This window comes from Kogia breviceps, chromosome 1 (genome assembly GCF_026419965.1).
Source record: "Kogia breviceps isolate mKogBre1 chromosome 1, mKogBre1 haplotype 1, whole genome shotgun sequence".
In the NCBI taxonomy this organism is placed as follows: Eukaryota; Metazoa; Chordata; class Mammalia; order Artiodactyla; family Physeteridae; genus Kogia; species Kogia breviceps.
Genome location: NC_081310.1, coordinates 183,172,153 through 183,316,331, shown reverse-complemented (window position 1 = coordinate 183,316,331; position 144,179 = coordinate 183,172,153). Strand labels below are relative to the sequence as shown.

Here is a 144,179-nt window from a genome sequence, read left to right as displayed (position 1 = left end):
TCTTCTCTCCGAATGAAATAATGGTGGAATCTACTTCAGAGTTGTTTTTGAAGAGTTAAGTGTGTTAGTTAATACATATAAAGCAATGATAGTACAAAGAGGTTCCCATTTTCTTAGCTAACGTAATATGTGGTCTTTCTAGTAACTATGGTGAATTTTAGTTTGGATGTCTAAAAAGGATTTTAATTAATCCTAGCCCTATTTAATGTAACTTTTTCTTTTTAATAAAATTCACCATTTTAAAGTGTGCAGTGGTATTTAGTATATTCACGAGGTTATGCAACCATCACGACTACCTATTCCAGAAAATTTTGATCACCCTAAAAAGAAACTTCCCATTAGCAGTCACTTTCCATTCTACTGACAGTCCCATCAGCCCCAGCTCCTGGCAACTACTTTCTGTTTATAGATTTGTCTATTCTGGACATTAAACTGGAATCATATAGTATGTGGCCTTTTGTGTCTGGCTTCTATCATTTAATATCATGTGTTTTAAGTTTCATCCATGGTACTTCATTTTTTTAAAATTGCTGAATGGTGTTCCCTTATATGGATATGCCATATTTTGTTTATCCATTCATCAGTTGCACATTTGAGCTGTTTCCACTTTCCAGCTCTTATGAATAAAGTTGCTACGAACATTTGGCATACAAGTTTTTATGTGGACATATGTTCTCTTGGGTGTATATACCTAGGACTGGGATTGCTGGGTCGGTCATACTTAACTTTTTAAGAAACTGCTAGACTATTTTCCAAAGCAGCTACACTATCCGAACATTTTTTTTTTTTTTTTTGCGCAGTACGCGGGCCTCTCACTGCTGTGGCCCCTCCCACCACAGAGCACAGGCTCTGGACGCGCAGGCCCAGCGGCCATGGCTCGGGCCCAGCCGCTCCGCGGCATGTGGGATCTTCCTGGACCAGGGCACGAACCCGCGTCCCCTGCATCGGCAGGTAGACTCTCAACCACTGCGCCACCAGGGAAGCCCTATCCGAACATTCTTACTAGTAATGTATGAGGGTTATTATTTCTCCACATCCTTTGCAACACACGTTATCTGTCATTTTGATAATAACTATCCTAGGGGGTATGAACTAGTATCTCATTGTGGTTTGATTTGCATTTCCCTGATGGCTAATGACGTTGAGCATCTTTTCATGTGCTGACAGATTTCAATGCCATTTTTTTAAATTGGGTATAATTGATTTACAATGTTGTGTTGGTTCCAGGTGCACAGCAAAGCGAATCTGCCACACAAATACATATCTATGCTCTTTCCCAGATTCCTCCCATATAGGCCACCATGGAGCACTGAGTAGAGTTCCCTGCACTACACAATAGGTCCCCATCAGTTATCTATTTTATATATAGTATTCAGTGCCATATTAAACAGATTTGTATCTGTATGAGAATATTTCTGAAATTGTGGCTGTAGGACTCTCAGAGTTTCTGCGGAGTAGAGCTGATAATGCATTTGTAAAGTGCTCTGTAGAACTTTCATACCTGTTTTGGAGGTTGGGGCTGGGGGACTATGGCCAAGCAAAAATTTGTTCCCACTTTGTAAAGAGGGTCAGGAGACTAAGGGAGAGTGTGACTTACTTAAGTTACATGCAGGTCTAGTTGACATTGTCCCTCCCACCATCTGATAAAGAACGCTGTTTTTCTCAATATACCTGTCTGGTATTGTAACAGAATGACAATAGACGAATGTAGAAAATCTGCCCAAATATGTGTGGTTCTTCAAAAGGCATTGATGGCTTCCCTGGTGGTGCAGTGGTTGAGATTCTGCCCGCCGATGCAGGGGACATGGGTTCGTGCCCCGGTCCGGGAAGATCCCACATGCCGCGGAGCGGCTGGGCCTGTGAGCCATGGCCGCTGAGCCTGTGCATCCAGAGGCGCAACGGGAGAGGCCACAACAGTGAGAGGCCCGCGTACCCCCCCCACACACACACACACCAAAAAAAAAAAAAAAAAAGGCATTGAAATTAAGGATGGAGCTTATTACTCTGAAAAATTACTCTGAAAAAGTTTGGAAGTTGAAATTAGAAAGGCATTAATATCCTGAGGACCCAACTCTGCTCCTTCCTTTGAAAGACCAGCTCCAAAAGTCTGTAAGACTTTTTTGCCTTTTGAAAGCTTATTTGCTCTAGTTTTCATTTGAAAGATCCATCTTAGCTCATACCAAACATTGTCTTTTGGCTCTTAGGAACTCAGTTATTGCTGTACTCCTAAGCGGTCTTGCGTGCAAATCCGTTTTCAAAGGAAAGATGATAGGATCTGAAATACAGGTTTTTCCAAAGCTCTTTGCAAAAATCTTCCACATTTGTCAATATATAGTTAAGTTGGCAGGCTTTCACATCGTAAGAGGTTTTTGCCAAGATGGCCTTTTATTTCAAGTGTATCATGGGAGGAGAAGCTGATGTGCTGATTCTTAAGAGTGGTGCCATGTGTGCAGAGGGCTATATGGATACCTCTCACCAGATAGGCCAGTCATAAACTCTTCATCTGAAACTTCATTAAGGAAGCGTTTTGCAGACTGCAGGTTGAGACTGGGCAGTGAATTGTAAAGTTGAATGAGTCGCAACCAGCATTAAAATAAAAAAATGAAATAGTAAATTTAAGTGTGAATCACATATAGTAGGTTAAGTATTATTTCATGAAGTGTGTGTGTGCCTGTGTGCTTGTGTGCATATGTATGCTTGTGAACTGGGTTACCATGTAAAATGTATTCTAATGTGATTGATACAGTCAACAAAATGGAGAGCCACTACCTTACAGATCACCTAATCCACCAGTTTGTAAACTGTCCTGCAGAGTCCTAAGTAGGGAGAATTATGATTCAGATTTTCTCTGTAGGATGGGGCCACTAGTAGTACTGATCTTTGTTGAGGAATTTAGAGATGATACAGGTAAGCTCTGCTTTTTTTTTTTTTTTTTTTTTTTCAAACTTTGAGCTTCCCTGTTGGATTCTTTTTGATAAAAGGTTCTGCAACCAAAAACCATGCGAAAACCACCCATCTAGCCTAGGCCTTGTCATGGGAACCGACTGCCCCAAGGTAAAGCCATGGCTCCCCCAGGTGCCTTGCCACCCCCTCAAATTGCCTCAGCCAAGGGGCTATTGAGGGCACCCAGCTTTAATTCTATTGTAGTGAAAGGAAACAGACTGAGAGTAAGCAGGTGCCTCTGAAGCAGAGGTAGAAGTAGCTCTCAGGGAATATTGGAGATGTGGAAGGAAAAAACCCCAAATAGGAAACAATGTGCAGAAGTGGCCTTTGTGAACCCCAAAGTTCCACATCTGTTCTTTCCCTGGTGCATAACCGGGTAGGGACCCTTTAGCAAGTTAAGCAGGGAGGCTTTGGCTTACATAGGCAACGTGAGCAGAGGAGAGAGGTAAGCCTGACTGGTCTGGGCCCTGCCTGGATGAAGACGCTCATGCCACCGACCATCGGGACCCATCCAGACAGCCAAGATGTGCTGAGCAGCCGCCAGTTACCCTATGATTTCGCACATTTGTTCCTTTGCTTTTCTCTTGCTGTTCTCTGCCTGGGATATCCTTTCTGGTCTCCTAATGTCCTAATGCTGTTTGGACTTAGAGATGTATTTAAGATGATGGTTTTTAACTCTAAAAAAAAAAAAAAATTCACTTTTAGAGAATTTGGAAAACAAAAAGAGAAACAAATTGGGAATTCCCTGGCGGTCCAGTGGTTAGAACTCGGCGCTTTCACTGCGGGGGCCTGGGTTCAATCCCTGGTCTGGGAACTAACATACTGAAAGCCATGTGGCATGGCCAAAAAAAAAAAAAAGAGAAAAAAGTTGTTGGCAATCCCATCATCCAAATATAACCAATGGGCTTCCCTGGTGGCGCAGTGGTTGAGAATCTGCCTGCCGATGCAGGGGACACGGGTTCGTGCCCCGGTCCGGGAAGATCCCACATGCCGCAGAGCAGCTGGGCCCGTGAGCCATGGCTGCTGAGCCTGCACGTCCGGAGCCTGTGCTCTGCAATGGGAGAGGCCACAACAGTGAGAGGCCCACGTACCACAAAAAACAAAACAAAACAAATATAACCAAGGACACCTACCTCAGGTCAAGTACTCTACCTGACTACACTCAACCTTCCCTGAGCTCCCCTCCTCTAATATATGGAACAAACTGGGTTTTTTCCCCCTATATATTTAGAAGTACTGATGTAGCTACAAACATCAGGATCAAACCATGTATACATAATGTTTAATATTCTTTTTTCCATTGGGCAGATCGTGAACTACAATTGCAGAATACATTTTAAATGTTGTTGTACAACCAGGAAATTTGGAAAATAGATAAAAGAAAGTGAATTACCCCATGCCAACATCAAAACACAGCTACAGTTCTCCCTTTTGTATATTTCTTACTTAGTCATTTTTTTTTTTTTAATGTTAGGGCTTCCCCTGTCGTGCAGTGGATAAGAATCTGCCTGCCAAAGCAGGGGACACGGGTTCAAGCCCTGGTCTGGGAAGATCCCACATGCCGCGGAGCAACTAAGCCCGTGCGGCACAACTACTGAGCCCACATGCCACAACTACTGAAGCCCGTGTGCTTAGAGCCCATGCTCTGCAACAAGAGAAGCCACCGCAAGGAGAAGCCCGTGCACCACAACGAGGAGTAGCCCCTGTTTGCTGCAACTAGAGAAAGCCCGCACGCAGCAACCAAGACCCAACTCAGCCAAAAATAAATAAATAATAATTTAAAAAATGTTAGATGCTTCTATTTATTTAAACTCTTACCTCTACAGATAAAATGGTAATAATGGCCCCCACCTCACAGGGTTCTGAGGAGAATTAAACTGAGATGAATAGAATGCAGACCCTGATCCAATGGCATTCATGGCACATGGCCGGGAATGGGGGGATAGGAGCAGAGGGGCAATCAAATAGTGATAAAACCATATGCTCAGGGACATAAAAGAGGGGAGCAGTGCAGCGTCGCAATGGTCAGGAACAATGTTCTGCGGCAGCATCTCAGCCACAGACACACTGTGAGGCTAAGCAAGTGACTTCGCCTCCCTCAGCCTGTTTCCAGTTGGTTTTCTGTGAGAATTGTTCCACAGGCACAGTATGTTTGCTGCGGTTGTGTGGGGAGGTGAGCTTCACGTCCTCTGACTCTACCATCTCTTGATTCACCTCCAGCCTCAGTTTCCTCTCGTGTAAAATGGGCATAGATTCAATAAGATAATGCATGTCAAGGGCTTAGCTCATGCCTGGAGCATCATGAAGGCTTCATCAGTGAGAGTTACGGCCAGGTTTTATCAAAGCTTGGATGCTGGCAATTGGAGGATGCACCACCATCTATTCAATATCACGCCGTTCATTGTAAAGACGCATGGTGATTCCAGAGAGGTCAAAATGTGGAGAAAAGTCTTACATTATATTTTATAATGTACATATATCTTACATTATATACAATGTTATGCACAGAAGGGTCTGGAACGCTGAAGCAGGAACACACTCATCTGTCACACTTTCAATTTCTCTGCCCACGTCCCTACCGCCAGCTCCTTCATTTTGTCTCTCTCTCCTGCTCCAGCAGCTTCTCACATTCTTCCACTAGGTGGCGCCCGGGCCCTGGGTGCCCGCAGCGCGTGCTCACGCCCTAGTAGTTAGTCCGCCCCTCCCGCTTCCCGTTTTTCTTCCTCTTTCCTTTTCCCTCCATCCCTATCTTTCTTCCCGTCAGCGAGAGGCCCGATTCAGTGCTCAGAGGCTCTCTGGACGGCTCCAGACCTTGAAGAACAGCCACGGGGCCCTTGCAGCTCACCCAGTCCATCCCAAGTTGAAATTCCTTACAGCCGGCCCCTAGCTGTCTCCAGTTCGCACTTGCACACCTTCAGTGACAGGAAACTCACTACTTTATGAGGCTCCTGTTCTGGAAGGAATCCAAGTAATAGTCGTGAAACTCGAGCTCTGAAGACAAACCCAGCTGGGTTCTAATGTCTCAGCTTTGCTCTTTGCTCAGCGGGTGATTTAAACACTTGTCTGCTTTGTTGCTGGGTGAATCCCCAGGGCCTGACACAGGAAAGGCACTCATTTAGTAAATGAGTGAGTAAATGAACAAACTCAATCATCTTCTGCATCGGTTTCTTCACCTGTGAAATGGGTTAATGATAGTTTTTACCTCATAGACTTGTGAGGATTAAACACAACAGGACCTGAAACAGGTTTAGGCTCATTTCTGGCACATAGTAAGTCTTCCACAAATATTCCTTTCATTTTCTTTTATAACTATGGATATCTCTATTCCTTTTATCTGAAAGTTCTCCTTTAGAGCAAATTGAATCCTGATCCCTAGGATTTCCACACACAGGCCTTGGTCTTAGCCCTGTCCCTTGGAGCCAAAAAGAATATTTACTCCCTTTTCCAAATGATTCAGGTCTGCAGGTGTGTGTGCCTACTGTGTGCCAAGCACCGGGGTTACCAAGACAAAGACATGACCACGGTCTCTTCCTTTGGGTGCCTCTTTGTCTAGCCAGGGAAAGAGACAGTCAAGCAACAGTGGGTGCTCAGTGAAGAATTTGAATGAACAGTAGGACTTATTTATTGAGACTTTACTGCACCTCATTTCATTCTTCCACCTGCATTCCTGGGCATTCTAACCCCATTTTATAGATGAAGGAACCAAGGCCCAGATAGGTCACATAAGCTGGTGAGTATAGCTCCAGGATTTGGATGCTGCCTGATTGCAGAGGCCTCATCTTAACCTCTAAGCCCCGTTATCACTTCACTCTGGAGGATGCTCAGACCCATGGGAAATTTCCTCTTCCTGAGTATTCCACCACCACTACCATGACGTCACGGCTATTATGTGGCTTCCCAGCATCTGTTCCCCATCTCTCCCACCATCAGAGCCCTATTTGGCTCTATTGGAATCCCATGTGATTGGCTGGGGGTTGGGGTGGCACCTCCAGCTCCAGGGTGGGCTCTGATGGCTTAGACCAAGCAATGCATCATTCCCATATCCTTGGCCACAAAGACGGACACTACCTCAGCCAGAGCCAGTGATTTGTCAGAAGTCGGCATGACTTTTAGAGGGAAGGAGCTGCTTTTTGCTTCTGCAGAACTACTGGGAGGGATACTGTTCCCTGGAGAGTCTGTTGAGGGAATGTGAGAGCTGGAGGTGCAGCAGCTCTTCTGCCAAAAGAGGATCCCTTTTGAGGATGAAGCCAATATATGGAGGAAGGCAGAAGGCAGGGCCAAGAGACTTGATGGAGAAATAGAACCTGGTCCGTGTTTTTATGTTACTGCTGTTGTGTACAAAGCACCCTAAACTTAAGAGCTTAAAACAGCAAACATGAGACTTCCCCGGTGGCACAGTGGTTTAGAATCCGCCTGCCAATGCAGGGGACACGGGTTCAATCCCTGGTCTGGGAAGATCCCACATGCCGTGGAGCAACTAAGCCTGTGTGCCACAACTACTGAGCCTGTGCTCTAGAGCCCTCAAGACACAACTACTGAGCCCACGTGCTGCAACTACTGAAGCCCACACCCCTAGAGCCCGTGCTCCACAACAAAAAGAAACCACCACAATGAGAAGGCCATGCACTGCAATGAAGAGTAGCCCCTGCTCGCAACAACTAGAGAAAGCCCGTGAGCAGCAACAAAGACCCAATGCAGCCTATATATATATATATATATATATATATATATATATATATATCTTTAAAAAACAAAGAAAATAGCAAACATTTATTCCACACGGTTTGTGGTTGGTAATCCAGAGAGCCTAGATGGGTGGTTCTGGCTCAGGGTCTCATGAGTTTATAGGAAGATGTTGGCTGGGGCTGCATTAATCTGAAGGCTTGACTGGGGCTGGAAGACCCACTTCCAAGATGACTCATGTACATAATTGTTGGGAGGAGGCCTCGGTTCCTCACCAAGTGGGGCTCTCCATGGCAGATGGCTTCCCCAGGAGAGTTGGGGGCGGGAAAAACAGTGCCTTCTAGAACCTAGTCTCTGAAGTTGCATGCTCTCATTTCCACTTTTTTCTATCCTCCAGAAGCAAGTCACTGAGTCCAGCCCACACTCAAAGGGAGAATAATTAGGCTTCCTTTGAAGGGAGTGTTGAAGTATTTGTGGATTGGTGTTTTTTTTTTAATGGATACTTATTTAAAAAATTGAAGTATAGTTGACTTACAATGCTGTATTTGTTTCTGGTATACAGTAAAGTGACTCAGTTATACTTATATATACATATTCTTTTCCATTATGGTTTATTACAGGACATTGAATCTAGTTTTCTGTGCTATACAGTAGGACCTTGTTTACCTATTTTATATACAGTAGTTTGTATCTGCTAATCCCAAACTCCTACTTTATCCCTCTTTCACCCCCTTTCCCCTTTGGTAACCCTAAGTTTGTTTTCTATGTCTGTGAGTCTGTTTCTGTTTCATAAATAAGTTCATATATTCCATATTTTAGATTCCACATATAAGTGATATCACATGGTATTTGTCTTTGTCTGACTTACTTCACTTAGTATGATCATCTCTAGGTCCATCCATGTTGCTGCAAATGGTTTTATTTCATTCTTTTTTATGGCTGAGTAGTATTCCATTGTATATATGTACCACATCTTCTTTATCCATTCCTCTGTTGATGGACATTTAAGTTTCTTCCATGTCTTGGCTATTGTAAATAGGGCTGCTATGAACATTGGGGTGCATGTATCTGTTCAAATTAGAGTTTTCTCTGGATATATGCCCAGGAGTGGGATTGCTGGATCATATGGCAACTCCATTTTTAGTTTTGTAAGGAAACTTAATACTGTTTTCCCTAGTGACTGCACCAATTTACATTCCACCAACAGTGTAGGAAGGTTCCCTATTGTTATGGACTGGTTTTAACCCACCACTATAGTGATATCACTTGAGCTGCTGGACCAAGCTCACACCTGAGGATCCACCTCTGAAAGTTTAGATGCATGAGTTAGTTCATTCCCCTTATTGGTATTTTTTATTATTGTTAATTAATTAATTTATTTTTGGCTGCATTGGGTCCTCGTTGCTGCGTGCGGGCTTTCTCCAGTTGCGGCGAGTGGGGGGCTACTCTTCGTTGCAGTGCGCGGCCTTCTCACTGTGGTGGTTTCTCTTGTTGCAGGGTACGTGCTCTGGGTGCGTGGGCTTCAGTAGTTGTGGCTCGCGGGCTCTAGAGTGCAGGCTCAGTAGTTGTGGTGCACGGGCTTAGCTGCTCTGCAGCATGTGGGATCTTCCCGGCCCAGGGCTTGAACCCGTGTCCCCTGCATTGGCAGGCAGATTCTTAACCATTGCGCCACCAGGGAAGTCCTATTCTCCTTATTGTTGAAGCCAGTTTGAGCTGGGTTTTCTGGTTCATGCAAATCAAAGAGCCCGGGTTAGTACCTCCAGTGCCTCATGGGAAGTGCCTTCATCTGCCTCATCTCATTCTCCAGACCTGCCTTGTGTGACGGTGACCCTCTTAAGTACAGTGGTGAGAGCTGAGCCCAGGCTTCAGGAGAAATCCTTTTCCTAAAACAAGGTACATGCCAGGGTTCCATGACTACCAGTGAAGATAGATGTGGGAAAACCTCACTGCTCTGTTGATTCATGACCCATCATATTCATTTTTCCACTGGTGGCTCCTGCTAAGACATGACTTTTCCATCCTGGACCTGCCCTTAAACATTGGGCAACAATCTCCAAGTCTCTCCGATTGGGCCCCTTTGGGAGGAGCAGGACAGAGGAATCAATCCCATGGTCAAGTGGGAAGGGTTGTAGGTCCACCTCCACCCTGCCTTGCTGTGTGGCTGTGAGCAGGTCCCTGCTCCTCTCGGGGCCTCAGTGCCCTCCTTTATGAAAGAAGTTTACACTAACTTGCCTGAACATGTTTTAGGATTTTCTTAGTTCCCTTCTGTCCAGAGGAGACATGGAATTTGAGAAGTAGCCTCTTTCAGACAATCTGTGTCTTTTGTGGTCATTCGTATCTTAGCAGAGATAAAGGCATACACTTTATGCCCTTTGCCATCTGCCATCTCATTTGATCCTCCCAGAAGCCAGCGAGGGGACAGGGCCAGGTAGACCTTCAGGACAGACATGGTCTCGCCTCCAGGGCCTGGGTGAAAATAGCCGCTGTCATTTATTCAGTACTTTGTGCTCACCGTGTGCCAAGTACTTCACGTGTGAGCATTTCGTTTCATTCGCACGTCAACCCTGCCGGGTGGTTACTATTATTACCCCCTTTTACAGATAAAGGACCATGAAAACCAGAGGGGTGAAGTAACTGAACAAGGAAAAGCAAGCAAAAGGAAGCAGTGGAGCTGGGATTCAAACTTGAACGTCTCAGGGGCTGCCTGTGTTTTCCATCACACAACACTCTCTCTTGGTATTAACAGGAGCACAAGGGTGGGAGTAGGGTGGGGCAAAACTAGGAATCCAGAGACTTGGGATCTCGAATAAACTCTGAACACTTACTAGTTCTGTGGCCAGGGCAAATCTCCCAACGCTCTGAGCTTCAGTTTCCTTACCCTTAAAACGGGGATAATGATACTCACCTGAATTATAAGAACTCGGGAGGGGCGGAAAAACATTTGTAGTGAAGACATGTATGAGAGCATGCCTTTTGTACTGCAGAGCTGTCTAAATGTTACAGATCGTTGTTTTTCTTAATCCTGGATGACGAGCTGGGGAAGGAAGTAGGCAGGCTGACGAGGGTGGGCCAAGTGTCCCGGAGTGGCTGTTTCCATGCTTGGTGTACACAAAGTCCCCTGGAAAGGAAGAGAGAGGCAGGGCAGCAGGAAAGGCCAAAGCTCTGGGTTCTTATATAGAACTTCCCTCCAGTTCAGGGCCCTCCAGGGCCAGAGAAACTCTGGAGCGTCACCACTGAGTTCCAAGCATTCCAGAGGGCTCAGTGGGGAGGAAGGCTGTCATCGCCTGACCCAGCAGCAGCCAGGGATAGGCTGTGATGGGCTGGCTGTCATCCTCTCCTCACCCTGCCCTGGTCTCGCTGTCCTACCCAAGGCCCAGCCCCCAGTGCCCACCCTACCAGGAGGAACAGCAGACTCCAGACCCCAGCAGCAACGGCCAACCGCCTAACCCTATGGAGGGGCAGCTTTGGAACGAGACTGGGCTTTGGAGTCGGGACGCCCAGGCTCTGGTTCTGGTTCAGTTCTAGCCCCTCTCTGGGCCTCAGGGTCTCCCCTGTGAAACAGGAACATCAGCGAAGGGCACCCGGCATACTGCAGTCTCACCCTGGGGTGAAGCAAGAGCCACGTGCTCTCCCTGTCACTAAGTGCTGCTCACCCTTGCCCGGGCAGCCAGAGGGACACGCACGTGCTGCCCTCTTGGTTGGTGGTCACCGTCCTCCAGCCCAGGGATTCCACACTCAAGCCATCTTTATAATTTTGTGTCTCTGATTCTCCCTGAGTTCTAGGTCTCTCTTGCTCCCAATTAGGCTGAGAGGTCCTTAAAGGATGAGAAACTGGGGTCTGCTTACTTCTGTGCTCCCCTCGGAGCCTAGTATACTGCTGAACACAGGGTGAATCTCGAACCCGTTTACTGACTGTGCTGCTGGGCCATCCTGGGGTCCATGGATGGATGCTCAGTGCCCGCTGGAAAGAGTTCGGCCGCCCAGGGGGGATGCAACCTTCTGCCTCTGGTTCTACTCCATTCAGGCTTTGTGACTTTACACAGGGCGCTTCCCCTCTCCCAGATGTGTCCGTGTTTCTTTCAAATGTGCTTAGTGGAGACCCAGTGGACCCTGCAGCTCCAGGTGGAGCGAGCCGAAGGTGTTCCTGGGTGGTGGGCAGAGGCCAAGGGCATGAGCTGGTACTCCAGCCTTCACCCCACCCCCAGAGCTGCTCTGTCCTTCACTTAAAAAAAAATTATTTATTTATTTGATGGCATCGGGTCTTAGTTGCGGCAGGCGGGCTCCTTTAGTTGTGCCTCGTGGGATCCTTAGTTGCAGCTCACTGGCTCCTTAGTTGCAGCAGGTGGGCTCCGTAGATGTGACATGTATGAACTCTTAGTTGCGGCGTGCATGTGGGATCTAGTTCCCTGGCCGGGGATTGAACCCAGGCCCCTTGCTTTGGGAGCACTTAACCACTGTGCCACCAGGGAAGTCCCTGTCCTTCACTTTCAACTTTTATGCATTGGGCTTTCACGTGAGACTTTTGTTTTGTTTTTAAGGCTTTACTGAGGCAAAGCTGATGCACAATAAACTGGCGCACTTAAAGTGCACACTTTGATAAGTTTTCACATATATGAACACTCGGGAAACCATCTACAATCAAGAGAGGGAACTTATCCACCACCCTCAAAAGTTTCCTTGTGGGCTTCCCTGGTGGGGCAGTGGTTGGGAGTCCGCCTGCCGATGCAGGGGACACAGGTTCGTGCCACGGTCCGGGAAGATCCCACGTGCCGCGGAGCAGCTAGGCCCGTGAGCCATGGCCGCTGAGCCTGCACGTCCGGAGCCTGTGCTCCGCAAAGGGAGAGGCCACAACAGTGAGAGGCCCGCATACCGCAAAAAAAAAAAAAAAAAAAAAAAGTTTCCTCATGCCCCTTTTCAGTTCCCCCATTACCCAGGAACCACCGATCTGCTTTCTGTCACCACACGCCATTTGGCATTTTCTAGATTTTTTTATGTAAATGGACTCATACAGTATGTACTCTTTTTTGTCTGGCTTCTTTCACTCAGCATAATTACTTTGAGATTCATCTATGTTGGTACATGTATCAGTACTCCATCCCTTTTTAATGCTGCCTGGTGTTCTGTTGTATGGATGGATATGCACCAGCATTGTTTACCCAGGGACCTGTCGAGGGGCATTCGGCTTGTTTTTAGTTTTTAGCTATCGCAAATGAACGTTCACGCTATGAGTGTTCCTGTGCACAAGATTTTATCTGAAGAAGTTGCACTATTTTAAAAAATGCTGGCCCGTGCTGCACAACAAGAGAAGCCACCGCAATGAGAAGCCCGCGCGCAGCAACGAAGACCCAGGGCAGCCAAAACTAAATAAAAAAAGAAAGAAAGAAAGAAATGCTGGATAACATGATGCCCAGAGTCGCAGGCTTTTTTTTTTTGCGGTGCGCGGGCCTCTCACTGCTGTGGCCTCTCCCGTTGCGGAGCACAGGCTCCGGACGCGCAGGCTCAGCGGCCACGGCTCACGGGCGCAGCCGCTCCGCGGCACGTGGGATCCTCCCGGACCCGAGCACGAACCCGTGTCCCCTGCATCGGCAGGCGGACTCTCAACCACCGCGCCACCAGGGAAGCCCGAGTCGCAGGCTTTTAAGGACCAGAAAGCTGTCACGGGGAGCCAAGGACTAAGGGAGCTGCCACCCTCGAGCTCCTGCGGCCGCCAAGCACCTGACCACACCTGTTCAATTCATCAGAGCACGTCTGGGAAGCAGGCGCCATTGCTATTCCCAGTTTACGGATAAAATAGCTGAGGCGTAGAGGCACGGCTGTGGCGGACTGGTGACACACGCCGAGGCTGTGTCAGAGCCTGACTCAGCCCCAAGGTCTAGCTGCCTCTCCCAGCTGCCCCTCGCCTGGGAAGAGAACCAGCCCTGGTTCCCTCTTTCGTTGACTCACCGCGGGGCTGGGGTTGACGCTGGTTGCCATTGTGCTGGGCCCGCAGGGGACACGCTGTCAAGCCTGGGAGGCACGTCGTCGGGGACCTGCGGCCAGAGCAGCGGCAGGAAGTGGGGCAGCCGCGTTTGTGAGGGGCACCGGGTCCTGGGCCGGGCAGGGGAAGACAGGAGGGAGCCCCTTGTTCTGTCGAGGCCGCTGGACTTCCCGCACACGTTCTCTCCTATAATGTTCACAGTTCTGTGAGGTAGGAATGATCATCTCCATCTTACAGATGAGAAAACTGAGGCTCAGGAGAGTCTATCAGTCAGCTTCAAGTAACAGAAAAGCCAACTGAAAGTGGCTGAAACCATAAATACATTTAATTGACAACCCCCGCAAAGTTCGAAGTCCGGCAAGTGCCAGCTTTTTATTCAGGGCCCCCACAGGCCCTCAGGACCGGGCTCTTCCCCTCAACGGGGCTTCCTCCTCCACATCTTGGCTCCTGCCTCCCTCACAGTCCCCAGGAAGGCTGCAACAGTTTCAGGGGCCCCAAGCCAGCAAAGGCATCTGGAGGCAAACAGGGAACTCTCTCCTCGCTCCTCACCCCTTTTAAGAGGGGGGAAACCCTCCTTGGAGCTCCCAGCAGACTTCCCCTTACTTGTCATGGGCCAGAATTGCCTTAACCAATCACTGGGTTAGGGAACACTGGGTCTGTTCCCTAACCCGGGGGGGGGGCCCTCCCTGGAGGCTGGAGGCTGGATGCTGAGAGGGCGGTTTCCTTTCTGAAGAAGGAGTCTGCCTCAGAGGAGAAGAGACTTGCTCAAGGTGGCCCAGCTGGGTCAGAGGAGAAAACTGAGGCTCCGGCTGTAACAACCAGGAGCTTCCTTAGGCCCCACTGCTCCGTCAATTCGTTATGTGCCAGCTGTATATTATCCCACCACCTATGAGGTAAGATGCTATTATTATACCCACTTTACAGAGGGAGACATGGAGGCACAGAGAATAAGAAGCTTGCCTGAGGTCACATAGCCAGAAAGTGGTGGTCCTGGTATTTGAACCCTGCCTGGTATTCCAGGATCCCACCACACACAAAGGTCAAAGGAGGGGCTTGGGGAAGGCCCAGGGGGTGAGTCAGAGGGCGGGTGGGGCAGCCCCCAGGCCAAATAGGGATTGCTAAGCGGTGACAGGTGAAGGCCAGCTGCTTGGGGAGCCCAGTGGCCAGGAATGGGGCGGGGGCCAGGCCCGCTGGCGGGGCCCAGCTCAGCCCAGCCTGCAACACTGAGCCCAGGAGGTGTCACCACCCACCCACCTCCCCTGCCTCTTGGGTTCCAGGTCTCTTGCCCGGGGCCCCTGCTTCACTTTCCAGATGGAAAAACTGAGGTCAATCTTTCATGAAAGTTTAGTTTGTTTGTTTTTATCTGTTTTATTCACTGCCTCATCCATTTGCCTAGAACAGTGCTTGGCACATAGTAGGCATTCAATAAACATTTGTAGAATGAATGATTGACTTGTTGAATGAATGTGGTTTTTCTGAGGCACTTAGCATTGCAACAGAAAGCTGGCTTTCAGAACAGAGCCTCTTCTTCAACCCCTGACATCACACATGGGAAGACCACCTGAGGTCAGAGAAAAGGATATACCCTCACAAGGCACACAGGCTCTCACAGACACAACATTGAATACATTTCCCCCAGCACCCAAACACACACACACACACACACACACACACACACACACACGCGCGCGCGCCTCACTTTATTTACAAGGACAGAACCCCCTCATCCTACTTAAGCATAAATGGGGGGGCGGTAGGTGGAGAGGGTTACTGGCAGGATCCTTGTGTAAGGGCAAGGGCTGGAAAAGCATCCCCAGCTCCAAGGGGCCAGAAACAAAACCAGAAAAAAAATGACATCACCTGCAACCACCGCTGCCCATCTGGGCTGCACACCTACTTTTATCTCGCCTTCTCTGATCACTAGCTTTCTCAGGACTCCTGGCTGCCTCAGCCCCAGCTCTGCAAGTCCTCTCAGTTCAAACACCCGGCAGAGGCCGGTGTTTATGTTTCAATTTCAAATTCTAGGAGGGTGAACCTGATTGGCCAGCTGAGGGGCCACAGCCCATGACCCAGTGTTGTGGGAGCAGACCCTGAGAATGGGGGTATGGTTGCCTTCTCTAAAAGACAAGTGGAGGGTGGAGGAAGTGATGCCTTCCCAGCATCCAAACCCTTCCCAGCCCCCATTCTGCAGACAAGAAGTCTTGAATATCTCCTGTGATGGTGCTCTAACTACCCATACAGCACAATGCCATCCATTGTCCCTTATTATTCATTATTGGTTGAGGGCTCTTAAGTCATCCCTTCTTCTGAACTAGCCATTGCTCATTTGCTTACGTCTGTGGCTGCAGCATTTACACAATTTTAAGTCAAGGCAACCACCTGTTCCCTCATTCTGCTTCTTTGGCTGTTACAAACCATGTTTACACCTTCTAAAGCCAAACCTCATATAAGACAGGATCTGATTGGTTCTCTCACTCGCCAGCTTGTCATGGCTTCCCCTGTTGGCCAGAGCATTCACACCAACTCCCCCATTGGTTGCCATCCAACCTATAGAATGGCTGTCCGAGGACCAGAGGCCCATTCATCCCTGGACACTGACGTTTGGGGTCATTTTTTAGCTTTGTCTTTTTCAAGTGTTTTCTCCTCTTATCCTGATTTTCCTGTGGGCCTGGGCCAGTTTCCTGTGCTCCTACCCCCACCCCAGTTCTTTGTTCATTGGTTACAGAGGCTTATTCTTCTCCTTCCTGGTGTTTCCCCACCTTTTCCCTGCCGATTGCGCATTTTGGACACAGCTCTGATCATTTCAAGCAATGGCCACATGTATCGCTTTGGGCAAGTCTCTTCCCCTCTTTGAGCCTCAGTTTTCCTATGTATATATTGGGGCTACTAATTCCCAACTCACAGGGTTATTGAGAGGATGAAAGGAGTCCATGTGTGGGCGAGCTCCTGCCACAGAACTGGACCCTAAACAAACTCAGTGTCGGTCCTTCCTTTTGGTGTCAACCCTTAGTTAAAGCAGTCAGAAGACATGAGAAGTAGAGCTGGACCAGGAGAGAGAAGAGGTTTGCATTCAAGCCTCAGCTGGGCATCTAACTTGCTGTGTGACCTTGGGAAAGTCCCTTCCCCTCTCTGGGATCAGTTTCCCATCTGTCAAATGAGGATTGGACCAGAGAAGGATTTCCCAAACTACAAAACAGGGGTTAATAGCACACCATACACAAAAAGAGAAAGAGATGGAATCTTTGATCAAACATGTTGAGAAAAGCCATTTAACACCTATTAGAATATAAAAGGCTCTGGGGCTGTGTTCTCCAATATGGTGCCCACTAGCCAAATGTGATTATTTAAATTAAATTAATTTAAATGAACTAGAATTTTTTTTTTTTTTTTTTTTTTTTTTTGGCTGTGTTGGGTCTTCGTTGCTGCGCGTGGGCTTTTCTCTAGTTGTGGCGAGCAGGGGCTACTCTTTGTTGTAGTGCGCGGGCTTCTCACTGCGGTGGCTTCTCTTGTTGCGGAGCACAGGCTCTAGGCATGCGGGCTTCAGTAGTTGTGGCTCGTGGGCTCTAGAGCGCAGACTCAGTAGTTGTGGCGCACGGGCTTAGTTGCTCCGCGGCATGTGGGATCTTCCCGGACCAGGGCTCGAACCCGTGTCCCCTGCATTGGCAGGTGGATTCTTAACCACTGCGCCGCCAGGGAAGCCCTAAGTGAACTAGAATTTAAAATCAGTTCCTCACCAGCCACATTTCCAGCGCTCAATAGACACATGTGGCCAGTGGCACCGTATTGCACAGAAGTGATCAGAGGTTTCCCTTGATAGCAGGATGGTGTCTGATGGTACTGAAAGCAGAGGAGGCCTGCTTCACGTTAACCCAGCATTTCCCACACACATTTGATCACACTACCTCTACAGAACATCTACAGCGTAAGAAATAAAACTGCTCCCAGGAACACGGTCTGGAAGATGTTGAGCTAGAGGATGTCTCAGGGCCCCTCCAACTCCAAGAGTGGAGAAGGGGAAATGTTCTGGCCACTGATTTCCCCTTAGGGGAGGGAACTGCCTGTTTCCAGCAGTTCTCTTGGCTAAGAAGACATTGTAATTGTGGGAAGAGAGCCCCCTGTATGCAGCTGGGATGCCCTGGGAAGGAGAGGGGGCAGAGAACCTAATTGTTCAGGGAAATAATAATAATCTGTACACGGCTGCGTTGCCAGGCAACTCCCCTCACCCACCAGCCATGAATCAGTGAAAGTCTACCACATCTTGACACATGAACTTGGGGAAAGTTTTTACAAAGGGAAGGCTATGTTCAACCTTTGGGCTGCCAGTGGTGTGGAAGGGACCTTCAAGGGAGTTGAGAACTAAAGGAGATAAAGAATTCAGCAGAAGCAGGTTACATGGAAGGAGGAAGTGAAGAGGTTGACTAAGAGAAATGGACCCCTTCCTAAGAGTCCTCAGAGAGATTAGGAGGTGTGATGGTTCTAAAATGTGGTCCCCAAATGCTTTATACTCCTTCCATCAAAATGTGGGGTTGTGTATGTCCTCCCCTTGAATATGGATTTTGTGACTGCTTGACCAGTAGAATACGGGAAGTGACCCAAATCTTAAGAGACTGGAAGGTTTACTTCCTATTTCTAGGAACACTTATTCTTGGAATCCAGCTGTCATGCTGTGCCCAGGGCACATTAAGAGGCCACGTGTTAAGTGTTCTGGCTGACAGCCCCAGTTGACATCCCAGCTGACAACCAGGGTCAACGGCCAGACGTGTGAGTGGAGGAAGCCTCTACATCACTCGAACCCCATCCACCATCTGATCACAGCCACAGGAAGAACCCTGAAAAAGAACCCAGCCTAGCTGAGTGCAGTCAACCCATAGATCCGTGAGACATAGTAACAAAATGATATTGCTTTAAGCCACTAAGTTTTTTGGTTCATTCGTTTTCCAGCAATAGTTTAACTGGAACAGGAGACCAGCCATGAGTCCCATCACAGTGAGATAAGATACGAAAGCCCATTGTTCATGAAATCCTAAAACACAGGGGGCCCCTAGCAAGCTGTTATACTTGGAGGACGAGAGGGGTGATATCTGGAGGAACTTGCTGTGAGATAAAGTTTCTGCTGTGACCTTGAGGAGTTGGCCAGAGACTCGCCAGGTGAGAGAGAGAAAAGTGTCAACAATGATTTGGAAGTTTCTATCTTGAGCAACTGTCCTCAGTGGTAGCAGGAGTTGAGATTGGGAAAGAGGAGAGGAAGAGGACGAGCAGGTTTGGGGGAAGATGATGAGACCTGTTTTGAGCACAATCGTGCATTTGCAAAGTGTCTTCTACAAACACCAGAACTTGCTGATAGACTGAGAAAAAAGAGGAATTCTTGCTGGAAGCTTCAGCTCATGTTCTCAAAGCAAAGATTTGCAAACCCTGAACCCCAAACCTCATTCATAAATGCCCATGCTAATTCATTCATTCATTCACTCATTCATTCAGTCACTCATTTAGTAACTCAGTCAGACAGGCATGCTTAAGAGCCCAGTCCCTAGAGCCAGACTGCCTGGGTTCAAAGCCCAGCTCTACATCTTACTACCTGCATGGCCTTGGGCAGGTGACATAATCTCTCTGTACCTTAGCTTCCTTATCTCTAAATGGGAATGATAATAACAGTGCTTGTATTATTATAAAGGTTAAAAGAGCACATACTTGGAAAACTTTAGAACTGTGCTTGGAACATAAGTACATGTTACATGTTAGCTATTAATATTTAACAAGTAATTTAAAAAATTTTTATTTATTTTTATTTTTTTGGCTACGTTGGGTCTTTTGTTGCTGCACATGGGCTTTTCTGTAGTTGCAGCGAGCGGGGGCTACTCTTCATTGCCGTGCGTGGACTTCTCATTGGGGGCTTTTCTTGTTGCAGAGCACGGGCTCTAGGCACGGGGGCTTCAGTAGTTGTGGCACTCAGACTCAGTAGTTGTGGAGCACAGGCTTAGTTGCTCTGTGGCATGTGGGATCTTCCAGGAGCAGGGCTCGAACCTGTGTCCCCTGCAATGGCAGGCGGATTCTTAACCACTGTGCCACCAGGGAAGCCCCAACAAGTAATTTTTGTGCTGGACCCCAGCAGTGAACAGGCACTGCCCCTTGAGGTTTACCTTTTCGTCCTTATGCAACACCTGGGCCCCATACTTCCTCAGGTTTTCTTTCATGTGTACTGTACCATTTGATCCTCAGAAAGGCCCCCTGAAGTTGGCATGACAGTGACCTTCTCCCCATATGACAGAGGTAGAAACTGTGGCCCAGAGAGGAGCATTGATGTCCTCTTTGCACGGTGCCTGTCTGCTGGCACAAATCGATGTGTCCCTTTAACAAAGGCACTCTGACTTGAGCAGCCCCCTGTCTCCTGTCACCTAGCTCTGCGTCCTCTGCCCAGCAGCCCTCCAGCAAACGAAATCTCAACCATGGCTAACCTCTTGCCCCCAAGCAGGGATCTCTGCAGCCCTCTTGAGGCAGAGGTTCTGGAGGCATGAGGTACAGGGCTCTGTGCTCACGTTGACCCTCTCCTTGCTTGGTCTCCTAGGCAAACTGGGTGTTTTTCCACCTGGTGGGACCACGATAAACCCCACCCAATATCATCTTCATGGATGCCTGAAATTCTACCTTTCATGATTCATTCTTTCAAGTTGAGCAATGGCTCCCAGGAACATCTTGTAATAACAAAAGCCCCTCTGGAATGGGTTACTAACACCTTAGTGATCTAAAAGCTGGCCTTGAAGATGATCACCTTCCTCCTACAGTTGAAGAAACTCTGGTCCAGAAGGAAAAGTGAGCCGCCCAAGGGCGCATAACCAGTCAGCGGCCAAGCCAGGGCCAGAAGCCGACACTGCTTCCTCGGCCCATAGGCGGGTCACGTGATGCTCCTGGGTGTCTCCTGCTCATTTACAGCCTGCAAAGAGCTTCCCCACCAGAGCTCGCCTGATTCAGGCCATCCCTACGGGCAGGCCATCCTCCTCCCAGATGTGCACACGAGTTGCTTTGGGCTGCCACAACCATGCCCTCTTCTTCCGATAACAGGGCCTGGTTTATTATTTAGGGAACTAGCCTAAAGGTGCTGTTCATTGGTCCCTGCTGCTGGATGCCAGTGGCCCTAGTTCAGCTCCTCCTCCCATTCTCTGGGCAGCCCCAGAGCCTTCCAAGGCATTCCTTTTGTTTGTTGTCATTTAAGTAAAAGCCAAAGCTGCTTTCTGTTGCTGGCTTCTCAAGAACTCTAACTGACATACCCACATTACAGATGAGAAGAATGAGGTGTGGAGAGGAAATGTGAATAATAAGCGGGAGGGCGGAGACTGTAGCCCGGGTGAGTTTTCCTGCCTCCCTGCACAGGCTTTTCCTCCCCACCACAATGCCGGCTCTGCGCAGCCGGGGCCAGAGGAAAGAAGATGGTAGAGAGGAGTGCAAGGGAACAGGCCTGAACACAGCACCGTGGTTACTAGAGAGGTTTAGGAGTCAGAGAGTTCTTTTTTTTTTTTTTGTGGTACGCGGGCCTCTCACTGCTGTGGCCTCTCCCGTTGCGGAGCACAGGCTCGGGACGCACAGGCTCAGCAGCCATGGCTCATGGGCCCAGCCGCTCCGCGGCATGTGGGATCATACCGGACCGGGGCACGAACCCGTGTCCCCTGCATCGGCAGGCGGATTCTCAACCACTGCGCCACCAGGGAAGCCCCCTTTTTTTTTTTTGATATTTACTTATTTAGGCTACAAAGGGTCTTAGTTGTGGCCTGCGGGATCTAGTTCCCCGACCAGGGATAGAACCTCGGCCCCCTGCATTGGGAATGCAGTCTTACCCACTGGACCACCAGGGAAGACCCGGGAGTTAGGCGGTTCTGAGTTCAAATCCCAGATCTGTCCTTACTAGTTAAGAAGGCTTGGGCTTCCCTGGTGGCACAGTGGTTGAGAATCTGCCTGCCAGTGCAGGGGACACGGGTTTGAGCCCTGGTCTGGGAAGATCCCACATGCCGCGGAGCGGCTGGGCCCGTGAGCCACAACTACTGAGCCTGCGCGTCTGGAGCCTGTGCTCCACAACAAGAGAGGCCGCGACAGTGAGAGGCCCGCACACCACGATGAAGAGTGGTCCCCACTTGCTGCAACTAGAGAAAGCCCACGCACAGAAATGAAGACCCGACACAGCCAAAAAAAAATTAAAAAAAAAAAAGAAGCCTTGAACAAGTCATTTAATTTCCTCAGAACCTACCTTCCCTCAGCTGTAACGTAAAGACAAAAGAACATTTTAAAGACACAAACCTCTGGGAATACCACTGGTGATTAGAGCACTGGGTGGATTGGGGTCTTCGCACACCTGCCTTGGCTGGGTCCCCCTGTGCAGTGAACAAACTGCACAACTGTACACAACAGCGTTACAGATAGATAACGCCTGCCTTATATGGTTGTTCTAAGGACTAAATGAGATAAAGTCTTTGGCACCGTGCCCAACACTTAGTAAGTGCTCAATAAATAGTAGCTAAATATTATGACATCATCATCACAGGCTCTGTCTGGAAGGTCTCTGGCAGTCTGTGGTGATACTGCAAGTCCTAGGTTCTTCCCTTCCACACCGTCCACCCCCAAACCTCATAACCTTTCCTAGATGGCCTCGCTGCCCTGCCTCTCCCTCCAGGGCTCTGCAGGCTTGGCTGGGCTTGCTGGGGAACAAGGTTCTGGCCTTGTCTAGCACACCATGGCTTTCAGTTTGGTGAAGGCCCCAACTATGCCAGGGCCAGATGGCAAGTGCTTCCTGCTCCAAGGCTCTAAAGGTTCCAGCAGAGTGCTCTGCCCTCCAGCCTCCTCCTTCAACCCTGAGGCAGGTGGAAATCAGAACGCAGCATATCTTCGGGGGGCCCCCCCTGCAGGAGGCCCAGTAGCTTCTACAGCAGCCCAAGCCTCCTCACGCCTCCTCCCTCCCATCCGGGCAGGCCCAAGCAGCCAGAGGCAGGAACGGCTGGACCCAGGGCCTCTGGGAGAGCCACGTGTGCCAGGCCAGCCCCTGCCAGCTCCCAAGCTGATCTCACAATGGCTCCTTTCACCAGGGGGAGGAGATGGCCCCTCTGGAGCCTGAGGGGTGATGTCCCAGGCCCCAGGGGTATGGAGGAGGAGGTCAGAAACTCAGGAAGGGGTGGCTAAGGCTGGAGAAGGGAAGGTGCTCAGCCCCTGCCACCACTACCGCCTGATGCTAAGGTGATCGCCCCACAACCAGGCCCCCAGAGATCGGATTCCCTGGGGCCTGGGGGTGGGGGGACGAGTAAGTGTGGGAGAAGATGGAGGGAAAGAGTTAGTCATGGGGCTCTGGGGGGGGAAGGGAGGCTGGGCCCTCATCCCACGCTCTCGCTGGCATCTGCAGGCCCATAGCAAAAGGGTGACGTGGTCTTGGTCCTTGAAACAGCCCTTCCAGTAACAGCTGGGGCATCCCAGCCAGGCATCTTTTGCATCTCCCCCTGGTCTCCATGCCTTCTGCCCCGGCCTGGCACATAGCAGGGGCTCAGGAAATACTTGTGAAATGATCTGAATTGCCATCAGACTGGGCAGGCCCTGGCTGGGTGTTGGTATGGTGGGGGTGGGGCCCTGACTCTGGCATTACTACCAGGCAGCACTATGGCCCATTTCCACCTCTGTGCGAATGCTCTTTCCTCAACTTTCAATGTCTGTCTCCCTTCAATCTAAAATCCTGCTCATCCATCAACGAGCTCGATGCCCTTAATGTGTGATGTGAGGGCTGCTTTGAAGTTGAACAGACCTGAGTCCAAGTCCTGGCTCTTCTACGTGGCACTCGTGTAATATGGGGCAAGTCATAGAACTTCTTTGAGCCTCAGTTTCCTTAAAATGGCAAACGCACAGTGCTTATTACGTGCTGGGCATTGTTCTAAGTGCTTCACATGTCCTGGCACCTCTAATATTTTGTCCACCCTCTGAGCGTAGGCACTAGTATTATCCTCATAATAGATGAGGCGACTGAGGCACAGAGAGGTTAAGTGTTGCCTGAGGCCGTGACTAGGAGACGGCAGGGCTGAAGTTGGAACTCTCTCACAGCCTGTCTCCAGAACTGTCCTGCCCCTTGCAAAATGGGGACAAAACTAGAACCTTCTTCATAAGGTTGTGAAGTTCAACCTTCATATAATGTGTGTGGAGGATCCCGCAGAGCTGAGCACTGCTGTTCCCACTAGTGTGTTCTGAGCCTTGAGAGAGTCCAGTCTTCCCAGAGAAAGCTGGACCTCAGGGTCAGGCTGGAGGGAGTGGGGCTGTGGCTGGTCCAGGACATCATCCACTTGGCTCTGGCTACATTTTAGGGCTTTCTGTGCTTGGCAGAAGGACTCGACTCATAATGCTCATTTGTCCAGATTGTGGTTCAACGGCTTCTGTATTCTCTGCACGTGCTCCCTTGGGCCCAGAAAGGATGGAGGGGGACAACAGGGGCTCCAGCCAGGCTAGGAAAAGCTGCTGGGAATTAATAGTTCTGGGGTGGCCAGATGGTCTAGTTTCTAGAAACCCCAGCTCTGCCACTGCCTGGATGTGAGAACTTGGTCACATAATAACCTTGGGCCTCAGTTTCTTCATCTGTGAAATGGGGACGGTAGTGGTACCTACTTGATCTGGTGGTGTGAGAGTAAAAGAAGATGATGTGTTTTGCAGTATGTGTTGTGGGTACTCAGTGAAAGACAGTTTATTATTAGTCTCATTTTGCTGTTTACTCAGCCAGGCTGTCTGGGGCTCAGTCCTGGCTCTACCATTTCCTAGCAGTGTGACCTTGAGCAAGTGACTCAACCTCTCTGTGCTCAGTTCCTCTCTTGTGAATCGGGGACAATGACAAGACAATAATAAAAAAAACTATATGTCTGGCACAATAAGGATGCGCTGTTTTTTGTTGGTTTTTTCTTGCGTTACGCGGGCCTCTCACTGTTGTGGCCTCACCCGTTGCGGAGCGCAGGCTCCGGACGCGCAGGCTCAGCGGCCGTGGCCCACGGGCCCAGCCGCTCCGTGGCATGTGGGATCTTCCCGGGCCGCGGCACGAACCCGTGTCCCCTGCCTCGGCAGGCGGACTCTCAACCACTGCGCCACCAGGGAAGCCCCGCTTGTTTTTATTATTCTCCAGCTATAAGACTTTGGGCAACAGCCTGCCCCTCCCCAAGCCTTATACTTGGCTATCAGGGCCATTTTCTAAGAGATTACGGGTTCCAGCCTACCCTACTAAATCAATCACTCGGGGAAGAGAGGCCAGATGTCCGTTCTTCAAGGGAGCTGCTGTGTCCTCCTTCCTTTGCTCACTGCTGTGTCCCCAGAGCCTGGCCTGGACCTGGCACATGGTGGACCCTCACTAAATGTTTACTGAATTTATGTTTTTCTATGAAACAAACACTGACTTAGTGCTTTTTATGTTCCAGGCACTCTTCTGAGGACTTTACAGATATAAATGCATTCACTCTTTGCAGTCTTGGAGGGAAGGACTCTTATTATCCCATTTTTTTCTGAGTCAGGTAGTTAGTGTACTTGGGATTCACATCCTCTGGCTCCAGATTCAGTTTCCGACCTTCTCTGATCCTGTCCCCTCTGTTCAGGAGCTGAAGTGCACAGATTCTCCCATCCTTGGGGTGAGAGGCGGGGATTGGCCGTGAGATGTGGAGAACTGAGCAATGGGTCCAGCCTCTGGGGGACAGCCTGCCAACACCTGCCATTCTGTCAAGTTAAAAAGCAGCCTGGGAGTAGCTCATATCCTGCTGTTCTTCCGGAGCCCAAGGAGAGAACAGGAAAGGCTGAGAGGCCTGGCTTCGGTGCTGACTCACCAGGAGGTGGGGCAAGCAGCCAGTAGGAAAGGGCGATGAATGCATTAAATTCATCCTTCCTTTCTCGGACACTCACTGGAATAAGGCTGTTCCCTGGAGCCAGAGGCCCGAATCTGCAAGATGCTCCCAGACCACGGGGGGAGGAAACACGTGTTCGATTAAAACCTGGGCATGGCACCCCTCCAGGAAGATGAGGGTCTCTGCATGGCCAAATACAGTAATGGCCATCTTGGGCACTGCCCTCTCATTGACCACAGCCTGGAGGCCTGGAGGGTGGAGGGAGGCCTTGGGCAAGAGAATAAGGGGAGACTTGAGGCCTGAAAGCAGGAGGAGGGGATGAGAGCAGAGAAATGTGTCTGGAAGAAAGAAGCAACCTGTCTAGAGTCTGAAAGTTCCTAGGATGGAAATGTTTGCTGGACTTTTAAGAAGAAGGATATTTAATATTCAAATTTTATCTTTTAGTGGTGGCTCTCCCCACGGTCACCACCAACCTTCCAGACCATCTGCCATACCCCAGCCTCGCGGGGTAAATTGTGAGGGTGGGAAGGATGGAGCCGTGTTCCAGGAGTGGGACTGGGGGTGTGCACAGCACACACAGGACACTAGAGTCATTTGGAGACTGAGAACTCAGTAAATGCAGCCCTGGGAGGCTGGTGAGACGGGCTGCCTATAACCTGCACATCTCCTGGGCTTCTTACCAGGCGGGCCCTGGGGGTTTGAGCCAGGGCCTGCCTGGCTAAGTTATGCACGTTTGATACACTTACTACATGTGTAAACTTAGGTCCTGTCGTACACTCCCTGAGCCTTGGTTTCATCTGTAAAATGGGAATAATAACACAAAGACTGATATTTTTCAGCACCTACTATGTGCTAGGCACTGATATTGGTATACCTTATGTGGATTACCCTATTTCAATTCTTACTGCAACCCTATGAAGTAGGTTCTATTTTCGGATGAGGAAAGTGAGGCATAGGAAGGTTAGGTTTATATAATAAGTAGCAGAGATGTGAAAACCCAGGCGGTCTCACGCCAGAAAATGTACTATTAACTATGACATAAATCACATCTACCTATTAAGGTAGCTGTGTTAATGGATTTATGCATGTAAATCTCTCGGAACAGTGCCTGGCACATAGTAAGTGCTCAATAAATTAGATGTGAGATCTTGCGCTGGGATCAGTGAAGATGTAAACACCTGACTCAGTTGGCGTAAACATTAAGGGAATTTGTTATTTCACCAACAGGAAGTCCCTGGGCATTCCTGGCCTCAGGAGTTGAACCTCAGTGGTTCAATGATGGCATAAGGACCTAGAAGCTTTCTGTCTCCTGCTCTGCACATTGGCTTCAATCCAAGGGTAGCTAACCTCTTGGTGGCAAGGTGGCTGCCAGCAACACCTGGAGCATCCTGCATCCTCACTCTTCCTGAGCAAGAGAAAGAGGCTGTGTCCCTAAACCAGACAGTTAAGGCCTTCCCTTCAGTCTGATTGGGCAAGCTGTGTCATGTGGTCATCCCTGGACCAATAACAGCACCAAGACAATGCCAGGAGTTGATTGGATTAGCCTCCTCTGGCTCCATCCCTGGAGCTGAAACTGGGGCAAGCTTTCCCAGAATAGGGGGGCTGGCAGGAAGAGGACTCTGTTGGGAAGGTATAAGGGGGATGTGGATGCAACTTTAAAGAACTAGTGACCCTACTCAGCTGAGGACCTGGGGGACCCCTGGGTTACACAAATAATTTCAATACAGTGTGCTCATCCAGTGTCCGGTGGTGCCGGATCCAGAGGAGGAAGAGGTTTATTTGGACTGAGGGTGGAGGTGTGTTTCTGGGAGGATCCCTGGAGGCTTCGCCTCTGAATCCTGAAATATGAGAAAGACTTCCTCAGCCTGGAAAGCCTGGGAAGAGGGTCAGAGGGTACAGCACGAGCAAAGATCTACGGGCTTGGGGAAGCTGGGGCTTGTAGGCGGAGTAGCCTGGGGCAGGGAGGTGGAATGTGAGACAGGGCCCTCAGGGCACAGATCTCACTCTTCCCCGCCTCACCTATAGGCTGAGAGGACCAGAATAACAGCTAACATTACTGAGCACTTGCTGTGTGTGTGTACTTTCTGGGCATTGAATTCTCATGACAGCTCTAGGAGGAAGTACCATTACTATCCCATTTTACAGATGGGGAAAATGAGACACAGAGAGATAAGTAATTTGCCTAAGATCACACAGCTGGCCACGGCAGACCTGGGCTTCAAATCCAAGCAGTCTGACCCCAAACCCTATGCTTTCAACATGCCCTGTGCCTTCCTCGCTGGTCACCATCCCAGCAGGAGGAGAGCAGCAGTGGAGAGAGAGAAGTTCCAACGGGCCAATGCATCATTCTGTGAGTCACTGCAGCTGGTGGTGGCTGCAGCAGGGGGACATGCATCTGGCAGACAAAGGTTCAAGAAGGTTTTATCTCCAGTGGGCAGGGAGCTGGCCCCCCTCCTGAGGCCTGGGAGACAGGGAGACGGTGGGGGAACTGATGTGAAAGAGGCTCTAGAGCCAGGAGACCTTCTTTCCTAGGACTTGAGTTCTCCAGGTCTCCGTTCTCTCTTTTGAAATAATAATTCCCATTATTTCAAATATCATGCCATTAGGAGGAGGCAGGTGGAACTTGGTAAAGAATACAAAGCTGCTTTTTACCATGCCATTCAAAGGTTATTTGTTTTTCTTATTAAAGCAGAGATCCTGGGTTGGCAATTTTAGCAGTGACTGCCTTTGCAGCTTAGTTCTTTGTTCTGCTTTTCTTTTCTTTTAGTTTAGCTTTGTTTTTTTCCAACCTTCTCTACAATGAATATATTTTACTTTTTCATGGATTCCCCCCCAACAAAGAAGAACATTAAAATTCATTAAAAAGATTCCTCTATTGGCTGTATTGGCATAAACCTATGCACATGTGCATAGAATATCTTTGGAAATAAACCCAGGAAAATGATTGTGTGCAGCCTGAGGAAGGGGAAATGAGAGACTGGGGGGGAGGGGCTGCCCTTGGGCTGTAGGCTCCCTGGGCTGCTTGAATTATTATTTATTTATCTTACCATATGCTTACATAACCTCTCAAAAAAGTTTTGTGATTTTTTTTTTTTTTTTCAGTCAAGAAGAATAACCAGACCCAGGCCCCAAATTCCCACTGGGTCCCATGGTTGCCATACTTGGGATCCATGTCTGGGGTCCCCCCTCCACTTCTCTGTTCTGGTTCTTTAAGAGACATCCCTTTGGGAGAGACCCTGGGTCAGACTGGAAAGCTGACTTGCCTTGTCTCCCAGCCAAGTGGCTGATTCCTCTGAAGTGGGTGCCAGACAGCTCGGGGAGCAGAACTGCAAAGTTGTCCCACCCCGCTGCCTGCCCCACTTTGCACTCCTTCCCCCTCAAAGTGTTTGAATTCATGAGGTTTCTTCCCCCTCTCGAACCTGGAGCTCCTCACTGAAACCTCCACACCATGGAGAAAGGGCACATTCCTTAGGGCAGTACAAGGCCCTCCCTGACTGACCCTACCCTCTGTCCAGCTTCATCCTCTCCACTCCCTGATCTCAGACTGATGGCTGGTGCCAAAGGGCACCTTCTCTCACTTCAGGCCCATGCACAGGCTGTTCCCTTCACCTGAACAGTCCTTCTCCTCCATCTGCACAGCTAACAGCTACCGACCTTGCAAACCTCATCTTAGATGGGACCTCCTCCAGGAAGCCCTCCTTGATCCATCCTGCCAGGGGCGGGCCCTCTTCCACACTGGGATTCCCTACTGCAGAATTCTAGCTGTGCCACTTTTACACTGACTGTGTAACTCAGGGCTAATGACCTAACCTCTCTGGGCCTCAGTTTCTTCATTTGTAAAATAGCACTTAGCTCAGAGTTGTTGTAAAGATTATATGACTTAATACAGATAAAATGTTCAAAACAGTGCCTGGTACATAGTAAACTCTGAATAACTCTTAGTTCTTCTCACACGATATTTGGAATGGCTTGTTTATCTGTCACCCCCACTAGGCTATTATGAGCTTCACGACTGTGGCTGGGTCATGTTCTAGTGTTCACTCAGGGTCTGGTACATATTAAAACATTCTTGAAAAATTCTTGTTAAATAAATGAAATAATCCATTCAGATTAATAGACATTTCTTGAGCAATTGCAAATCATGTACTGATTGTTGATTCGTTTGTTTCCCATATAAAACAGCTGCTAATCTCTTCAAATAGTGGGCTACTAAGTACCGTCTATGCAATATTTCATTTGATCATTGTCACAGGGGTTTAAGTTAGGTACTTTGTAGTATTCCCATTTCATAGATGGGTAAACATTCTGTCCCCTTAACCTGTTTCATTTTTTTTTCATAGCACATCACCTCCTGACATATTATGTGTTTATTCATCTGTTTGTGAGGAGCCTGCCTTCCCCCTAGAATGACAGTTCTGTGAGATCAGAGACTCTATTTTGTGTTCTATTTTGCGGTGTTCACAGGGCCTAGCACAGTGTCTGGCGCAAAGCAGATGCTCAGTTTATGTCTGTGTTAAACACTATTCCCTCTTGAAAAAACTTTGACTGTCTTCCACCCCAAACTAAGATAGATGCCCCCACTCTGTGCTTTCATAGCACCTGGAAATTACATGTACTTCCCCTAACCCAGCAGTTATCAGGCTTTGCTGATATTTCTTCTTAAATTTGTGGTTTTCTTGGCCAGCTGCAAACTCTGGGAGGGCAGGACCTGTGGTTAATAATAACAATAACAACGAACATTTGTTGAATATTTAGCATGGGCCAGCTCTTTCCATGAGGTATCTATCCCATTCAGTAGTTTCAAGGAGCCTATGAGGTAGCATGTTGTCCCCATTTTACAGAGGAGGAAAACTGAGGCTCCCGGAGGTGAACAGGCTTGCTGTAGGTGAAGTGACCAGTGAGTCACGTGCTAGCAGTGCCTGGCTCAGGCAGTCCGAATTTAGCACTGGGATCCTTAACCACTATGCACATTGCCTCTTCAGAAAAGACAACAGTCATTTATGCCACAAACTGAGTGGGGTGCACTTGACAAATGTCTTTTGAATGTCTGACAAGCAGGAAACAAAAAGGTGGTTCCCAGTTCCGATTCTGCTGATTCCTGGCCCACTCAAGACAATAGGGGGTGGGGTGCTGGACCAGTCTCTGTGGAGAGAGGAGTCATGAGGGGCTTTTTGGAAAGGGCATAACGGTATTTCTTCCCCCTCACTCTACAGCTCGGGTCCCAGAGGCTCCAAATTCCTGGAAAGGCCAGTGGGTGAGCCAACCGCCCAGCCCCTACAGCCAGAGTCAGGGTGGCCCCAGTGGTGATGATCTAAGAGGCTGGAGTGTCTTCCTGGCTATTTACAAAAGGGAAACCAACCAACCCACAAAAAAAGTCTTTTGAAAGAGAGAAGTCATAGAATGAGTTCTCCCAGTTCAGTCACTCCAAGATGAGGGGAAAAAAATTCCCTGGATTTCAGTTAGGGATTCAGCTTTTCCTCCCTCTGGACTACTATGATGTTTATTTTAATTTAAAATAATTTCAAACTAACAGAAAAGTTGCAAGAATAATACAAAAGCTATTAAATATCTTTCACCTGGAATCATAAATTTTTTGCATTTTCCATGTTTATTTTCTCTCTCTATAGATAGATAGGTAGAGATAGATAGATAGATGATAGATATTAGATATAGGTAGGTAGATAGATAGATAGACACATATAATTCTAGGATACATACTATGGTTTCTGAACCATTTGAGAGTAGATTGCAGACATCACATCCCCGTACCCATTAACACTTCAGTACGTATTTCCAAAAAACAAGGATATTCTCTGACATAGCCACAGTACGACAATGAAATTCAGGAAATTTAACATTGATATAATACTTTTGGGCCTCTGTTGTGGCCTGTCCCGTTGCAGAGCACAGGTTCCAGACGCGCAGGCTCAGCGGCCATGGCCCACGGGCCCAGCCGCTCCACGGCATGTGAGATCTTCCCGGACCGGGGCACGAACCCGTGTCTCCTTCATTGGCAGGCGGATTCTCAACCACTGCACCACCAGGGAAGCCCTGATATAATACTTTAATTACTATCCATGTTGCAATCCTGTCAATTGATGCAGTAATGCTCTTTATGGTATTCTTTTTTGGGCCTCTCACTGTTGTGGCCTCTCCCGTTGCGGAGCACAGGCTCCGGATGCACAGGCTCAGTGGCCATGGCTCACGGGCCCAGCCGCTCCGCGGCATGTGGGAGCCTCCCAGACCGGGGCACGAAGCAGCGTCCCCTGCATCGGCAGGCAGGCTCTCAACCACTGCGCCACCAGGGAAGCCCCTCTTTATGGTATTCTTTTCACTCTAGTAGGAGCTCCAGGCCAGGTTGTGTGCTGCATTTGGCTGTCACATCTTTTTACTCTCCTCTAATCTGGAACAGCACCCTGCCTTTGTTTGCCTTCGTGGCATTGAAATCTTAAAGAATACAGAGCAGTTATTTTATAGACTGTTGCTCGATTTGGGTGTATCTGATGTCTCCTCACGATTAGATTCGGGTTATGCATTCTCAGCTGATATATTATCAAAGTGATACTGTGTGTTTGTCAGGGTATCACTTCCAGAAACCCCCAATGTCTGTCTGCCTGGAGAGGGTACTCATTTTGATCACCCCATTAAGAGGTGGTCTGGTTTCTCCACCTTATAAATTACGATTTCCCCCCTTGCCAGGAAAAAGCAAGGGGATACTTTAAGGTCATGTAAATATCCTGTTCCTGCTGTTTCTTGTAGTGTTTATTTCTGCTCAGCAGGAAGAGGTGCCTAGTCCCCTTTCACCTTCTTGTCCCAGTCCTCCTGCTCACTGTGGAACTGGGATGTGGCCTCTCCTAGCATACTCTATCAGCATTATGTGGGGCTTGGACATGTTCACCCCACTTGGGAGCCCTGCTGGTTGAATCCAGGGACTCTGGTCTCTGCCTTGACAGGGTAGATCCAGCAGCTGAAGGGTATGGGCATGTTCCCGGGGAAGAAAGGACTCCTTTTAGAGCCTCACTTGAAAACGAAGAGGCGAACCTGATGGGAAAGAAAATAAGTGTTGGGCTCAACCTTCAGGACCCTGGCCATGTCTGTGATCGGCTCAGGAAAGGCTGTTGTCCTTCTGTTAGGGACTGTCCCCTGTGTGTATACTAACACTGGTGGTCCTGGTCCAAATACGGACATTGCGATAGGAAGCGCAGCACTATTTGAAGAGATTAGCAGCTGTTTTATATGGGAAACAAACAAATCAACCAACCAAGCCTGCACCTCCAAGTACCACCAAGCCACCAACAAGTGAGGGAACTGGACCACGGGGCATGGGATGCAGCTGGGAAAACACAGACCGGCTGCATTTCCCGTTCCCGTGCTTGTGGGTCTCCTCTGGCTGCTGAGATTCAGCACAGCTCAGAGCTGGGGATGTGTTTATTCTTTTGAAGGTTGAAGGACACTTCTCAGCTTTGAAAAAATACACTTGCCTGCTTGAATTTCAAATAGTTTAACGCCCCCCTCTGCTACCTAGCTGTGATCTGAAGAACTGACTGTTCAGGCCTCAAAGTACCAAAGTACCACTCTAATAAATGAACTGTGGCTACCCAAGGATGGAGAAGAAATGTCCTTATTCAAATCAAACTTTATGGCTGGAAAGGATTGTCAATTTTTGGTCTGATGTTGCAGGGAAGCAGCTGGGTGGTGGAGACCCACCCCTGACATTCTCCTGGGGCGACAGCTGGCTGTCCCTGCACCTTTAGGCAGTAGGAAATGGGTACCTCATCTGAGTCAAAGCCACCAGATCTAGCGGTGAGAGCTATTTCTCTATGTTGAAGGTCGTGTCCATGGTCTTAGGTCAAGGGGCAAAGGGCAGAGCAGGCACCTGGAAGAAGACTGCTGAACGCAGGGCACTGCCCACAGGGTGTCTGTGGGCGATGGGAGGCGACAGTGTAATAAAGTGCACTGCCTGGAGTCAGAATAGACTTGGATTCAAATCCCAGCTCTGTCTCTTACTTACCAGCTATTTTGACTTGGGCGAATGATTGAATTTCTCTAAGCATCAGTTTCCTCCTCTGGAAAATGGGGTTCAATAATAATACTGGACTTGGGTTGTAGGTATTAAATGAGATTGTATATGCAGGCACCTATTAAGTGCTCAACGCATCTCTAATAATAGTGTAAACTCTAATAATAATAATAATAGTGATGATGATGGTGGTCATTATTCTTATTTCTGAGCCTCCAGGCTATGTTCGGCTTGGCTAGGAGGTTGGAGCTGGGGTGGAGGTAGGAGTGGGGATGTAGGCTGAGGGAGCAGTGAGTGGCCCTGAACTGAGGCCACCAGGCACAGAATGCCATCATCCTGGCGGCCAGCTCCACTAGTTCCTATCCCCATCAGCAGCTCCATTCTCAGCAACCTTAAACATCATTGTAAGTGACTGTTATTCCATTATATAGATGAACTATAGTTTTTTTTAAACTATGTTTTATTTGAGTAATTTTTAACAGTTGCCGAATATTCCAATGATTTGTTGGATCGTATTTTGACAGGGAAGCAAAGTGGCGTATTAGAATCTAAACAGGCTTTGAAGATAGAGATCTTCAACTGTTTAGTCAACATTTTTTGAGCATCAGCTTTGGGCCAGGCCCTGTGTATGTGCCGGTCATACAAGGGTAAAGCAGATAGACATGGATCTGTCCTCACGAGCTTAGGGTCTAGAGGGGGTGACAAGCATACAAGTGGACCTGAATTTAACCCCCGGCTGTGTGATCTTAAACAAGTCTCGTGTCTTCCCTGAGCCATAGCTTCCTCCTATACAGAGGCTCAATGTAGAGTGTTATAAGCACAGTGTCCTGCCTACAAACATTAGTTCTCTCTTTAAATAATTAGTGGTTATATATATAGCTAGAGATATGCATACATACAAATATTTATATATGCATATCTATATATGTATGTATATAACATCTATATTATAATATATACATATCTATATATAATATATATCTGTTATAAATTATATTATATATAACATAATAGAAACATAATTATTAATATATAAATTTTTTTTTGCCTTTATGGGTAATATAGCCATGGATAGCCGCCAAAAATATCAACTTTTTCTTTTGGGAATGGGTTATTTATCATCATGGAATAATTTTTGTTATCCAGCTAAAGAAGTTTTTCTTTTTTTTTGGCTGTGCCCTGTGGCTTATGAGATCTTACTTCCCCGACCAGGGATTGAACCCAGGCCCCGGCAGTGAAAGCACAGAGTCCTAACCACTGGACTGCCAGGGAATTCCCTAAAGAAGTTATTCTAAACCCTCTGTTACTTTCAGTGTTCACTAGGCAAAGAAATGGACGAGAGCCACTGAATTGGTAGGATGTCTCAGCAAACAAGTCAGACCTTTTATTTCTCATCTGCCTATTTAGTGTTCCTCCAACACACCAAGGAAATTCTTGCCACAGTGCCTTTGCACTTGCTGTTCTCTCTGCCTAAAGCACTGTTTGCCTAGATATTGCCTTCCCTTCCTTCAGCTCTTTACTTAAATGTCATCTTATCAGAGAAGCTGTTCCTACCCCTGAGGCACAGCACCTCTCTCCATCCTCTTCCTCTGATTTATTCTTCTTCATAACTCTTATTACCTCCTGACATAGGCATATTGGCCTGGGTATTGGTTTGTTATCTGTCTTCCTAAATAGAATGTAATGTTTGTGAAAGCCAAGATGTTGTCTGTCCTGGGCCTGGAACAATGCCTGGCATATAGGAGGCCCTCAATGAAAATTTGTGCCATGAGTAAATAGAGATCAAAGGTGACTACTCACAATACTTACAGTATATGCTAGTGTCTGGAAACAATAAAGAGCTGTTCAAATGGAAGGGAGAATAAAAATAATTGGAAACTTAATACAGTACCTTATTTGGGTGGTAGGCCATTGAAGATCTTGGCTGTGGTGTATGTGAGTGGGGACTGGGGTCGGGGAGGCAGTATTTCCTCCCTGCCAAGCTGGAGTGAGAGGCTAATGGCCTCCAAGGGGATCCAATCCAATTAAGGCCCTGGCTCCAAGTCAACTCGGGTTCCCTTCCTGGCTGCAGCAGCTTCCAAGTGACAAAATGAAACCTGTAACTTTCCCAAGACGAGACAGTCTCCAGGCGAGCAGGGCAGAAAGGGGCTCAGGTAGGGTTTCTGCTCCCAGGGGAATAGATCTGCATTGCACCCACATGGTTCTAATATTGTGTGTGTGTGTGTGTGTGTGTGTGTGTGTGTGTGTGTGTGTGCTAGGCACAAAAGCTGGTCACCATCCTCAAAACCAGTGCTCACAGAAAAACAGCTGGATGCAGTGGAAAGGCATCAGATGCAAAGCAAGGGGACGTGGGTTCTCAGCTCTGCTCCCACCCAGCTGTGTGACAGGGCAGGAAACCAAGAAGGTAGGGAGGGTGGGCCCTGTCCCGAGTCACATAGCTGGAAAGGTGACTGTCTACAAGTTTAGGCTTAATTGCACTCACTCAGAATGGTCTTTCAACTGTTTTGGTTTTTTTTTCCTTTTATAAGCCAATTTTTGGGAGAGGTAATACATACCCAAAGGACAAAATTTTAAATTTATGTAAAAAACAGTATATACTAAACAAATCTACCCCTCTGTCCTCACTGACCTAGTTCTGCTTTCTGGGGATAAACACTTGTGCCCAATTCCTTGTGTATCCTTCCAGAGAGAAATGCACATGTGATATATAGTTATGAAAAGATGAGTATGGTATGAGAATGTGATATACAGGCATGCAAAGATGATATATGAGTATCACATTAAATTTTTGACTAATATATCGATAGAAAGACCTACTGTCACAATGATTTTGAGTCTTCCTATCCAAGAACAGATTATGCTTCTCCATTTATCCAAGCATTTTCAAAGTTTTTTTGGTGAATATATATATATTGTCTCACATATATATGTTTCTCAAAAGCATTAACATTTTTTTCGAATAGAACTTCACATATTATTGAGATGATTTCCTACTTCCCAGATAGTTTTATGTTTTAGGTTGTTTTAATAATTGAGACATTTTCTTCCAAATTTCTAACTAGTGGGGCTTTGAATATAGGAAGGCACTGCTTTCTAAAAAAATATTAACTTGATATCTTATCACATTCATGAGGTTGTGGTAATAGATTTCCAGTTGTTTTTCTTTGGAACTAATGTTGAAGACAGTCAGCCCAGTAGATCCTGCACCCATGGATGCTTTGTTAATAAACTCGTTTTGATGTGAATGGTGACCTCTCACATCTGTGTAAACTTCCCCTTCTCTCCCTAACTCAACATAAGCCTCTGTTATAGACATTATTCCCACACTTGACAGAAGAAACTGAGGTTTGGCAAGGTGAAATGGTTTGCCTTAGCTGGTGAGTCGCAGGGCTGGAATTTGAACTGAGGCCTGTTATGTAAAATTTTTGATCTTAGGGACGACGAAACGAAAGAGAGAAGGGGTTAGAGAGGGGTTTGTGCAGAAGCAGCAGAGAGTGACATATCTTGAATGCCTACCCTGTGCCAAAAGCTTTATGTGCCATCTTTCTGAATGCTCCTAAGAACTCTTGGAAGCCGGTATTATGAGCAGATGGCTGGCCAGGGCCTGGGCACAAGGACAAAGAGATCTGGGTTTGATTATTGGCTCTGCTGCTTTTCCAGCTGTGTGACCCTAGGTACACTGCTTGAGTCTCTGAGCCTCAGCCTCGCTGCTGTATCCTTGTTACAAATGGTACCTGAATGGTCCTCCTCTCAATAAAGGTCTGTGTAGTGGAGCCTGTGGCCGGGAAGAACACCGCGGTCCTTGGACCCACACACTGGAACTCCACTTCTAGAACCTAGAAAAGCTGAACTGAAATGTGTCTCCAGCTCCTATGTTTGTTGAATGACTTTGCTTCCTCCAGGGGAGCCCATACGACAGGGAGGCTGGAAAGTTGGTGCTTCTGTGGACACAGCATTCAGGTTAAACTTTAGCCGAAATGATGGCTAAGTCACAATTAGCAGGATTTTATAGGACCTAATTCATATCATTGGGACACATTTGAAGTTCAAAGCTGCATTGGAATTTTCCATAGCTGGGTTGACTGACATCACTAGAGATTAATTAAGCACCTATTATAGGCACAGTGAGAGAAACAATGATGTGAAACTTAGGACATGGGAAGTTAAAAGGCAATGTTTAAATTTTATTTATTCTTTCACTCAATCTTGTCAAGATTATTATTATTTTATTATGCCCCAGGCACTGAGTTAGGCATAGGAGAGCATAAATAATGACTATAGGCATACATGATCTTATCATACTTTATTGTGCTTTGCAGATATTGCATTTGTTGCAAACTGAAGGGTTTTGGCAACCCTGCATAGAGCAAGTCTATTGGCACCATTTCCCAACACCATTATTTTAATGTATTTAATTTATGTATTTTTAAAATGTATCTCACATCTATAATGTGCCAAGTAGTCTGCTAAATCCTTTACATGTATTATCTCACTTAATCTTTACAATTACCCTGTGAAATTAGTATTATTATCATCCCTATCTCATAAATAAAGAAACTGAGGCTTAGAGACTAATTTGCTACTTTTCCCATTGTCACTAAGCTAGCAAAGAAAAAGTATTTGAGACCCAGGTCTAGTGTACCATTATTTTTATTTTTAAGTAATTAATTTTTAATTTATTTTAAAAATTAAAAAATTTTAAAATTTAATTTTTAATTAAAAATTTTGTTTTAACTTTTAATTTTATATTGGAGTATAGGCGATTAACAATGTTGTGATAGTTTCAGGTGCACAGCAAAGTGCACTCAGCCATACATATACATGTATCCATTTTCCCCCAAACTCCCCTCCCACCCGACTGCCAGATAATATTGAGCAGAGTTCCCTGTGTTATACAGTAGGTCCTTGTTGGTTATCCATTTTAAATATAGCAGTGTGTACATCCCAAACTCCCTAACTATCCCTTTCCCCCACCCTTTCCCCTTATCCCCTTAACCATAACCATAAGTTTCTTCTCTAAGTCTGTGACTCTGTTTCTGTTTTGTAAATAAGTTCGTTTGTATCATTTCCTTTTTGATTCCACATATAAGGTGTATCATACAATATTTCTCTTTCTCTGTCTGTCTTACTTCACTCAGTATGACAATCTCTAGGTCCATCCATGTTGCTGCAAATGGCATTATTTCATTCTTTTTAATGGCTGAGTAATGTTCCATTGTATATATGTACCGCATCTTCTTTATCCACTTCTCTGTTGATGGACATTTAGGTTGCTTTCATGTCTTGGCTATTGTAAACAGTGCTGCTTTGAACACTGGGGTGCATGTATCCTTTTGGACCATGCTTTTCTCTGGATATACGCCCAGGAGTGGGATTGTAGGGTCATATGGTAGCTCTATTTTTAGTTTTTTTAAGGAACTCATACTGTTCTCCATAGTGGCTGCACCAATTTACATTCCCACCAACAGTGCAGGAGGGTTCCCTTCTCTCCACACCCTCTCCCGCATTTATTGTTTGTGGATTTTTTTTTTTTTTTTTCGGTAAGCGGGTCTCTCACTGTTGTGGCCTCTCCCGTTGCGGAGCACAGGCTCTGGACGCGCAGGCCCAGCGGCCATGGCTCACGGGCCCAGCCGCTCCACGGCACGTGGGATCCTCCCGGACCGGGGCACGAACCCGCGTCCCCTGCATCCGCAGACGGACTCTCAACCACTGCGCCACCAGGGAAGCACTGTTTGTGGATTTTTTGATGATAGCCATTTTGACTGGTGTGAGGTGATATCTCATTGTAGTCTTGATTTGCATTTCTCTAATAATTAGCGATGTTGGACATCTTTTCATGTGCCTCTTGGCCATCTGTATGTCTTCTTTGGAGAAATGTCTGTTTAGGTCTTCTGCCCATTTTTTGATTGGGTTGTTTGTTTTGATGATATTAAGCCTCATGAGCTGTTTGTAAATTTTGGAGACTAATCCCTTGTTTGTTGTGTCTTTTGCAAATATTTAAACTTTTTTTGGCTGTGCCGCGCAGCTTGCAGGATCTTAGTTCCCCAACCAGGGATCAAACCTGCACCCTCGGCAGTGAAAGCACAAAGTCCTAACCACTGGACCGCCGGGAATTCCTTAACCGCATTATTTATTTATTTAAAGAGCTTAAAAAAATAAATTTATTTATTTTATTTATTTTGGGTTGCGTTGGGTCTTCATTGCTGCGTGCGGGCTTTCTCTAGTTGAGGCGAGCGGGGGCTATTCTTTGTTGCGGTGCGTGGGTTTTTCATTGCGGTGGCTTTTCTTGTCGCAGAGCACGGGCTCTAGGCGTGCGGGCTTTGGTAGTTGTGGCACGCGGGCTCAGTAGTTGTGACTCGTGGGCTCTAGAGCACAGGCTCAGTAGTTGTGGCACATGGATTCAGTTGCTCTGTGGCATGTGGGTGTGTCCCCTGAATTGGCAGGCAGATTCTTAACCACTGTGCCACCAGGGAAGCCCCGGGAAGCCCCTAAAAGCATTATTTTAAAAGTGAGGTATGTACATTATTTTTTCAGGCATAATGCTATTGCACACTTAATACACTACAGTACAGAGCAAACATAACTTTTATATGCACAGGGAAACCAAAAAATTTGTGTGACTTGCTTTACTAAGGTATTCACTTCAGGGCTTCCCTGGTGGTGCAGTGGTTAAGAATCCGCCTGCCAGTGCAGTGCACACGGGTTCGAGCCTTGGTCTGGGAAGATCCCACATGCTACGGAGCAGCTAAGCCTGTGTGCCACAACTACTGAGCCTGCACTCTAGAGACCGTTGAGCCACAACTACTGAGCCTGCGTGCCACAACTAATGAAGCCCACATGTCTAGAGTCCGTGCTCCGCAACAAGAGAAGCCACCACAGTGAGAAGCATGCACACTGCAATGAAGAGTAGGCCCTGCTCCCTGCTCGCCGCAACTAGAGAAAGGCCGTGCACAGCAATGAAGACCCAAAGCAGCCAAAAATAAATAAATAAATTTATTAAAAATAAAAGATATCCACTTTATTGTGGTGGTCTGGAACCGAACTAACATCTCCAAAGTCTGCCTCTAATGTTTACCGAGCACTTAGTATATGCCAGGCAGTGTGTTAAATGCTTTACATTAATTACCTGTTTAATCTCCATAAAAACCCTATGAGGAAGGTATTGTAATTATCATCATTTTATATGAAGAATCAAGCTATAGAGAGGATAAATTGCTCAAAATCACACAGATGGGAAATTAAATATTTGCTCAACTAAAGATAGATATAGGTTCCTTTTACTCCAAGAATCTCACAGTATACCAAAGAAGACATTGATATGAATAGTAATAATAGCTAACATTTATTAAATGCTTATAATTAAATGCTTTACATGGATTATCTCATTTAATCCTCAAAGTGACTTTGTTAGGTTCTATTGTAGAACCTAATTGTTGTAGTGATGAGGAAACTTGCTTGAGTTAAGAAACTGATCCAACTGGAATTCAAAATCAGGCAGTTTGCTAGGGAAGCTCACACTGGTACCTGCAACACCACCTGACCTCCTTGATGGGTGATGTAGAATCCAGACTAATGCACTGGTGGAAGGAAGCTCCTTGGAGCAGGGGGATATTTGAGTTGGGCCTTGAAGGATGGGTAGGAGCTTACTTTTTCCTATACCCACTAAGTATACAGTGTGGTGAAGAGACAGTTGTGGGTTGAAATCTCAGCTCTGCCATCTTCCCACCTGAATTACTTGTGTTTATCTCCTCCACTCCCCAGTTTCCTTCACTGTTAAATGCAGACATTGAAAACTATTCATCTGAAACGCCATGAGGAATAAATGTGATTGGATATAAAAACACTCAGCTAGATATCTGGCATGCAGCATGGGAGTTCAATAGTTGAGATTATGGACAGATGGGTATAAGACCAACAGCTAGTCCCTACGGAGCACTTTCCATGGGCCAGGCACCATTCTAAGTATTCAAAATGGACTTATTTATCAACAATCCTATTTGCTTATGAACAATCGTAACTATTATTAGGTACTATCTTTAGACCCATTTTTACAGAGAAAGGTGAACACAGCGAGGTTAAATAAGTTATCCTGAGCTAGCAAATGACAGTGGTAGGACTGGAACCCAGGCAGTCTGGCCCAGAGTCCACATACATAGCACTTTACTGCCTAAATTGCAGAGAGTGGGGTTGAGACAGTCAGCCAGCAGCACCATAGAATCAGGAGTGGGAAGAGGAAAGTGTGTCACCAGGGGAGGCTTTCTGGAGGTGCCATCTTGTCCTTTGGAAAACCTGACTTCTTATTTAGTGGCTATCATAAACAAACACAAACCACCTGGCTTCTCAGATGGAGTGAGCAAGACTTTCCAAATGGTATGTCAGGGGTATAGGAAACCTCAGCTTAAACATGGCACATACACCCATTCCATAAATTCTTATTGTGTACCATGAGCTGTTCTATGAGCTGGGAATATTAGCCATAAGCAAAATTAAACAAAAATCCCTGCCCTCATGGAGTTTGTGTTTGTGCAGGAGACAGACAATGTGCAAATAATAAGTAAGATATATTTCAGAGGGTGATAAGTGTTATGGAGAGAAATAAAGTGGAGGGTAGAATAAGATCCAACTGCTTGCAATGTTGAGTAGGATGATATTTGGGGAGATTTTTCTGAGAAAGAGGTATTTGAGCAAAGACCTGAAGGAGGCAAGGGAATGTGAGTTGCAGGAATTCCGGGGGAAGAATATTCCACAAAGGGAGAAGAGCAAGTGCAAAGGCCCTGAGGCAAGAGTGCATTTGGCACATTCAAGGAATAGCAAAGAGGCAGGTGTGGCTGGGATGAAGAGCAAAGGGGAGAGAAGTAAGAGATGAGGTCAGAAGGGGGTGGGGGTGGACAAGGAAGGAGAACACATCTCTACCCATCTTCAAGATCTGTGTGTGTGTTATAAAAACAAATGAGTACAGATGCAAAATATGCTTGCATTTCAAAATTGGAATTTGAGACTTGAATGCAAAATGTTTGTGGACCCCCCACCCCCCCACACACCCTGTTTCTCTCCCTCTCCCCAGACTGGCACTGCCCATCCATGTGAGCCACATGGGGTTGAAAATTGGGAAACATAGGTATGAGTGGTTGTGATCAGGTTTCAAAGCACAGGCTCTGGGTCTGAGCCTCGGCAATCATCTCTTCCTCAAGGCTCTGTGAAGGAGAATGTCACTGGCTTTCTCTCAGTCAGGATCTGAGTCAATCAGGCCTAAAAAACCCTGGCCTGCTCATCCTTCCAGGCCTTGGTCATCTCCATATCCTGGTGCTGTGAGGCCAGCATAGGGCCGTCAACAGATACTCTCTGCAGGTAACATTCGCTGATTCAAACTGAATTTGATAAACCTCGGGCACACCTCTGAAAACAGGACCACCTTGAAATATTCCTTTGCCTCAGGGCCAGTCTGAGGCCATCTCTGAGGTTTCATTTGATGGTTTTAGACCTGAATCTGCTTTGAACTGGTTCACTATTTTGGTTTGTTTTCAGGCAGGGAGGGACTGGAAGGGAACTTTGGTTCACTTTCCTAATTCCATGAAAAACTAACACTGGATTTAGTTCAGAGTCCAGCCAGACACTTCAGTTTTGTTTTTGTTTGTTTTGTTTTTTGGTTCAAGTCCCCATCTAGGGGACAGCCTCCTAGTGTTTACTTCTTTCCAACAAACAAGCTGGTCTTGGGGGCAGTTGAATATGATGCCATCCTAGCCTACAGGGGTGGACGGGGACAGTACAAGGCCCAGTAACGTGATAACAGCTATCACTGACTGAGCAGGACGTGTGGTAACGCATGGACCAGTAACAGTCCCACACCCCATCTAGAGAATGAAACTGAGGCTTAGGGATTTCAGGATCTTGCAGTTTCAGAACTTAGTCTGACTCCAGATCATGTGCTCTGGGGTAGGATGCTTCTTTAACAGAGTTCCTGCAAGAATATTTGAGCAACTTGCTATAGACTGGGAGAGGGAGAAACCGCAGGTTTCACTGTATTTTCACGCATACCTTCAGTTTGTTCAAACGTTCTGACATGTGCTATGCACTGAGGATGTGGAAAGACAAACCTAGGGCTGGCCCTCTCAGGACTCAGCCTTTAACTTAAACTGGGAGGTGAGGAGTAGCTGAGTCATGTATTACCGAAAGTCAGAAGAGGGGACAAGTAACTGTTTCCAGAGGGGGTGACATTTGTGCCAGGCATTCAACAGTAGCAAACCCAGACCCGGTGCCTGGCTCAAAGTATCACAGCCTCTGTCCTCAGCGGCTTCAAACCCCAGTACAGTTTTTCCAGTTTGAGGACCACCTACATCAAAAACGTCCTGGTGCTATCTTTAGCAAACAGTAGACGCTGTTGTTAATCAGCCAAATGTATTCATTGACTAAGATTGAAAGTGTAGGTAGATTTAGAGCAACAGTACCAAGTGAAAAAAAAAAAAAAAAAAAAGTCCTGGTGCTCGTTAAAATGTGAAGTTCTCCCTTCCCCACCGGAGGAGAATCAGGGAATTGGGTAAAGCAGGTCTGGCAAACCACACTCAGGTTTGCCAGGTGAATGGGGAAAGAAATCACGCCAGGAAAGGGGAACCGTATCGACAACGGCTTGGGAGTTCGTTGTAGCCTTCAGGCACTGGGTTGCCGTTCAAGACTGTAGTCTCTCAGAGGAGAGGGATCGCGTCCGTGCTTTTTATCACCGGGGGCCTGGAACACTGTAGGGCCTCATAAATATTTGTGAACACGCTGGCTCCCAAGACAGAAGTGACGGAAGAGTCAAACGGGAAAATGAAGAAGTCAGAGGAGGGAAAAAACGGTGTTTCCAAGGGGATGAAAACTTTCCCAAAAGGGAAAAGGGAGCTCCGCCTAACACAGGGCGTTGGGGAGGCGACTGCTGCGGGAAAGGGCGATGAGTCCTGGGGGCTGCAGCGGGGGAGAGGACGGGAGGCGCCTTCTCGCCTCTCCAGGCGACGGAAAGCTGAGGTCACCTGGCACAGCGCCAGCAGCAGCTGCGAGGACGCGCCCGCGCTTCGGCGGGAGGCGGTGTCAGGCGCTGGTCCCCGGGGAACTTTCTCTTCCGTCTCCTTTGGAGGAGAGGCTCAGAGTCCCGCCCACCGCCCGCCCAAGCCTTCGCTTCGTTCCTTCCCCACCAATGCCACTCCCCCGAGCCTAGGTCAAGCCGCCTTAGCTCCCTCGAGGAGCCAGAGCGATCCTGCCACCTCCCTCACCCGAGGCCGCGCCCCCGAGCCCGGGCCGTCCTCTTTCCTCCCGGGAGTCCCGAGACGCTGAGCTTTGGCCACGCCCCCAACGAGGCCCCGCCCCAGGTGCCCCGCCCAGCGACTAGAAACGGCTGGGGCTGCGGCGCGCTCAAGAGTCGCGCGCTGGTCGTGGGGCGGTGCTGAGGGACCGACTCTGAGGCTGCGAGGCTGAGGCGAGTTAGACGCCGGGACTGTCCAGGGAGGCGCAGCACGGCAGAAGCCCCGTAGCTAGAGCAGCCCCGGAACAGAAGCAGCCGCCGCCGACCGCGGAGTCCAGCCGAACCGGCCATGGCGTTGTCGATGCCGCTGAACGGGTTGAAGGAGGAGGACAAAGAACCTATCATCGAGCTCTTCGTCAAGGTGAGCGCTCGCCGCCGTCCGACCCCGCCGAGCCCCTGGTGCTCGCCCGGCCGCGGGGGGCGGCGTCCCTGGGCGCTCTTCAGCCGCAGCGCCCCCGCGCGGCACCCCGCCCCCGGGCCGAGGGGGAGCGCTGCTCCCGCGCCCCCGGGCCATTGTCTTCGGCCACCCGCGCCTTCCCGCCGCCGAGGCCCGTCGAGGGAGCCGGGTTGGAACCGGGACCCCAGAAAGACAGCACTGCTGGACGAGGGGGCGCCGCCTCCCGCCGCGCTGGCCTTGGCGGACGCCGCACCGTCGTCCCGCGTCCGGGTGGGACGAGCTGCCCCCCTTCCCCCGGGTGTCCTGGAAGTCGTCAGCCCCTGGGACCCGGGCACGGGTGTGTCCTGTCACCCCCTATCCCCCGCCACCGCCCGGACGCCCTACCTCACCTCACCTCACCCCACCCCAGCCCTCGGCTCTCCCAAGTTCACCCCCAGACCGGGAGGCGAAGCCTAGAGCCCGTCGTGAGCTGATGAGCTGAACTTCTTTGAACGCTTTCTGAGCGTTTCGCTCCCGGCTGGTAGGAAACTGTAACTTTAATTTTCGATTCCATCTGAAACAATTTTTTTAAAAGAGCAGACATTCCTGGGCCTCAGGAAAAGACCGAGATTCCCAACTTGGGTTTTTCTGTCTTAGTTATTTTACCACCATCTGATTTTCTTGTTTCTCAAGCGCGAGTGTTTTGTATGATGCAACATTTTGGCTGCTCCCCTCGGTGTTGCTGCCTCGGGAAAGATTGTGTGTGCCCTTTTGTTTTGAAAGAAAAACTGATGAGGGAAAGAACTCCTCACTTGCTTGGGCTTTAAAGGGTTGATTTTTCCTTTCTGGTCTTTTCAGTTTATATATCCTGAAACTACCATATTTGTAGACAAGTACTACCTCTAGCCCTTTCCTTTTTTCTTTAATATTTTTCGTTTTAGCAAAGAAGAAAGATAGAAGTTATGAACATCTGGATTCAACTGCCTCCCTCAAAATTTCTTTAAAATCCTCGAGATTTTCTTTCTTAGTCACTTACTTAAGCAGGCTCTTTCAGAACCAGGCTCTGAATTGGAGAAATCCGGAAATGCAGAACAATTTTGTTCTTTTTGCCCTGAGTTTTTATTTTAAAGAACGGGAGACACTGAAGGGTGTGTTTGGGACATGGAAAGAAGAAATGATCTGCAAGTGATGGAAACAGTGTTTGTTTTAGGATTTTCTTTTAGTTATCAGTTTTAGAAACATTTTGATTCAGGGAACTGAAACAACAGACAGGTATAGAACCCCCAGAATATCTTCAAAGAGTCTCAGTTGCTTTGAGTGGCAGATATAGTACTTTGAGATGCAGGGAATGTAGGAAGAAACCTGAAATAAAAAGGAAGAGGAGTGGGAGACAGCGTGGAGAAGGGAGAAGAGTGGGTCAGCGATAAATGTTAAAAAAATTTCACTGAGCCAGGAATAGGAATGAATTTCCATAAATTCAAAAACAGTGTATCTACTAAACACCTAAAAAAATGTTACTTAAACATGTTACTTTAGAAATATCATTAAGTTTAGTGTCTGATAAGGGTAGTATCAGTAATGGCTTCTTTTCAGCATTGTACTGGAGGTCTAGCCAATACAATAAGACAAGAAAAAGAAATAAAGTATATGAATTAGAGATGAGGAGATCAATGCTTAATGCCCTACTTACTATTAATTTAACTTTTGTTAGAAGGAGAGAGGTGTTTCCCAAACTTGAGTCACTTGCATACCCCTTCTTAGTTTTCCATATATGTATTGAGTTGGTATTATTATTTACTAAATTCAGCCCGTTTTTTTAAAAACATAAACACATTGCCCTAAGCAATACCTGTGAAACTGTGGATTAGATGTGGTGACTATATTTCTTATGTACATAACTATTTTTTTTGTGTGTGTGTATGTATGTATGCATAACTATTAAAAGAAAAAATGTTCGTGAGCCACCTAAAAGCATCCTGCTTATCACTGGTTGTAAGCCTTTGTCACTGGGCTTGTTGGCAGAGAACCAGGTTCAAGTCACAGTTCTGCACTCACTGGCTGGTTTAACCTGGGCAAGTTGTTTTCCCTCTCTGAGACTTGTTTTCCTCCTTTGTGGAGTAAGAGATGAAATGTTTTCTGCTGTCCTGTGGTTCGGCATAGGTAAAACTTTATACTGATGTAAATCAGGATAGCTGTTTCAAAGGGGAAAAAGGGGCCAGGTAAATTGTAGTGAAGAGTGTTCTTGATTTCCAAAATCTATGTGTGGGAAATGCAAATGGGGGAAAATCCCCTTGTAAATACAATTATTTTGAAAGTGGTGAAAGGGCAGAGGCTGTGGTTGTCCACTGTGGTGTGGTAAACAGTGTTAATTATTCTGCCAAGGGATATCTGAGTTTGTAGTAGAAAACTATTATCTACATTTAAAGGAAATGAGTTTAAAAGTGCCACCTGTTTAGGTAGCATTAAATTGAACAGAAATAGGCTAGGACCTTCCCAACTAGTGTGACTGGACTCACAGCTACATTTCTTTCCTTGTGAGTATTGTTTTTGGAGTTGTCTGTCCATGAGCCCAGTGAATCCTCATCACTTGTATAACAGCAGTGCTCAATTTTTGTTTACCCCAACACCTATAGGATAGGGTACCTTCCCAATAGTAAAAGAGGCTTACAAAGGCAGTTATCCTCAAGAGTTAGAATGCCTTCTTTCCCTACCCTGAGGGGCCTAGTAGGTGTATATATTTTGATACACCAGCCCCACTTGGGGACCACTGATTAATAGGGTGAAGTTCAAACCCTTTAGCAAGGTCATAAGGTCTCTTATCTGCTGCTGGGTTTCTAATCCAATTTGTCCACTTACTAATTGTGTGTCCCAGGACACATAAACCTCTCTGCCTCATCTGCATAGGTGGGATATTAATAGACCAACCTCATGGGATTAAATTAGTTAATATATGTGGTGATAATAAGCTTAGAACAGTGTCTAGTACACAGTAAGTAAATAAATGCTAGTTGTGTGTCATTTTGTATATACTTATTTGTATGCTCATCTCCCCTACTAGATAGGCAGTAAGTTCCTTGAGGGTAAGATCTATATATTCTGAGTCAGTACCAAAGAGGGTACCAAATAGTTGAAATGAGATTGTTTCCATCTTTTTGAGCATTTTGGTGTCAATATATGCGTCTGGCATGCTTCGGAATTGAGAGCTACTTACTTATTAGAGCCTGGTAGTCTGAGTCTCAAACCTTGGTTCTTCATTTGTTCAACTTTGCCTAGCCTCCAGCCTCCAAAACTCTGTGTGGTTTTATCTATCTTTTTCCCCCTCCATTTTGTTGGTCCTTCTAAGCTTTTCATATATCTGCCATATATTTTCCACCAATATTTCTTCTTGGTTACGTTCAGAATTTGGAAGCCAAGATTTCTGTATTGGGTAAAAGTAAATATTGTGTTGAACAACAAGATGAGAGAAGATGAGAAGAGACTGAATCTTTGGATTTTTCCTTTCCTTGTATATGCCTAACTCCTGTTGACACTGCTGCCTTCCCCCCAGCCCCCACTAGAATCTTTGGTATGATGTGATGGTATTTCTGATTTTGGTTTAGGAGGAGTCCCTTTGCAGAGTTTAGTTTTATTGGTTGGAATTTAAAGTTGTTGGCATGCCATTTTGCATTGGGACACTCACTGTTGGCAGTCATCCCTAAACTGTTAGAATAGGGGTGGTGTAAAAAGTTAATCTGGTGAGGAGTGGCTTAACACATAAGAATGCTTCTTTTGAGATATTTGGCAGGATTTTTAATGTGTGTGGACCCTGGAGCCAGACTGCTTGGCTTGAATCTGGCTTCTAGTAGTGTGTCAGTGAAGTTTCTTAAGTTCTCAGTACCTCAGTTTCTTGACCTCTAATATCAGGATAATAATAATAACACAATTTTATAGGGTTGCCGAAGGGATTAACTGGTGATCTGTGTGTATTAATTAGGGTAGTCTAACCTTCTGTAAGAAATACTGTAATCTGCTCCAAACAGTGGTTCAGACAAAATGGAAGCTTATTTTCTTTCTCACTTAGCAAACCAGGGAGGGTGTTCTAGATGTTGGTGGCTTTTCTCCTTAGAGTCATTTAGGGACCAAAGTCTTTCCAGCTTCTTTTTCCACCAACCCCCATAGCATTGTCCTCCTCACAGCTGGCAAAGCTGGTTGCTGAGAAGTCCTGGTTGCAGCAGTGGGGGGTGAAGAGTATGGAGGAGGCTCCTCTCAAGGCCCCCAGCCGAGAACTTTTACCTGTCACTTCCTTTCATACTCCAATGGGGAGAACTTTAATCACATGGTTTCGTCTAACTGCAAGGAGTGCTGGGAAATATGATCTAACCATATATCGCTCTATGTAAAGTATTAGGAATAGTGCTTGGCAAACAGTAGACACCTATTTTTGTTGTTGATGATAGTATATTCTTTTTTCTTTTTCTTTTTTTTGGCCATACAGTGTGGCTTTGCAGGATCTTAGTCCCCCGACCAGGGATTGAACCCAGGCTCTTAGCAGTGAAAATGCAGAGTCCTAACCACTGGACCTCCAGGGAATTCCCAAAAGTATATTATTCTTTTTTTAAAAAAAATTTATTTATTTATGTATTTGGCTGCGTCAGGTCTTAATTGCAGCATGGGGGATATTTCATTGCAGCACGTGGGCTCTTCCTTGCGGCATGTGGGCTTCTCTCTAGTTGTGGCTCATGGGCTCCAGAGTGCATGGGCTCTGCAGTTGCGGCATGCGGGCTTTCTATTTGTGACCCAAGGGCTCAGTAGTTGCTGCGTGTGGGCTTAGTTGCCCCGTGGCATGTGGGATCCTAGTTCCCTGACCAGAGATCAAACCCACATCCCCTGCATTGGAAGGCGGATTCTTAACCACTGGACCACTAGGGAAGTCCCCCCTCCAATAGTGTGTGTGTGTATATATATATATATATATATACACTATTTTTTTAAAAAGCTTTTTTTAAAAAAATTAATTAATTTTTTATTTTTGGTTGTGTTGGGTCTTCATTTCTGTGCAAGGGCTTTCTCTAGTTGCGGCAAGCTGGGGCCACTCTTCATCACGGTGTGTGGGCCTCTCACTGTCGCGTCCTCTCGTTGCGGAGCACAGGCTCCAGACGCACAGGCTCAGTAGTTGTGGCTCACGGGCCTAGTAGCTCCGTGGCATGTGGGATCTTCCCAGACCAGGGCTCAAACCCGTGTCCCCTGCATTGGCAGGCAGATTCTCAACCACTGTGCCACCAGGGAAGCCCCCTCCAATAGTATGTTATTCTTAAATGTGGGCTTCATTAATAGAATTCAGGGGATTCTTTAAATCCTTGAAATTACATTTAAAATTCTATATGAGTCCTTTTTTGGGGGGATTAGGAACCATTGTACTAAATGGTGGCATGCTGAGTGTTGAGCATAATTCATACAGGCAAGGTATAGAAGAAAGGTTTGGGCTACATGATCGTTAAAGTCACTTCCATCTTATTATCTGTGATTTAAAGCATTTGTTGGCATGAAGGAAGTGCCTAATACTGAGTTAGGTACTATGGGAGATATAAGAAATTATTAAACATTTTCTACCTTTAGGTTTATAAATTTTATTGGAAAGAAAACAATACAGGATGGTACATGCTTAACGAGCCAAGTGTGGTTCACATTAAATTGGGCCAGGACATATGGGGAAAGATGGAAGTAAGCTTTAACTTGACCTTGAAAAAGTGGCTGGAATAAGTGAATTGGGAATAGCCAAGAATGGGAATATTAGTTTTGACATTCGTAAACTCGTTATGCAGGAAACAGTAGACAGATGACACTTTCGAAGAAGGACCCAGCAATGATTCAAACCCATAGTGCCAGGGAGAGAAGTTATTTAAAAGTTGAGAATGAGACTTTTAAAACCTAACTTTTAGTCTTGTTTGTCCTCCCAACACTTCCCTACTTCTTGGATTGCTGTCTATTCAACAACTTCCCAGCAGCATTTGGGAAGGTGCAAATGGATTGTACAGATGGACAAACTCTCAGCTGTTTTTTTACAGTATAAAATGGGAGTTCTTTTTTTTTTTTGCGGTACGCGGGCCTCTTAGTGTTGTGGCCTCTCCCGTTGCGGCGCACGGGCTCCGGATGCTCCGGCTCAGCGGCTCACGGCATGTGGGGTCTTCCCGGACCAAGGCACGAACCCGTGTTTCCTGCATCGGCAGGTGGACTCTTAACCACTGCGCCACCAGGGAAGCCTGGAGTTCTTTTTTAAAAAAAATTAATTTTATTTATTTATGGCTGCGTTGGGTCTTCATTGCTGCACACGGGCTTTCTCTAGTTGCGGCGAGCGGGGGCTACTCTTTGTTGAGGCGTGCGGGCTTCTCATTGCGGCGGCTTGTCTTGTTGCGGAGCACAGGCTTTAGGGGCGTGGACTTCAGTAGTTGTGGTGCATGGGCTCAGTAGTTGTGGCTTGCGGGCTCTAGAGCGCAGGCTCGGTAGCTGTGGTGCACGGCCATAGTTGCTCCGCGGCATGTGGGATCTTCCCGAACCAGGGCTCGAACCCGTGCGCCCTGCACTTGCAGGTGGATTCTTAACCACTGCACCACCAGCGAAGCCCGGGAGTTCTTTTTATTTTGTTTTGAGCACAGGCTTTCTTTCTTTCTTTTTTTTTTTTTTAAACACAGACAGATGAAATAAATTTTCTATAGGCAATGATGCTGAGAACTTTGTTTTAATAATTGAACAAAAACTAAGTCAACATCAAGACAGTGTTACCTTGGATGAATTGGTTTGACATTCATTTGAGGTTTCCATAGGGGAAAATTCAGGAGATAGAAATGAATGTAAAAATGTGAAGTTAATGAGAACTCTGTTCTTACTATGTTTTGTCTGAGCTGTTCTTGAAGACCTAACAGTGCCCCTCTGAGCAAAGGCCAAGGTGATAATTTTGGTTAAATGTAAAATTCTGAGAGAAAGGGGCCCAAAATGGGTAAGAGATGGGAGGATTCTGAGACAAGGTGACTGAACACATGAAAAGTCTAACGATAAGGGGCGGGTGGGTGGGAGGGATAAATTAGGAGGTTGGGGTTAACATATACACATTACTATATATAAAGGAGATAACCAACAAGGACCTGCTCTATAGCACAGAGAACTATACTCAATATTTCGTAATAACCTATAAAGGAAAAGAATCTGAAAAAGAATGTGTGTGTGTATAAAACTGAATTACTGTGCTGTACACCTGAAACTAACACAGCATTGTTAATCAACTGTATGTCAATTAAAAAAAAAAGACTAATGGTATGAATAATAATAAGAAAGAGGCAATGCGGAGGACCTGGCTGTCACTAAAAATCTGAGTTGGTTTGGAAGGATGCTTACAGAGATGCCTGGAAGCTGGTAAAAGGATGGTGAGCAAGACTTTCCCACTTCCTGTTTCATTGGCACTGTGGAGCCTCAGTGTTCTAATGTCTCCTGAATAGGGAATTAGTGAGTCTATAAAAGGGAAATTTGTTAGCCAGGATGGGAAGTGTGATTAAGGCATGAATTAAGATTTTGATCAAGTAGCGGAGTAAGTTAGGATAGGTTTGCCCATTGTATAGGTTCCTGTAGAAAATGGAAAGGGAGTTTCTGAAGGAAAATAACATTAAGGTCGTTATTACAAACTGTCCAAGTATGATTTAACAGAAATCTAAACTTAATTCAGGGCATCAGTTTGTGAATTCTCTTGGAAGTTGTAATCCTTTTGTCTTTTTGGAGACCTGACTTTTATCTGTCAGTGCTCAGTACCAAGAAATGGTATAAGGAATATCAGTTAGCCTTGTTTGGTTTCTGTTATTTTCCTTTATTTAAAATGTAAAACCAGGAGACTGTATTAGTCTAAATTTCTGAAAATAACAACTTATGTAGATAAATGAGACTATATTTGAAAGTTGTGCTAAAGATGACCTAGGAGTCTGTTATATTTTAATATCAATATTTTGAAGAGGGCTTCCCTGGTGGCACAGTGGTTAAGAATCTGCCTGCCAATGCAAGGGAGACGGGTTCGAGCCCTGGTCTGGGAAGATCTCACATGCCGCGGAGCAACTAAGCCCGTGCACCACAACTACTGAGCCTGTGCTCTAGAGCCCGTGCTCTGCAACAAGAGAAGCCACTGCAATGAGAAGCCCGTGTACCACAACGAAGATCCAATGCAGCCAAAAATAAATAAATAAAACAAATAAATTAAAAAAATATATTTTGAAAAAGTAACAATATTAGAACCAGGGCCATGTATTGACCCTCAGAGCATAGATTTTGTTCTGTAGATTTTTGTTTGTTTGTTTGTTGTTTGCTTAGAGCTGAAATACAGTGTGACTCTAAGCAAGAGGTGTAACAGGTTTTTTACATTTTTTTGGTAATAAAATTGTTGCTTCCAACTTTACAGGTGAAATAATTCATTTTTGTGAAAAGGATTAAGTTTTCATTAGAATAGTAAAAATGTCAATCGTCTGTAATAATTTAAGTGTTGAATTTTACCATCATGCAGCATAGCTATTTATTTGTATGTGTGAGAGAAGGAAAAAGGAGAATCTGAACAAACATTGGAGAATACAAAAACAAACAATTAGATGAAAGCTGAAGTAATTAAGAACTTTTAAAAAATATGTGAGTTCTATGCATGTTTTCCTCAGCTAACAACCAGTTGCTTTATTGTGGAGGTGGACACCAGGTGGTATATTGCTGTGGTGAAAGTTCATTGAAAGCTAAAGACAACCGAATCAGGCTGTTGTGCTACGTAGGGAAATGGAAGAGTGGTGGGACCAGACTACATAGACTAATCGAGAGAAAAAGAAGATGGTTAGACTTAAATGAAATTTTGGCTTTGAATATACATATGCGCAAGACTTAACTGAAAAATTTGCAGAGACATAAACTTACGAAGAGTGTGAAGTTTTGTATTATTTGATCTTCTAAGTTACAGAATATTTTAGTTAACACAGGAATCTAAATTTTTGATTTAAAATGTTGAGGGCTTTTTGATTCTTCATTAAATCAAGTAAAAGCTGTTGCTAGCCATCAATAACATAGACTTTACTTACATTTTTTAATTGTCAGCAGGACCCTTGATTGCAAATGTACCTAAAAAAAGTGACTCAGAAGAAATAGTATCTAACCTTAGTCTGTTTTAGTTTAAATATTGCCCCTAAATTTGAAAAGTAATGTCATTTTCCTTCTGCTTCCTAGTATATTCATTTGTATGTATTGTGCTTTAAAATAATGTTTTTTTCCAGTTATAAAAGCAATACTTGTTTACTGTAGACAACTTAGAACACAGAAAAGCACCATAAAATAAAAATTATTTATATCCCCTTTTTCTTGAAATGACTGCTGTTGCTATTTTGTTATGTGTCCTAATCTTATTCATAAACTTGCATGAATTATTGATGACATATTATGTATAATTTTTTTGTGTGTGTGTGTTATGCGGACCTCTCACTGTTGTGGCCTCTCCCACTGCTGAGCACAGGCTCCAGATGCGCAGGCTCAGCGGCCATGGCTCACAGGCCTAGCCGCTCTGCAGCATGTGGGATCTTCCCGGACTGGGACACGAACCCGTGTCCCCTGCATCGGCAGGCGGACTCTCAACCACTGCGCCACCAGGGAAGCCCGGGAAGCCCTATGTATAATGTTTTAATGTTCTTCATGACAGAAGAATTCTTGGAAGAATGCACAGTGAATCCCAATCTAATATGTAACATGTATTGAGTTAAGTGAGTTGGTTTAAAGAAAATTTACTTTATTTAGGTTTTATCAGAGAAACTCAGTTTGGATTTACCTTCCTAATGGCACTAAAAGAACATTTACCCTGTTTGATCTTTGCTTGAAGAAGGAAAGCTTTTATATTGTGAAATCTACCAACACCTAGAATTGCTCATAGTATAGATATTGATTAAATGGTTTGAAGGTAGGCCCTTCTTTGTGCTCTTTAGGAGAAATCTGTTTTGAAAAGTCAAATTATTTTTTAGTATTACTTTTCCCCTTCAATAACTGTCTAGTAGGTGAGGTATGCCCATTTTATAGTTGGAGGCTATAAGATGCACTGTTTGTCTAGGAACAGTCAAGAACAGTATAGGGATCATTAGAAGCAAATATTGAATACTTTCCATGCGCTAAGTGCTGGAGAGGGGAAGAAATAAGAACAAGTTCCCTTGTCTTCAAGGAGCTTACCGAACAGCTTAATGGACAGAGGATGAGTAAATGAGCCATGGTTGATGATGGCTTTTTCCCATGTAATACGGTGACTTTTTGTCTCATGTGCTTTTTAAAGTCCAGTTGAATTAAGACCTTAAGAAATGATTTATGTGGCAACCTACATGACATAATTGACTTAGAGAGAGTGAAATGTTTATGTTGTATTCTAACACATGAAGGGTAGTTAGTATTACTGATTCTACCAACTATTGTATATTATCAGTTTGAAGAAACTTTTATCCTTTTCCTCAATAATTAGTTGTTATATTCTGTAATTTTGTCTAAAATAAAACTGTGATACTTCTTGCCATAAATCTTAAATGGATCCTACTTTCTCTAGTTGTTTATTGGATTAGATACAGACTCCATGATCTAGCATTCATAGTCTTTCAGATCATGATCCTGACTTGTGTTTTCAGTCTTTTCCCCCACTGCAGCTGCAAATATACCTCACGTTCTAGGCAGATTGGTCCTCAACATGCCCTGTACTAGTCTGCCTTCATGGAAGATTTTTGCTCTTGTTTCTTTCATTTGAAATATCTTTGGCTTTGCCAGCCTCTCCCCCTACCTTCAATTTCTGCCTGCCAGAAGAGTATTTTTTTTGTGTGTGGTACGCGGGCCTTTCACTGCTGTGGCCTCTCCCGTTGCGGAGCACAAGCTCCGGACGCACAGGCTCAGTGGCCATGGCTCACGGGCCCAGCTGCTCAGCGGCATGTGGGATCTTCCTGGACTGGGGCACGAACCCGTGTCCCCTGCATCGGCAGGCGGACTCTCAACCACTGCGCCACCAGGGAAGCCCCAGAATAGTATTTGTTCTTTTTTCATTCAGTCGTTTAACAAATATTGAAGCACTGTTCTAGGGACTTGGATACATCAAAGAACATTATGGCATTCATATTCAGTTGGGGGAGGCAAAAAATAAACGTATGTCTGCTAGTGAAAAGTGCTATGAAGAAAAATGAAATAGGGTAAGGAGTATAGAGAATGATAGGGGGGTGTGCTCTTTTCGATTTAACAGGACATTCTGTTGAGGGTGTAGCCTTGCAGAAAGTAGCATAGGGAGGCGAGGGCAGAATCAGAGAGTTAAAATAGGAGGCTGTTTAGTAATTCAGGCAAGAAATGATGGTGGCTTGCTTGGACTGAGGTGAGAAGTAGTCTAATTCTGGATATATTTCTAAGATGGAGATCACAGGATTTCCTGATGGATTGGATGTGGAACGTGAAAGAAGGAGAAGAAGTCAAAGATGATTCTGAGATTTTTGTTCTGAACAACTAGAATGATGGAGTTGCCATTAACTGAGATGGGGAAGCCTTTGGGAAGGGCTAGTTCTGATGGAAAGATCAGGAGTTTAGTTTGTGATGTGTTAAATTTGAATATTTTAAAACCTCATGGAACCTGTTGTCTAGTGAGAGGCATATGTTTAAAAATACACAAATATAGTATATAATTACATTAAGGACAAGAACAGGGTGTCTTGAGAAAGAATGACAGGAAATTCAATTTAGATGGAAGCTTAATGGGGACTTCTTTGAGAAAATGACTTGTAGGATGATTAGTAATTAGGGGACGAATGAGAGGAAGAGCACACCAGGCTGGAGGAATTGGCATATGTAAAGGCTGGAAGTATTCAACAAATTGAGAGTGTGGCTGGGATAGAGAGAACAAGGCTGACGTGTAGAGTGAGGAGTAGACAGGCTACATCATGGAGGTTCTTGTGTGTCGTGTGAGTTTTTTAAAATATAAATTTATTTTATTTATTTATTTTTGGCTGCGTTGGGTCTTCATTGCTGCTCACGGGCTTTCTCTAGTTGCGGCGAGTGGGGGCTACTCTACGTTGCGGTATGCGGGCTTCTCGTTGCAGTGGCTTCCCTTGTTGCAGAGCACAGGCTCTAGGCACGTGGGCTTCAGTAGTTGTGGTGCATGGGCTCAGTAATTGTGGCTCACAAGCTCTAGAACACAGGCTCAGTAGTTGTGGCGCACGGGCTTAGTTGCTGCGCGGAATGTGGGATCTTCCCGGACCAGGGATCGAACCCATGTTCCTTGCATTGGCAGGTGAATTCTTAACCACTGTGTCACCAGGGAAGTCCCGTCATGTGAGTTTTATCCTTAGTAAAAAGGCAGTTCTCAAAGAGAGTGTCATGATTTTATTTTATTTGCATTTTAGGTTGAGTAGTCCAGCCGTTCTGTGGAGAATGAAGAGAGGCAAGAGTGGAAACAAGGAACACTACTTGCAGGCTGTTGTGATGGAGAAAGGTGACGGTGGTGGTTTGGGTTAGGATGGTGATGGAGAGAAGAGAATGGATTTGAGATAAATTTTGGAAGTGGAGTACATAGGAAGATACTGAAAAACGAGTTCTGAGAAAGAGAGAAGTGTGAAAAAAGACTTGGGTATTTTAGTAGAATCACTGGTTGATGGAGGTACCTTTTATTGAGATGGAGGAGGAGTAGACAGTGTTCAGTTTTTGACTTAATGAGTTTGAGATGACCGAGATGTCAAGTGGAGATGTCTAGTAGAAAGTTGGATGTACAGACCTGATGCTCAGAAAGAAGTCTTGGCAGAGTAGGGAGATTTGGGACTTGAGTATGTGTGTACACATACTTCAGTTGTTTGTTTGTTTATGTGGTATTTAAAGTGTGTGAGATCATTCTGTGGAGGGGTGAAGGATAGGGAGAATGCCCAGGACCAAGTTCTGAGGAACTCACACACTAAGGGGTTGTATAATAGAGAATCTGGAAAAGGAGAACTAGGAGGAGTTGCAGTCAAGCAGTAGTGGGAAGAGGAAAACGATGAGAGCAAGGTACCAAGAAACTCGGAGAAGGTTGTAAGGAGGAAGCGACCAGTTGCGTCAAGTCAGATGAGTGTGTATTTGCTTTATCTGCCTGGAAATCATCGGTAACCTTAGTAGTAACAGCTTTGCTGGAGTGGTGGTGGGGAAGCCATAATAGAGTGGGTGGAAGAGTGAAGAGGAAGTAAGAGAGTGGGGTCAATGAGTAAAGCCAAATTCTAACAAGAAACTTGGCTGTGTAGAAGAGACAGGTTGGTAGGTAGAAGGGGATACATGTCAAGGGAAGGCTTTAAGAAAAAAAAAAGTATCAGCTGTAAGAGCTATAAGGTAGGAAGGAACACTTACACCATCATCTTAAAGGTGAAAATATTTCCCATGAGAATCATCATAATTCACTGACTGGGAGGACTTTTTACTGCAAGGAAGATCTGGTTTGTATATATTTAGAATAGACGCTTAATCTCACTGACTTTTTTTCTGTTGCATTTTCCAAATGCATGAGATAGAAATATAGAAGAGTATTTCATACTTAATTGAACTAATATAAATATTTACGAGGTGCTTTCTGTGTGCCAGGCACTGTTTACTGCATTACATTGTATTAACTCATTTGATTGTTCTTCAAGAAAATATTTGCTGAAGGAATATACAGCCAAGAGTTGCTGTCATTCTCCTGATAACTCAGCAGGGACCCGTGTGCTGGATTATGGTGTTGCCTCAGTGTTGCTTGTAAAGGTTCTTTCTGTCCTGTGTAATATTTGAGATCCCAAAGTCAGACCCAGGGGATGATTGTGGACTTGAAGTATCATTTGTATTCCCTATGTAGGCACTGAAATAGTCTATTTCAGAATTGAAGATAATTAGAATTAATACTTCAAGTAGGCAATTGAGGTGTCATTTGGAAGACTGGATCTTTGTGTTACATTGTTGTTGTAGGGTAGTGGTTAAGAGCATAGGTTCTGGAGCAATGTAGACTGTTTCAACCCTAGTTCTCCCTTTGTGCCTTAGTGTCTCCACTGGGGTAATAGTATTTACTTCTTGGGTTTTTGTGAAAATTAAAAGAGTTAATATAAGAAAAGCACTTAGTGTCTGACACAGTAAGCATTGTTTGCTTGTCATCCCATGGACCTTTGGGAATGCTGAGTTAAGACTGCCCGTGGATAGTTTGTATGTTTAACTTATATGCTTTCAACCTCCAGGATGTTACTGTGAGAAGCATCTGCCAGTCTGCCATTACAAATAGGTGGGGAACTTTCCATTGTTTATCAGAAGAGCAGGTTTAGTACAAAAAAAAGTCCAAGATTAGACCTGAACTTATTCCTGAATTAACTTCAGTGAACCATGATCCTGTTGACACTTGTTAGGTAACTAAAGGACAGTCAGATTGGACTCTGCCATCTTAGAGCTGCCTCGGCAGCTCTTTCTGGACTTGTAGTTAAAGCTGAGAGTCCATTATTATCAAGAGTGTTTTTCTTGTTTTTTATTTCTTTGTTTTGTCTTCTTTTTCTTTCTTTCTTCTTTTTCTTTTTTTGTGAGAGCATAAAAGAAATAAAGAGGGATAATCTAAAACATATAGGATCTAGTGGTTCTGCAGAAGTACTTTTGACTTATGGCTCTTGGCATATATATAGGTTTCACTTAGCTCCCTGTGCTACTACATTTCACTGTTCCTTGATTTTTATGGTAAACTGGCATGGCTGTAGTTGATAGATGATGTAAGGATCATAAAGTGACTTTAAATTTCTTCATTGTATAATGTTATAAGCTTTTTGAAACTACTTAATTTATTCCTACGGAAGATAGAGTACACTGGTGTATAAAAATGAGCAGTAGGTTTTTGTTTTCCTATTAAAGTCAGAGTAATAGTCGTAAGATAATAGGTAGCATTGAGTGCTTACTGTGGTTCAGGCACAGCGTGCCAAGCCCTTTACATATGTTACATAATTGAATCCTCATATAAAGTCAGAAATAGGAACTATCAGTACTGTTTTACACATGAGGTTTAGGTCATTTCTTGTGTGTGCTCACAGGGCTGGTAAGTAGCAGTACTGGGATTTGTACCAAGGTCTTTGTGATTCAGAGAGACTGACTGTTAACCACTAAGAGCTTTTTTATTTGTTTATATTCTTTTTCTCTGTTTGAAACTTGAATTTTTACCTAACAGAGTTTTGTTTTCACTATTTGCTGTTTTCAGTCACCCTGAAAAATAAAAAAGAATTAAGAGAATGTTTAAGAATATTTCGAAAACACTAACAACCAGTGAGCCTAGATAGTTGTTAAATGAGTTTAGTGCTTCCAGTTCTCTTGGTTAAATTTGAAAGGAAACTGTAAACTTTCCATTACCTCATCTCTTTGCATTTTGGGGGCCTGGTTAATTAGTATTTTTAAAAGTACTTTAAGGGTTTATGTATAAACTTGTTGAGGGACTTGACTTGAACATCACATATTTGATTTTAGGATTGTTTTCCAATTTAGAAGTGTCAAACAGTTCCAAGTTTAACAAAAATCATGTATTAAATTGTTAGTTTTAGTTTTCCTGTTCTTTTTTTTTTTTTAACCTCTCCCTTCAGAGGAGCCTAGGCTAATCTTTGCATTGTTGACAGAAAAAAAGCAAGGAAGTTTCTTTTTGTGGAGAGGAAATGGCTGTTAGTTCAGGACTTTATCCATATTAGGTATAAACTAAATATAGATGTGTATTCCAGGAGTGAAGTCACATCTATAAAGTTTCTTAAGCAGAGCTAATGAGATCAGCCAGTGCTTTTGGATCTGGGTTTCTTTCTTTAATTTTTTTTTGTTTTTTTAAAGTTTTGGCTCACTAAAAGGTTAACAAACTGATTAGTCCTATGGTCTGCCTTCCATGTCCCTTAAAAATTTTTTTTATAAGGAATCTTCCTTTAAGCAAACATACCTTTAAAATATTCTGCTTTGTGTATAAGGAATAGTTACTTATGCCTCTTTTTGTTTTTTTGGCTGCACTGCAGGTCTTGCAGGTCTCCGTTCCCCAACCCGGGATTGAATCCCGGCCATGGTAGTGAAAGCCTGGACTCCTAACCACTAGACCACCAGGGAACTCGCACTTAAGCCTCTTTTTGAGGGGGTGTAATAAATATTTTAGTTTCTTGACCCTCTTGTTATTTTCCTATCTCTATTTTTTGTTTGTTTGTTTGTTTGTTTAGGTAGTTTTACCCTTAAGTCTTTTTCACACATATTTTTACTGTGAGGCTAGACTCTTGTCATCTGTTTTACTTAGTGTCTTCTTGGTTTATTTGGTGTTTAACCATTAGGTCAGATCTCAGTGTGGCCAGGTAGTAATAGGATTCTTCTGATTGGTTGGTTAGTACAGGTATTGTAGTAGAACAGAATGAAGAAATCTCCTGTTTCTGGCCAGAAGCACAGGTCCTTCTCAATAAGGACTTTTAAAAGTCCCCCCAAAGCATTCGTACCCACAGTAAGTGTTTTCAGCTCTTGTGCTCCTCCTCAGAGCCCTTTGCCAGCATGCCAAAACATTCAGGCACTTGGCAGTGTACCATGCTGCTGAAGAGAAGAATGATCTGCCATTATAGCGTATCTTTATGAGAAATATTTTAAAATACAACTAACTCTGTAAAAAGTTTATCAACATATTTCAAGGGTTTTAGTTCATGAAACCAAACGTCCTCCAAGGTTTAGTTCAGATATCTTCTGAATCCTTCTCTGATCTTTGTGCTTCCTCAGCAGAGCTAACCCTTCCTACCATCTGTCTGGAGCACTGTTCAGTTGCATGTTCTGTCACTCATCTGAATCATTTTCCTTCATATCATTGTTCCAGTTAGAATGTGAATTCCAGGAGATGAGGGGTCAGGGATTATTTTTTTCACCTTTTATTTCTCACCTAACACAAATCTTGTCATATAGGAGATAACTCATCAATTCAGTAAGTATCTGTTAACGTTTTGGGACAAATTGGTATGTGTAGTCTGGGAACAGAAGCGACTAAGAGAGTATTAAGTCTGTTTCTGATAATTATGTTCTATATTAACTCATAGTAAAATACCAGAAGTAAAAATAGTGTTCAGTTATTGAATTTGAGACTTGTAATTTAGGTTTTATGACTAAGCTGCTCACTAGATAGATAGCCATTGATCTAAACTTAATAACATTGGTTTAGAGGTCAAGAATCTTCAAATTATATAACTGAAAGATCAGGTTTAAGTTGTTCTCATCTGTAAAGTGGGTGTGTTTCTTAGAAGTGATGAACACTCTAGTCTGGATTTATTTTATGTACCCAAAGTAGCCTGAGTCTTGGGTGTTTAGGCCCACACAGAAAGTTGAGACTTGAGATTTCAAAATCAGGTCCAGATAATTAAATTTTCATAATTGGAAGCAGTTTATTAGAAGACAAATATAAATGGAGCCAATAAAATTGATCAGTGGTAATGGGGGCAGTTTGCCAGAGAAATGAAAAATATTTCAAGAGTAAATTATTTGACCAGAAAGATATTATATTTCCAAATGAACTACCTGAAAGATAAATATTTTGTTGTGTCTAAAATAAAACAGATAAAGCACTGTTTTAAGTTAAAATTTGCCTTTATCATATTTAAGGCACCTGTGCATTGAAATGGTAAGTAACTTTTCACAGCTGCAATATGTTGTTGAGTATATAGTTTTAAAAGAAACTTATTTTGTAATATGTTTTAATGAAAAATTTAAACACAGATAATCCAAAATAAAATACCAAAGAGTCATTCATTCATGTTTATTGTGTGTGAGTATTTTATATTAAAATATTCTATATCATTTTTATGACTTCAGTTTTGCATTGCTTATTGTTGTTATTAATTCTTTGTTCTTAGTCATTTAGAGGTCCAAAGTTTAACTATTAAATAATACTATAGTGTAATGAGCACATGAAAAGATGCTCAACATTGCTAATTATTAGAGAAATGCAAATCAAAACTACAATGAGGTATCACTTCAAACTGTTTAGAATGGCTATCATCAAAAAGTCTACAAATAGGGACTTCCCTGGCGGAGTCCAGTGGTTAAAACTCTGCTCTTCCACTGCACGGGGCATGGGTTTGATCTCTGGTCGGGGAACTAAGATCCTGAATGCCGTGCAGTGTGGCCAAAAATAAATAAATAAATAAAATAAAAAGTCTACAAATAATAAATGCTGGAGAGGGTGTGGGGAAAAGGGAACCCTCCTACACTATGGGGTAGGAATGTAAATTGGTACAATCACTATGGAGAACAGTATGAAGGTTCCTTAAAAAACTAACAATAGAGTTACCATATGATCCAGCGATCCCACTCCTGGGCATATATCTGGAGAAAAACATCATTTGAGAAGATACATGCACCCCAGTTTTCATTGCAGCACTATTTACAGTAGCCAAGACATGGAAGCATCCTAAATGTCCATCAACAGAGGAATGGATAAAGAAGATGTGGTACATATATACAATGGAATATTACTCAGCCATATAAAGGAATGAAATAATGTCCTTTGCATTATGGATGGATGGGCCTAGAGATTATCATACTAAATGAAGTAAGTCAGAGAAAGACAAATATCATATGATAGCACTTATATGTGGAATCTAAAAAAATGATACAAATGAATTATTTACAAAACAGAAACAGACTCACTGGCTTTGAAAACAAACTTATGATTACCAAAAGGGAAAAGTAGGGGGGAGGGATAAATTAGGAGTTTGGGATTAACAGATACACACTACTATATATAAAATAATCAACAAGGACCTCCTGTTTAGCACAGGGAACTCTATTCAATATTCTGTGGTAACCTATATGAGAAAATAATCTGAAAAAGAATGGATATATGTATATGTGTAACTGAATCACTTTGCTTACCTCTGAAACTAACACAACACTGTAAATCAACTACAATATAAAATAAAAATTAAGTTAAAAACCACAATACTGTAGTGTAATGAGCACATGAAAAGATGCTCAACATTGCTAATTATTAGAGAAATGCAAGTCAAAACTACAATGACGTATCACCTCAAACCAGTAAGAATGACTATCATCAAAAAGTCTACAAATAATAAATGCTGGAGAGAGTGTGGAGAAAAGGAAACCCTCCCACACTGTTGGTGGGAATGTAAATTGGTGCATCCACTATGGAAAACAGTATGAGTTTCCTTAAAAAACTAAGAATAGAGCTACCATATGATCCAGCAATCCCACTCTTGGGCATATAACTGAAAAAGGTGAAAACTCTAATTTGGAAAGATACGTGCATCCCAGTGTTCATAGCAGCACTATTTACAACAGCCAAGACATGGAAACAACCCAAGTGCCCATCAACAGACGATTGGTTTACAAAGATGTGGTACACACACACACACACACACAGGAATATTACTCAGCCATAAAAAAGAATGAAATACTACCATTTGCAGCAACATGGATGGACCTAGAGATTATCATACTAAGTGAAGTTAAGTCAGACAGAGAAAGACAAATATTATATGCTATCACTTTATGTGAAATCTAAAAAACAGTACAAATGAATCTAAATATTTACAAAACAGAAACAGACTCGTAGACATAGAAAACAAATCTATAGTTACCAAAGGGGAAAGGGAGGGGTGAAGTATGGGATTAACATATGTACACTACTATATATAAAATAAATAAGCAACAAGGATTTACTGTATAGCACAGGGAACTATATTCAATATCTTGTAATATTCTGTAATGGAAAATAATCTGAAATATTGATATATATATATAAACTGAATCACTTTGCTCTACACCTGAAACTAACACAATATTGTAAATGAGCTGTACTTCAATTAAAAAAAAAACAACTGAATAAATAAATAAATAAATAGCTTAAGAAAAAAAACCCCAGTGCTGTAATGTGTATCTTTATAGCCAATTTTCTGTGCATAACCATGTCATGTAATTGTTTTTTTTTTGGCTGCATCAGGTCTTCGTTGAGGCACGCAGGATCTTTTTTGAGGCATGCGGGATCTTTAGTTGTGGCGTGCAGGCTTCTCTCTAGTTGTGGCATGCGGGTTTTCTCTCTCTAGTTGTGGTGCGCGGGCTCCAGGGTGTGTGGGCTCTGTAGTTTGCAGCATGTGGGCTCTCTAGTTGAGGCACGCTGGCTTACTTGCCCTGCGGCATGTAGGATCTTAGTTCCCCGACCAGGGATCGAACCCACGCCCCCTGCATTGGAAGACAGACTCTCCCCCACTGGACCACCAGGGAAGTCCCCATGTAATTGTTTTTAAAGTCCCTCACAAATCTCATTTATCCTCTGAATTCTTCATTTTCCTTTTATTTACCTAAAGTGTAATCTCTTTAAAAAGTTTCTGGAGAATTTAGATTCTTTACAGAGGGAGAAATTTTTGACTCCATTGCTGAACTCTTGATGGAATTTCTAGTTAAAATTGCTTGGTCTGGGAACTTGCTGATAAAGAGAAATAGCTCTTATGCGCTAAAGTTAGGTAGTTGTTGTAAGTACAGATTGGGGAGGAGGAGTATTTTTTGAACACTTAATTGTTTTCTTTCTCTCCCAGGACTCTTACTGAATTTAGTTTATACTACAGCATGTCTATATATATTTTTAATGGTACGCGGGCCTCTCACTGCTGTGGCCTCTCCTGCTGCGGAGCATAGGCTCCGGACGCGCAGGCTCAGTGGCCATGGCTCACGGGTCCAGCCGCTCCGCGGCATGTGGGATCCTCCCGGACCGGGGCACGAACCTGTGTCCCCTGCATCGGCAGGTGGACTCTCAACCACCGCGCCACCAGGGAAGCCCCAGCATGTATATTTTTAACTTGCCCTTAGGGGAGGTGGGCTGCTGGATTTTGACTTGCATAAGAATTTCGCTCACTGCTCTAACATATTTGTCTTCAGCTGATAAGCAAGGGAACACTGGCAGTTAGTGAATTTATCTTTGGTTAGAAGATGTTAAAAGAATGAGGCTTAGCTGTTGAAAAAGTTTGAGATACATTTTTTTTATGTGGCCAAAGTGAGAATACGTAATTGTAAAGGGCACCTGTTTCTTTTTTAAAATAATATAATCATGCCTTAATATAATAAACATTAATTAGTTTTTTTTTTTTTTTTTTTTTTTGAGCTGCCACCCACCAGAGGAGAGAGAATTTTTCAGTTTGAGGAGAGGGAGAGAGAGAGAAAGAAAGAGAGAAAGAGAGAGAGAGAGAGAGAGAGAGAAAGAAAAAGAAAGAAAGAAAGAAAGAAAGAAAGGAAGGAAAGAGGAAAGAAAAAAGAAAGGAAGGAAGAAAGGAAGGGAAAGAAAGAAAGGAAGGAAGGAAGAAAGGAAGGGGAAGAAAGAAAGAAAGGAAGGAAGGAAAGAAGGAGGCCCACAGTACACGGGCCTCTCACTGTTGTGGCTTCTCCCACTGCTGAGCACAGGCTCCAGGAGCGCAGGCTCAGTGGCCATGGCTCATGGGCCCAGCCGCTCTGCGGCATGTGGGATCCTCCCAGACCGGGACACGAACCCGTGTCCCCTGCATTGGCAGGCGGACTCCCAACCACTGCGCCACCAGGGAAGCCCCCATTAATTAGTTTTCTGTGTTCCTGAAATTAACTCATTTAAATGTCACACATTCAAATTCTACATAATTTTATCTGAAAATGTCTTGATTTCACTTCCATTCTTTAAAGATATTTTTGTGGGATGTAAGATTTTGGGGTGATTTTTGTTGTTGTTTTTATTTCAGTATTTTTAAAATGTAGTTCCATGTTTTCTGGCCTCCATTATTTCTGATGAGAATTCAGCTGTCATTCAAATCATTATTCCTTTGTATGTAGTGCAGTTTTTTTTCTAGTTACTTTTAGGATTGTCTTTTTGCTTTTTAAGCATTTTAATTATGATATACCTAGGTGTGACTTTCTTTATATTATTCCTACTTGATGTTAATGAAACTTCTTGAATCTGTAAATTTGTCTTAATTTGGGAAAAGTTCAGCTGTTGTTTCTTGAAATTTTTTTGCCTCATTCTCTCCTCCTTCTGAGACTCTATTTAAATATATAGACCTTTTGATATTTTCATAGGTCTTTGAGTCTCTGTTGATTTTTTTCACTTGTTTGCTTTTTTCTCTTCTTCAGATTGAGTAGTTTATTGCATCTGTCTTCACATTCATAGACTCTTCTCTATTCTACTGTTAAGCTCATCTTGTGGTTTTAAAATATTTTCAGATATTGCATTTTTTAGTTCTAGAATTTTACATTTTATTCTTTTTTGTGGTCTCTCTCTACTGAGATTTCCTATCTTCCTTTATCATGAGCTTATTTTTCTTTGTGTCCTTGAACATAGTTATAATAACTGCTTTAAAAATCCTTGTCTGCAAAATGCAGCATCTAGGTCTGTTTAACATGTATCTCCCTTTTCTCTTGGGTCATGTTTTCCTGTTTTTATGGGGAATCATTTGGATTGTATTCTGATATTGTGAATAAGTTGTATCAATAGAAACTTTGGATTTTGTTGTGTTCTTCTGAAGAGTATTGATCTATCTATCTTTCTTTCTCTCTCTCTCTCTCCCCCTCTCCCTTTTCTTTTTCTTCCCTCCCTCCCTTCCCTTTCTTTCTTTCTTCCTTCCTTCCTTTCTTTCCCTTCCTTTCTTCCTTCCTTTCTTTTCTTTCTCTTTCTTTCTTTCTTTTTTCTTTCTTTCTTTTTCTTTCTCTTTCTTTCTCTCTCTCTTTCTCTCTCTCTCTCTCCCTCTCCCTCTCTCCCTCTCCTGAACTCAAACTGAAAAACTCTCTCTCCTCTGGTGGGTGGCAGCTCTAATTTCAGTTCAGTTCTTTTAGCTGACCTACTTGGAATCTGCCCTGTGCATATGTACACCAGGGATCAGCCAGACATCTGGACAGAGTTTTGTGCAGATTTTAGGGCTCCCTCTCTCTGGTTCTCTTTTTTGTGGTGTTCGACATTATTTTCTGGTGGTGATGGTTTCTCTAAACTCTGTCCTTTGGTTCTTCAAGCTAGTAGGACTGTGAATCGTTCATTGGAATTTTAGCTGCCCTGCATGGCACAAGGTTAAAAGATAATAATTGGGGAAACTTGTCCAGTGTATTTCCCTTGCAGGTATCAACTCCATCCAACATCTGCTTGCTCTTGTTCATTCTCCAGTGTAGTTCACCCCTAGTGGTATTTTTTGGTCTAGATGTTATCATTTTTATGGGGGCAAAGAGTTGATCTTATGGGAACTACTTGGCCATACTAAAAGCTTCAAATTGATTTTTAAAATTAACTTTATAATTTTGGAATAGTTTTAGATTTATAGAATATTTTCAAAAATAGTATAGAGTTCTCGAATTGATTTTAAATGAAAATATTTCTAAAATATACTAATATTTCGTTGACTTCTTAAAATGCTGAATTTAACTGTCAATGTCAGCATTCTGAATACAAATTCAGTAATGCAATGATGGCCTAAGGAACTATTGAGGTATGTAATACTATTTTTGCCTTTCTGCTAAATGGCCTCAGCTTTTGTGCTTTTTGACTCCTGTGTGTGTGCATGCATGGGTGCGTGTGTGTTTGTGTGTGTTTTCTATTTCTTCCTTTGTCATCTGGTCTCTATTGATGCAGCCCATTTCCTTTAATTTTCTATTGTAATATTTTGTGATTTGGGTAAGCCAGATAAACAAACTTGTTAAAGTTTGTTTGAAATAAGAGTAAATAATTTCTGAGAGTTTGAATGTTGAGTTGATGAGTCAGGTACATGACCTTTAGTACATGGTCTTGGTGACATACGTTAGTGTTTGTTGTTCAGAGGCTTTTTCTCTAGCCATGTGCTGTCTAGTATGATATGTGGCTAGCCATAGGTGGCTATTAAATGCTTGTTTGAATTGAGATGTATTCTAAGTATAAAACATATACCAGGGCTTCCCTGGTGGCGCAGTGGTTGAGAATCCGCCTGCCGATGCAGGAGACACGGGTTCGTGCCCTGGTCCGGGAAGATCCCACATGCCGCGGAGCAACTAAGCCCGTGAGCCATGGCCGCTAGGCCTGTGCGTCCGGAGCCTGGGCTCCGCGACGGGAGAGGCCACAACAGTGAGAGGCCCGCATACCGCAAAAAAAAAAAAAAAAAACCATATACCAGATTTCAAAGATTTAGTACAAAGAAAAGAATGTAATAACTTTATGTTGATTATATGTTCAAATGTTAATATTTTAGATATATTGAATAAAATATTTAAATTAATTTTACTTTTTTTTCTTTTTAAAATATGGCTGCTAGAAAATTTAAATAACAATTCTGGATCACATGGTAATGGTTGTGGTTCAGGTAACTTATCTTACTTGATAATAGTCTTGTCCATCTGTGTGAGTTGGTGGTTGTACCACACAAATCATGAGACTAAGCAGGTACAATTCCAGCATTTCCTTCTTATCTTGGTGTTAGAAACTGTAAAAGTGGTGAATAGCATGGACTTAGAGCTCAGACTTCAGTTTTACCACTCCTCAGCTGTGTGACCTATGGCAGGTTACTCAGTTTCTCTAAATCTCAGTTTCCTTGTTTGAAATATGAGGAAAACAATACCTAACTTCATATGGGTATTGTGAGGATTAATATATCTATATAAAGCACTTCCAAATAGTGCAAGTTGAGTGAGAAATCAACTGCTAAATTAAACAGTGGCTATTAACTTGTTTGCAGGCAATTTTGGCAGCATTTTCATTTATTGTAGTTGATTCTTATAGGGAGTAGATTCAAGGTTGATCCAGACAATAAAAAGGGTTATACCTTTGGCTATCTTTTTTTCCTTTCTTATCGTGCAGTATTTTTAGTTATATGGGTTATAATTTGTTCTGAAGAGATAATAGACTTTGTTCCTCTTATTTTAGGCTTTTGATGAGTGAATGTAAACATTCCAGCAGAGCTTGTTTTTTCCATTATGGTTCTGTTGTGCTTAGATGGAAAGTCTGGTCATTGTATATCTGGCACTTAGTTTTAACAAACGATTCTGGCTAAGACATTTCAGATTTGATTTTAGTATGGATTAGAGCCTTTGTTTTCATTTTCAGCATACAGTTCAAATATGTAAGAGAACAAAAGTAGCACTCAGTAGAATCTTTTTCAACTGTCATTAATTCCCTATGTTATTTCTAGTAGTAGTTTTTTTTTTTTTAAAGTTAATTTTTAAATGTTTATTTTGGGAAATAAGTATTACTCTTTTTTTTTTTTTTTTTTTTTTTTGCTGTACGCGGGCCTCTCACTGTTGTGGCTTCTCCCATTGCAGAGCACAGGCTCCAGACGCGCAGGCTCAGTGGCCGTGGCTCATGGGCCCAGCCGCTCCGCGGCATGTGGGATCTTCCCAGACCGGGGCATGAACCCACGTCCCCTGCATCGGCAGTCGGACTCTCAACCACTGTGCCACCAGGGAAGCCCCTAGTAGTAGTTTTTGAGTAACAACTTTGTATTCAGAATTTCTTTTGAATTCTTCATAGTGTTTGAAAAAAATGCTATCGTATTTAAACAGCTTAATATTTTGACAGTGATTGGGGCAGGAATAAGATTATCATGTATAAACATTTGGAACATTTTCTTTAAAAACTTTCATAAATCTAAAAAAAAAAACAAAACAGTACAGAGGTCTATAAAGTAAATACCCCTGTTTCTACCTTTCCCCAAGTCTTTCCTGAGATATAAACAATGTTAATTTTGGTTTGTAGCCTCCCACACCTGAGAAATATTTTCAAGCCAAGATTATAGCTCTGTGGTTATCTCTTGAAGGGATTTCTCTTTCTATCCTTCAGCAAAGTATAGGCAGACAAACCCTCACCTTCATCTTGAGGCTTTTCTCTACCTAGTTGCTCAAACCAGAAATCTAAGGAGGTACCTGATTTCTTTCTTTCCCTCACTTACCACATCCAAACCATCCACAACTCTTTAGGATTTTACCCTTCCCAGTTCAATTTAATCCATGCATTTCTTTCCATCTTCATTGCCTGTACCTAATCCAAGCCACATTCCACTGGGACTATTACAGTAGGCATCCCAGCTTCCGTTATTCATCAGCTCCATGCCCCCAACCTGTTTTCCATATGGTAGCAAGTGTTATTTATTGTCTTAAAATTGAAATCCGATTTTACCTTTATATACCTCCGCCCACCAAAACCCTTCAGGGGTATCCCATTATCCCATTCTGTGGCATATTCTCCCCTCCCAGTACACACAGACACACATACACAGACACACACACACGCATGCACGCATGTGCATGCTCCGTGAAGTAAGGAATATATTCTTTACTTGGCACATACTTTGTTACCAAGCACTTACCACATGCTGAGCAATATTATAAGAGATTTTGATATATTAACTCATTTAATCTCATAATAATTCTGTGAAGTAGGTATCATTCCCATTTTACATATAAGGAAACTGAGTTCCAGAGAGGTTAAGTGTCCAATATCATACAGGTGGTTAAGAAGAAGAACCCATATATCAGCCCAGACTCTAAGCCTTCAGAATCCTTGTTGTTAACCATTGTGTTAAATGATTTCTCTCTACATAGTAGGTACTTGGTAAACATTTGTTAAAAGAATGAAAAATTATTCCCTCTGTGAATGTAAGTTTGAAGTCCTTAATTTGGTCTAGAAAGTCTTTCATGATCTGGCCCCTCCCAATACCACTTTCTCTAGTACTTACAGCAATCTAGTCATACTGGCTCTGTGCGGGGCTGGCTTCGTCTCATTCTTTAGGTCTAAGAGATCTTTTATGACCATCTTATCTAAAGTAGGTGCTCCTTGTCCTCTCTCTTAGTACTTTGTTTCCCTTTAGGCACTTATTGCAGTTTAAAGTTTTTAACTTGATGTATTTATTATCTGTTTCTACCGTAAAAATGAAGGTTTCATGAAGTCAGGTCTTATCTGTCTCATTCACAGTTGTTTCTCCAGTGCCAGCTCCCAGTGCTTGGGAGGATAGTAGGTCCTCAGTAAATATGTATTGAATGTTGAATAAATATATCTGGGTCCTAGGCAAGGAGGTGTGTAAAAGGTGTTCTGTGAATGAGGAAATACAATAGCTTGAACTTCAGTGGCAAGTACTACACAGACTACTGAAATCCTAGAGTGAAGTCTAAATGGCAGCCTATGAAAATAGAATTAATTGTAAACAAACCAGAGCCCTGGTTATTATATCTCCTTTCACTTATATTGAGAATTTTATTTTTTCATTTCTTACCACACTTACATATTTTCATTCTTCCTGCTAATCTTAATTGGAGACAAATTGAGATATTGGTTTGGATACTTATGATTGTAAGTAACAGAAAACTTTGCCCCAAATTGTCTTGAACCGCTAAGGCAGCATATCTGAGAAAGAAGTCTAATAGGAAGACTGGCTCCCTTGTGATTCGTTTGGGTCTGTGTCCTCTTTGGGTGTTGGTTGCAGCCTCAGGCAGTATCAAGTTGGCCACATCAGCCACAGTTTTCTCATCGAAGAGTTTCTTCTTCTGCTGTCTTTGTCTTAAGAGTGAGAAACTTTTCTCAGGGGACTGTTTTGTTGATTAGAACTGAGTCATATGATTACAGTAGGTCAGTCACTGGCAAGAGGACTGGAACTATCATGTCTGGCTTAGAATCAGTCAGGATTTACCCCTAAAATTGGGGATTGGGTTATCATCTCCTGTATCACTTGGAGGAGGGAGGAATGGATTCCTGATAAAAAAAATTTCAAGTTCTATCAGCAGAAGAAAGGGGAGAATGGATCTTGGGCAGGCAACTATCAGATTTTGCTGTGTGGCTTCTGTGGTTTGTTAGCTCTATCCCAAGGTGATTTGGAGACCTAATTAAATTTTTTGAGAAAACTTATTAAATCAGAAAGATTTGACTTAATAACTTTTTTCTATACTGATAATGTTTTTTTGTAACTCAAAGGCTTTCATTGTTAGTAATCAACAGAAAGCTAATAAATAGTAAGGCATCTGCAGTAGATGAAGTCCTATAGAAAGAAAAAAAAGTACGGGGTGTCAATAAGTTTGTAGTCTAGTTCAGGAGATACACTGCAGAGATATGAATATTAAAGTAATAATTCACAGTAGTGATTTAAGAGATCACAAGGCAAGTCATGATTAATTTAAAAAAAATAACAGAGTTGCTGTTCCCTGGGCGTTTGTAAGAGATGCAGAATCTTGGGCCTCACCCTGGATCTACTGAATGAGAATCTGCATTTCAACAAGATCCTCTGCTGATTTGTGTTGGCATCAGGGTTTGAAAAGCTGGACAGGTAATGGGACAGGTAATTGGTTTGGGCTAGAGTGATTTAGAAAGTTCTCTTGGGGGAGAGGCTTGAGCTTGACCAGAAGGGCAGGTGCAGCAGGGGCATTTCAGATGGAGGATAATGTGATTTTAGTCACGAAAATGTCCGGATTTATGTTGACTATTGTACAGGATGAATGGGAGGGGATAATGGAATGGTAGTATGGATCTTCAAGGATATTGGTGGGGAAGGCAATAGGAAAGGAGGAGCTAGACCTTTTTCAAGACCTCATTTTTAAAGACTATTGTACATGTTTACAAGTTAAAAAAATTAAATTATTAGCTATACTAGTTGAATCATAATTTGATCACTTACTGAAGGAAACAGAAACAAGCAACCTTTGAAACTACTAGAATTGAATTGTCACTCCCATTTGACAGGTTTAACTGTGGATAGTTGTGGGGAGCTTTTTCACTAAACCTTGACATTTAGCTAAAACAATTGGCTAAATTGTGTATCTTAGCTATTTCTTCCAACAGCATTCAAGTAACTTTGAATCTTGATGACTTTAGTAATAACTATAGATTTTAGTGGGTTATTTCATATAGGTAAGCATGATAAACTTTGGCTGTGCTTTGTTCCCTCCTTTTCTAAAATTTAAGAATAAAGTGAAGAGACATCTTTGTATAGTTTTAAATGATTTCTCAATTCACAGTGATTTAGACTAAAGCAAGAGAACATGAAGTCTCCTGTTATAAGTTGAATCACCAACTCAGAGGAGGAGCCATGGCAAGCCCTTAAGACTAAAACTCACAAAATCATGATTTATTGGGGGATGTTTATGAGAAAATGCTAAACAAGTATTATTACAGTTGTGATGAAGTTGGGGGTGTATATTTTGAGTTTCACTGTATCCTATAGTGACATTTTTACTTTGTGTATTCTCAAATTTTTTAATTATTCAGCTTAAACTTTGTAGACCACAGGTAATACAAAGGCAGGAACCATGTCTTCTCTTGTTTATCACTGGATTTTCAGTGTTTAGGGTAGGTCCTCACTTGGTTGATAAATGATTAAAAAATAAAAATTTTAATTAAAAAAGACTTTTATCTGCCCTTGGAGATAATACATAAATGACATAATAAAAGTGGGTTATAAATATAGTTAGAAACTATTTAGAATGGAAGTGGAAACTAGATTAATAATTGAAAAAAACTTTATTTGGAAATAATTTCAAACTTACAGACAAGTTATAAGAATAAGAACAGTACAAAGACACCTTTTACCCAGGTTTACCTATTGTTAACATTTTACCCCATTTGCTTTGTTATTTACTCTTTATCTTGTAAGTTGTGTACATTGTAGCCCTTTACCCCTAAATACTTCAGTGTGCATTCCCTAAGAGTAGGGATATATCTTGTATTACAGCATAACAGTTACCAACTCTGTAAATCAGTCTCCACCATACCCCGCAACCTCCCCTTTTCAGAATAGGAAACTAAGACCCAAAGAGATTAAGTGGTTTATACCCATGGTTATATAGTTTCTCAGTGGAAAATCCAGCCTATTTTGCAAGTCAGGTATTGGTTCTCATCCCTAAATCACAGCAGTATCTTTTCATTTTTTCTCTTGACAAGTCAAATCATTTAACAGTATAATCTACTAATTAAAATTTATAATTGTTCTTCTAAAACCAGATATAACCATCCTGCAGCAAGCATAAAGGACTTGATCTATAAAGGACTCTGGGTCATCATAATTGTCCTTGACATTGTATTTGGTCTTAAGATAAATTTTAAGAAACATTAATGTTATATTGTTTTGCACTAAAAGATACTTGCCTCTGCTTCTTAGTTTTTGTGGAATGAGAATGTTCTTGAATTTGAGTGTCTAGGTTTTAAGGGGCTCTAGGCTAGTTTGGTTTAAGTAACTTGGCTTTTGCCAAGTGTGAGGCAAGATATATAGTGTGGCATTACTTTAGAGTATGAGAGGAGGCTGTTATTTATCAAATCTGACCCCAACAAATGTTGACTAGGTTGCTGGCTTACAAAGAGCAGAGTCCAGAAGGCATCATGAGGAATTCAGAGTTTAACCATGGAGTAAACATCTTTCCAGTCTTTTTTTTTTTTGGCATGTTTTTCCTCCATGTCAGTGTTTACCAAAATATGGTCTGCCTACCAAATGCATCAGAATTAGAATTGTTTGGAGTGCTTGTTAAAAATTGCAGATTCCTGAACCTTACCACAGACATACTGAATCAGTGTCTGGAGGTGAGACCTGGTAATCTGTGTTTTAAATCCATTTCCTTATGGATTTTTATGTATCCTAAGAGTTCTAGAATCCTGCTCCTGTGTAGGTGTCTTTTTGTTTTCAGGGCTTTTCCACATTCATTCTATAACTTGTGTTTTACTTAATTTTCATATGTTTAGGGTGGGAAGGTTTTTGATTGCTTGCTTTTTTGTTGTTAAATGAAAGATTCATGTGCATGGTACAGATATCAAAAAGTATGAAAGTGTATACAATGAACAGTTCCCTCCCCGTTCCCCTGTTTTAGAGCATTGTGCTGTTATAAGCCCTTTAATACAGTAATTCATTCAGTTCTTCCAAACAATCCAGTGAGGTAGGTCATGTTACTGTTCCCATTTTATAGAAGACAAAAACAGGCCCAGAGAGGTTAAATCACTTTTTCAAAGTCACACAGCTAGGAAGTGCTGGAGTTGTTTGGGAGTCTGGCTGTTAACTCTTAACCACCATCCTCTGCTGAGTGAGAGGATATAAGGATTAACTAGATTAACACACGTGAAGAGCTTGTTTTGGGAGAGTATAGAGTTCGTCTTCAACATGGTAAATGTTTCATATGAACTCTAACAGCCTACCCTGGAGTTTCATCTAAGCCTAGTATCTAATCCTTATGTAATTTCGAACTAATCAGTTCTCTAAATTGCACAGGCTCTCTTCTGGAGAGTAGAGTTCATGAATTGGTGATACTGAACAAGAAAATGGTAGCAACTGAGGTCCTTCCAGTGTCCTGTCATTGGCTGTCTGTATTTTATTTACATAAAATACATCCCAGGCAGAGCTTGGGATACGGTAATTCTTCCATTACATATCCTTTGACTTTATTTATAGAATTATTTCTTTAATATGGTTATGGCCAGGAAACAGTGATACATACTTTGCATGGCCAGAGATTTTTGACATCTTCTCAAATAAAGGATATCTTTGCTTCACTCCATTTAGTGGACTATTTAAACTTTATATAGACCATATTTCTTAAAGCATTAGGGCATAATATATGTCATTTGGAAGAACTTAATGTAGAATATACTTAGATTCGTTCCCCTCTTTATTTTCTAAATGATGTAACCTAGGGATTCTAATGACAGTGCTAGAACTGAAGAACCTGTTGTTAGGCCTTGAGTTCTGTGCATGAAGTATCTTTAAGGTCAGGTGACATTTACTGAACTCTTACCATGTGCCAGAAACTCTGTGTACCTTAACTGATTTGATCCTCATAATATCACGTAAGTTTCACAATGTTAAGTATTTTACCGAAGGTCACACAGCTAATACTTAGTGAAGTCAGGATTCAAATCCAGATGTCTTAATCTAAACATTGTTATTTCCTCCATACTCTGCAGACCCTGTAGAAGGATAACAGCTTATCAAACCTGTAGACTCTAAACCTTGGTTCCAGCATGTTTAGCAAAAACTCTGAAGAAATAGTTAATAGAAGCCAGGTGACTTTGCCCATTTATTGTGTTGTTTTGTGACTTTTAAGTTAATCTAAATCAAAGGAAGCCATTTTGTGAATTTAGACAGAAACCACGTTAAAGGTAAGTGAGCTCTTAAAGTTTTAAAGTTCATTCTTTCAGCTACACACTGTTCTCATACATTCCCTTGAAAATATGTCAAGGAAAATATTGATAAGTTAATGGTCAGGAGCCCATTCTTACCTTCAGGTCCCAGCTTCTCTTTCTCTTCCCCTAGTCATAGTCATCCCTCATCCCCAGTCTCTTAAACACAAAGAAATAAAGAGGAACCAAGTTAAAGCTAGGGTGTTTTTTTAAAAGTTTTTTTTTTTTTTTTTTTTAATTGGCTGTGTTGGGTCTTCGTTTCTGTGCGAGGGCTTTCTCCAGTTGCGGAGAATGGAGGCCGCTCTTCTTCATCGCGATGCGCGGGCCTCTCACCGTCGTCGCGGCCTCTCCTGTTGCGGAGCACAGGCGCCAGATGCGCAGGTTCAGTAGTTGTGGCTCACGGACTTAGTTGCTCCGCGGCATGTGGGATCTTCCCAGACCAGGGCACGAACCCGTGTCCCCTGCATTGGCAGGCAGATTCCCAACCACTGCGCCACCAGGGAAGCCCTAGGGTGTTTTTTTTTTTTTTTTTTTTAATTTAGTTATTTATTTTTGGCTGCGTTGGGTCTTCGTTGCTGCGCTTGGGCTTTCTCTAGTTGCGGTGCATGGGCTTCTCATTGCGGTGGCTTCTCTTGTTGCGGAGCACGGGCTCTAGAGCGCAGGCTCAGTAGTTGTGGTGCACAGGCTTAGTTGCTCCATGGCATGTGGGATCTTCCGGGACCAGGGCTCCCATGTTCCCTGCATTGGCAGGCGGATGCTTAACCACTGTGCCACCAGGAAAGCCCCTCTAGGGTGTTTTAAAATCTGACTATTCTGAAAACTGATTAAACTGGGTTTTCTAAGTGAGCAGTTCCTTAACCTTGAATTAGTAAAACATTAAAATATTTATGGCACCTACCACTGACCCCTCTTCTGCAATGTAGGAGTTAATCCAGTAGTTTCTGAATAAATACTGGTATTGGGCAATTCAAGAATTACAACAGAGGTGGGGCAGGGGAAGGGTGTGGAATAGTGAGTGTATGAGAAGAACCTTAGATAGCAAATTAAAACTACCCCTTTTGTAAGAACAAAACCTAAATGAATGCTAAGATTCATTATTTGTCTGGAATTGGTGTTTATTTCTGTCAGTGGTATTGTTCATGTTTTTGCTTTGATTATTTGGATTTTCTAATTTTTAAGAAACATAGACATGTATGTTTTCTGTAATATGAAGTTATAGTTTAAAAACTATTTATATATTGCAAATTAAAATTTTGTCCAGTATGTGATATTTATACTTGTAATCTGTGTCTATGTATTTTATTTTATTTATTTTTTATAAGATTAAAAAAAATTATATATATATATATTTATTTTTGGCTGCGTTGGGTCTTCGTTGCTGCGCGGGCTTTCTCTAGTTGTGGTGAGTGGGGGATGCTCTTCATTGCAGTGTGCGGGCTTCTCCTTGCGGTGACTTCTCTTGTTGCGGAGCACAGGCTGATGCATGGGCTTCAGTAGTTGTGGCATGCGGTCTCAATAGTTGTGGCTCATGGTCTCTAGAGCACAGGCTCAGTAGTCGTGGCGCATGGGCTTAGTTGCTGCACGGCATGTGGGATCTTTCCGGACCAGGGCTTGAACCCGTGTTCCTTGCATTGGTGGGCAGATTCTGTGCCACCAGGGAAGTCCTGAGTCTATGTATTTTAAAAGCAGCTTTACTGAGATATAATTCAGATATTATTCAGTTCACCCATTTAAAGTGTACAATTCAGTGTTTTTTTGGTATATTCACAAAGTTATGCAACCATCACCACAGTCTAATTTTAGAACATTTTTATTACTCCAAAAAGAAACCTTTTACCCATTAGCAGTCATTCCCAACTCCCCTTTCTTTCCTCCCCTCTACCAGCCCTAGGCAACTGCTAATCTTTCTGTCTCTGTGGATTTGCCTATTTTGGACATTTCATATAAATGGAATCATATAATATGTGGTCTTTTGTGACTGGTTCCTTTTATTTAGCATAATTTTTCAAAGTTCATCCAAGTTATAACATGTATCAGTAATGTATTGCTTTTTATTATCAAATAATATTCCATTTAATGTATATATATCGACTTTCATATATTTTTAATTTTGTTTTTTAATTTTTGTAAATTTTACTGAAATATAGTTGATTTGCAATGTTATGTTAATTTCTGCTGTACAGCAAAATGATTGTTATATATGTATATATTCTTTTTCATGTTCTTTTCTATTATGGTTTATCACAGGATATTGAATATAGTTCCCTGTGCTGTACAGTAGGACCTTGTTGTTTATCCATCCTATATATAACAGTTTGCATCTGCTAATTCCAAACTCCCACTCCTTCCCTCCCCCAAACCCCGCCTTGGCAACCAGAAGTCTGTTCTCTATGTGAACCTGTTTCTGTTTCGTAGATATGTTCATTTGTGTTGTGTTTTAGATTTTACATATAAGCGATATCATATGGTATTTGTCTTTCTCTTTCTGACTTATTTTGCTTATTATGATAATCTCTAGGTCTATCCATGTTGCTGCAAATGGCATTATTTCATGCTTTTTTATGGCTTAGTAATAATCCATTGTATTAATTTTGCTTTTAAAATTTAATATATCTGAGAAACCTCCACTTCTGGGAAGATGGATTGGATGGTGGTGGTGAGTTTCCTGGGTTTTTGCTTCATACATCCCAGACTTGGTGCTATAGAACCCAGCAACCTGGAAACTCCAACAGTTGTAGGCAAAAACAACAACAAAAACTCTGACAAAAGGCTGCTCTCTCTAGCCAAAAAACCAGGAAAGGGGCAGCCTAAGCAGGACAGAAAACTTTCAGACAATAGCTGCTCTATTCCAAACACCAGAGGAAAAATCTATGGTCCTGTTTTCCACCCATGCCAGCGAAGGCCGAACGGGTTAGCCCTGACTTCCACCCTCTGGTGGTGTGATATCATTTAACAAATCCTTTACTGATGGGCTTTGGGAGATCCCCAGTGTTTTGCTATTGTAAACAACACTTTATTTTTCCTTTCTCTTGTATCCTTGGACATCTGTATAAGTGTTTCTATAGAATAAATTTCTAGATATGAAATTGTTGGGTCAATAGCATACAGTGAAGCCTTCAAAAATGACCATTAGATGACATTAAAATGTGGAAATATATAAGAAGTATTAAATTTTCTATCTGTCCTCTTTCTGTTGTTCAGATTGGGTAATTTTTATTATTCTGTTTTTCAGTTCACCAATTCTTTTCTCTGTCTTCTCCATTGGCTGTTGAGCCCATCTTCTGAGCTTTTTATTTCAGTTATTGTATTTTTCAGTTATTAAATTTCTGGTTCTTCTTTGCATCTTGAATTTCCTTGCTGAGGCTATTTTTATGTTTATTTTAAGCTGTTCATAATTGCTCATTGAAGCATTTTTATCATGGCTGCTTTAAAATCTTTGTCAGCTAATTCTAACATTTATGTCATCTTGATGTTGACATCTTTATTTATGTCATCTTGATGTTGACATCTTTTCTTTTTTTTTTTTTTTTTTGTGGTACGTGGGCCTCTCACTGTTGTGGCCTCTCCCATTGCGGAGCACAGGCTCTGGACGCGCAGGCCCAGCGGCCATGGCTTATGGGCCCAGCTGCTCTGTGGCATGCGGGATCCTCCCGGACCGGGGCACGAACCCGTGTCCCCTGCATTGGCAGGCGGACTCCCAACCACTGCGCCACCAGGGAAGCCCATGTTGACATCTTTTGATTGCTTGTTTTTCATTCAGTTTGATATGGTTCTTGGTATGACAAGGGATTTTCAATTGAAACCTGAACATTTTCATATTATGTTGTGAAACTCTGGATCTTGTTTAAACCTTCTGTTTAAACTTCTGACACTCAAATAAGACTTCTCTGACATTGCTCTGGAGGGGGGTGGGAGAGAAGAACGGCAGTGGGAAGGAGAAGCCAGATGGACATAGACATCCAAGTGGAGATAGAAGTCCAGGTGCCCCACTCGGCCTCCAGTGATACCCAAGGTGGGGAGGCTCCTCATTATTGTTGGGCAGCGGTGAAGGTTCCAGCTCCCCATGTGGTCTCCACTGAGACCCCAGTCGAGGTGGCCTCATTACAGCTGGTTGATGTTGAAAGTCCTGACTACTCTCTACTAGGCCTCCTCCTCTGACACCTCTCTGCTTCCCTCTCTTCCAACCTAGAAAAAGGCGGGTGTGTGTGTGGGGGGGATTTCTCATTACTGGCTGGCAGGGTTTAAAGCCTGGCTCCCTCTTTGGCCTTCTCTGATACCATCCTTGTGGGGGCATTACAGCCTCCAGAGGGTTGATTATATTAGTGTGGGAATAAAATATTTTAAAAAGCTGTATAGTGTGATCATACGTTTAAAAGAAAAAAGTAGTGTGTACATAGAAAATAAAAATCTAGAAGAATAACTAGTGAATGGTTCAAGGGTAGGGGAACTCTGACTTTCTGTAGTGTTTCAGTTTTTATTTTTAAAATAATAGAGGTAAAAGACCTATACTCAGAAAACTATAAAACACTGATGAAAGACATTGAAGAAACAGATGGAAAGATATACCATGTTCTTGGACTGGAAGAATTAATATTGTTAAAATGACCAGACCATAACACCCAAGGCAATCTACAGATTAGTGCAATCCCTATCAAAATACCAATGGCATTTTCCACAGAACTAGAACAAATAATTTAAAAAATTGTATGAAAACACAAAAGACCCCAAATAGCCAAAACAATCTTGGAGAGAAGAACAGAGGGGGAGAAATCATGCTCCCTGACCTCAGACTATACTACAAAGCTATAATAATCAAAACTGTATGATATTGGCACAAAGACAAACTTATAGTTCAATGGAACAGGATAGAAATCCCAGAAATAAACCCACGCACCTATGGTCAATTAATCTACGACAAAAGAGACAAGAATATATGATGGAGAAAAGACAGTCTCTTCAATAAATAGTGTTGGGAAAACTGGAGCCACATGTAAAAGAATGAAATTAGAACATTCTCTAATACCATACACAAAAATAAACTCAAATTGATTAAAAACCTAAATGTAAGACCAGATACTATAAAACTTCTAGAGGAAAACATAGATAAAGTGAGGTTTTAAAGTATTACCTTTAGCATGGATTCTATCTAAATTAGCTGTCTAAATTTATAAAATGGCTTCCTTTGATATAGATTAACTTAAAAGTCACATAGAACACTCTTTGACATAAATTGCAGCAATATTTGTTTGGATCCGTCTACTAAAGCAAAGGAAACAGAAGCAAAAATAAACAAATGGGGCCTAATGAAACTTAAAAGCTTTTGCACAGTGAAGGAAACCAATGACAAAATGAAAACACAGACTACTGAATGGAAGAAGACATTTGCAAATGATATGACAGATAAGGGGTTAATATCCATTAATATCCAAAATATGTAAACAGCTCATACAACTCAACAGTAAAAAAACAAACAACCAGATTAAAAAATGGGCTGAAAAACTGAATAGACATTTTTCCAAAGAGGAAATGAAGATGGCCAACAGGCACATGAAAAGATGCTCAACATCACTAATAATCAGGGAATTGCAAATGAAAACCACAATGAGATATCACCTTACATCGGTCAGAATGGCAATCATCAAAAGAATGCAAATTGCAGATGTTGGCAAGGATGTGGAGAAAGGGGAACCCTTGGACACTATTGGTGGGAATGTAAATTGGTGAAGTTACTGTGGAAAGCAGTATGGAGGTTTCCCCAAAAACTAAAAATTGGACTGCTATATGACCCAGGAGTCCCACTCCTGGATGTATATCTGAAAAAAACAAAAACACTAATTCAAAAAGATACACGCACCTCAATGTTCATAGAAGCATTATTTACAATTGTGATGGTATGGAAATAACCTAAGTGTCCATCGACAGATGAATGGATAAAGAAGATGTGGTGTATGTATACAATGGAATACTACTCAGCCATAAAAAAGAATGAAATTTTGCCATTTACAGCAACATGGATGGACTTGGAGGGCATTATGCTAAGTGAAATAAGTCAGACAGAGAAAGACAAGTACTGTATGATATCACTTATATGTGGAATCTAAAAAATGCAACAAACTAGTGAATAAAACAGAAGAAGCAGACTCGGATATAGAGCACGAACTAGTGGTTACTAGTGGCAGGGGAAGGGGCAATAGAGGGATAGGAGTAAAAAAGGGTTATTTTGGGATTATATGAAATCATGTGTGTGAAATTTTTGAAAATTTTAAAGCAGTATAGAATTTAAAGAATTTCATTTAATAAAAAAATTTTTAAATGAGTGTATATGTTACTGTTAGAAGCAGTAAAAAAAAAGCATACTTTTTTTAGATGCTATGTGTTCATTTTTAACGTTAATAAAAACTGGATGCAGAATAAGATACCCTGATTCCCAGTGTAGTATGCTTTCCATTATACCATAATATCCTGCTCACCTCCTCAGTCAGTTGTACCAATAGGTTGTATTTATTGTAATTCATACTGAAGAGAGTAATTTTGATCCTTTAACTTTGTTGAAATGGAATTTTATTAGTACAGCTTGGATTAAAGGAGGAAGTTTTTGATTTATGACTACTGGACATCCGAGTTTTTCCACAGTTTCACTCTACTTTATGAAAACATCATCTGGCTAGTAGCTGCCAATTTTCTAGTGCTGTTATGACTTTGGAAAAACTTACTCATGGCAGTACTTCTTATTTGAATTGTCATGAGTTTTAGGAGAGCAGTTAATACAAAGGCGTTTTCCAGATTTATCCTGAGGAGTGCACGTGCCATGCTTTTTATTTATTTAATTTATTTATTTTTGGCTGCGTTGGGTCTTTGTTGCTGCACATGGGCTTTCTCTAGTTGTGGCGAGAGGCGTTACTCTTCGTTGCAGTGTGCAGCCTCCTCATTTCTGTGGCTTCTCTTGCTGTGGAGCACAGGCTCTAGGGCACATGGGCTTCAGTAGTTGTGGCACACGGGCTCAGTAGTTGTGGCGCATGGGCTTAGTTGCTCCGCGGCATATGGGCTCTTCCCGGACCAGGGCTTGAACCTGTGTCCCTTGCATTGGCAGGTGGATTCCCAACCTGTGCGCCACCAGGGGAGTCCCCTGTATTATATTTAATCGGGTAACTGCTTTTATTTTTTTTTTTAACTCTCCTCCATTTCCCCATTAGTTTGAGAATTAATGACTTTACTAATGTAGCATTTTACTGAAACGGCTTCTGAAGTTTTTGAGACTTACTTTAGGATAATAAACAGTACTTCTACTAGCATCTTTGAGTGACTTGTTGAAAGTTAGTTTCTGGCTCTATTCATAGACTTTATGGTGAAGAGGGCTGTGTTGGCTGCTAGTGAGTGTCAGAATGTTCTCTTCCAGCCTGCTTGCTCGCTCTTTCATTTCCTGCTCCCCCCTCCCTCCTTTTTAAACTCGGGGGGCATACTTGATGGAATTCAAGATTTGTCCCACTCTAATTTTTAGGAAAATTGTGTTATCGTAGAGCTCAGGAAGTCAGCTGCTTCATTTATTAAGTAGGATTATAAATAACTTATTATAAAGATATCTTTTGTTATTTTCTTGTTCCCTGAAGGATGTGTAAACAGGGTATGGGATTTTTATAATGAATAATTTTTTAAAAATTATTTATTTATTTGTTTGGCTGCGCCATGTCTTAGTTGGCGACATGTGGGATCTTTTAGTTGCGGCATGCGGGCTCTTAGTGCAGCTTGTGGGATCTAGTTCCCTGGCCAGGGATAGAAGCTGGGCCCCCTGCCTTGGGAGTGTGGAGTCTTAACCACTGGACCACCAGGGAAGTCCATGAATAATTTTGTTTAATGTGGGGGAGGTTGGCAGTTATTTTACCCTGTGGAGAGAGGCACACGTTTCCCTTTTTATGCTGCCCTGTAAAGAATACTGTCTCATAGAACAAGAAATGATTTACGTTTCATAAAACCTATGATAGTCTTTGCCCTGACGCAAGGATATATGTACCCCCTAGAGATTGATTGGACCTGTGCTGTCCAATAAGGTAGCCATTAGCTGCGTGTGGCTGTTTAAACATAAATTAAAGTAAATAAAATTCAGTTCATTTGAACTAGCCACATTTTAAGTACTCATTAGCCATATATCACAAATAACTACTGTATTGGACAGTGGTAATTCAGATAATTTCTATCATAGCCGACAGCTCTCTTGGACAGCGCTATATTAGACTGGCCACTTTTAAGAAAAAGAGGCGGGAATTCCCTGGTGGTCCAGTGGTTAGGACTCTGTGCTTTCACTCCCAGGGGCCTGGGTTCAATCCCTGGTCAGGGAACTAAGATCCTGCAAGCCACGCAGTGTGGCCAAAACAAAAAAAAGAGAAAGAGACAAATGAAAGACCTGAATTTCTTCCTTCCACAATACAACTTTTCCTGTCTCCTAGTACCCTTGACTGAAATTCAGGAAAAGGTCTATTGTTTTGTGTACCATCACTTTGGCCATGTTTTTTAATGTTTATTTCTGTTTCCCAGGCTGGCAGTGATGGTGAAAGCATAGGAAACTGCCCCTTTTCCCAGAGGCTCTTCATGATTCTTTGGCTCAAAGGAGTTGTGTTTAGTGTCACAACTGTTGACCTGAAAAGGTAAGATTTGGTTGTAGTTGGGGATCAACTTGCTGTTTTCAGTTTGATCCTCTCCTCATCCCTCACTTTGCTTGCATATGTTCTATAAAGAAATGTATTAAAGTTCAGCTGATTTATGGGCACATTTAACTTGTATAAGTATTATGGATAATTCACAATGTAAGTATATTGCTTGTGGCCTCTCAGTCTTTTTATTGTATGTTTACCTTATAATATCAAGAGCAGCACCAGGAGCTGTTTTAGTGTAGAAGCAGTGAAATCTTTGACTTTACAGATAAACATGTAACTATGCAGAACTTTCTAGCCAGACGATTTCTCAAATGTGCTTGTAGACACATGCCCTATATAATCTGGATCTTTGAAGCCAAGAGTGGGATTTTTGGAGGCTGATTACTGCTGTGGTCTTTTTCATTTCATCTACTTTTCAAAGCATAATAGGAGTTTTCTATAATATGATTTTAATCATATTTGGTTAAATACAATTATAGAATAAGAGCAGTTATCTATGGCCCTGTGATTGTTCTTGCTAGGTGAAGGGTTGTTTCTGACTTTCTCTCTACAGACCAAAGTGGAGAGGGCTGAGAAGAGCCCTGATAACAGTAAGCTTTTTTTTACTCAGTAACTTCTATTCTCCCTTAGCAAACAGGTCTGAGGTGAAGAACATTCATACTTTAAAAAAAAAAAAAAAAGATTTAAACCAAGGGTTGAGAACATTTTTACCAATAGAAAATATGGGATTTCGCAGTGGAAATGTATTCCTCTTGACACAAATGCCACAAAGCAAAAAATGCTTTGCTACTTATTTTTTAAGCATATTAGACATGAGCAGTGTCCAAGAAAAAATAATGACAGGCTATCACTGGATGGGTAGCAGAATTCATGAACATTCTCCTTCTGGGCATCACAATGTGAGAATTACCTGACAGCTGTAACCCCATTCCCTTTCCTAGGTTAGCATTCTCTGGGACCCCTGTCAGTTCCTTAAAATTTATTTTTTACTTCACTTAATTGAGATTTTGCAGACTTAAAATCTATTTATTGAAAATAAGCCATAAAGTCTTCCAGGAACCCCTTTGGTTATATATATGAATGTAGAAATAAGCCTTTGGGAATTATAAGAACTACAGGCTGATTTGAAGACATACCTAGCTCATATTGGACAGAACTATTGTAAGAATGAAATAATTTATATAGTTACCCTTCTATTACTGTTTTTTTCCTACATGCATTCACAAAGGGAGTTTCCCAATATAACTCCTAAAAATAGACCATGCCTCCAAGCACACACCCTTAGTGTGCCTTAAAATACATGTCTTAAAATACATGGATTTCTCCTATTCCATTTTTGGCTTGGAGCAAGTGAGTTGACTAACATGCTTTGAAAAAGCCTTTGACCAGCTCAATACAGTGCTTGATTGTGGTGCACACCAGTAATAGAACCATAAACGATGGGAATCTGGTTCAGAAAAGGAAGTGAACTCATAACGGCTGTTTCTAAGTCATCTGTTTCACTCTTCATTTACAAAGTTTTGATGGCATTATTCTTGGAAGTTGATTGATATTTGGGGATTTGTATATGTTTAGGAGTAAACATGTAAAAAGTGACACATGGGAAGTAGGATGAAAGATTCAGGGCCTCCTAATTAGAAAATTTGCTACTCAAAGAAGACGTGTGTTTATTTCCTAGAGCTTTGTGTAAAATCTACAGAGAGCACTTAATACTGGAGCCTATTCTTTAGCTTTCTTTAAGAGGCTTAGGTCTACAGTACATATAAAAAAATCCGGGCTTCCCTGGTGGTGCAGTGGTTGAGAATCCGCCTGCCGATGCATGGGACATGGGTTCGTGCTCCGGTCCAGGAGGATCCCACATGCCGCGGAGCGGCTGGGCCCGTGAGCCATGGCCGCTGAGCCTGCACGTCCGGAGCCTGTGCTCTGCAATGGGAGAGGCCACAACAGTGAGAGGCCCACGTACCGTAAAAAAAAAAAAAAAAAAAAAAATCCTTCTTAAAGTCAATTAAAAGTGTACAAGTAGTACATGATAATGAGTCTCCTTCATCCCTAACCTTGGTCATCAGGTTCCCCTTCATAGAGATAATTGCATTTAGGTTTGGTCTTTATCATCCTTCCAGACCTTTTCTATGAGTTTACATGCTTATATATAGTCTTAGGTAAGATTTCAAAGAGAAGGTACCCCACGAGAGTGAACGTTGGCTCAAACAGAAAACCAGTAGAAATAAAAGTTGTCACAGAGGACTAAAACATGCTGTAGTAAAAAGTACCTTTCATAATATATTCTTAACTTTAAAACTTTAAATATGATTGTTTTTAGAAAGCTGTGGGGGAGAAAGATTTGGTGCCTATAGTGCTTATTTTCCTGCTTTTCCTGACAATTGCCTAATTTCTTGGTGAAATGTACTGATCTCAGAACAAACTGGCGGAGAGCAATAGAACTCTACTGAGAGCTTTTTAGAAGCCCACTCTCTGCTCTGAAAAAATTATTGTTAAATGACATTTCATCCATAAGAACAAGCCAGTTTCTAGTTCTGGCACTGTGTAACACGTTCTCTTTGAAGCTCAATCGGTGTTAGTGACTATGCTGGTGGTATTCATATGCCCCTGTGAGGCTTGGAACAACCTCCCATTGCTTCCTACCAGTGCTGCCTTCATACTTTTGTGGAAGTAATTTCTAAACCTAATTTTCTGTTTATGCTACAGTCGTATTACAGAACTTTCAGATTAAAAAAAAAAGTTCCCAGACTTTAGGAATTTAGGTTTATATCAACTGCCATTTGAACAAAAGCTTCAGGTAAATATAAGTGAAAATATTAAAATATGGGACACATTTCAGGATGTTATCACGTGTCATCAAAAGGGGAACAACCATGGCATAGCAGAAAGTGTTAGGGGTAGAGACCTGGTTCTGTGTGGAGAGAGCCCTGTCTCTGATTTCGCTGGGACTTTGGGCAAGCTGTCTCATCTTCTTGGAGGTCAGTTACCTCATTTTTAATCTCAGTAAGAAAGAAGGGAAAAATAAACTAATATTTCTTCATTGTCTGTTATGTGCTAAACACTGTTCAGGGTACTTTTTACTACTGTTATCAGACCATTTTCAGACCTATTATTGAATAGAATTTATTATTTTTATCACACTGGTGTTTCAGGGCCTTTGTGGCTGACAGGTTCATGGCAGTGATCAAGATCTTTATTTGAAGACTTCCACTATCTTCATTATGCTCAGAAGTTCTTAAATCAGAGATCAGCATCATTAGATAAGCCTGAGAGGTAGGCTGGGGGAAGCGAAAGAAGAAAGCATGAGAACAGTAGTAAGAGAGAGAGACAGACACACATACATACACACACTGAGACACTGACTTGGATATAGCTGAGTGTGGTCATATAGTTGTGAGGGTAAACTCTTCTGGTTTTAGGAAATGAGAGTGGAAATGATAAATTTACGAAATTAGCTTTTTATTGTAAAAGCAGTGATATCTGCTATATTACCAGTGAATAAAATTCCTCCTCCATGATATTCTCTGAGAAAATAGATAAATTGGAGAAGACCTCTTTAAAAGTCTGGGAAATATTTGTTTTCATTTTTCCCATTGCCACCTTAAACATTGAAACTCCCTCATCCTTTGTGGTGTCACCAGTTCCTTCTGCTTCAGAAGTCAGCATGCCATTTGTAACACTGTATGAGTCAGACCCACAAGTAAATTGCTGTGATCATGGCATAAGGTTTTGGATTATTATTATGATAGTTTAAACTTTAACAATTTTGTTATAGTTTAAAATGTTACAGCAGAACTATAAAACTATAAAACTCTTAAAAGGAGTTATAAACTCAGAATAAAACCTGATTTCCTTATAGATTCTTCAGGTAATTTGCTTTCATTAACATGTCTCTGTGGTTCTACCCTTCTGAAAATAGTCTTCAGCAAGTTGAAAGATCAGTTTGAGTTCCAGGTACATCTTCAATACACAGCAGCATGAATAACACATACAGAGAGACTAAGTGGAGTGGAACAGGCCAACCTTTTAGAGAAATCATTCGTTTCCTGCTGCTGGTCAGTCAGGAAAGTACAGACTCTGTTCTTCCCCTTTGTAAAGTTGACTTGGGCTATGTGAAGCCCTTGTTAGAATGGTCGTACAATTCAAGATATGGGTCTCGTGAATGCATTCTGAATCACATGTATACCTACCCTGTGTGTGTGTGAGACAGAGAGAGATAGAGACAGAGAGATAGAGACAGAGACAGACAGAATTTCACTGCCACTGCCACTGCCACATGTCTTAATGTTCTTTTTCAAGATAATTTCAAAGATGAAATATCCTGTTGAGGCCACTAAGAGCTGAAATAGAAAAATGGATTGTTAGTGAAAGGTTTTCTAAACCCGTTGTCAGTATAAACTCTGCTTATAAACTATAAATAAAATCTGTTGAGCATTATAAAAGCTGAATTTGATACCTTTTCATGGGTGCTATTTTGTTCTAAAATGATTGCTCCACAAGTTGACATTAAAGTAGACAGAGATGAGCAGTATACCACATTTAATCACAATAAATAAAATCCTTTAACTGGTTGAACGGGACACACAGACAAAATACTTAGTAACTGGGATCTTGGTGTGTGTGGTTTGATGTTCACAATTCAGTCATTCAGTTAGTGACTTTAGTATTAAGTCAGAATATAGCAAATCTAGTGGAGGATAATTAATAGGAGTAAAGTGATCTGAAACAAAAGATTTGTGTTGTTACCTTTTTTTGCTTATGTGCCATCTGGTGTCCAGCATTCTCTTGATTTGAATGAAATAATTCTATGCCTTGAAAATCAACACCTTTAAAGTTTTAAAAGGGAACTCAATTAACATGTAAGTCTACATACTTCGTATTTTTTTCTCTCCATTTAGTGAGTCAACTAGTTACAGTAGGTCATTTTTAAGGACCAGCTCCAGTGTCCTGTGGCTGTGCTGTACTCATTTTATACCAAGCAGCTGGAACCAAGCCACCAGCCCGAGGGCCTCCAATTGTTTGTGCTGAATTAAATTTTAATTGCAATTAAGCCACTTAAGTTGCTTAAAGTATTAGCTCCTATAAGTTGTCTCCTTTTCATTCCTATCTTTCCCTTTCTGTTTATTTTAGTTTTTTCTTTTTTAAAAAAATGAGTATTCACCATACAGTTTTAAAATTTTTTCAAAATTAAAAAAAATTTTTAAACATCTTCATTGGAGTATAGTTGCTTTACAATGTTGTGTTAGTTTCTGCTGTATAACAAAGTGAATCAGCTATATATATACAAATATCCCCATATCCCCTCCCTCTTGCATCTCCCTCCCACCCTCCCTATCCCACCCCTCTAGATGGTCACAAAGCACTGAGCTGATCTCCCTGTACTATGCAGCTGCTTCCCACTAGCTATCTGTTTTACATTTGGTAGTGTATATATGTCAATGCTACTCTCTCACTTCATCCCAGCTTAGCCTTCCCCCTCCCCATGTCCTCAAGTCCATTCTCTACATCTGTGTCTTTATTCCTGTCCTGCCCTGCCCCTAGGTTCATCAGAACCTTTTTTTTTTTTTTAGATTCCCTATATATGTGTTAGCATACGGTATTTGTTTTTCTCTTTCTGACTTACTTCACTCTGTATGACAGACTCTAGGTCCATCCACCTCACTACAAGTAACTCAATTTTGTTTCTTTTTATGGCTGAGTAATATTCCATTGTATATATGTGCCACATCTTCTTTATCCATTCATCTCTTGATGGAGACTTAGGTTGCTTCCATGTCTTGGCTATTGTAAATAGTGCTTCAATGAACATTGTGGTACATGACTCTTTTTGAATTATGGTTTTCTCAGGGTATATGCCCAGCAGTGGGATTGCTGGGTCATATGGTAGTTCTATTTTTAGTTTTTTAAGGAACCTCCATACTGTTTTCCATAGGGGCTGTGTCAATTTACATTCCCACCAGCAGTTCAAGAGGATTCTCTTTCCTCCACACTCTCTCCAGCATTTATCGTTTGTAGATTTTTTGATTATGGCCATTCTGACCAGTGTGAGGTGATACGTCATTGTAGTTTTGATTTGCATTTCTCTAATGATTAATGATGTTGAGCATCCTTTCATGTGTTTGTTGGCAATCTGTATATCTTTGACAGAGAAATGTCTGTTTATATCTTCTGCCTATTTTTGGATTGGGTTGTTTGTTTTTTTGAAATTGAGCTGCCTGAGCTGCTTATATATTTTGGAGATTAACTCTTTGTCAGTTGCTTCGTTTGCAAATATTTTCTCCTATTTTCGTCTTGTTTATGGTTTCCTTTGCTGTGCAAAAGCTTTTAAGTTTCATTAGGTTCCATTTGTTTATTTTTGTTTTTATTTCCATTTCTCTAGGAGGTGGATCAAAAAGGATTTTTCTGTGATTTATGTCATAGAGTGTTCTGCCTATGTTTTCCTCTAAGAGTTTTATAGTGTCTGGCCTTACATTTAGGTCTTTAATCCATTTTTAGTTTATTTTTGTGTATGGTGTTAGGGAGTGTTCTAATTTCATTCTTTCACATGTAGCTGTCCAGTTTTCCCAACACCACTTATTGAAGAGGCTGTCTTTTTTCCATTGTATACCCTTGCCTCCTTTATCAAAGGTAAGGTGACCATTTGTGTGGGTTTATCTCTGGGCTTTCTATCCCTTTCCATTGATTTGTATTTCTGTTTTTGTGTCAACACCATATTGTCTTGATTACTGTAGCTTTGTAGTATAGTCTGAAGTCAGGGAGCCTGATGCCTCCAGCTCCATTTTTCTTTCTCAAGATTGCTTTGGGTATTTGGGGTCTTTTGTGTTTCCATACAGATTGTGAAATTTTTTGTTCTAGTTCTGTGAAAAATGCCATTGGTAGTTTGATAGGGATTGCATTGAATCTGTAGATTGCTTTTCTTAGTATAGTCATTTTCACAATGTTGATTCTTCCAATCCAAGAACATGGTATATCTCTCTGTCTGTTTGTATCATCTTTAATTTCTTTCATCACTGTCTTATAGTTTTCTGCATACAGGTCTTTTGTCTCCTTAGGTAGGTTTATCCCTAGGTATTTTATTCTTTTTGTTGCAATGGTAAATGGGAGTGTTTCCTTAATTTCTCTTTCAGATTTTTCAAAGTTAGTGTATAGGAATGCAAGAGATTTCTGTGCATTAATTTGTATCCTGCTACTTTACCATATTCATTGATTAGCTCTGGTAGTGTTCTGGTAGCATCTTTAGGATTCTCTATGTATAGTATCATGTCATCTGCAAACAGTGACAGTTTTAATTGTTCTTTTCTGATTTGGTTTCCTTTTATTTCTTTTTCTTCTCTGACTGCTGTGGCTAAAACTTCCAAAACTATGTTGAATAATAGTGGTGAGAGTAGGCAACCTTGTCTTTTTCCTAATCTTAGTGGAAATGGTTTCAGTTTTTCACCATTGAGAATGATGTTGGCTGTGGGTTTGTCATATATGGCCTATATTATGTTGAGGTAGCTTCCCTCTATGCCTACTTTCTGGAGAGTTTTTATCATAAATGGGTGTTGAATTTTCCTGAGAGCTTTTTCTGCATCTATTGAGATGATCATATGGTTTTCTCCTTCAATTTGTTAATATAGTATATCACATTGATTGATTGTGTATATTGAAGCATCCTTGCATTCCTGGAATAAACCCCACTTGATCGTGGTGTATGATCCTTTTAATGTGCTGTTGGCTTCTGTTTGCTAGTATTTTGTTGAGGATTTTTGCATCTATGTTCATCAACGATATTGGCCTGTAGTTATTCTTTTTTTTGTGACCTCTTTGTCTGGTTTTGGTATCAGGGTGATGGTGGCCTCGTAAAATGAGTTTGGGAGTGTTCCTCCCTCTGCTATATATTTTGGAAGAGTTTGAGAAGGATAGGTGTTAGCTCTTCTCTAAATGTTTGATAGAATTCGCCTGTGAAGCCATCTAGTCCTGGGCTTTTGTTTGTTGGAAGATTTTTAATCCCAGTTTCAATTTCACTGCTTGTGATTGGTCTGTTTATATTTTCTGTTTTTTCCTGGTTCAGTCTCAGAAGCTTGTACTTTTCTAAGAATTTGTCCATTTCTTCCAGGTTGTCCATTTTATTGGCATATAGCTGCTTGTAATAATCTCCCATGATCCTTTGTGTTTCTGCAGTGTCAGCTGTTACTTCTTTTTCATTTCTAATTCTGTTCATTTGAGTCTTCTCCCTTTTTTTCTGGCTGAGTCTGGCTAATGGTTTATCTTCTCAAAGAACCAGCTTTTAGTTTTATTGATCTTTGATGTTGTTTCCTTCATTTCTTTTTCATTTATTTCTGATTTGATCTTTATGATTTCTTTCCTTCTGCTAACTTTAGGGTTTTTTTGTCCTTCTTTCTCTAATTGCTTTCAGTGTAAGGTTAGGTTGTTTATTTGAGATGTTTCTTGTTTTTTGAGGTAGGACTGTATTGCTATAAACGTCCCTCTTAGAACTGTTTTGCTGCATCCCCTAGGTTTTGGGTTGTCATGTTTTAATTGTCATTTGTTTCTAGGTATTTTTTGATTTCCTCTTTGATTTCTTCAGTGATCTCCTGGTTGTTTAGTAGTGTATGTTTAGCCTCCATGTGTTTGAATTTTTTACAGTTTTTTTCCTGTAACTGATATCTAGTCTCATAGCATTGTGGGCGGAAAAGATACTTGATACGATTTCAATTTTGTTAAATTTACCAAAGCTTGATTTGTGACCCAAGATATGATCTATTCTGGAGAATGCTCCATGAGCACTTGAGAAGAAAGTTTATTCTGTTGTTTTTGGATGGAATGTCCTATAAATATCAATTAAGTCCATCTTGTCTAATGTGTCATTTAAGGCTTGTGTTTCCTTATTTATTTTCATTTTGGATGATCTGTCTATTGGTGAAAGTGGGGTGTTAAAGTCCCCTACTATGATTGTGTTGCTGTTGATTTCCCCTTTTCTGGCTGTTAGCATTTGCCTTATATATTGAGGTGCTCCTATATGTTGGGTGCATAAATATTTACAATCTTCTTCTTGGATGGATCCCTTATAGTAGTCTTTATTTTATTTATTTAATTATTATTATTATTTTTTGGTATGCGGGCCTCTCACTGTCGTGGCCTCTCCCGTTGCGGATGGCAGGCTCCGGACGCGCAGGCTCAGTGGCCATGGCTCACGGGCCCAGCTGCTCCGCGGCATGTGGGATCCTCCCGGACCGGGGCACGAACCCGTCTTCCCTGCATTGGCAGGCAGATTCTCAACCACTGCACCACCAGGGAGGCCCAGTAGTCTTTATTTTAAAGTCTATTTTGTCTGATACGAGAATTGCTACTCCAGCTTTCTTTTGATTTCCATTTGCATGGAATATCTTTTTCCATCCCCTCACTTTCAGTCTGTATGTGTCCCTAGGTCTGAAGTGGGTCTCTCGTAGACAGCATATATATGGGTCTTGTTTTTGTATCCATTCAGCCAGTCTGTGTCTTTTGGTTGGAGCATTTAATCCATTTACATTTAAGGTAGTTACCAATATGTATGTTCCTATTACCATTTTCTTAATTGTTTTTGGAGGTCTTTTCCTTCTCTTGTGTTTCCTGCCTAGAGAAGTTCCTTCAGCATTTGTTGTAAAGCTTGTTTGGTGATGTTGAATTCTCTTAAGTTTTGCTTGTCTGTAAAGGTTTTAATTTCTCTGTCAAATCTGAATGAGATCCTTGCTGGGTAGAGTAATCTTGGTTGTAGGTTTTTCCCTTTCATCACTTTAAATATGTCCTACCACTCTCTTCTGGCTTATAGAGTTTCTGCTGAAAGATCATGTGTTAACCTTATGGGGATTCCGTTGTATGTTATTTGTTGCTTTTCCCTTGCTTCTTTTCATATTTTTTCTTTGTATTTAATTTTTGATAGTTTGATTAATATGTATCTTCGCATGTTTCTCCTTGGATTTATCCTGCCTGGGACTCTCTGCTCTTCCTGGACTTGATTGACTATTTATTTTCCCATTTTAAGGAAGTTTTCAACTATAATCTCTTCAAATATTTTCTCAGTCCCTTTCTTTTTCTCTTCTTCTTCTGGGACCCCTATAATTCGAATGTTGGTGTGTTTGTTATCCCAGAGGTCTCTGAGACTGTCCTCAATTCTTTTCATTCTTTTTTCTTTATTCTGCTCTGCGGTAGTTATTTCCACTATTTTATCTTCCACGTCACTTACTGTTCTTCTGCCTCAGTTATTCTGCTATTGATTCCTTCTAGAGATATTTTAATTTCATTTATTGTGTTGTTCATCATTGTTTGTTTGCTCTTTAGTTCTTCTAGGTCCTTGTTAAACGTTTCTTGTATTTTCTCCATTCTATTTCCAAGATTTTGGATCATCTTTACTATCATTACTCTGAATTCTTTTTCAGGTAGACTGCCTATTTCCTCTTCATTTGTTTGGTCTGGTGGATGTTTACCTTGCTCCTTCATCTGCTGCATATTTCTCTGTCTTCTCATTTTGTTTAACTTACTCCATTTGGGGTCTCCTTTTCGCAGGCTGCAGGTTCATAGTTCCTGTTGTTTTTGGTGTCTGCCCCCAGTGTGTGAGGTTGTTTCAGTGGGCTGTGTAGGCTTCCTGGTGGAGGGGACTGGTGCCTGTGTTCTGGTGGGTGGGGCTAGATCTTGTCTCTCTGGTGGGCAGGGCTGCGTCTGGTGGTGTGTTTTGAGGTGTCTGTTAAGTTAGTATGATTTTAGGCAGCCTCTCTGCTAATGGGTGGGGTTGTGTTCCTGTCTTACTAGTTGTTTGGCATGGGGCATCCAGCACTGGAGCTTGCTGGACGTTGGGTGGAGCTGGGTCTTAGCATTGAGATGGACATCTCTGGGAGAGCTCTCGCCGATTGATATTATATGGGGCCAGGAGGTTTCTGTTGGTCCAGTTTCCTGAATTTGGCTCTCACACCTCAGAGGCTCAGGCCTGACACCAGGCCGGAGCACCAAGACCGTGTCAGCCACACAGCTCAGAAGAAAAGGGAGAAAAAAAGAAAGAAAAATAGATTATTAACATAAAAAGATAATAATAATAAAAAAGAAGAGAGCAACCAAACCAGTAAACAAATACACCAATGATAACAAGTGCTAAAAACTAAACTAAGATAAACATAAATATCAGAAACAAATCAGTCACAGACAGCAAAACCCAAGTATACAGTTGCTCCTAAAGTCCACCGCCTCAATTTTGGGATGATTCGTTCTCCATTCAGGTATTCCACAGATGCAGGGTACCTCAAGTTGACTGTGGGGATTTAATCCACGGCTCCTGAAGCTGCATGGGGAAATTTCCCTTTCTCCTCTTTGTTTGCCCAGCTCCTGGGGTTCAGCTTTCGTTTTGGCCCCACCTCTGCGTGTAGGTTGCCCTCAGGCATCTGTTCCCTGCCCAGACAGGAGAGGGTTAAAGCAGCGGCTGATTAGGGGGCTCTGGCTCACTCATGCCAGGGAGAGGGAGGGGTATGGTAGTCATAATTGGAATGCAGGGTGAGCCTGTGGCGACAGAGGCCAGCGTGATGTGACGTTGCAACAGCCTGAGGCACTGTGTGTTCTCCCAGGGAAGTTGTGCCTGGATCACGGGACCCTGGCAGTGGCGTGCTGCACAGGCTCTGGGGGCTGTGGTGTGGACAGTGACCTGTGCTTGCACACAGGATTCTTGGTGGCTGTGGCAGCAGCCTTAGCGTTTCATGCCCGACTCTGGGGTCCGAGCTGATAGCCATGGCTTGCGCTCGTCTCTGGAGCTCACTTAGGTGGTGCGCTGCCTACTGTGGGCACACGGGAAAGGAATCCCTTCTCCTCGTGCACCCCGAAACAGTGGTCTCTTGCCTCTTCGCAGGTCCAGACTTTTTCCCGGATTCCCTCCTGGCTAGCTGTGGCATACTAGCCCCCTTCAGGCTGTGCTCACGCAGCCAACCCCAGTCCTCTCCCTGGGATCCGACCTACGAAGCCCAAGCCTCAGCTCCCAGACCCCACCCGCCCCGGCGGGTGAGCAGACAAGCCTCTCAGGCTGGTGAGAGCTGGTTGGCACCGATCCTCTGTGCGGGAATCTCTCCGCTTTGCCCTCTGCACCCCTGTTGCTGTGCTCTCCTCCGTGGCTTCAAAGCTTCCCCCCCGCCTACCCCTTGTTTCCACCAGTGAAGGGGCTTCCTAGTGTGTGGAGAGTTTTCCGCCTTCACAGCTCCGTCCCAGAGGTGCAGGTCCCATCCCTAGTCTTTTGTCTCTGTTTTTTCTTTTTTCCCTACCCAAGTATGTGGGTATTTTCTTGCCTTTTGGGAAGTCTGAAGTCTTCTGCCAGCGTTCAGTAGGTGTTCTTTAGGAGTTGTTCCACTTGTAGAAGTATTTTTGATGTATTTGTGGGGAGGAAGATGATCTCCACGTCTCACTCCTCTGCCATCTTGAAGGTCCCCCCTAGTTTTTTCTCTTTATATATTTCCTTTTCTTCATCTAGAAACAAAGTCTGGTAAGTAATGGTGAAAATAAAAAGCCCCCAAAATATTGGAGAATATTCATGCTCTCATCTCAAGGCATGAATTCTATGCATTTTGCTTTTCCTAGATATCACTTAAGGAAACACTTAAATGAATTTGAATGAATTCTTGAATATTTATTGAAGACCTTTTATGAAAAAAAACAAAGATGCCCTGAAAATTTTAGCCATTGCTTATTCAGTTTCATTTTTCTCACACTGCAGTTCTTGAAATGTTAAGTTTCTGTGAAGCGTCTGTAAAAATGAGCCTTTGTGGGTCAGATGAAACACCTGAGACCTTAGAGTGCCAGTGAGGACTTGAAGTTGAAGAATCTTAGATTCTATCTGGTTGCTGACTTGATAACAACTTCTAAGTGAGTCACTTCAATGCATACAACTTGTCCATTTATTTGAGGTCTACTGATCTGTTAGGGGCATTAAAGTTTCTTCCCAAATTTACTTTCACTTGGAGTAAGGACCTAACATGATTGTGCTTTATCTCAACAGTTAATCCTGGAATAGTTTTATCATCTTTAAAAAAAATCCTTTTAGCAGAAACAAGGACTATTCGCTAGTCATTAATATTAAGGAAAACTGGTAAACATATACCTGGTTTCACTTTACTTACACACCTCTATATTAATCAGATTTCTTATTACCAGTTAATGCTAGATAACCAGTTTTGAACCATCAGACTCAAATAGAGTTTAAAACCGCCAGTTTCATCACTTGTATAAAGTTTAGTTCACTGTCACACCCATTATTTGATTTGATCTTTACAGGCAGAGCCAGTCATATATCCATAGTACAAATGAGGAAATCTAGACCCAAAGAGGTTGTGATTTACTTAGTAACATAGCTGGTGAATGGCAGAACTGTTCAATTTGGGACTTTAACCAGGTCCTTTTTATTCGGTCTTTGGTTCTTTCTTCTCTACCATGCTAACTTTATCCCTCCTCTAATAAATATTTTTGTTTTGAGATCTTGAAAGCTGTCATAATTTATTGTAGAAGTAATAGCTGCTATTTATTTTGCCGCCCTCCCTTATGGGTTATTTTAAAGCATTGATTTCTTTCTTCTCCCTTACCTAAATCCACCCTGTTCATGAAAAAATTATTACCGTATATTTAGGCATTAATGGACTGTTTGTTAGTCATAAAAATGTTGGTGGATATGTTTTATAACTTTGGAATGAGAAAAGTGTCTTCCAGGTGATCACAGTTTGTGTATGATGAGATTAAAGAATATTCTTATTTGTCACTGGCATTGATGGGAAACGTGTGTATTCTTTCTCTTGTGTACATTATACAGTTTTATTAGCCCTACTTGCTGTGGTGAGATACTGTTGTTCTTGCTTACCTTTGTGCTACCTTTTTAAACGTTAAAGTGTTAGGATTTGAAAATAAACATATAAACCCTAAACTGTTAGGATTTCTAGACTCTTGATTATGTACAAGGTCTTCCTGAGTTGAGTAGGAAGTAAATTATAAGTGGGAACAAATGTGAGTCTGACTGAGAACATGAGTGGGTGACTTGAAGATTAGAGATGACTGTGGTCTTGGACATGCTGGACCCTTTAGTGATCAAAGAACAGGTGGTTAAGATGATGAGTAAGAAGGAATAACAAAGAAACCAGTGAAATGTGGAATTCCCTGGCAGTCCAGTGGTTAGACCTGCGTACTTCCCTTGCCGTGGGCCCAGGTTCAGTCCCTGGTCAGGGAACTGAGATCCTGCAAGCCGCATGGTATGGCCAGAGGCAGGGAGAGAAAAACAGTGAAATGAAAAACAGAACAGGATTAGTTCTGACTTGGAGCTGAGTACTTATAAAAGTTACTGAAACCTTATAGGCATACCTCACTATTTAAATAAATGTGCATCTGGAAGATTTACTCAAGTTTCATGTATTCCAGTCATTTTGTGCTCAACTGTACCATGTCCAACCAAGGAATGCTCAGTAAAAGAATCGAGAGTTGAAAATCAAATCAGATTTTGACTTTAAAAAGTTCTCTTTTGGAGCTTAGGTTTTTGTAGCAGTTGATAGATAGTCTTATTTTTCTTTGGCTTGGGAAGGAGATAGGCTCTAGAACTTGAGTAGAGGGAGGCTCTGAGTTAGAACGTTTGGACTAATTGGATAATTAATAAGTGTTTATATATTTGATTGGAATGTAATAATGAGGCACTTTCCAGACCTAAATTGAGAGAGAGACAAGGGGATGTGTGCAGGGCAATGGGAGGGAAGGAAAGGGAGAAAGAGAGAGAATTGATATGAATAAGACCATAATTGAAAAACTGGGCTGAGTATAGATTTTAGGGTACACTCTATTTTAAAAATTCTTTTTAATGACAAAGTATTTCACCTTCATGATACACTTAAAGATATCCTTTATTTATTCAAATTCCATGCATTTGTGGTAAGGATGGAAGGAAGGAAGGTCTATAGTAGGGGGAAAAGTTCTTTGAAGCAATATATTATATTATAATATTTTTTTAAGTTTAAGTTTTTTAAGTTCATCTTTTTAATTATGAAAGTATTCAAACATATACACAGAAAGAATAAACTTCCCCATAACTTCAATTCTGTTAAGATTTTGCTCCCAGTTGCTTTGTCCCCTTTTTGCTTCTTTTTCTTTCTTTTCTATTTTTTTTTCTCTGAAATATTTTAAAGCACATCCCAGGAATCCTGTCATTTCCCCTCTACTCTTTCAGTGTACATCTCCAAACAATAATGACAGGTCCTTAACTAACCACAATGCCATTATAACATCTAGTTCCCAGTATACAATCCAGTTTCCCCAGTTGTCTCCAAAATATCTTATCTTTGGCTGGTTTGTTCAAATTAGGATTCAAACAAATTCTACTCATATTTGGTTGTTATATCTCTTAAATTTTTCTTAATCCACAACAATCCCTTCAAACTCCCATTTGTGGCTTTTTGTCCTCATGCCATTGACTGGTAGAAATCTAATTAGTTGAATTGTAGATTGCCCCAGATTCTGGATTTGGCTGATTGCTTCCTTGTGGTATCATTTAACTTTGTTCTGTAACTCCTTGTGTTTCCTGTAAATGAACTTTTTGGTCCCAGGACCCCTTTATACTCTTAAATTATTGAGGACCTCAAAGAGCTTTCAGTTATTATTGATTTTACTATATTAGAAATTAAAACTGAGAAATTTAAAATATTTACTAATTCATTTAAGTAAAACAATCATGAACTCATTGTTATCACGAAATTTTTTAAGAATTAAAAATATCTGTATTTTCCAAAACAAAATTAGTGAGAAGAGTGGCATTGTTTTATATTTTTGTACCTATCCAATGTCTGCCTTAACAGAATACAGATTCTCATATCTGCTTCTGTATATATTACCTTGTGATGACACACACGAAGTAGCCTATGGAAAACTCCACTATACAGGCATGAGAGGATGAGAGTGAAAAAGGTAAATGATGTCAGTATTATGCGAATGCTTTTGACCTCATGGACCATCTGATGAAAGTGTCCCCTAGATCACAATTTTAGAGACTGCTATCCAAGGAGACTTAATTTTAGCATCAGGTTTGACTTATTTGGTAAGAATATTTCATAGGTGGTGATGTATGCCTCATATTTTATCATTAGGATGCACACCATATCTGTCATGTTATTGACTCTAGGATTCATTGGTAGCCTTAGGTGAGCCATTTTGCTTTTTAATAGGGTAGCATACCAGTTTCACCATTTTTATCAGTGTTCTGTGTATTTTCAGTTTCTCCTAATTCATAGTAGGAAAATGTCTTCATTATTTAATTTTGAATTTCTTTGATGATTGGGTTCTTGGACATTTTTCCATGTGTTCACTTATCTATTGCTTATCAATTTATTTTCACCCATACCTACTTGAATTTTTGATGAATTTGGACAGAATCCTTCTTATTTACTGTACTGTTGTTTTCCATTCTATGTTGCTTCTTACCTTTGTTTATGCTATTTTTTATATATTGAAGTAATTTTGATATTAGATAGTCAAACCTCATAATCTTTTTCATTGTTAAGTCTGGACTTATAGGAAAATGGAGAAGTAGCATTTGAATTTGAAATCTTATGGAAAAGGACTGTAGGAATCAGCTGCTCTTCTTCTTTATTAAAAAAAAAAGAAAAGAAAAGGAAGGCCTAGAGAAGTAGAGAAGTTATAGTTTGCCCATCTTTACACGGTGAGTTGGTGCCAGAGTTGAGACTAGAGACTGACTTTCCCAAGTCGTCTTCCCCTCATTCTACCTCCATTTCTAATAAGTATCTCAGTTACATTTGGAATGAGAATGAAGAACTTTGTCTTTGGTTAAAATCAAAGACTTTTAATTTTTTTATCCTAAATTACGTGCTTTGTGGATGTTTGCTTCTTACTAAAGTACTATTGTGGCTGTTATACTTAGTGGATAAAATACTATTTCTTATTCATTTTTATATATTTTAAAATTTAGAATCACTCTGAGAATGTAAAGTATTGTTGCTTCTCAGTTAGAGTATAAAATGACCTGATTTTGACCACTATTTTGCCTAACAGGAAGCCTGCAGACCTGCAGAACTTGGCTCCGGGGACCCACCCACCATTTATAACTTTCAACAATGAGGTCAAAACGGATGTAAATAAGATTGAAGAATTTCTTGAAGAAGTCTTATGCCCCCCCAAGTGAGTACTGAAGAAAATATGCATGGAAATATTGCCATCTCTTTAAAGTTTGTCTTATCTGGCTGTTAGAGACATTTCTCCTGATTGTACTTGAGTTAAATTGTAACAGCATTAAGTTGGAATGCCTAGCACTTCTCTTCATACATTATAATGCTACACAAATGTCAGAATTGGCTGCTAGCTAGGCCAGTAAGCCACACTAAGAAAGGTAGGAATCTGATTAAGCTATAGAGTACCTGGTGAAAGTAGGTTTGGGACACATGAGATAGGTCAGGAAAGACTGGTTATTTGAGGTCCCCAAATGAGAGAGAAGTTTAGGGAGAAGAAAAGATGGGGAAAGACAGGTTCAAACTGAACCCAGCCAGAATATCTAAGCAGGAGTGTGGTACAGGTTACTGGGAGATTTCTTATCAGGCCATTTTAAAGGTAACTTTCTGAAGCTACCACCCAAGGGAATTAACTTTTTAGATTGTGTCCCTGGGATTCCATTTTTATTTATGTATTTCTTTGAGGTATTCTGGATCCCCCAGTCTTGCATATTAGCCCACATGGTTAATGATTTTAAAATACTCAACTATTTACTATATTGTGAGGTGTAGTTGAGGAATAGATGTACTGTAATGACAGTTACCTAAATTGCACATTTTCATCATAATGTAATCTTGGCATAGGTTCAAAGCATCATTGGTTTCTTTTAGGCTTTTCCAGTTTCATTATCCTGAAAACTGGAATGTTTCTTCTGGCCCAAACCTTTTCTTGTTAGTTGTCTTTCACCCTCCATATATACAGATAAATTTCCCTGAATTGGGATTTATAGGTCAGAGAGTTCTAAAATAATAGTTAATCAGTATTCATTCCTTCATTCATTAGTTTATACTGCAAATGGTTACTGGGCAACAAAGCCCTATGGATATAATAGTTAATAAGATAGTTCCTGCTCTCAAGAAGTGCAGTCAAATATGTATGAAGAGATAGTGGTGCTGTGGGAGAGTGAGTAGAATCAGAAAAGGCTTTATAGAAAGAGATAACACTTGAACTGAGCTTTTTTTTAAAAATTTTTTTTATTTTTTGCGGTACATGGGCCTCTCACTGCTGTGGCCTCTCCCTCCGTGGACCACAGGCTCCGGACGCGCAGGCCCAGTGGCCACGGCTCACGGGCCCAGCTGCCCCGCGGCACATGGTATCCTCCCGGACCGGGGCACGAACCCGCGTCCCCTGCATCAGTAGGCAGACTCTCAACCACTGCACCACCGGGGAAGCCTGAACTGAGCTTTAATTGGAAAAAAAAAAAAAAAAAAAAGTGTGGCCTTTAGCAGGTGAATGAAGGGATGACAGACGTTCCAAGCAGAAAAATAATTTTGAATAAATAGTGTTTCTTTGGGGAACCTAAATCTGTGGCTGGAGCATAGCATGCAGAGTTGGGGATGGTAGGCAGGAAGGCTGCCAGGAGACATATGAATAATGACACCTCTGTCTACAGCTAGCCCATCTTCAATTGTAAACAGAATTGCCCTCTATTTAGCAATCTTATACTAAGCTTAAAATTCACTTTCTTAATCGTGTATTCTAAAGCTTATTCTCTGCCTTCCTTCCTGTCTTTCTAAGATGCTCAAACGTTTTAAAAAAAATTTTTATTTTTTTGGGTATAGTTGCTTCACAATGTTGTGCTAGTTACTGCTGTACAGTGAAGTGACTAAGCCATATGTAAACCTCAAAACTTTTTTTATCTCTATTGTCCAGGAGTCCTAAACTTCCTTCCATCCCTAGTAAAGTTTCTCTAGACCAACATTAATAAAATTATATTTGTCTTTTCCTCCAGGCCATGTATATAGTTAGAATACTGATAAATCGAAACTGGGATCCTTGTAAAAATATAATTGAAGCTGTATACACATAAGTAAGGAACTGTTATGAACATGCATTCAGCTTAGTAGAAATAACTTTTCAGATATTGTTTTGCATCATAGAACCTACTGGATCTCTTTTACTCTTTTTATGTAGGTATGTATATTTTACCCTTTTTATTCTTAAAGTCTGTCAGCTCTGAGAAAAGCTCCATATTTGCCATCTTATCCTCAGACACTAATGGAAGTGATCTTCCTCTCATAACTGTAGATCATTGTAGCAACATTAAATTATAAATAGAGAAACAGTTTGAATGACATTCATTCTCTGTGAAGGAAGCTGTATGTTGTTTCAAAGCATTGTCTAAAATGCTTGTTGTGTAAATCCTTCCAAGGATATTTACGTTTTTGAACTGCTGATATGCTGATAACATTATATACCATTTCAGTAAAATGGGCATTTTCTCATATTCTCTTCTAGCCTTCTTCAACAATAGCAGCAATAACAGCAACAAAAATAATTTTCATTATTCTTTCTTATTTTTCTCAAAGGGAATAAATATTAACAGAAATAGTAGAGCTAATATGAAAATATTCAATTTTCTTGGCATCCAGTACTCTGTAAGACACCATAGCTTTTTGAATTGGACCTTGAAAATAAACATTTTCACATTGCTTTTTTTGTTTTCTTTTTTTTGGCTGTGCCATGTGGCTTGTGGGATCTTAGTTTCCCAACCAGGGACTGAACCCGGGCCCTTGGCATTGAGAGCGCAGAGTCCTAACCACTGGGCCGCCAGGGAATTCCCTCATTTTGCTTTTCATATAAGAAAATTTAGCTTCATTTCATTTGGGCATATTCATAGAGATATTCTAACCAGAAATGATCTTTTCTTTCAGTTTAAATAATTTAATTTAAAACTTGGAGATCTTTCTGTTATAAAGGGTTCATAATCCACTAAATTCTCTCTATGGTTAATTTTCCTTGTTTTTTTAATTAAATTAAGTTAAATTAATTAATTAATTTATTTTGCGTTACGCGGGCCTCTCACTGTTGTGGCCTCTCCCATTGTGGAGCACAGGCTCCGGACGCGCAGGCTCAGCGGCCATGGCTCACGGGCCCAGCCACTCCACGGCATGTGGGATCATCCCGGACCGGGGCACGAACCGGTGTCCCCAGCATCAGCAGGCGGACTCTCAACCATTGTGCCACCAGGGAAGCCCTTCCTTGTTTTTATGTTGAAGTTTATATTCTGAAGAGAGTTTCTAAATAAAGTTTAAAATTTTACTTTGTATAGAAGGGAGTATTTTTGATGTTACTAATTTCTCTGCTATTATTAACTAACATTCAAGTGCTAATTATGTACCATGCACTGTACATTGTGGATTATTTTATGGATTATCTCAATTAATCCTCTCAAAGACTTTATGAAAAAACTGAAGATGAGTAGTCCAAATAATTTGTCCAAGATTTCACAGTTCATGGTAGCAGAGCTGGCATACTTACTTTCAAAGCCAAGTAAAAACAAAAACCTATGTTTGACTTTTATAAAAGGTAAAATGTGAGTCTTTAATTGGAATTGTGCTTTAGTGAGTACAAAATTGAAGGCTAGCTCAAGTTTAGAGGAAGGGTAAGATAGAAAGCAAAGGTAGTTTGTTTTACTGTGATGACCAAGTGGGACTGAAGGTGGTTTTCAAACTTAATTTAATGAATCCTTTTTAAAAAGTAGGTGAGGTTTAACTTCTGATGAGTTTTTATTTATATGCATTGGAACAGCATGTTTGGATTGGGAGTACCTTGCCCTTTAGTGGGCTCTGTAACACATAATGTGAAATGCGGATCAAACAGCATATTCTCTGTCATGCAGAATTGCTTGTAGAGGATGAGAGGAGGAAGTGTTTCTGGGACCACCACATACATTCTTCCTTTCTTCTGTTCTAGGGCAGCCAGGGGCTGTCTGCCTTTTCTCTGTAGGATAAGGAGGTCTTCAGGTCCTTAGGTGATCCTACTCACACTGATTGTAAGCCTTCTTGTTTCCAGATAGGATGAGGACAAAAGGCAGAAGAGTTGTACAAGCTGGTGGACTAGAATCTAGCATTTCTAAGAACACGTTTTTGGCATTTGATGATACTGAGAACAGAGGGGTTTTTATGTGAGCATTTCTGATTTAATCATGACAAATACAGGCAACTGTCGGTTCTAGAGTTGTTTAGAATTTAGAGACTAATGAAAAGATAAAATCAAGGTGTGCTGGTCTAGGTAACTATAGGTTTTAAAGAAGAAACTATCTTTCTTCTCTTCTGGGGATATTTTTTTCAGTTCCCCTTGCTTGAAAGAAGGAACTACTTTGTCCAAAAAAAGCTTTCAAAAAAACTTTGAAATTTGGGTTTTTAACTGAAGCAGGCTTGTATACTTGGCTAACTTACTGATAAAAGGATAGAAGGATAGAGGAAGCTAGATAATTTTGGAGAAGAGTTCTATAAACTGTTGTTAAGCCTTTTTTTAAAGAGAAGTACAACGAAACTTGAGTTTACAGGGATAATTTAATAGACTGTATAACCACACTTTATTCTTACATTAACACAAGAAAGGAGAAAATGTTTGAGATCTTTCTTAAAGGATGGAAGTATTCTTAGCTAGTCTACCATTAATAATAGTCAGTTGTGTAATACAGGATGTGATAAAGGACTGATCTGAAAGTCTAAATACCCTGGATGCACGTGTCTATTCTGTTGTTGACACATAGCCTTTTATTAATTATTTGCCTTCCTTTTGTTAAATGTTTAAGTGAATGCTCATAATAATTGAAAAGTATTGCTTTATCAAGCAGTTTGCTAAAACTACTAATAATGAATTATTAAAATCCAGTGTTTGGGAGGAATGCAAAAAAAAGTTGACAGCTGATTTTGGACCTACCAGTTTAGCATTTGATTTATCTTTTAGAACTTGATCTTTAATAAAACAAAAACAAAACAACACTGGACCTGGGGACAGGAGATGTGAGTTTCAGTTTGACAATACTTTTAACTAGTCCAGTGATTTGGGGGCCAAGTATGTAAGCTTTCTGGAATATAATTTCCTTTTAGGCAAAATGAGAGATTGAGGTGAGTGGTCTCTTGTAACTATAGTATTGTATGCATTGAATTAATAGTACAAATTTAATTGTCTTGGAGGAGAAGAATAGGGCATGTTTAACCTGCTTTAGAGAATACTTTTTCTTAAGAATTGTAATAGCATCTATTACCATATGAATAAAGGATATGCTGATTGCAAGTCTTTAATTTTTACCTGTTCATTAAAACAGATCTCTAGTAAGCATGCTTCTATGTGTTGATCATTACAACCCCAGTACTTAGTACAATTCCTGACACATAGTAGATACTTAATAATTAGAATAAATGAATATATGCATGAATAATGAATATATAAATAATCTGTAATTCAAGCCTACCTTTCTATAAGTGATTATGAGAATTATGAAGTTTACTTCATTAGAAAAAGTTGGTACTGCTAAATATTGGTTGGGGAAAAGAAGAGTAAATTTGGAAACTTGGCTAGAGGAAGTCATAGATATATTGAAGAGGCACTTCAATATATTTTGTTCCTTGCACTAGTTTTTGTTTGGAGTCAGTGAAGGTACTGTAATTATAAGTGGTGGAAACATTTAAATTAGAGGCTGGTTGTTTTCATAGTCAAGGGAAATCCAGGAATGTTGAAGCTGGAATTAACTGTTTCAGCTCAGGCAGGGGGAAAAAAAAAAAAAAGAGAAGGTAAAGTTTTTTATAGTTAGCAGGAAAAAAAATACATATTATATATATACACACATACACATATGTATAATATACACATACATACACACAGGTGAAATTTATTTACTGTAATCATTCACTGAAAAACTCGTTATGTAATTCATTTCATTTCTAATTATGAAGAACTCTTTAAGCTTAAAAATAGATATTAAACAGAAAAATAACTTGAGCATGTTGGTATTCAATATATATTTTATATTCTCCTTACCCCAATATATGTACTATGTCTAATTTAGAAGATATATCTTTTCTTGAATTTAAAATGGTAAACGTAAAAGATACGAATATAAAAACTAACCTGAGGGGCTTCCCTGGTGGCGCAGTGGTTGAGAATCCGCCTGCCGATGCAGGGGACACGGGTTCGTGCCCCGGTCCGGGAAGATCCCACATGCCGCCGAGCGGCTGGGCCCGTGAGCCGTGGCCACTGAGCCTGCGCGTCGGGAGCCTGTGCTCCGCAATGGGAGAGGCCACAACGGTGAGAGGCCCGCGTACCACAAAAAAATAAATAAATAAATAAAAAATTAAAAAAACTAACCTGAGGGGTTTCCCTGGTGGCGCAGTGGTTAAGAGTCCACCTGCCGATGCAGTGGACGCGGGTTCGTGCCGCGGTCCGGGAAGATCCCACATGCCGCGGAGCGGCTGGTTCCGTGAGCCATGGCCGCTGAGCCTGTGGGTCCGGAGCCTGTGCTCCGCAACGGGGAGAGGTCACGGCAGTGAGAGGCCCGCGTACCGCAAAAACAACAACAACAAAATAACCTGAAACTACAGCTTACAACTGAACAAATATTTTTCTAAAAATACCTCACTTTCATTTTTAATTTAAAGAAAAGTAGTAAGACAGCATCTTAAAGTATAATAAATATATTATATATATATATATATAAAATATATAAACTAGTTCAATGTAAGATTTTTTTCCGTAGTCTTACCGGCCCCCAGCCCGTTTTGCAGGGCTTTTAAGCTGATCAGTCTTCCCTAAAATGGTGCTCAGTCTGAACTTCTCTAGTCCTGACTCCCTGGAGCTGATACAAGCTCTACTGAAGGGAGAAGTAAAGAACTGGGCTTTTTCACATGTATTTTCCAATTTGAGGGAGAAATAAACATTGGGTATGTGTGTTTGAAAATGTAAGTATATGAAATACACGTTTGTGTGTGTTTTTTTAAAAAAGCTGTTGTGTCGTGAATGTCTTTTCTCAAAGTAGAAAGACTTTGTAACAACAACAGAGCACTTGTTAGCAAAATTCCTGATGTCTTATTTTTCTGTTACTCATTGTCACCCTTACAATATTTAATATATGGGAGGTTTTGGAAAATCCTGAGCGTAGGAAAGTGAATGATCGGCTTCCTGCTGTTTTTGTCCTTAACCTAAGCTTGGACAGCTTAGACTCTTTTCCTACTGTCAGGGTTCTGTGGTACTGCTATACATGGCTGGCTCAGTGTGTGGCATACCAAAGATCTGTCTGTTTGGCATTCCTATTTGAGAAAGCTCTACAGTTGAAATGTGGCTAGTGTGTCTGAGGAAATGAATTTTAACTTTATTATGATTAATTTAAATTCGTATTCAGATAACCACAAGTCACTAATGGCTACCATCTTGGACAATTCAAATATATAATATTTCCATCATCACAGAACGTTCTCTTGGACAGCTCTGCTCTAGAGTTCTCTTTCTAAGACGCCCATGGGCTTGGCACAAGTCTCTGAACAAGTAGACTGTTTCACCAGCATTCTAATTTATAAAATGGAGGTGGAGTGTGGATGAGCTTTGGTTGCCAAGAATATTAATATGTGAACAAAAACACTGTGTAGAACTTTGTTTCCTAAGGAAAAAACACATCTTAAAAATATCATGGAAAACAGATGATGGCATTTCTTAGAGTAATAACTGTTAAAAGATGTCTAGTAACTGCTAGCACAGTGGTTTGATTGAGAGAATTTATGCTAATGTATCTTTGGAGGATCTATAATCCGTTATTACATTTTTCATTTAGGTACTTAAAGCTTTCACCAAAACACCCAGAGTCAAATACCGCTGGAATGGACATCTTTGCCAAATTCTCTGCATATATCAAGAATTCAAGGCCAGAGGCTAACGAAGGTAAAAAAACCCAAATGATTGAATTAGCACTGTAGAACCATTCCTCCCTCCCCGCAAAAATACCCCAAAACAAAATAAAAACAGGAACAAAGACCAAAAATCCCTATTATGACAGTGATTATAAATGAGTACTTTGGAGGCCAGACATTCCTGTAAGTATCAAAAACTGGCTTTCAGAGTGGATCAGAGATTTGAGGATAAACCAGGGTAAGTCCTTAAATTGCTTTTTTCTCTGTTTCTTGCTAGTGGAACCGTGCCTAGCATAAAGTAGATGTGTGATAAAATGTTTATTGAATAAATTTGTTCTAATATTCTTCTGAGAAGTTACCATGAAGGGAAACAGAAAACTACGGCCTCAGGAACAGTGGCCTGGGTGGTTGAGGAGGTTGGAATAGGTGGATATAACGCAGTTTTAAGTGTTTCCAAATCTTTGTTTATTATCCGTGCCAGCAACCTGAAGTCAGCCTGGGCGGATTTTTGTGCTAATTACCCTTAAGAGCAGTTTTTGGAGTTGCTCTAAGAGAGATTTGGACTCACCAGCCTTCCAAATTTCTCCATATCCTAAAATTAAGATTTTAGTTTCAAGTCATATTTTCATGGTGAGAATTGTTTAGGTAGTACAGATGCAACTTCCTTCTTTTATTTATTAAAAGACACTATCTTATTATTTCATTTACCAAACTTACATATAGTAAAGGGAAGCCTCTTAGAAAGAGGTCCCATTTAATGAACCTTGTCTTAATGACACCATTCAGTCATTTCCCCTTTTCTTCTCTTTAGGGTGTTAAGCATTGTTCTTCCTGGGGAAAACTATATAGAGAGAGCATTAGTGTTTAATTAAAAGTAACAATAATAACCAAAGAGCCAACTCCTGAAGACACTATAATCCATCATAATTTTAGACTCTTTGGTAGCTTGGGTGGGTTTCTTTGGGTAGAGTTTACGGCAGCAAATGAGCAAGAATACCAAAGGGGGAAAAATATCAGTGCTGGTTAAGCAAGAATAAACATCTTTTAAAAAATTGAAACATTTGCTGATTTCCTTATGTTACTTCAGTGGATAGATTTCCAGGCTATTCAGGCTTTTATTTTTTCTATAGCAAAGGGAAAAAAGGGAAAACCTTAGTGCTCAGGCCTGGCTTATTAAATGTGTTTCAGTAGCTGCCTTAGTTTGGGAGCAATTTTCCTTAGTAATTGGCTTTTCTTTCTGACTATTGTTTCTGTCTGAGAATTTTATATACTCGGTAAACAGTTATACTGGAGCCCCTCCTATCCACAGACAGTATCTTTTCTGTTCTACCCTCCTTCCTGCAGGTGCCTGTTCTTTTTACACCCAGGTGCTCTTGCTGCATAGTTCTTTGAACTCTCTTAGTTAAAGTCATAATGTTTTTATTTCTCTGTGTGGCTTTTGGAAACTAGAGGGTGGTTGAATTTATTTTGACACTTGGTGGGCAGGAGAGGGAAATAAAATGTGTTTGCTTAAAAAAACCCAACAAAACCAATTGCTTTGAGGGATGGGATGGGGGTAGAGAATTGGGGAGAAAGTGACTCATTTAAATATAACTTTGTATTTTATTTTTTCCTATCAATTTGTTAACTGTCTTAAGTAGCCACCTACACTTACTGTCCTTAGAATGCTGTAACCAATAAGAACAAACAACAAAATGGATTACAAAGTGCAGAACTTAGAAGGCTTTTTACATTAAATTACCTATTGGTAAATAAGAATTCCAGTTACCGAGCAACTTCCCCTCACAGTGGCCTGTCACTGCCATGAGACTTTAGAAAACAGTATTCCAAATCACTTTGGAGCTTAACGGGTCTCCCTTATGTATATTTGTTGCAGGTCTCTTATCTGTCTGTTTAGTGCAATTAAATGCCTTAAATAAGCTTTAGTCATCCACCTCCTAATTCCCCCAAACAATAAACAACCTACATAAAGATGGATTTGTCATTTTACATGGTAAATCAGAGTATGCAAGCCTTTGATTCATTTTAAAAACCTATTAAATGTTTTACAAAATCCAATGTGTTTGGACAATTTTAAGACCTTTTAAGAGCTAATTCGATCTAAGTAAGGGATTAGATGCCTAGATGCTATAGCAATTGGGCTAGTGAAAATGAAAGAGAAGGGCCAATGCTTATATTGGGGTACAAAGTAAGCAAATATGATTTAAAGAATAAAATAAATAAAAGGAAACATAGATAGATAAAACATAATTCTTTCGGTAACATGTCCGAGGTGATTGGGAGTAACAGTTTTTGTTTTTTTTGAAGCATTAAAAGAGAAATTAATGGGTAATTCCCTTTATTGGATGGGTTCGTTATGACCTGTCCCAGATCTCCTAAGTTTTTTTCAGTTCTGTGATTTCATTCATTTATATAACTTATTAAGCTCCCAAATGTAACTAATAGATAATTTATTAGTCTGTTGATGTTTATAATATTCTTAAGAGATCAGTGAATTTAGCAGTGATGAAATCTGCCATTATAGCCTCCAAGGCATATTTCATAATGTCCCAATTCCCATTTTTAAATGGATGCAAGGAATCTTCAGATTCTGATTAGTTCCTTTTTAAAAAAATTTTTTTTAAAAAAATTTATTTATTTATTTTATATTTATTTTTGGCTGTGTTGGGTCTTCGTTTCTGTGTGAGGGCTTTCTCCAGTTGCAGCGAGCAGGGGCCACTCTTCATCGCCGTGCGTGGGCCTCTCACTGTCGCGGCCTCTCCCGTTGCGGAGCACAGGCTCCAGATGCGCAGGCTCAGTAGTTGTGGCTCACGGGCCCAGCTGCTCCGCGGCATGTGGGATCTTCCCGGACCGGGGCACGAACCTGTGTCCCCTGCACTGGCAGACGGATTCCTAACCACTGCGCAACCAGGGAAGCCCTGATTACTTCCTTTCTATTCAAGATTTATTCTCCCTCCCTACTTGCCTCCCTCTCTCCATCCCTCTCTCTCTTTCTCTCTCTCTCTGGAAAAGTGTATGGAATCAGAGGATGGTTGTTCATCATTGTAGCAATGAAACTGTGTTGGGTATTTGATCATGTTAAAATACTTATTACCTCTCCCTGTTTTCCACTGATGTGTTGTTACCTGGCATTTAAAAATTGCTTGTATAAGATTACCCTTTTATTAAAATTAGCAGTAGCTTTAAAATATAGTTTTGTCCATGTAAGTGCTCATAATTTTTTTCTTCACTGTAAATTATAGTTTTTCTACAACAGTAACTGTCTTGGTACATTTAATGCTTTTTGCCTTGTGCTTTACTCATTCAAATTATACAAGTAGTAGAATAACGCATGCTTATTGAAGAAGTTAAAATAGTACAGAAATTAACAAAATTTCAGTGCCCCTTCTTAGTCACATCATATAAACTCTTCCCCAGCAGTTAGTATGTATCCTTCTTTTTATCTATGCACACGTTGTACTTAAATTTGTATTTATGTATATATATATATATATATATATATATATATATATATATATATATATATATATATATATATATACATTCTGGAGTTATCTTTATCATGTACTATATGGTAGAAGTACTTCCATATCAAAGTGTAGATCTACCTCATATTTTAGAAATGCTGCTTAGTATTCCATAATATGGATTTTTAGTTAACTATTTCCTTACTGATAGACATTTAGATTGCCTCAAGTTTTTTATTATGACAAACTGTGCTGCCAGTGACTGTCCTTGTGCTAGATTTCAAATAGGTCAAAAGGTTTTGTTCTCCAAAGACTATAATAGTTTTTATTCCCACTAATGTGAAAGTATTCATTTCCCCACACTTCTGACCCTGGTGTGTTTGTGTGCATCTGTGTATGAGAGAGAGAGTATGTGTTAATATTTTGATTTTCACAGTTAGTTTAAAAACTGATTGTATGGCCTCTGTGGTACTTAGTAATTTTTTTGAGAACTTTTGAAATACCTCCTTAGAGATATGGCATTACTATAGTAGGGATATTAGAGAATATTGCTACTTTTTAATTACAAAAGACAAGGAGCTAAAATAAAAAAGGAGCTGCTTTCTGATGGACTGCTACTGCCTTCTAGTGGTTAATCTTGACAGTTTCTTTATCTTAACCAATTTCACATTCCTTTGTGATGGTTTGTCTTTAAAACTATTGTTACCTCGTTTTTCTTTGTTTTGTTGTCCATTCCTTAGTTTGATACATAAAAATTGTATCAAACTAATTCAGCATTCTTTGTTTTCATTAATATACCCTTTACTCTGACATTCTTAACTATGAAAAATCACTAACTCCCTGGTCGAGTACAGCAGTTCAAATAAACAAAAACTGAACATTCATCTCAGCAGACCTCACACTAAACAAAATACTAAAAGTAGTTTTTCAGGCAGAAGGAAAATGATTTCAGATGAACACCCAGAGATGCAGGAAGGAAGGGAAAGCAAAGAGTAGTATAAATATATTATAAAATATAAATGAATACTGTCTGTATAGAACAGTAGTGTCTTCTGGGATTTAAAATATATGTAAAGGGACTTCCCTGGTGGCGCAGTGGTTAAGAATCTACCTGCCAGTCCAGGGGAACATGGGTTCAATCCCTGGTCTGGGAAGATATCACATGCCGCAGAGCAACTAAGCCCATGCACCACAACTACTGAGCCTGCACTCTAGAGCCTGCAAGCCGCAAGTACTGAGCCCGTGTAGGGCCCTCATGCTGCAACTGCTGAAGCCCACTTGCCTAGAGCCCGTGCTCCACAACAAGAGAAACCACTGCAATGAGAAGCCTGCACACTGCAACGAAGAGTAACCCCCACTTGCCGCAACTAGAGAAAGTCTGTGCGCAGCAATGAAGACCCAATGCAGTCCAAAAAAAAAAAAGTCAAATTAATACACAAAACAATAGTAGCATATGAGACAGGAGGGAAATTAAATACAGTTAGAGTGTTCTAAGGTCCTTGCAGTATCCTGGAAGTGGTAAAAGTTATAATTAAGCTTTAGTAAGTCAAGGAAACAAAGTCTAGCAAAAAATGTGTGATACTATGATCCAGCAATCCCACTACTGGGCATATACCCAGAGAAAACCACAGTTCAAAAAGACACACGCACCCCAATGTTCATTGCAGCACTATTTACAATAGCCAGGTCATGGAAGCAACCTAAATGCCCATCGACAGACAAATGGATACAGAAGATGTGGTACATACATAAAATGCAATATTACTCAGCCATAAAAAGGAACGAAATTGGGTCATTTGTTGAGATGTGAATGGATCTGGAGACTGTCATACAGTGAAGTAAGTCAGAAAGAGAAAAACAAATAACGTATATTAACGCATATATGTGGAACCTAGAAAAATGGTACAGATGAATTGGTTTGCAGGGCAGAAATTGAGACACAGATGTAGAGAACAAATGTATGGACACCAAGGGGGGAAAGCCGCGGGGGGGGTGGGGATGGTGGTGTGATGAATTGGGCGATTGGAATTGACATGTATACACTGATGTGTATAAAATTGATGACTCATAACCTGCTGTATAAAAAATAAATAAAATTCAAAAATTATATTAAAAAAGAATGTATGATACACAAGTAGAGGGGGAAATGAATAATAATTAAAAAAAAACTTAATCCAAAAGAAGGCAAGAAAGAAGAAGAGAACACAGAACAGGAGGGCAAATAGAAAACAAACGTATGATGGCAGTTCTAAACCAAAGTTTGTAGTCATTATGTTAAATGTAAATGATTCAAGTACTCCAAGTAGAAAACAGTTTGTTAACTGCATTAAAAATGTGTTGCTTATGTACAAGAAGGAATTCTCTCTCTCTCTCTCCCTCCCTCCCTCCCTCCTACATTTGAAATACACACCAATAGATAAATAGACAGACAGATAGGCTGACTGACCCAGGAAAGTTGAATGTAAAATGGTGTAAATACTAACCAAAAGAAAGTTGGCAAAACTATGCTGACATTGCACAAAGTAGACTTTGAGGAAAGAATCATTGCAAGAGATAATGAAACATGTTTCAGACTGATTTAAAAGGATTAACTTACCAGGAAAATAAAATAATTCTAAATTTGTGTAACCAAATAACTACCCTCAAAATATATAAACCAGATTGACAGAGCTACAAGAGAAACAAACTAATCCCCAATCTCGGTGGGGGGTTTTAACTTACTCCCTTAGTAACTGTTAGAATCTGCCAAAAAGAAAAACTCAGTGAGAAAACAGAAGAATTGAATAATACAATGAACAAATTTAATCTCATAGATATATAAATTTAATCTCACTGTGCCGCACAACTGCAGAATATACCCTTGTTTTTCATATGCACATGGAACACAAAATTGACTGTAAAGCTGAGCCATAAAGCAAATCTGAAAAATTTTCCAAAAAATGGAAATTGAAATCATATAGAATATTTTCCCTGACCACAAAGAAAAGCTACATATCAGTAACAAAAGTACAGCTAGAAAATTTCTACATGTTTGAAAATTAAGCAGTGCATTTCTCAATAAACCATAGGTTGAAGAATAACATGATGAAAATATAGCATGTCTAAATTTATATGCTACCACTAAAGCTGTGTTTAGAGTAAAATTTATAGCTCTAAGTGCATATATTAGAAAAAAGAAGGGACTTCCCTGGCGGTCCAGTGGTTAAGACTCTGTGCTCCCAATGTAGGGGGCTTGGGTTCGATTCCTGGTCAGGGAACTAGATCCCATATGCCGCAGCTAAAAGATTCCGTGTGCCGCAACTAAAGATCCTGCATGCTGCAACAAAGACCTGGTGCAGCCAAATGAATGAATGAATGAATGGCAAAAAGAAGAGCTAAAAATTGGTAACCTTAAAGTATCCACCTCAGGGGTTTAGTTAGATCAGCAAATCAAGAAAGTAGAAGGAATGAGATACTAAAAGAGTAGAATTTTATGAAATAGAAAACAAATGTGACAGGATTTGGAAAGCTAAAAGTTAGTTCTTTGAAAAGTCTAATAAGAAAATTGATAAATCCTTGACAAGAAAAATTAAGAAAAGTGAGAGAAGGCAGCAGTAACCAATATTAGGAATAAAAGGGGATTACTACAGATCTTGCATTTAAATGATTTTTGGAGGATATTATGACAATGTTTATAAATTTGTTTTTTTTAATTTTTATATTTGGCTGCATTGGGTCTTTGTTGCTGCGCGTGGGCTTTCTTTAGTTGCGGTGAGCGGGGGTCACTCTTCATTGCAGTGTGTGGACTTCTCATTGAGGTGGCTTCTTTTGTTGCAGAGCATGGGCTCTAGGCACGTGGGCTCAGTAGTTGTGGTGCACAGGCTTAGTTGCTCCGCGGCATGTGGGATCTTCCCGGACCAGGGATCGAACCCGTGTCCCCTGCGTTGGCAGGTGGATTCTTAACCACTGTGCCACCAGGGAAGCCCTATGTTTATAAGTTTGAAAACACTATTGCATAAACTTACAGAAAGTACAGTGTAAGAAAACTGTTGCAAGAACGGATTCAAGATGTGAATCATCTTATATCTATAATTAAAAACTATTTCACAAAGATGGCTTTACTGATGGACTCTTCTAAGCATTTGGGAAAGATGTAACATCAGTCTTGCATATACTCTTCCAGGAAACAGAAAAGAGGAAATACTTTCCAAGTTGCTTTTTGAGGTCAAACCACACAAAAACATCAAAAGAAAGTAACTTTCAGGCCAGTCTCTCTCAAACATAGATGTAAAAGTCTAAAACAAAATATGCCAAATCCAGCAATATGAAAAAAGATAATGCACATAACCAAGTTGAGTTTAATTCAGGAATGGAAGATTGTTTGGACATTCAAAAATCTATTTGAATTATCACAATAGAATAAAAGAAAAATTATGTGATCATTTCAATTGAGGCAGAAAAAGTGCTTGATAAAATTTAATACTTATGATTAAGATGTTTATTTTCTAAAAATTTACGAAAAAGATATAGCAAGGAATTTCCTTAATCTGACAGAGAATCTACAGAAAAGTTACAGCAAGCATCATAATAGGGGAGTAGTGAAAGATTTCCTCTTGAAATTGAGAACTGAAGAAGGATGCTTACTGTCACCACTTCTATTTAGCATTGTACTGGAGGTCTTGGCCAGTATAATAGGCAAGAAAAACTAATGAAAGGTATGAGACTTACAAAAGAAGCGAAAAATTTGTTGTTATTCTTAATATAATTGTACATGTAGAAAATCTAAAATAATCTACTGATAAACCATAAGAATAAAAAAAAGTGAATTAGCAGGGTGGTTGCATATGAGGCTATTATAAAAATCAATTGTATTTATGCATTTTAGCAAGAAACGATAGAAAATGTGATAAAAAATATATAATAAAAAATGTCAGGGCTTCCCTGGTGGCGCAGTGGTTGAGAATCCGCCTGCCGATGCAGGAGACACGGGTTCGTGCCCTGGTCCGGGAAGATCCCACATGCCGCGGAGCAACTAAGCCCGTGAGCCATGGCCGCTAGGCCTGCGCGTCCGGAGCCTGTGCTCCGCAACGGGAGAGGCCACAACAGTGAGAGGCCCACATACCGCAAAAAAAAAAAAAAAAAAAAAAAAAAAAAAAGTCAAATATTTAGGAATAATTTTATAAAAATGGGCAAGGCCTCTACATAGAAAACAAAAGAAATTGAAATGTCTTCCAATTTCATAAAATAAAAAAAAATTTAAAAGAAATAAATGATATTCATAGATTGGGAGACTCAAAATTGTAAAGATGCCAGTTTGCAAGTTGGGGTTGTGTTGAATCTATAGATTATTCAAAAGTCCAACAGCATGTGCGTGTGTGTGTGTGTGTGTGTGTGTGTGTAAATTAACATGCTAATTGTACAGTTTATTAGGGAAATGTAAGGAGCCAAGAATAGCCAAGATGATCTTGAAGAAAGATGTGTTTGAAAACTTCCACTACCTGATATCAAGACTTGTTATAAAGGTACAATAGTTAAAACAGTGTGGTATTAACAGAAGGGTAGGCAAATAGAACAATGGAACAGAATATAGAGTCAAGAAAATATCCCAGTCTCACACCATATACAATCAGTTCTAAGTGGATTGTAGATATAAATATGAATGGTAAATAATATATCTTCTAGAAGATAATGGAGAATAGCTTCATAATTTGGGAGTAGGTAAGGTTCCTTAAGCTGAACACAAAGTACTGATGATAAAAGAAAAAAAATTAATTGGACTACATTAGGTTTAGTAACTTACGTTCATCAAAAAATCACCGTTAAGCAAGTGAAAAGGGGGAAGGTATGCATAATACATATAACCACAAAGGATTTGCATCTGCATATATAAAAAGACTGCAAGTCAGTACAACAGATAGTCCAAGAGAAAAATGAGCAAACAGCACTTTACAAAAAGAGGATATCCAAAGAGTCAATAAATATGAAAATATGTTAAACTGAATTTGTCATGCCCTAGAATGGTTAAAATTAAAGAGACCAACAATACCAAATGTTGAAGATGTGAAGTAACTGGAACATCCATACACTGCTGCTTGCTGTGCTGAACTTGGAAAACTGATCACAGTTTCTACTAAACCTGAACATACACATACCCTATAACCTACATCTTCATTTAAAAAAATTGAAAAAAAATTTTTATTGAGGTATCATTGACATATATTATATTAGTCTCAGATGTACTACATGGTTTGATATTTGTATACTATGTGAAATGATGACCACAATAAATCTAGTTAACATCAGTCACCACATGTAGATACAAATTTTTTTCTTGTGATGAGAACTTTTAAGATTTACAACTCATAGCAACTTTCAAATATGCAGTACAGTATTAACTGTAGTCGCCATGCTATACATTACATCATATTCACTCCATCCATTTTGCCCACCCCCTGCCTGTGGCAACCACAAATCTGTTCTGTATATCTATGAGCTTGTTTATTTGTCTGTCTTTTACGAGTCTACATATAAGTGAGATCGTATGGTATTTGTCTTTCTCTGTTTGACTGACTTACTTAGCATAATGCCCTCAAGTTTCATCTGTGTTGTTGCAAATGGTAAGATTTCATTCTTTTTTGTAGCTTAATGATATTCCATTGTATGCATGTGATGTGTGTGTGTGTGTGTGTGTATATACATACACCACATTTTCTTTATCCATTCATTTGTCAGTGGGCACTTAGGTTGTTTCCATATTGGATAAATATCCAGAATTGATATTGCTGGATTACATGGTAGTTCTGTTTTTAATTTTTTGAGAACCTCCATACTGTTCTCCACAGTGGCTGCACCAATTTACACTCCCATCAGTGGTGCCTAAGGGTTCCCTTTTCTCCACATCCTCTCCAACACTTGTTATTTCTTGTCTTTTTGATTATGACTATTTTAACAGGTATGAGATAGCTCATCCACAATTCCATTTTTGATAAGAATATGAATAGATGCACACCAAGAGATTTGCACAAGAAGGTTTGTTATACCGTTAGTCATAAGCCCCAACTGTAAACAACACAAATTAATTACTGTCATTAACAGTAGAATGGATACATATTTATTCTATAATCATATAATGAAATGCCGAATAATGACAATGTATTATCTGCCTCACATAACACCATCAGTGATGTTCCCTAGGGTTCTGTCCTAGGCCCTCTGCTTCTCCTTCATTTCCATGGCTTCAGTGTTCATTTGTGCTTTCAGGACTTAAAAATATATTGCCCCAGCCTAGTCTGTTCCAGACTAGAACTCAACTGTCTGTGGACATTGCTGCTCAGATGTCTTACAGACATCTCAAAGTCAGCATATACTGAACTCATCTCCACATTTCCAGAATCTGCTTCTCCTCTAGGAAGGTACATGTCTCAGCAGTGGTACCAGCGTTCACCCTGGGAATCTTTTGTTGATCAGCTTCTCTATACTACTTTCATTCCCCAAAATGTAAACTGAGAGTAGGAACCTTTTATGTTTGATTCAGTAGTGAATTTAACGATGCTTGGTACAAAACTTGGCATGTAGTAGGACCTCCATTTGTATTTTGTTGAATACTTCTATCCTCCTTTTTCCATATTCAGTTTGGTTTCCCAGCTCGGTACGTTTTTATCTCCTAAGTACTTCTAAAATCCTTGTAATGCCTACAGCCCCTACCTAGCTAAGACTGCCATCTATTGTCTGGACTACTTTGAAGGGATCAAGGGATGAGTCAGTGGGAGCAGTTTGGAAGAAGAGGGATAGGGTTAGGACATTTATTTATGTTGCTGGTGAAATATCTAATATACAGCATGTAAAACTTTGCCTTTTTCTGTGATGGATCCAACTTTATTCAAACTTATAACTAATATGGAGTGTCACCTCATGATTTTAATTTTCTTTTATGGCCAAGTACTTTACTCATCAGTGTGAACTCATCTGTTCTGGGAGTGGGAGGTGAAGGTGGGTTGAGAGGATAAAAGACAAAATGGGATAAGGGAGGCTCTGTCTTTTGTTATTTCATATTCCTTTCTGTTGATGTTCCCATCCCCTCTTTGCTAAGGGTCACTAACCTTGACTTTCTAGATATACAGGGTGGCTGCATCCTGCTTCTCTCTGAATTATAACATATAGTATCTTGATCTATTTTGCTAACGAGGCCTCCAATACAGATTGTAAATTGAACTTTCTAATCTGACCTCTGTTTTTCATGTTATTATAAGATAGTGCTATTTTTGGCTTCTTATGTTTATGAAGGCAGTGCAAAAACTTCAGGCTTCTCTGCTTGGAGTGCTTGGATTGGAGTTTCTTAACACAGTTCATGGATATAAATCCAAATATTTTTTACGGGAGCAGGACTTAAAATTGAGGGCAAGAATCTGTCTCGGCAAGATTTTCTTTCCTAGATTTGAAATAATAGGTTTTCCTTTTCTCACCCATTTTTTCCCCCAGTTTAAATATCAACTGTGTTGGGCCATGATGTGTTTGTATATGGGGCATTTAGTTATTAACACATTTTTATAGATACCACTATCTGAAATTATCATGCTTGTTTTTATATTTATCTATAATTTTATGTATAAATTTGTTTGTCTTATCTCTCTTCCCCAAGTAAATAAGCTCCATGAGAGCAGGAACCATGTCTCTTTTGTTCTCCATTGTCAGAGAAACATTTGACAAATAGTTATTCACTGAAGAAGTAATGCTTCTACTTGGGGCTTGGGTGATTTTTCTTCTTAGAGTATTTTCATTTTTCTTTCAGCATTGGAGAGGGGTCTCTTGAAAACACTGCAGAAACTGGATGAATATCTGAATTCTCCCCTCCCTGATGAAATTGATGAGAATAGTATGGAGGACATTAAGTTTTCCACACGTAAATTTCTGGATGGCAATGAAATGACACTAGCTGATTGCAACCTGCTGCCCAAACTGCACATTGTCAAGGTAGGCCTGCAGGATGTGGGGCACTCTTACACCTAGGATTTGTTTACTAAGGCAGCACTTCCTCTGTGTAAAACTTGGCTGATCTTCTGACACGCACTATTTAGCACCCTCCACATAGTGTAACTTAATGTTGTTCAGGCAGTAGTTGAGACACCCTAGGGTTGATTAAATGGAAAATTATGTCTTAAAATCAAGGTATATGAGAAATAGGATATTTTTTTTCTGTGACTGCATAAAAATTCAAAGATGTAACAGGTAACTTTGAAGCGGTGGCTACACTGACTTATAGCATCAAACTTTGTTCTCTGATCACCTGGCTTTTTCTTTTCAAGGCAGAAGATATTTGTTGAGCATTTATTGTGTGAAACACTATGCTATATAGGATGGTTGTGCAGTAAAGATCAAGATCAAGAAAAACAGGGATCTAAACTAGTGTGTGTGTGTTTAAAGTATTTATCCAGTGATTATACTTGGCTGTTTCTCTGGATGGCCAAGGCAGGCATTTGCAATGACCATCACACTTCTGAATCTCTGGTGTAGCGTGCAGTCCTTATTTAAAAGTCTAGTTAGAATGAAGGTGACAGACTTTAGGTAGAAGCAGATTTCAGAGATTCACAGAATTAATTTGCCCTGAAATCAGATATATGTCTGGTTTATAAGACATGGCATATAAATGTTAACTTTTGATCTCTTTGTATTTCAGGTGGTGGCCAAAAAATATCGCAACTTTGATATTCCAAAAGGAATGACCGGCATCTGGAGATACTTAACTAACGCATATAGTAGGGATGAGTTCACCAATACCTGCCCCAGTGATAAGGAGGTTGAAATAGCGTATAGTGATGTAGCCAAAAGACTTACCAAATAAAATAACACTTACGAGAGAGATGTCTTCACGTCTTCCCCTGACTAAGAACATGCTTTTCCTAACAGACTGCTCCTCTTCCTATAAAGTCGAAACTTTATTTTGCACAAACATGCAGTTATTCCAGATTAGGATAAAGGATAGACAAGGTATAGTAGCTATCTTTAAATATATACTCCTAAGCAGTATTATTTTAAAATTCTTGTACCCTGCCTACCCCCCCTACCCCATATCCTCCTCTCTAATTTGGAGACACTCCATAAAAACTTTTCACTTTAAAGGCACTTTGCCATCTCTCTAGAGCCCTCACCACTGTCTCCATTCACTGTGTACAGATGGCAGAACTTTTGAGGTGCACTGTTCAACTGTTAAAATAGTAATCACAACCTCATCAGGCCCAAACTGGTGCAGAATGCACGGTACAAGGAATATTTATGTATTTTTGGAATTTTATAATATTTAGTAAGAGTATATGAAAGGATTGCTACTGTATCAAAATATTCTGTTTCAATTTAGTCTATCCTGGATATGTACTAAAGGATGTTACCACCAGAGAAGAGAGCCTTCTACAGAAAGTCACTACAGATTTTGCTATTTTACTTTGTATGTGGATTTTTACTTTTGCCTAAACGCATTTATCCTTTATATCAATTATAATATCTGACACTATGTAGAAGCTAAAAGTCTAGAGGGAGGAACAATATTTGCAAGATCTTCTTCAAGCCTTTTATGCATATGAGAAACCAATGGGCACCTGATACTCTCTGTCTAAATATGTTACTGGCTATATGTATTTTGCCCAGTGCCATTCATTTGGAACATTATTACTTTCTTCCTTTATCTTAAAAATGCTCCTTTTTTAAGTAAGCATCGGCCTTGCTGTTTGTAGATCGTTTGAGTAACACTACGTAAACTGATATTTAGTTGATTTAGCTATAGCAGTACAATGATTAGTAATGTAAAAATTAACCTAAGGAATGTAGTGTGGGTTTGTCAAAATATCAAGTAGAATTTTGTTTCTAAAGCACATTTAATCTGGATAATCTAAAGAATGCATTATCCATCCTATATTAAAAACAAGATAAAACACATAGATTACCACTCCACCCCCGTTTACTGTTAGACTTTGGGTAGAGGATGGTTCACTTCTTTTAGACTAAATTATAGTTGTGATGGTGACTACATATTGACTGCAGTTTTGCCTAATCTCAATCATTGCACTTCCTTCAATTAAATTTTCCTACAGCCACATTGAGGAATAGCAGTCTTCATGTTTGTTTGTTTCTTAAATTGAAGTCCTAAACCAGGAATTATTTGTGTTGTAACAAGGGAGGATGAACTTGGTGAAAATAAAACAAAAGTTTGCTATGTATTTATTCATTAAAAAAAAAAGACTTTTTTTGTACTACTCCAAAGACTGTGATTGTGACTATAATAATGTTTTGGTAATTTTTATACCTAACTTGTTTAAGAAATGCTATTTCTCATAGGCTGCGTTTGGAAATTTTAAGAATATTGCTTTAAAATGGCAGTGTTTTCTTCCCTATGATATGCTGACATTTAGTAAGCACTGGCTTTATGGAAGCAGCTTGATTTTTTAAATAAGCATTTTGCATTTTTTAAACCTGTCAGTGATTAGCTTGGTATAGAAAGATAAGAAAAACTCCATATTGTATCCATTTGGCTCAGGGAGATTTCTTTGCTTTACCTTTCTTATTAGAACTCCTTACTGCTGATCGAAAGTTTGGGTACCCACCTTTTTGTAATAAAATGGTGGATGATGATTTATCTTGATCCAGGAAGAAGCATTATCAGGTTATATATTGAGAAATTCTATAGCAGTAGCTTCCGTGGGTGAATATGTCGCCTCTGCACCAATACACAGACAGCCATCTTCACTTTTCACTTACTTTTACAATAGTGGTAACTTGACATCAGGTGATATTGAATCTTGCCTCATAGCTTAAAGCATGGAAAAGATTCAAGAGAAGTGGGAGTGTCTATTTCAAGTGAACAGTGGACTAAGTGGTACAGAATAGAAGGCTAATGAGGAAGGAGCTACAGTCCTCAAAACGGATGAAAAAACATATTCTGAAACTCAGTTGTGAAGTGTGTTCCACTTTGGATATTTATTCCCTTCTTCTTCTTCTCCTTTTTAAAAATTTATACCATGACTGTACTTGGCTGTCTCTCTGGATGTCCAAGGAAGGCAAGGTCTATCTATTATAATTTGGATGAAGGCAGAATTATTTTTCTGTTGAAAGACAGATCTTATTACTTTATCAGGGAAGTTAGATGAGGTTGAGATTGGCAAATGGACAAAAACTAGTAAGAAAGATGATCCTAGAATATAATATGCTTTTTACCCCATCTTACATTTGTGGAAAGATCATAGCTTCATGTCTTGGGAGATTTGGGACATGAAAGTTTTCATGGCAGTTCGTGTAGTATATGGGTTGACACAGTAGAAATCATCTGTTATTATTTCTACAACGACTGAATCATTTTCCCCTTCATTTAAACCCCCTTTGTTCCATTTAAACAAGGAGATTAGAGTCTGAATGGAAGATCTTACTAATTTCCAAGGGATTCTGAGAAATGTTTGTGTTCAGCATTTGGAAAAGCTGTCTACTATTTCAGTTGATGTAACTTCCATTTAAAAAAAAAGTAGATGCAGATTTTCTATACAGTTCTGTTATTTTCTTTTACTAGGATTGTTGACGTTAGTGATAAAATTCATGTAAGATTTTATTTCTTGGTAACTTTGGTTTATACAACTACCTTTATTATTATTATTTTTTAATACAACTATCTTTAAACCCTTGAGCAATCTGTATACAATGAAGAGGTTTCTGACATTTATTCTTACACTCAGTTGATTGACTTTAGAATTTAGGCATATTTACTTCTGTTGTTTTGAATCTCTCCAGAGTTGCATGTAGATAGCTTTTATTTCTGTGCATTTAAAATATCCATTTAGAAAATATCTACATGGTAAAAATGAGAAGAAATAGAAATGTATTTTTTCATGAACATTTTGATACACATTTCATCAAATTTATTGATTAACCAATTTCTTACACTGGTTATAATCAGTATTTGATTCAAAGAGAGGGAAGCATTCATTATTGTTATACTATATGGTCTTTTTTATTCCATCCTTTACAAATTACTAAGGCTGGGGCTGTCAAAATTATATTTTTATCATGGAAAAAAATTTCAACTCCCCCAAATCATAATGTTGAACGGAATTGGAGTATTTTCTTTAAATTAGTTGAAAAGGAAAAAGAAAGCTTATTATAGAATGCTTGTATTTTCTTTTCTCTCTCTGGAACCAGTATATTGCTGGCAGCTATTGTATTAAAAAATAAAGTATATTTTCACTATCATAAAAGTTATTTTTTACCCCCTCATGAAAATAAATAACAATTTGGGGTAAAAGTGTTTTATTTGAGACTACTTCTTTTCATGAGTGGTGATTCAGCACATTTAGTAGATTAAAGGAGAAAAACCATATGATCATCTCAATAGGTGCATAAAATAATTTATAAAAACTTTCATGCTACCCATTCTTAGTGAAATAGGACCAGAAATTAGCTTTTTTTAACCCAATAAAGACATCTGCCAAGAACCTACAGCAAATTTCATATATAAATATGAAACAGAAGCCAGCAAATTTCATATATAAATATGAAACAGAAGCCCTCTCATTAAAGTCAGAAATAAAACAGGATTGCCTTCTATCACAGCTATTATTCAGCTATTTTCCATAGCTGCTTTATTAGAGGCATCCTACACCAATGCACTAATATCAGTAAAAAGAATAAGGAATGCAAAAGAATAGACCAAATGACTTCTTTGCAGATAATGCATATATAAAAAAGAAATTAAAAATAACCTACAGTTAGAAATAATAAAATTCAGGGGCTTCCCTAGTGGCATAGTGGTTAATAATCTGCCTGGCAATGCAGGGGACATGAGTTTGATCCCTGATCCGGGAAGATCCCACATGCTGCAGAGCAGCTAAGCCTGTGCACCATGACTACTGAGCCTGTGCTCTAGAGCCCATGAGCCACAACTACTGAGCCCGTGTGCCACAACTACTGAAGCTCATGTGCTCTAGGGCCTGTGTGCTGCAACTACTGAAGCCCGTGTGCCTAGAGCCCGTGCTCTGCAACGAGAAGCCACTGCAATGAGAAGCCTGCGCACCACAACGAAGAGTAGCCCTTGCTTGCCGCAACTAGAGAAAGCCCGTACGCAGCAATGAAGACCCAGTGCAGCCAAAAAATAAATAAATAAAATTCAGATGCTTACTAGATACAAGATTGAGGAACAAAAATCAATATAATTTCTAGCTACTAATATTAGCTACATTAAAAATAAACTAGTAACGTTGGTTTCTTCTGGAAGAAAACTGGGTGACTGAGAAAAATGGATGGGAAGTTGTCACTGTATACTTTTTTGAGCTTTTAGAAATTTGTACCATAAATATATTACCTATTCTAAAAAATTAGAAGTGTTTTAAAAGATAATCTCTAAGATATTTAGGATCAAATCTAATAAAGAATGTGCAATTCCTTTATGGAGAAAAGTACAAAATATTATCAAAGGACCTAATAGAAACCTGCTCAATGGATAGGTATACCATGTTCATGGATGGAGAATGTAGAAGTATAAGAATTTCAATTCTGTCTTAAGTAATTTATAAATGCAATATATTTTCCCAACAAAATCCCAAGAGAATTTTTTGGGAACACAGATAAATGGATTTAAAACATTCATATGGAAGAAGTGTGGCCCCCAAATAGCCAACATATATCTGGAGGGGGGAGGGAAAGAAAGGAAACTTGCCTGACAAGATATGAAGTCTTAAAAGCTTATAGTAACTGCTGGGTAGGATATAGTAAGTCACACAAACACAACACTCCTGCTGCAACTACCAGAAAAAACTGGTTTAAAACACCAAAATACTATTTTATTTTATTTTTTTTGTGGTACGCGGGCCTCTCACTGTTGTGGCCTCTCCCATTGCGGAGCACAGGCTCTGGACGCACAGGCTCAGTGGCCATGGTTCATGGGCCCAGCCGCTCCACAGCGTGTGGGATCTTCCCGGACCGGGGCACGAACCCGTGTCCCCTGCATCGGCAGGCGGATTCTCAACCACTGCACCACCAGGGAAGCCCCCCAGTACTATTTTTAAACATCAGAAAACTGTGGAAGCAATAAGGACTAAATGAATTGGATTTCAGAGGAGAAAGCCTTTCTGAGGTGAACTGATGGTCTGGCCATTTTTTCCTTTGGGGGCATTTCCTGATCCTGGGCCTGGAAGTGAGGATTGGGTTTGGCCCATGGAGAGGGCTTTCCTGGGTAAAAGAAAATCATAAGGCTCTTGGTGATAGGGCATACTGGAAACCGGAGACATCTTAAATTTGTGACTGGTTTTCGCACAGGACATTTGCTGAATTCCAGAGCTCCATGCCGTGCTAGAAGCTAAGCCAGGGCCTCCAAGAGGCAGAGTGAAATCTCCCACGATGACACAATACTTAGGAGACAAAATTTCATTAGAGGGAGGGCTTACCTGAAACACACAGAAAACAGCTGCAGCTTAGTGGTTGCCAGTCACTAGGGGTGGGAGAGGGAATTGACCACAAATGGACGTGAGTGGTCTGGGTTTTTTTTTTTTTTTTTTTTTTTTTTCAGTACGTGGGCCTCTCACTGTTGGGGCCTCTCCCGTTGCGGAGCACAGGCTCCGGACGCACAGGCTCAGTGGCCGTGGCTCACGGGCCTAGCTGCTCCGCGGCATGTGGGATCTTCCCGGACCGGGGCATGAACCCTTGTCCCCTGCATCGGCAGGCGGACTCTCAACCACTGCGCCACCAGAGAAGCCCTGTCTGTTTTAAATATGGATTTTAGATAAGGGTCTAGTATCCAGAACATATAAAGAATTCTTACAACTCAATAATAAAAAGAAAACCCAATTAAAAAATGAGCAAGGATTTAAATATACATGTCTCCAAATAAGATGTACAGGTGACCAATAAATACATAGAAGCTTAACATTATTAGTTATTAGGGAAGTGTAAATCAAAAACCACAAAAAAACACCCTCTAAGATGGCTATAATTAAGAAGACAGACGTAAGTGCAGTGATGTGGAGAAATTAGAACTCTCAAACATTGCTAGCGGGAATGTAAAATTGTGCAGCCACTTTGGAAAACAGTTCGGCAGTTCCTCAAAAAGTTAAGCATAGAGCTACCATATGATCCAGCAATTCCACTCCTAGGTTTATAACCAGGAGAGTTGAAAACTACATCATTGTACATAGATATTCATGGCATCATTCTTCATAGTAGCCAAAAATGGAAACAACCTAAATGTCCATCAACCAGTGACTGGATAAACATACCTATATCATGGCCATTAAAAAAGTACTGATACAAGCTACAACATGAACCTTGAAAACGTTATGCTCGGTGAGGCCAGACACAAAAGGCTACATATTTTATGGTTCCACTTATATGAAATGGCCAGCATAGACAAATCTATAGCGACAGACAGTAGATTAGTGGTTGCCAAGAGCTGGAGGAGGAGAGAATGGGGAGTGACTGCTAGTGAGTACAGGTTTCTTTTTGGAGTGATGAAAATGGTCTGGAATTAGCCAATAGTGATGATTGTACAACTTTGTGAATATACTAAAACCCACTGAATTGTAAACTTTATGATATATAAATTATATCTCAATTAAAAAAAATTACAACGGTGGCAATTCTGCCTGCTTAAAACTTTTGGATAATCAGTGTATACACAGGTTGATTGGCAAACTTAGTGATGTCGATTTCCCTTGTATTTGAATTAAAGTTCAATGTAAATGTTATCCAAAATATATTCTTAAAGAGGAAAGAGAAAAAAAATGTGCTTATGGCTGCTCAACTTTATAAATTTACTAAAAATCATTTAATTTTGTTCATCTAAAATGGGTGAATTCTACAGTTTGTAAATTATACCTCAGTAAAGCTGTTTGGAAAAAAAAGAAATAAAAGCTCAAATCTGAAATTAAGAATTCATCGTGTGGGTTTAACAGCAGAGCACACACAGCAGAAGACAGGATTAGTGCTTGAAGATAGGCCAATAGAAAAAATCCAGGCAGAGAGAAAAGAATGCACAAACAAAACAAACAAAAGAGCATAAGGAACATGTAATTGAGGTCCCAGACATAAAAGGGAATGGGGCAGAAGCAATATTTGATGAAATAATGGCTGAGAATTTTCCAAAACCGTTGACAAACATCAACCCACAGATTCATAAAACTCAGTAGGCTCATTATGGAATAAAATAACAAAACAAAACGAAACAAAAAACACACCTAAGAATATCATAGTCAAACTGCTGGAAACCAAAGACAGAAAATTCTGAAGATGGCCAGAGAGAAATATCATGTAACCTTTGAAGGAGCGATGGTTGACCTTTCAGCAGAAACTTTGGAAGCCAGACTCTTTAAAGCACTGAAAAATATCTGCCAACTTATTCTCAAAAGGGAAGGCAAAATAAAGGCATTTTCAGACAGACAAAAGCTGAAAGAATTAAGCACCAACAGACCTGTGCTACAAAAATACTTAAGGAAGTACTTCAGCCCAAAGAAAAATGACCCCAGATGGTAGTATAGAACCAGAAGGAAGAATGAAGAGCAATGGAAAGGGTAAATATATAGGCAAATATGAAAGAATATTGACTACTTAAGCAGCAGTAATGTCTTGAAGATAAATACTGTTAAAAATATATAATGTGGAATACATAACAGTGGCTATATATTATACATATATAACACCATGGAAGGGTGGAAGAAAGGTTTAAGTGTATGTACTTTATGATCCTTTCATTATTTGGCAAGTGGTAAAAGTACTAATTTAAGAAAACTAATAAATTGTAGATAAATACTGTAATCTCTAGGGAAACAGGTATTATTAAGATAATTATGAGAATAACTTAAAAATCTAAAATTCAAGGGGAAAATGGACTTAAAAAAAAAAAACCCAATGAATCCAGAAGAAAGGACAGGGACTTCCCTAGTGGCGCAGTGGTTAAGAATCCACCTGCCAATGCAGGGGGTACGGGTTCGAGCCCTGGTCTGGGAAGATCCCACATTGTGCGGAGCAATTAAGCCCGTGTGCCACAACTACTGAGCCTGCACTCTAGAGCCTGTGAGGCACAACTACTGAAGCCCACGTGCCTAGAGCCCGTGCTCTGCAACAAGAGAAGCTACCGCAATGAGAAGCCCGTGCACAGAAACGAAAAGTATCCCCTGCTCGCTGCAACTAGAGAAAGCCCGCACGCAGCAACGAAGATCCAATGCAGCCAAAAATAAATAAATAAATAAATTTTAAAAAACTAAAGAAAGGACTAAAGGAACAAAGGACAGGACAACTTGGAAAAACAGCAAAAGGTTAGCTATAAACCCTACACCATTAATTATATTCAGTATAAGTGTGCTAAACAATCCAGTTAAAAAGGAGTATGAAACTACTTAAAATAATCAAAGCCCAATATATGTTTTTTTAAATTTTTTTTCGTGATATGCGGGCCTCTCACTGTTGTGGCCTCTCCCGTTGCGAGGCACAGGCTCCGGACGCGCAGGCTCAGCGGCCATGGCTCACGGGCCCAGCTGCTCTGCGGCATGTGGGATCTTCCCGGACCGGGGCACGAACCCGTGTCCCCTGCAGCGGCAGGCGGATTCTCAACCACTGCACCACCAGGGAAGCCCGAAGCCCAATATATGACATTCACAAGAAACAAACTTTATAAGGACACAGAAAGGTTGAAATTAAAGGATTTAATTCATTGACACAGCAAACACAAGAGAGAAGATGTAACTATCATAAAATGCAGGCTTTGAGGCAGGAAGTATTACTAGAGACAAAGGACATTTTATAATACAGCCATGTATAATGTACTTTTATAATGATGAAAATTTTATTCATTAGGAAGATACAACAGTCCTAAATTTATATGCATCTGATAACACAGCCTTGGATACATACAGCAAAAGTTAATGATGCTGAAAGGAGGAAAAGACAAATAGACCATCATAACTGGAGATTTTTAACATAGCTCTCTCAATGACAGAATGAGCATGAAATAAACCACACCCCCCACACACCCCCCACACAGTAAGGAATAACTCAATTAAGTAATTTGGCTGAATTGACATTGCAACACTACATCCAAAAACTGTAGAATGCACATTCTTTTCAAGTGCACATGGAGCTTTTAGCAAAGTATTCCATTCGCTGGCCCATAAAGCAAGCTTCGACAAATTTCAGAGGAGTGACATCATACAAAGTATGTTCTCTGACTGCAGTGGAATTGAACTAGAAATCAGTATGATTGAAAGACAGCAGGAAAATCCCCAGAATAAGGAACCAGTTACAGCATGTGCAACAAGCCTACACCCTACAGTGAAATTTAACCATTTTAATTTTTTTTTTTTTTTCCCTCTCTCTTTTGTGGTATGCGGGCCTCACTGTTGTGGCCTCTCCCGTTGCGGAGCACAGGCTCTGGACGCGCAGGCTCAGCAGCCATGGCTCACAGGCCCAGCCGCTCCGCGGCATGTGGGATCTTCCCAGACCGGGGCACGAACCCATGTCCCCTGCATCGGCAGGCGGATTCTCAACCACTGCGCCACCAGGGAAGCCCTAACCATTTTAATTTAACAGACATATGTTCGGTAAGCCAGGAACTATTCTAAGCACTTTACATATATTAACTCAGTCTTCCTAACAATCTTGTGAGATCTAGACTATGATTCCCACTTTATGGATGAGGAAACTGAGGCACAGGGAGGTTAAGAAACTTAAGGTCACACAGCTAGTGAGTGACAGCAAAATTAGAGCCCAAGAAATGTAGCACTGTGCAGATCGTGCTCTGCAATCTTGAGAAGTGCTTTTATTTATACTTTTCTCATTAGGGTGGACTTGGGTTGCCAGGCAAGCAGAGCCCAGCTGGAGCAAACCTATTCTTGTGTTTCTTCTGTGGGGCAGGTCTCTTGCGAAGGTAGAGGATCCAGGCTCAGACAAAAGCCCCGCATTCCGCTGGGGACTTACCATCCCAAGGGCGTTACCACCTCCTGCCCAGGAGGCAGTGGCCGCGCCCGCGTCCCCAAGCCCTGCAGGCTTTCCTTGCCCGAGATGGTCGTTCTAAAACGACCGGCAGGGGGCGCAGGCTCCCCTCCTTTTTGCCCCGCGGCTGCAAGCAGGGCTGTGACAGCTGCAGGACCTCGTCCGTTTGGGGAGCCGGCAGCTCGGTTCAGCCACTTCGAGGGCTTCCTTCCTCTTTATCAGATCTGTGAGGGCTGCCGCGCTGTGAAGGCACCTCCGGCCTCTTCCCTCCTTCCTGTGGCGAACGGACGCTCCTCCCGAACCCGCTAATCTACACCCCGGCGTCTGCAGCCCGCCGGAGGCCGGGCCGGCCCCCCTCGCACCCTTTTCGAGGGCGGGACCCTGCTTTGAGGTCAGGTCGCCGGGGGCTCTGGCTTCCCCCACAACCGGCGGGGGCCGCATGCGCCCGCTTCTCCCAGTCCTTTCGCGTTTGTGCACGCGCTCGGCTCTCGCCGGCCCGCGAGGCGGCTGGAGAAAGCGCCTCCGAAGCAAAACTAACAGGTCTGGTGGCAGTTGGCACGAGGGGGGAAGAGGTGCTGCCGTGGTTAGTCCCGGGGCTCCTCCCCGCCTCGTCCGCGCCCCAGCCGGCCGCGTGCCGCCACCGCGCCAGGTGCGGGGCCTCGGGTCCCAGCTCCCGAAGGCGCCCCGCGCGGCGCCCAACTGACCGCCACCGGCGAGGGCCCTGCCGCCTGCGGAAGAGACCCTCCCGCAGGGGCCCTGCGCCGTGAGCTGAACGTGACAGCTAGGAGGGGGGTCCCCTCTGCAGACGGCCCTGGAGGGAGGAGTGGCCTCAAGGGAGGCGAGCTGTCGTTGGGGGACAAAAAAGGGAAAGCCAGTGACTCGTTTCTGATCCCATTTCTTATAAGAAATGAATATGCTTCCGTTTATTCCAGTGTTCCCTCGTTCTCTGATTTCCTCAATCAAGTAAAAATAAATGATCTTCCTTAAACACTATGCGCCAGTTATCATACTGAGATTATATACATATAGGTATAAATATGTTTTAAAAATTTATAACTGTTTCAAGTCTTTTAATCTTGTCATGATTATTACCCCCATTTTAAAGATAAGGAACTTTAAGGGTCCAGAAGTTCAGTAATTTGCCCAAGCTCACGCAGCCAGGAATGCATGGAGGCCGTCTGGCTCCAGAGCTTAACCATCAGGGCGCTGGATTCCGTGCTGTCACCTCTCCTGTGCTGGGAGGGGCTCAAGGTGGGGACTCAGGAAGGCTGGTTTCTTGGCCCAGCGGTGGAAGCGGCCCGGAGCTCCCCAAGCAGACTTTTCCAGTAGGAAGCCTGCACCATGCCCAGCTCCAGCCTCCCAAGCGCACAGGGAAGTGGGGAGGAGGCAAACAGAGCTAAGGGCTCTAATACAACGTACCAAGTGCAGGGACCGGCACTCCATTTCTGTGTAATAGGGAGGGTCCTGCTTGGTGAGAGGGGGACTCTGGGAAGCCAGGGAGAGCAGAAGGGGCTCTCCACCTCCTTGGCTCAGAGACAGACGTGCAGCAACTCCCTGCTGTCTGCAGAGGTCACTGTAAAGTCACCCTTACAGAGGTCACCCTGCCGTGGATGAACGGGAGGTTTCCCCACCAAGGAAGGGGCAGAAGAAGAAAAGCCCAGGGCCCTCTCCATTCCCTGCCTCCACTGGCACTTCGATGATGTGATCTCATTCTCTGAAATTGTGTTTACTGTAGAGGAATTGTTCCTCATCTCTACAGATGCTCCAGGAATCCCATGGACCTTACCAGAACCTTAAGGTTGCCTAATTTAATTATTTTAAAAATCGAAGATAAAGACAAAATGTAAATGAAGTGGAGCCCAACTCATGGGTGCACATTATTGACTTGATTATCAATAGAGGGTTATTGGTTTCTTTTTAAGAAGAATTCTGCCATGTTCTAAAGATACCTTTCACCTTGCTATCCCAAACCAACTTTCATTATCAGATGCTTTTTAGAAATCATAGTGACAGCAGTGCTAGAAATAACTGCAGCACCTTTGGTTCATCACTGAATGAACTAAGGATGAGTGACTTGCCCAAGACCCCACAGGTAGTTAATTGCAGCATGGGGACTCCTAGGACAGTGCTCTCAGGACTAGACAGCGGATTTGGCATAAACACATGATGGCTACCAGGTAGGGGCAGAGTTGCCACTAGAACCCCTTCTTGATCCCCTTGTCCATGGCTTTCAGGGAGTTCCCTTACTTCATAAGACATGGGTTTAACATAGTCCAGAATCTTTATCTCATGTTAAAACACACTTAACTTATGAGATGCTCCATTCATTAAAAAAATAACACTTGAGTTTCTCCTGGATGCAAGGCACTGGCTGGATGTGAATGAATGGAGACACGTGACTTCTGCCTTCTGGGAACTTCCAGGATCACAAGGGAGAAAGACATAAGCACAAATAACCAGGCAATAAAAGCAGAAGGTGAGAAACAATTCACAAGAGACTTAAAAGCACTATTCATTCATTCACTCACGAATGTTTTTTGAGCCTACCTTGTGCCGGTTCAAGAAGGGGACAATTGCTTTTCACTAGGAAAATCGAGGGTGTCTCAAGAATAATGCTTTTTTACAGGTTTTTAACTGCTTAAGTGATTATCAAAGTAATTCTGCACATTGTAGAAATTTTGGAAAGTACAGAAAAGGGTAAAGAAGCACATACACAAATTTCCCCCAAATTCACCACCCAGAGGCGGCGTGTTTTCCAGTCTATTGGCTAAAATTATTTTCTTTAGGAAGTTTAGAGCTTGCTTCCCATTGCAAACCTATTACATCATAAGCATTTCCCCACATCATCTGGAACCCTTGACTATATTACATGGCTCTTTACCCAATGCTTTCAGTCATATGGACACACGGTAATTGACTCAACAGCTCCTGGACTGTAGGGCATTTAGGTTCTTTCCAGCTTTTCATTACATGTTCACATTGCAGAAAACGTCTCTTTACGTACATACATCTTTGGCCGGATTTCAACTTTTAGGTTTTGGAGAAAATAATCAGAAATGTGAGTCAAAAGTACAAACATCTTAAAAAGATTGATAAATATCACCAAATTATTTGCTGAAAAGTTTCTAAAGAAATGGTAAAAAAAAAAATGTGAACCAAAAGTAGGAACATTTTCCAGGCTTTTATAATCACCAGGTGGCTTGCCAGAAATATCTCATGAATTCACACGCCCCCAGCGCCTGTGCACAAATGCCATATCCCTCTGTGCTTCAGCTAGCAGGGAGCAGTGTCTTTGATAAGTTAATCTATCTTATTTCTATTTTCATTTCTTTGACCTTTAGAGAGATGGAGCATTCTTTTTTCCCCCCAAATGTTTATTGGCCACTTATATTTGCTTTCTGTTACATCCTTTGCCCTTTTATCTGTGAGCATCTTTGTATGTGGGGTTTTTTTAAATTGATTTATGTTGGTTCTTTATAAAGTAAGGGTTCTCACCATCTGTCTGTGGTATTTGCTGCAAACATTTTCTCCCAGTTGTTTGTCTTTTAATTTTGCTTGAATTTTTTTTTTGTGTGTGTGGTACGCGGGCCTTTCTCTGTTGTGGCCTCTCCCGTTGCGGAGCACAGGCTCCGGACACGCAGGCTCAGCGGCCATGGCTCACGGGCCCAGCTGCTCCGCGGCATGTGGGATCTTCCCGGACCGGGGCACGAACCCGTGTCCCCTGCATCGGCAGGCGGATTCTCAACCACTGCGCCACCAGGAAAGCCCTAATTTTGCTTGAATTTTTTAATCACACCAGAATTTTTTGTTTTAATGTAGTGTGGGACTGTCAAGCATTTCCTTTGTGGTTTCTTCCACGGCTTTGAAGCTTAGAAAGCCCTTCCCCATGTAAAGATCAGTTGGTGAAGGGAGTTCCCAGGTGATGGATACGGTGGGCCCTTGGCCAGGTGGCCAGAGGTGACAGTCTGGGGTGCATGGGTCGTCTTTGTCACTGGAGGCCTAGATCAGGGACATCTTTTAAGGCTGGGCTTGGGGTTACAGGTGGGGGATCCACAGTCTGTTTTTAAGCCGGGAGATGGCATATGGGAGTGGTTTGCCAAGCAGAGTCTGTGTCTTCAAGATGCTACCTGAATATTGGAATACATGTGAATATTGGAATATTGGAATATTGAATATTGGAATGTGTGATTTCTACCGAGAACAATGTGGAACCTATTCTGGAAAGCTGTTATGGGAAATCCAAAGTTTATAGCTCAGTGAAACTTGAGAATTTTCTCCACTGTCTTCTGAATCTGCAGCTGTTTGGGGATTTGAGGGTAATGTTTCTGCTCTGATACTGTTACTATCAGCATTGAGAGGGCTCCTCCAGGCCCTCAAATTTCCTTACTTCCCAGAAAGTTAATACTCACTGCTCTGTTTGCCCACCACATCGCTGACATGCCCTCTCTGCTTGGCGTGGCTTCCCTCCCAGCCCGGCTGGACCACGAACCTTGAGGGCAGGCCTTCACTCTTCTGCTTAATGAAAACGGCAGTTTCAATAACCCGATTCTGCTAGAGAAACCGCACTTGAACAATTTGTAAAATTTCTGGGAAGGAGTTATTCTGGGTGGCCACATTTTTGGTGAATAAAAAGCTTACGCCTTAGAAGACCGTGTTTCAGTTTCTGGTTAGACACCCTGTGAAAATGTATTATACCTCTCGGCCCTTTATTCATTCTCTTCAACAAGACAGTATAACCCATTCCTAAATGAAATACTTAAAAGATGTTTAAGTTACCCAGAATCCCTGCCTCCCAACACAAACATTTCGGGTTTTTTTCCCATCCTGCTTTCCGTGTGTGTGCATTTTACAGGGCTGCAAATCATTGTACAGGCTCTCCGGAGGTTCTGCCCTTTTTGTGGACCAGAGCCTGATCATAGGTGTCTAGATTTGAAACAGTGCCCATAGAATGATCATTTAAGACATTTCTTATTGAAATATAGTGTGCATACAGACTAGAGCACAAATCATAAATGTACAGCTTGATGAAGCTTTGCAAACAAAACACACCCATGATCTAAACTATACAGCTCCCAGATCGAGAAGTAGAACATTATCAGCACCTGGAGGCCCCCTCCTTACTGGGCACCGTCACCAACCGCCTCCCAACGAGAACTCTATTCAGATAGCATAGATTAACTTTGAGTGTTTTGGATCTCTGTGCCAGTAAAATCACAGAGAATATCCTCTTTGGTATCTGGCTTCTTTTGCTTAACATCATGTTTGTGAAATTCACCCATATTGTGTGTGTAGCAGTAGTTCATTCACTTTTCACTTCCGCTGCTGCATGGTATTCCATTGTGTGGGGCGTTGGTTGTCTATTGCTTTGGAACAAATTACTCCAAAACCTAGTGACTTAAAACAATGACGTTTATTATCTCTCATAGTTTCTATGGCTTAAGAATATCAGGAGCAGCTTAGCTGGGCAGTACAGGCTCAGGATCTGTCATGAGGTTGCCCTTGAGACATTGGGTAGGGCTGCAGTCATCTGAACCCTTGACCAGGGCTGGACATCCGTTCCCAAGATGGTACACTTGCATGGCTGTTGGCCAGAGGCCTCAGTGCCTCTCTGGGGCTTGGGTTTCTTTATGACGTGGTGGCTGCCTTCCCCCAGAGTGAATGATCAAGAGACCAAGGCAGAAGCTGCAACATCGTCTAGGACATCTCCTTGGAAGTCATACATGATCATTTCCACCCGACCCTACAGGTTACCAAGTCAGCTCTATTTAGCATTGAGAGGGGAACTTCACCAAGGCATGACTACCAGGAAGTGAGATCATGAAGGGCTCCTTGGAAGCTGGCTACTACACACGGATAAACTATCCATTGTAAAAGGTCACTTTCTATAGCATCTCCCATCACATTGTTGTATTATAAGTTATTTGCTATTTGTTGTTACTTGTATTATAAGCTATTTGTAGTTAATATCGACACGAACATATTTATGCATGTCACTCACTTTCTATTTTTTCTGCTGAAGTAGTTCTTAGAAATACTTCCCTGGGAATGGAATTCCCGAGTCAAAAGATCTCAACCTGTTTATGACTCTTGCTCTACTGTCACTTAAGCTTCCAAAAGGATTGTACCGATTTTCAGTGCTACCGGCAACCATATGGTAGATGGAGTCCACTGCAGCTTTATCTACATTAGGCATTAACACCACCAGACAAAACATTGTACATGGAACATATAAAGACACTCTGTCATCAGGAAAATGACAAACAATAGACACCAGTCACTGTTCTGGGATACAATACTGTGATGTCTGGAGGGGCAGCTGTATCGTGAAGAACTGGTGACTCTTTTCTAAGAAGGCCCAGATAATAGATACTCTGAATGTAAATCAAACTGGTTTTGAAATTGCATTTTCTGTCACCTCACGGAGACGCAGCATGGTGAGTGGAAAGAGCAGTTGCTTTCACTCTCAGCGTCCCTATTTGAGAAAATGGGGATCATGGCACCAAACTCCCAGGGTCGGTGTGAGGATTGAAGCGATAATGGAGGAGATGTTCCTAGCACCATGCTTGCAACATACTAGGCACCCAACAGATATTGGTCGCCCCCTCTCTCCTGCTCCTATTTCCTCTTCTTGGTTTAACAAGGATCCCATGTTTTACCCTCACTGGCTGAAATACTTCGTGTGATATGTCCTTGGTTTCTCCTGGAGGGAAAAAAAGCAGCATAGTAATTCTTTTCTAATTATAACAGTGATGTGTGTTCATTGAATAAAAATTTGGAAACTGTGGGAAAGTACAAAGAAGGAAATAAAAATTACCTGCAATTTCACGCCCCAGATCTGCCACTGTTAACATCTGGGTGTGTCCTCATGGGTATTGGGCCACTTTTTTTCTTTTAAATTAAATTAAATTTATTTTTTTTCACAAAATATTTTCTACTGGCCTTATTTTAGGAAGGTAAGAATCTTCATTCTTGTCTAAATAATAGTAATAATACTAGAAAGTGACTATTTCAAGTATATAAAGCCACTTTTTGAAATTAATATATAAAGATAAAAGTGTCAACATGGAAATACATAGTATACTAAATTAGCCTGTATTACAGGTGGAGTAAGCTAATTTAGGCATTAATTTATTATGCAATTTTATTATAACATTTTTTCCAATGCTAATTATTTTATTTTATTTTTTATACAGCAGGTTCTTATTAGTTATCCATTTTATACATATTCGTGTATATATGTCAATCCCAATCTCCCAATTCATCACCCCTCCACCCCCCCACCCCCCCCACCGCTTTCCCCCCTTGGTGTCCATAAGTTCATTCTCTACATCTGTCTCAATTTCTGCCCTGCAAACCAGTTCATCTGTACCATTTTTCTAGGTTCCACATATATGCATTAATATACAATATTTGTTTTTCTCTTTCTGACTTACTTCACTCTGTATGACAGTCTCTAGATTCATCCACATCTCTACAAATGACCCAATTTCGTTCCTTTTTATGGCTGAGAAATATTCCATTGTATATATGTACCACATCTTCTGTATCCATTTGTCTGTCGATGGGCATTTAGGTTGCTTCCATGACCTGGCTATTGTAAATAGTGCTGCAATGAACATTGGGGTGCATGTGTCTTTTTGAATTGTGGTTTTCTCTGGGTATATGCCCAGTAGTGGGATTGCTGGGTCATCTGGTAATTCTATTTTTAGTTTTTTAAGGAACCTCCATACTGTTCTCCATAGTGGGTGTACCAATTTACATTCCCACCAACAGTGCAAGAGGGTTCCCTTTTCTGCACACCCTCTCCAGCATTTGTTGTTTGTAGATTTTCTGAGGATGCCCATTCTAACTGGTGTGAGGTGATACCTCACTGTAGTTTTGATTTGCATTTCTCTAATAATTAGTGTTGTTGAGCAGGTTTTCATGTGCTTCTTGGCCATCTGTATGTCTTCTCTGGAGAAATGTCTATTTAGGTCTTCTGCCCATTTTTGGATTGGGTTGTTTGTTTTTTTAATATTGAATTGCATGAACTGTTTATATACTTTGGAGATTAATCCTTTGTCCGTTAATTTGTTTGCAAATGTTTTCTCCCATTCTGAGGGTTGTCTTTTCGTCTTTTTTCTAGTTTCCTTTGCTTTGCAAAAGCTTTTAAGTTTCATTAGGTCCCATTTGTTTATTTTTGTTTTTATTTCAATTACTCTAGGAGGTGGATCAAAAAAGATCTTGCTGTGATTTATGTCAAAGCGTGTTCTTCCTATGTTTTCTTCTAAGAGTTTTATGGTGTCCAGTCTTACATTTAGGTCTCTAATCCATTTTGAGTTTATTTTTGTGTATGGTGTTAGGGAGTGTTCTAATTTCATTCTTTTACATGTAGCTGTCCAGTTTTCCCAGCACCACTTATTGAAGAGATTGTCATTTCTCCATTGTATATCCTTGCCTCCTTTGTCATAGATTAGTTGACCATAGATGCGTGGGTTTATCTCTGGGCTTTCTATCCTGTTCCACTGATCTATACTTCTGTTTTTGTGCCAGTACCATATTGTCTTGATTACTGTAGCTATGTAGTATAGTCTGAAGTCAGGGAGTCTGATTCCTCCAGCTCCAATTTTTCCCTCAAGACTGCTTTGGCTATTCAGGGTCTTTTGTGTTTCCATACAAATTTTAAGATGATTTGTTCTATTTCTGTAAAAAATGCCATTGGTAATTTGTTAGGGATTGCATTGAATCTGTAGATTGCTTTGGGTAGTATAGTCATTTTCACAATATTGATTCTTCCAATCCAAGAACATGGTATATCTCTCCATCTGTTGGTATCTTCTTTAATTTCTTTCTACAGTGTCTTATAGTTTTCTGCATACAGGTCTTTTGTCTCCCTAGGTAGATTTATTCCTAGGTATTTTATTCTTTTTGTTGCAACAGTAAATGGGAGTGTTTCCTTAATTTCTCTTTCAGATTTTTCATCATTAGTGTATAGGAATGCAAGAGATTTCTGTGCATTAATTTTGTATCCAGCTACGTTACCAGATTCATTGATTAGCTCTAGGAGTTTTCTGGTGGCATCTTTAGGATTCGCTAGGTATAGTATCATGTCATCTGCAAACAGTGACACTTTTACTTCTTCTTTTCCAATTTGTATTCCTTTTATTTCTTTTTCTTCTCTGATTGCTGTGGCTAGGACTTCCAAAACTAGGTTGAATAATAGTGGTGAGAGTGGACATCCTTGTCTCGTTCCTGATCTTAGAGGAAATGCTTTCAGTTTTTCACCATTGAGAATGATGTTTGCTGTGGGTTGGTCGTATACGACCTTTATTATATTGAGCTAGGTTCCCTCTATGCCCACTTTTTGGAGAGTTTTTTTAAAAATCATAAATGGGTGTTGAACTTTGTCAAAAGCTTTTTCTGCTTCTATTGAGATGATCATATGGTTTTTATTCTTCAATTTGTTAATATGGTATATCACATTGATTGACTTTCTTATAATAAAGAATCCTTGCATCCCTGGGATAAATCCCACTTAATCATGGTGCATGATCATTTTAATGTGTTGTTGGATTCCGTTTGCTAGTATTTTGTTGAGGATTTTTGCACCTATGTTCATCAGTGATATTGGTCTGTAATTTTCTTTTTTTGTAGTATCTGTCTGATTTTGGTATCAGGGTGATGGTGGCCTCATAGAATGAGTTTGGGAGTGCTCCTTCCTCTGCAATTTTTTGAAGAGTTTGAGAAGGATGGGTGTTAGCTCTTCTCTAAATATTTGATAGAATTCACCTGTGGAGCCATCTGTCCTGGACTTTTGTTTGTTGGAAGATTTTTAATCACAGTTTCAATTTCATTACTTGTGACTGGTCTGTTTATATTTTCTATTTCTTCCTGGTTCAGTCTTGGAAGGTTATACCTTTCTAAGAATTTGTCCATTTCTTCCAGGTTGTCCATTTTATTGGCATAGAGTTGCTTGTAGTAGTCTCTTAGGATGCCTTGTATTTCTGCGGTGTCTGTTGTAAATTCTCCTTTTTCATTTCTAATTTTATTGATTTGAGTCCTCTCCCTCTTTTTCTTGATGAGTCTGGCTAATGGTTTATCAATTTTGTGTATTTTCTCAAAGAACAAGCTTTTAGTTTTA

General features: G+C 41.4%; 1 protein-coding gene across 1 annotated transcript; it reads left to right on the top strand.

The window, feature by feature from the left end:
- Positions 1 to 44,623: 44,623 nt before the first annotated feature.
- CLIC4 (chloride intracellular channel 4) lies at positions 44,624 to 125,362 on the top strand. Its single transcript, XM_059038829.2, has 6 exons — positions 44,624 to 45,084; positions 85,685 to 85,794; positions 102,823 to 102,948; positions 110,591 to 110,697; positions 122,901 to 123,082; positions 123,786 to 125,362. Exons 1-6 carry the CDS (start codon positions 45,013 to 45,015, stop codon positions 123,948 to 123,950), a joined length of 762 nt encoding a protein of 253 aa, XP_058894812.1. The 5' UTR covers positions 44,624 to 45,012; the 3' UTR covers positions 123,951 to 125,362.
- Positions 125,363 to 144,179: the final 18,817 nt, after the last annotated feature.

Bases quoted from the DNA above. Each gene is read 5' to 3' on its own strand.
- CLIC4 (XM_059038829.2), top strand. From the start codon at position 45,013: ATGGCGTTGTCGATGCCGCTGAACGGGTTGAAGGAGGAGGACAAAGAA. The intron at 110,698-122,900 runs GTAAAAAAACCC...TTTTTCTTTCAG, and splicing joins AAGGCCAGAGGCTAACGAAG to CATTGGAGAGGGGTCTCTTG. The intron at 123,083-123,785 runs GTAGGCCTGCAG...TTTGTATTTCAG, and splicing joins CCAAACTGCACATTGTCAAG to GTGGTGGCCAAAAAATATCG.